The sequence below is a fragment of the Saimiri boliviensis genome, chromosome 17 (assembly GCF_048565385.1).
Source record: "Saimiri boliviensis isolate mSaiBol1 chromosome 17, mSaiBol1.pri, whole genome shotgun sequence".
Taxonomy (NCBI): Eukaryota; Metazoa; Chordata; class Mammalia; order Primates; family Cebidae; genus Saimiri; species Saimiri boliviensis.
Window position 1 is genome coordinate 51,444,584 of NC_133465.1, and position 144,179 is coordinate 51,588,762.

The 144,179-nt window shown below is 45.6% G+C and overlaps 1 protein-coding gene, 1 long non-coding RNA gene and 1 pseudogene across 2 annotated transcripts; 2 read left to right on the top strand and 1 right to left on the bottom strand.

Annotated features, from left to right (window-relative positions):
• Window positions 1-4,048: 4,048 nt before the first annotated feature.
• LOC101028810 (leucine-rich repeat-containing protein 37A3) lies at window positions 4,049-55,263 on the bottom strand. Its single transcript, XM_074388788.1, has 14 exons — window positions 53,512-55,263; window positions 50,891-51,891; window positions 48,929-49,000; window positions 43,684-43,755; window positions 40,706-40,777; window positions 39,676-39,756; window positions 21,455-21,526; window positions 20,786-20,860; window positions 11,332-13,123; window positions 10,706-10,807; window positions 7,581-7,630; window positions 5,671-5,725; window positions 5,450-5,589; window positions 4,049-5,344 (listed from the first exon to the last, which is right to left on the bottom strand). Exons 1-14 carry the CDS (start codon window positions 55,261-55,263, stop codon window positions 5,236-5,238), a joined length of 5,445 nt encoding a protein of 1,814 aa, XP_074244889.1. The 3' UTR covers window positions 4,049-5,235.
• LOC104650179 (non-histone chromosomal protein HMG-17 pseudogene) lies at window positions 25,150-25,476 on the top strand (annotated as a pseudogene).
• LOC104650449 (uncharacterized) lies at window positions 49,127-49,644 on the top strand. The gene is made up of 2 exons (XR_744079.3): window positions 49,127-49,256; window positions 49,336-49,644. It is a non-coding gene; the product is annotated as an uncharacterized LOC104650449 (long non-coding RNA).
• Window positions 55,264-144,179: the final 88,916 nt, after the last annotated feature.

Below are 144,179 nucleotides of genomic sequence, written 5' to 3' on the forward strand. Positions count from 1 at the left end.
CTTCTGAGTCGAAACAGCATGTCTTTCCTCCAGGACCTCAGAGCCAGAGCTAGGCGAGAGGTCCTGACCTCCAGGGTCGCAGTGGCATCCCTGTGAAGATGCGGTCCTTCCTGTCATCCCCAGGCGCCCGGCCTCTCCCACCCTCGGCGCCCTGCTCACCTCCAGCTGAAGACGCCTGCGCACCTCTGCTCCCTTCCCGCCCTCTCTGCAGTACCGTAGAGTGAGCATACAAGGGCTTCATAGAGGCCTTGCTGGGCGCGGAGCTCCTGTCTGTAATCCCAGTACTTTGGGAGACCAAGGCAGGAGGATCACTTGAGGCCGGGAGTTCAAAACCAGCCTGGGCAACAAAGTGAGGCCCATCTTAAAAAATAATTAAATAAAGGAATAAAACAGGTCCCTTTTTCTGGGAGGTTGATATAGGAGAGCGGACATGTGAGTTAGAAGGGAGGCATTGAGGATCAGCCATTTAAAGCAGCCTCCAAGGATATTCAAGGCTAGAGATCCACAGGTGTATTTTCAGAAACTGAATTTCCTGGTGGCGTACAGTGGCTCATGCTTGTAATCCCAGCACTTTGAGAGGCCAAGGTAGGTGGATCACTTGAGGTCAGGAGTTCAAAACCAGCCTGGCCAACATGGTGAAACTCTGTTTTTACAAAAAAAATACAAAATTATTTGGGTGTGGTGGTGGGTGCCTGTAATCCCAGCTATTCGAGAGGCTGAGGCAGGAGAATCACTTGAACTTGGGAGGCACAGGTTGCAGTGAGCCAAGATCACACTACTGCACTCCAGCCTGGGCGACAGAGTGAGACTGTCTCCAAACAAACATACACACATACACACACACACACACACACACACACACACACACACCCCAAAACAGGCTGGGGCAGGTGGATCACCTGAGGTCAGGAGTTCCAGACCAGCCTGGGCAACATGGTGAAACCCCATCTCTACTAAAAATACAAAAATTAACTGGGGTGGTGGCGCATGTCTATAATCCCAGACTAGGGAGGCTGAGGCAGGAGAATTGCTTGAACCCAGGAGGCAGAGGATGCAGTGGGCCAAGATTGTGCCATTACACTCCAGACCGAGCAATAAGAATGAAACTCCATCTCAAGGAAAAAAACAAAACAAAACAAAAAAAACCGAAACAAACAAACCCCTAAATTTCTCTGTAGACACCTTTACTCTGGCAGCCTTTTTCAATGATGGCTATGTTTTCTTCAATACTATACGGCCTGCAGACCACTCAGCTTTCATTCCAGTGAGAACATTCCAGAACGAATTCTCCAGTCAACTCAGAAGATGGTTGTGTGTCAACTGCTGACCAGCTAGAATGACACCTCTCCAGGCCTCTGACTTAACTAGGTCTTTACCATGTGACTCCACTGTGGACCCCCACCTTCTTCTTTTGCAAACGTCCAAACGCCTACCAAACGCCTACCAAAATGCCCAAACGCCTACTAAAAAGTGGGTGAAGTGCCAGGAGAGGGGTGCACCCCAACTCCACAAGGACCCTTCCAGACCTCACCCTGTGTTATTCTTCATCTGGCTGTTCATTTGTATCCTTTAATGTAGCCTTGGTAATAAATCAGTAATAGCAGATAAACTGTTTTCCTGGGTTCTGTGAGCTGCTCTAGCAAATGGTCGAACTTGAGGAGGGAGTTGTGGGAACCTCCAGTTTATAGCCAGTTGGTCAGATGCATAGGTGATGCCTGGCCTTGCAGCTGGGATCTGACGTGTGGGTGGTCCTGTGTGACTGAGCCCTCAACCTGTGGAGGTTGCTGCTCACTCTGCTTAGGGGTTCTCTGCCTTTGTAGTGTCCTGTCTAGAAGGCCTCTCCTTCCTCTTGTCAGCTCAGAAAACTTGTCTTCCACTTCCCTTCTTCTAAGCTAACCCTTACATCTACTCCTTTCCAGCTGACCCAGAGCAGAACCACGCCTGGCTCCACTGCCACTATGCCGTCCCATGCTGTCTCCTCAGGATGTATTCAGATGTCCGTTCCTCCCCCTAGTCTGGGAGCCCTTTGAGGAGAGGGATGCTGTCCTAGTCAACTCTTTCCCAGCACCAGGCGCAGCATCTGGCACATTCTATCTTTTTCAAGGACCCTTCCCAGGCGGCCTGACCTTCCCTCCTCTGAACCGCTGCATTTCTTGTCTGCATCGTGTTTGCCCTAATCAGACATCACCTTATTTCGCTATCTTTTTACATATGCTTTATTTATCTGGCAGGTTTCACTGGAATCGGAATTTTCATTCATTTGGTAGCTGTTGGCCTTGTGTCCACCTCTCTCTGGCACTCAGGTCTCACTTAAGAGCTGGCCCTCTGAGCCGTGGTTTGCCGTCAGTGAGATGGAGACAGGGGCAGTCCTAGGCAGTCATGTTTTGTTCCACCTGACCCTGGGCGCCCCTCCCCCTCCCAGGCAACAGGCAGAGATAGGTACCAGCCTGGGAGAGACAGCTCACCCACAGGCTGGCCAAGCAGAAACCCTGGGTTCAGCCAAAACTGCTCAATTGAGGACAAACTGGGCAACGTAGAATATTACTCTTGGGAGTTTTTAGAAATATGGTAGGGTAGCATTTGGGAATCATAACATTTGTAGCTGGGCATGGTGGTGCATGCCTGTAGCCCCCCAGCTACTCTGGAGGCTGAAGCAGGAGGATCTTTTGAGCCCAAGAGCTTGAGGCTACAGTGAGCTGTGAATGCACCACTGCACTCCAGCCTGGGTGACAAATCAAGATCCTGTCTCCAAAAAAAATGTACACATTTGAGATACATAAAATATATTTTAAAATTAAGCATAAAAATTATATAAATATGCCAAAATAGGAACCTGGAGATGCTTGGAATCGACTTTGGGAGCCTAGCAGTGCAAGGATCTCTAGTCTTGGCTTCTTTTTTGAGATGGAGTCTTGCTCTATCACCCATGCTGGTGTGCAGTGGCGCGATCTCGGCTCACTGCAACGTCTGCCTCCTGGGTTCAAGCAATTCTCCCTGCCTGAGCCTCCCGAGTAGCTGGGATTACAGGCACACATCACCACCCCAGCTAATTTTTGTATTTTTTAGTAGAGATGGGGTTTCGCCATGTTGGCCAGGCTGGTCTTGAATTCCGGACCTCAGGTGGTCCACCTACCTCAGCCTCCCAAAGTGCTGGGGTTACAGGTGTGAGCCACCATGCCCAGCCTAGTCTTGGCTTCTTGTCAGCTCCCTGCTTATGTCTAACACTCACCCCATTACAGAGCTGGTGTGGGAGTTTCTGTCCTGGTGACTTAACAGTGTAACTAAAGTGCTTAGCACTGTACCTGGAGCACAGCTGGTGCCCAATAAACAGCAGCTGTCATCAGCCTCACCATCGGTATGTTATTGTTACTGACTCTTTGATGGCAACCACAGCTCATCCCCCTCTATCTCCTATGCCCTACAGCAGGGCAGTGGAATGGTTAAGAGGCTTTGAAGTCTAACAGTCTTGGTGTAAAACGCTAACTTGTCGTTTTGGATGTGTGGCCTTGGACACTTGGGCAGGTCACCTATGTTCTTCGAGCCCTGTTTCCTTATCTGTCAGATGATGATTTAAAAAACTATGCTTCCATGGATTGCTGGGCTAAATGATATAAGACTGTAAAATGCCTAACCCAGGGTTTGGCATCAAGTAAGCAAATTGTAAATTTTAGTCCTGTGCTTTAAACTCAAATATTTGTTTGCTCACTGAAGTCATTACACAGAAAAACACTTTTCAGTCTCAGTAAGGAACCTGGGGAGGTGACTGGGGCAGGCAGCAAGAGAACAGGTGTCTTTTCCTTTTTTTTGAGACAGAGTCTCACTCTATCACCCAGGCTGGAGTGCCATGGTGCAATCTCAGCTCACTGCAACCTCCACCTCCTGGGTTCAAGTGATTCTCCTGCCTCAGCCTCCGAGTAGCTGGGACTATAGGTGCATGCCACCACGCCCAATTAATTTTTTGTATTTTTATTAGAGATGGAGTTTCACCATCTTAGCCAGGTTGGTCTCAACCTCCTGACCTCATGATCCACCCACCTCAGCCTCCCAAAGTGCTGGGATTACAGGCATGAGCCACCGCACCTGGCCCGAGAACAGGTGTCTTTTGTCCGGCTTCCGCAAACTCATTGGGACTGACGGGCGACTCGCTTTGCTTAGAACCCCCACCAGCACGCACGTGGGGCTGCTTCCCAGTCGTACTGCTCCTGGGACGGGCACTGCTGTTCTGCAGCTGGCGCCATTCTTTACCTCCTATTACCGAACTGCCAGCGTTCACTTGTGCTCTGTTAGGTAGATTACCAATTCTTGTTCATTCAGATTTTCTTTTGCTCACTGATGTGCTTAACGTTCACTAACTTACCAAATGTGGCTTATTAGTGACTTTTTCTTTGAAGACGGAGTGGAGGAATCCTTGCGCCTTCTGCAGTATTCTACTGCTGTTATGGAACAGTGCGGCTATGGATGTGCATCAGTGAGGGATGGGAGAGGCTGGGGGAGTACATGTGAATGGAGAGCTAGCCCCACCAGTGTGTCTTCTCAAATGCAGTCTTGGCGAGGGCAGTTTTGGGAAATTACTGCTCTCACACACTCTTCTTGACCCTACCCCTCCAGCATCTCTCTGCTATCCAAGGGTTGGGATTTTTAAAAAGAAAAACAATAACAACAACAAAACCAAAAAACAATGTGAATTTTCCACCATCTTATAAGGGTGAAAAGCCCCCTCCCACATCCAGATGAACATTCGTGCATGGGTTTGAGGGCCTGGGAAAAAGACAGGGCTTGGCCCCCACAGTGCAGGTAGGCCCAGGAATCCTATGAGAGGGGCCAGGAGGTGGAGGAGGTCCCCTGTGGGCAGGAGGTCAAGTGTGTTGTGTTGTATGACTGGTGCTTGATGAACCAGGGGCGAGGGCACCAAGAACAACGGTATGTAATTGTCAAACCTCCACCCCTGAGGGTGTGTTTTCAGGTCTGGGTGACTAATTAGACTGGGAAACAAGGGAGGGCAAGATGGCCCTGTGCTTCCCCTGCCCGCTGCCTCTGGTGGCTGTGCTTCCCCTGCCCGCTGCCTCTGGTGGATGCATGGGCTGCCGGCTTCAGAACTGTTTTTCTTTCTGATGGCCCCTGTTATTTCTGCATAAATATTTAACTACATATTCAAATGTCTTACCGCATTGCTAGAATTAACTATATATTGTAAGAAACACAAGTATTTTTCAGAAGGCCTGAGGTGGGCTGCGGTCACTCTGTGTTCTCTTCCAGCAGCAGGGCCTCACTCTCCTCCCCTTCAGCAGTGGACTCTCCGGTTGTGGTCTTCTCTGTTGTAGCTTCTGCTGGGGCTTCGCTGTCCCTGGGATATGAATAACGATGGCAAGGTTTTAATTCTTGAAAGGAGCAATTAAGCTCCTCACTCCCTCCTCACTTTAGATGGGAACTGTGAGGGCCCATCATTTACCCAGTGTCCCTGTTGAAGATCTCGTCCTCATTGGAAGACTCCTTGTCATGCAGCTTCCGTGTCATGTTTTTCATGCGTGTGGCACTGAGAGGTCTGTACATATCCCTAAGCCAGAGTGGCCATCTTAAGAAAAAGCCACCCTAGAAGATAGAAAGGGAAATATTAATTTTGCATGTCTTCTGCTTTCTCTGGCCACAGCAATGAATCCTGCTTCAACGTACTTGAGTCGCACTTTTTGATGAGTGTGTCCTGTGTGGCAGATATCTGGAAATGCCCCTGGGGAGACACAGGCACAAGACAGTGAGTGGTGCTGCCGTTTCCCACGTCTCTCACACTGTACTTCTCTGGTCTTAATTAGGACTAAATGAGTACCTCAGTCCAAAATCACAGTGAGAAGAACCACTGCAAACCACATACCTGGGGTCTTGAAAATAATTCCATGCAGGTGGGGCTTTCAGAAGCTCTCCCTGTCTGTCTAGAAGGGCCCCACAATACAGCTGGAGGGACTTTGCGTGTGGCTCAGCATGGAGCACGGGGAGGATGTTCAGTCGCACTCACCCCCTTGGCCAAGTGCCCTTGTGCAGTGAACAAATGGCACAACCATGCTAGGTAGACACATTTTACATCAGTCCCCTTCAGACTTAGTCTCACGGGCATCATTTGTTGGGGGGTGGAGGATGATGTGGGTTTTTTTTTTCCTAGATGCTTTATTTGCTTTATTCTATGCCTGAGTGCAACTAGCCAAGTTGTCTATCTCACAGATTTTCATGCAGCAGGCTGTTGCTGGTGAGTGAGTGAGCTGTGACATCAGCTTAAAGGAAAACATATTCTTTTGAATGTGAATAAAACAGAAAAAGCCAGAGTGCATTGTGTGACCATGGGGCAAGACACTGTCCCTTTCTCTTTCTCAGGTTTCTTATCATAAAGGACAAACTACTGTCTAAAGTCTCTCCTATTTCTTTCTTTCTTTTCTTTTCTTTCTTTTTTTTTTTTTTGAGATCAGTTTTGCTCTTTTTGCCTAGGCTGGAGTACAAATGGGGTGACCTTGGCTCACTGCAACCTCCACCTTCTGGGTTCAAGTGACTCTCCTGCCTCAGCCTCCCAGGTAGCTGGGATTATAGGTGTCTGACACCATGCCTGGCTAATTTTGTATTTTTATTAGAGACAGGGTTTCATCATATGGTGAGGTTAGTCTCTAACTCCCGACCTTAATTGATCCACCTGCCTCAGTCTCCCAAAGTGCTGGGATTACAGGTGTGAGCCACCTGGCTTGGCCTTCCTAGTTAAAATTCTGTGAGGTTTGTATAAAAGGAATAGAGTGGGAGCCCAAAAACCAGTAAGATGAAAAAGTAGTGTTTCCTCAGTTCTCGGATCCAGGGAAAAAAGAAAGGGAAAAAAAAGAGAGAAAGTAGTGTTTCCTGCCACTTTAGAGGAAGGACTCACATATTCTTCCTTCCATCAGCCTTGAAGGAGACTAGCGCCCTCACTCCAACACCAGGTGGCCTTCCCTACCCCTTCCCCAGAGCCTCCAAGAAGGCCCCTAGCCTGCCACCACCAGCAGGAACAGACACCAAAACCTTTCCCCTTCCTGTCCCTTCCCACCTCCCCAAAGGGCTGGGGACATCAGATGTGTCCTTGTTAGTTCCACCCAGCTCAGCTTTGGCTGGGGAGCTAATTTCAGGGGAGCCAGGCTAAGCATTAGGGCAAGTAAGTATTCTTCCTGTCTTGGGTAGTTTCCTCCCTCAAAAATGAGGACAGAGTTCTAAGCTTTCCTCTGTTTCTTAAATTATAATTTAAAAATTGCTGGACTGGCTGGGTGCAGTGGCTCACACCTGTAATCCGAGCACTTTGAGAGGCTGAGGCGGGTAGATCACAAGGTCAGGAGTCCGAGACCAGCCTGGCCAACATGGTGAAACCTTGTCTCTACTAAAGATACAAAAAATTAGCTGGGCATGGTGGTACGTGCCTGTAATCCCAGCTACTTGGGAGGCTGAGGCAGGAGAATCACTTGAACCTGGAAGGTGGAGGTTGCAGTGAGCTGAGATTGTGCCCTTGCACTCCAGACTGGGTGACAAGGCGAGACTCTGAATTTAAAAACAAAAAAAACAAAAAACACTAGACTAATATTTACCTTGGGAATGCTTCTTCACCTTCCTTGGGTGCCCTTCTATGACAATACATCTGTTTTGGAAGAAAACACAATTAAGATTACCCATCACAACAACCACTATCTCCAAATCTGTATTTATTCCTGTTATTCATTAGAAGTCTCATCCACCCGAGGACAGAACTTTTTGGAGACGGGAATTGTATGCTGTTTTACAGTGCTTTGATTCTTCCACAGTACACTCATCCTTGATATCTTGCAGGGGATTGGTTCTAGAATACTGCCCCCACACCATACCAGAATCTGTGGATGCTCAATCCCTCATATATAATGGTGCAGCATTTGCATATAACCAACACACATCCCCCATATACTGTATTTATTTAGAGACAGGATCACCCTCTGTTGCTCAGGCTGGAGTGCAGTGGCACAATCACAGCTCACTGCAGCCTCAGGCTCCTGGGCTCCAGTGATCTGCCTAAGTCAGTCTCTTCAGTAGCTGGGACTACAGGCGCACACCACCATACCTGCCTATTTTTTATTTTTAGTAAAGACCTCATCTCACTATGCTGCCCAGGCTGGTCAAGCAATCCTCCCACCTTGGCTTCCCAAAGTGTTGGGATTACAAGTGTGAACCATCATGCCTGGCCCCATGTACTTTAAGTCCTCACTAATAAAATGTGTAGATATTGTACAAGGGTGACAGTTGTTATGCTGTACTTTCTATTTGTATTTTTATGGTGTTTTTTTCAAACATTTAGCCTTATCTAGTTGAATATGAAGATGTGGACCTGCTGATGCAGAGGGCTGACTGTATCTAATTTAGGGTCTTGCATACAGCTGGCACTTAATATATTTTATTGACTATGTTAGATAAAATTCAACAGATAATTCCTAATAAAAACTCTTAAAAGTAGGGAAAAAAGGAAACCTGAGTCCTTCCTCTAAAATGGCAGGAAAACCAGCCTGGGCAATATAGCAAGACCTTGTCTCTACAAAAAAATTTAAAAAATTAGCTGCTGGCCTGTAGTCCCAGCCACTCAGGAAGCTGAGGCAGGAGGATCCCTTAAGCCCCAACTGTGAGGTTACAGTGACTGCTCTCCAGCCTGGGTAAAAACAGGCTCTGAAAAGGAAGGAAGGAAGGGAGGGAGGGAGGGAGGGAGAGAGGGAGAGGGAAGGAAGGAAGGAAGGAAGGAAGAGAGGGAGGGAGGGAGGGAGAGAGGGAAGGGAGGGAGGGAGGAGGGAGAGAAGGGAGGGAGGGAGGGAGGGAGAGAAGGGAGGGAAGGAAGGAAGGAAGGAAGGGAGGGAGGGAGGGGGAGAGAAGGAAGGAAGAAGGGAAGGAAGGAAGGGAGAGAGGGAGGAAGGAAGGGAAGGGAGGGGGGTAAGAAAGTAGAGTATAACTATTGGAAAGGAAGAGAAAAAACTATCTTTATTTGCATATGAAATGGTAAATATTAGACAGCCAAAGAGCCTAAGAGAATCAACCAACGTTTTACTGGAAGTAACGTAAGAATTCAGTACGGTGGCTATATACAAAATCAAGAGATCAGCATACAAAAAAAAATTTTTTTAAAGATGGCTACCTCAAATACTTTTCCCATGTACTACCAATAACTAATTAGAAAATGGAAAAAAGATCCCATTTACAATGGCAATAAAAATGTATGAAATATTTAGAAAAAAAATACAAAGATCTTTTATCTAACAAAAGATGTGAAAGATCTATACAATGGAAACAGACTCTTCTGAAAGACATGCAAAAAAATGAACACATGACAAAAGGTATCACATTCCTAGAATGCTGTACAGATGTTAATTCTCAAATTAATCTGCAAATTTAATGTGATCCTATTCAAATCCCAAGACAGTTTTTGATGGTGGCTATTTTTGAGGCACGGTCTTGCTCTATTGCCCAGGCAAGAATGCAGTGGTATGAGCACAGCTCACTGCATCCTCGACCTCCCAGGCTCAAGCAACCCTCATACTTCAGCCTCCAAAGTCTCCCATATAGTGTCCAAGAAATGGTGACAAATCTCACAAAGGGAGTAGGCTCAGAAGGGCTGGAGTATTCAGGGAAGGTGTCAAGAAGAAAGACGAACTTGAGATGGCTTTGAGAGATTCATAGGACTCCCTCAGGCAGAGTGAAATAAGGGCATTTTAGATGGACAAAGGCACAGACAAAAGCAGAAACGGGCATCGTGTGACCAGGGTATGGTGAGGGCTGCTCTGGCTGGAATGGAGGGCTGCCACAATAATGGAAATGGTGAGTGAGGGGAATAAGGTTGGATTGGCAGCATACCGTCAAGGTTGCCAGCTTATTAACTCACTCTTCCAATATGCTAGCACTGGCCTGTTGGGAAAAGTAATACATCATGTAATGGAACAAAAGGCAAACAGAGGCAAGCTCTGGGAATGGGTGCTATAAACAGGACTCGCCCCAGAGTAGCCAGATGTAGGCTTTAGATATGTAATGCAGATTGAGCATCCCTAATCCAAGGAGGAATGTCTCATACGGTGTCTGAGAAATGGTGACACATCTCACAGAGGGCCTGGGCTCAGGAGGGCTGGAGTATGCGACATTCCCCCTCCCCTGTGAACTTAAATAAGTGGCCAACTACTTTTTTTTAAAAGATGGCTACCCTGTAGTGCTCTAACTGGACCATTTAGACAACACCCTACACGCTGGAGAAGGAAGACGCTATGTGAGTCTAGCAAGTCTACAAGACGAGACTTCTCTCTTCTGCCTCGTCCTTCCTCTCCATGGTGATGACAGCTCTGTGAGGGTGGAGATTATACTTTTCTCTTCATTTCAACAACAAGGAAATAAATTAGTGGCAGAGTACATTCAATTGTTGACATAGTTTTGGGTGGGAGAAATTTTGCTATTATATCAACTTAATTTCTTAAAATAGTCTAGTGGGATTAACTTAATTTCAATTGACAGAAATCTCCTGGAAGTGACGATCCTTTAAAAATCCTGGAATATACATTATAGTAAAAGAACAAAGCATACCTCGGCCTTAAACAACTGAAGAAGAATGTCAAGTAGTAGTAGGTGGGAAAGTGGCTTTGATTTTCAGTTTGTGGGCTCTGAATTTACACAAAGACAGGATTGCATTCTGAAAACCTGAATTAATTATTGTCCTTACCGTGATGACACAGAAAATTAGGATGAACATTGTCACAGTTACAGACACAGATATTGCCAAGATGAGTTTGCTGTAGCCATATCCTGGAACAACTTTAGTGAGCTTAAAAAAAAAAAAAAAGGAAAGAACAATTTTTTTAAAAAAAACAAAGAGATAGAATGAAAGCTAACTATTAAAAACCCCAGTACTCCAAGTGAGTAGCTTATAGGTTCTTTTTTATTTTTTTGAGACGGGATCCCATTCTGTTGCTCAGGCTGGAGTACAGTGGTACAATCATGGTTCCCTGTATACTTGACCTCCCTGGGCTCAGGTGATCCTCCCACCTTAGCTAGCCTCCTGAGTAGCTGGGACTACAGGCATGTGTCACACACCTAGCTAATTTTTGTGTTTTTTGTGGAGACAGGGTTTCACTATGTTGCCAAGCTGGTCTCAAACTCCTGACCTCAAGTGATCCACCCACCTTAACCTCCCAAAGTGCTGGGATTACAGGCATGAGCCACCTGGCCAAAGTTACACGGTCAAGACAAGCTATGGCCACGAGTCCCAGGTTCTCTTGTGTTGGCACTTTCCTGACACATGCTAAATGATGGGAAAGTCTGGGTCTCACCTTTCTGTGTGGTCCTCACCTCACTTGACTTCTGCTCTTTCTGTTCACTCTGGGCTTCCATGCTCTCGTTGATATAGTTCTCAGTTTTCCACTGGTCCGTATCCCATTCTGCCTTGGACACCTTTTCTTCTTGCTGTTCACTGAGAAGTTTCATCAGCAGGCCTGTCCCGGAGATGAGCTTAGCACAGGCTAATTGCACTTGGGTCTCAGAGCAGTCCATCTTCAAGGTCCGGATAACATGAGATATGAGCCTTCTCACATTGTTGTCAGGGATGAGGGACTGTAGCTGCCGGTTTAGCTGAATTTCAAACTGATCACCTGGGGACGAAAGCAATGGGTAATTGAAGTTTTTGGGTTTGGGGAACAGGTCAGTGCCCAGGTCATTGTATTCCCATTGTACTCCATTGGTTTGTTTAACAGTTGGCTCTAAATTGAACGCAGTCCCATCGGAATCTGCCTCAGGAGGATTATTGTAGGTTGTGCTTTCAGAGATGGTGCCTTCTGGCATAGCAGTGTTTCCCATAAAAATGTTTTCTTCAAAGGCATTTCCTGCAGTCGTGGTTTCCATAAAATCTTCTGAAGGAGCAAATACCTCCAGAAAAGAATTTTTTTGAATACTGTCTCCTGAAGATAAAAAAGCCCCTTCTGAAGGGGAATTTATGAGGCTCTTTGCTGCAGAGAACGGAGGCTTCTTCGCCAGCATCAGTCTGTTGAGAGAACTTTTCTTTCTGAACTTTCGACTCTTTTTGGCCTTGGGTGTTCTGTGGACCACACGGGAGCGAGTTTTATGAAAGTGGTATTTTTTTCTGGAATTTATGGTTGGTTTAGCAGCCTTCATATTTTTAACTCTAGCCTTTGCATTTTCTAAAATGAAAATGGCATAGGTTAAGTCTTTTTGTATATTTCTTATTTCACGTTGGGCTTTTGCAGAGGTGGAGGCGGAAGGCCCACCCATGGAGAAGGGTTTCAGCAAAGAGGAGACCGCTGTCTTATGCTCTTGGGTGAACAAAGGCTTGGTGTAGATGGTGTTTCCTACTAACTTCTCGGGCCTCTGCACCACGTGAGGCTGTTCCAGCTCCCTTGGGCCCATGAGGACTCTGTTTGCTCTCTGCAGGCTTTTTCCTATACTTTGAATCTTTGCCAGGCCATTTTCCGGTGGTTGGGCAGTTTCTAATTTTGTCCGAAAAATTTGCCGTTTAAATTTGGGACCTAAAACACTGGACTGTACAAGCATGGCAGTTTTTTCTTCCCTTTTAACCTCGTCGATTTTTTCTTGAATTTCTGCATCTAACATATTTTCCAGAGAATACAGCTTTCTCAATTTATTTTTGTAAGTTGAGTTGTTGGATGCAGGTTGAAGAGAGGGGCTCTTTGCATTATTTTTCAGAATACCCAGGGGCCTGTCACCATCTTGTGAATCTGAAAAAAGCAGTTTAATGAATGGTAACAATGTTGCCTCCACATCTTCTAGATTTCCCGCCGAGAAATAAGGCAAGATATAATTAAGTGCACTGATAACATCACTTTCATCATTGATGTCTAGTTGCTCACTCACAAAGCCTGACAAGTTGATGCCATTGCTGTCTGAGGGCATCTCCGGCTCAATAGTAAGCTCAGTGCTCGTGTGCTTCTTCCGGGCTTGTAACACCTTCATGAACTCTCCTTTGGGATTCCCTATAGATGCTTCTTCAAGACAATGTGTGGTGTTTGTCAGACATGCACTGTTGCAATGCAGCTTGACTGTCTTGCAGACAACCTCAATGCTATTTTTAAATTGGCAGAGGCAGCAGGCCATATGGCTAGGTAAGATCCTATAGATAAAAACACAGAACAATAAATTAATGATGAAGGGGTTTCTCGAGTAGGTAAAGGAGGCAGACCAACACTACCACAGGGCTGGGCAAAAAGGTGTTATTGAGGCCTATGGACTAGACAGTTGGGTAGGAACCAGAAGGCCACACAGGAAGGAGGACAGAGGTGCCCAACAGAAGGGTAAGCATGGCAGGGAGTATGGTATGCCTAGAATAAACGTGATTGGGATTAGAATTGGGTGACACTGATCAGTAGTTTAATTCAGAAGTATCTCTTCCCAACTCAAAAGTCTCACTTTGGGCTGAAAGTAGGCAGGAAGAAGGTAGACTTCTAAGAAGAGTCTGAATAAGCCCCCAAATTCTGTAGTCCCTTTCTCAATTCCTATTGGGAGTGGGAAATATTAGACATTCTCTGGGCCTTAAAAACAGCTTAGTTTAACATGTATTGTGGGGTAAAAAATAACAGAGATTTCATTGGCCAAATCTGGATGGACATTTGAGCATTCAAAAGAATAACAATAATAATAAGTTATAACATAATTAATATAAAGAAGAATCCATGAAGAATGATATTCAAAAAGAAAGAGTGGGTGTTCTTCTTTAATGAAATGATGCCAGCTAGTAAATGCAGAAGGAATGACAAAATTTTTAAAAGTATCACTTTGCACCACCAATGTAATAAAAATTGATTCAGACAAGGATTATTATTGATACACAGTTGGGTAAAAAGACACTTGAGAAAAGGTTCTTCACTGATTTCAAAGTACCACCCCACAGATTATTTATTAATTACCAAGGGCAAAATTCTTTTTTATTTTTATTTTTTATGAGACAAGGTTTCACTCTGTCACTCAGGCTGAAATACAGTGGCAAAATCATAGCTTATTGCAGCCTCGACTGGGTTCAAGTGATCCTCCAAATTCAGTACCCCAAATAGCTGGGACTATAGGCTTGCACCACCATACCCAGGAATTTTCTTTTGTTTTTTGTATTTTTAGTAGAGACAGGGTTTTACCTTGTTGCTCAGGCTGGTCTAGAACTCCTGGACTCAAGTGATCTGCCCACATCAGCCTTCCAAAGTTCTGGGATTACAAGCGTTAGCCACTGCACCCAGCAAAATAACAACAATGGAGAGATCTGGAAGATCACCTTAATCAAGTGATCAAACTTAGCATTATGGGCCACCTGTGGTCACGAGGCAGGAAGGATGTATCACCTATGCCAGGCGTCCCCAAACTTTTTACACAGGGGGCCAGTTCACTGTCCCTCAGACTGTTGGAGGGCCGCCACATACTGTGCTCCTCTCACTGACCACCACTGAAAGAGGTGCCCCTTCCTGAAGAGCAGCGGGGGACCGGATAAATGGCCTCAGGGGGCCGCATGCGGCCCGCGGGGCCGTAGTTTGGGGACACCTGACCTATGCAGTATTCTTCCTTAAAATGCTTAACTTGAAGCCGGGCGCGGTGGCTCAAGCCTGTAATCCCAGCACTTTGGGAGGCCGAGGCGGGTGGATCACGAGGTCGAGAGGTCGAGACCATCCTGGTCAACATGGTGAAACCCCGTCTCTACTAAAAGTGCAAAAAATTAGCTGGGCATGGTGGCACGTGCCTGTAATCCCAGCTACTCAGGAGGCTGAGGCAGGAGAATTGCCTGAGCCCAGGAGGCGGAGGTTGCGGTGAGCCGAGATCGCGCCATTGCACTCCAGCCTGGGTAACAAGGGCGAAACTCCGTCTCAAAAAAAAAAAAAAAAAAAAAAAATGCTTAACTTGAATCTCATCATGAGGAAACAGATAAATCCAGATTGTGGGACAATTTACAAGACAGCTATCTTTGACTCTTAAAAAATGCCAATATCATGAAAGATAACAAAAAGTAGCAGAATGTTTTAGATGAAAGGAAATGAAGACATGACATGCAGTGCCTGACCTTTGATTGGATTCTGTACTAGTCTTTCATCTTTATGGTATGTTTGAGTTTTTTTCAAAATATAAATTTGGGCAAAAGAGATGCCAAGATAATTGATTATTGTTATGGCTTATTGGCGGCAGTTTTAGAGAGAGAAAAACAACCTCTGTTATCTAGAGTAAATCTCAAGGTTAATCTTAAGCAGTATAGCATGGTCATTAAGAATACAGATTCCACCGCCAGACTAGGCTTAAATCCCAGCTCCACTCATGTGAATTTGGGCAAACTGCTTAATCTCTGTTCCTTGGCCTTGTCATTACAATAGTACCTACCTCTAATGAGTTTTGAGGATTCAATGAATCAATACCTGAAAAATGCCTGGCACACAGTGGGTGCTCAATAAATGTTAACTACTATAATTATTATGTTGCAGAGGCTGTGGTGGCCTTTTCTGGGTCCTTCAAAAGGATGACTTTATCAGGACCTCATTAAAACTGTGAAAACAGAAGAGTGTTTCATGGATATATGAAGTCTATGAGTTGGGAGTACAATGAATAGAGGTGTTTTTTTGTTTTTGTTTTTGTTTTTACTATCTCCAGTAATGGGCATAAGCAAACGTATAGAGTTTTATATTAAAACTGCATCCAGTAAGTTGGCCTGACACAGCTTTCAAACCTATAGAGAAATAACCACTAGTGACTAGTAGTGTTCCTTTGGGTCCAGTGGAAGCCTTTGATCTTCATACAGAAAGAATGGACCCAGAACCACAACCTAGCATTTTACTTATATAGCAACCTTAACTCTAACACAAGGGTGTTTCTTTGTTTGTTTTGAGGCAGGGTTTTGCTGTTACACAGGCTGAGTGCAGTGGTGCAATCTCAGCTCACTGCAGCCTCTGCCTCCTGGGCTCAAGTGATCGTCCCACCTGAGCCTCCTGACTAGCTAGAAGAATTACAGGTGTGTGCCATCATGACCGGCTAATTTTTGTATTTCTTGTAGAGATGGGGTTTCACCATGTTGCCCAGACTGGTCTTGAACTCCTAAGCTCAAGCAACCCTCTCTCCTTGGCCTCCCAAAGTGCTGGGATTACAGGCATGAACCCAAAGTTTTTGTTATTATTTTTGTGCTTTCAACTTCTTATTTTAAACATTTTCCTTTTTTCCTTTAAGCCTTAGGATGGCTGGGAAACATTTTCAAATGGTATAATGAACACCTGTATAACTTCCATCTGGAATCAACAGTTGCTTTTTTTATAATTCCCCACCTAACCCCAACAGTTGCTAATACTTTGCCACATTTGCTTTCCATGTATGTCTGTCTACACATTTTTCTGGACAAATCATCTGAGAGTTAGTTGCAGATATAATGAGCCTTCACCACTAAATAATTCAGTGTGCAGCCCCTAAGAACCAAGGCATTCTCCTCCATAACCAGAATACTACTATCACCCAGTGAAACTTAATATTTCTTAATATACCTGCTATGTAGTCCATATACAAATTTTCACAACTGTCTCAATCATATCATGGCTTTAAAAAATTCAGAATCCAATTAAACATCAGACATTGCATTTAGTTTTCATGATTCTTTAGTCTCCTTAACTGTTCCCAGAACTGTTTTAAAGTATACTGACAAATCTTTGAGACTGTAAATGACCTGAGGTATAGATTATCCTTACTTGAGCATAGCAATTTTCCAATATGCATTAAAGATCATTACACATGAGCCAAGACTCAAATGAGCTGGCCTACTTTCTTTGTATATAAATGTGTAAACTCCTGACGACTTCAAATAATGAACTCCAATAGGGCAGTTAGTTCAATGTCTTTTGGGTCTTGATGACAAATGGTTACAGAGAATAGGAGCATTTTTTCTATCCACTAATGGTAAAGAAAAAAGCAGACAGAGCCTCACTATGTTAGAGAACTAAGTGAGAAAGCTGGTTGATGAAGAGGACTTCATCCAGAGAGGAAGAGATCTAGCTGACATGGAATATGCTGCAGGAGGCTGAGGAAAACGAGGCTAGATCAACAAAACAGAATTGACAACGTGGTGAAGATAAGAAAGTGACCTGACAAAAATGAATGCGGCAGAGTGCTAAATGAAGGGCCCATTCTGTGCTAATCTTGTATAATGCCCTCAACTAGCCTTAGCATATCTGAGTTTCTATTTAGCTTGCCATATTGTGTGTTAGGGGGCGGTTGGCACAATGTAAGTTGCAGTAAGTTGTGTAACAAACTCACAATAGGGCCCTGCAGATATATATAGGGTCTTGCTCTGTCATCCAGGCTGGAGTGGTGCCATCTTGGCTCACTGCAACCTCCACCTTCTGGGTTCAAATGATCCTTCTGCCTCAGCCTTCCTAGTAGCTGGGACTTACAGGTGTATGCCACCACACCTAGCTGATATGTGTGTGTGTGTGTGTGTGTGTGTGTGTGTGTGTATATGTATATGTATATGTATATATGTATATATAATTTTAACTGCAAAGAAGGCCAGGCACAGTGCCTCATGCCTGCAATCCCAGCATTCTAGGAGGGAGAGGCAGGAGAATCACTTGAGGCCAGGAGTTTGAGACCAGCTTGGGTAACATAGTGAGACCTCATTTCTACTAAAATAAAAAAATGAAATTGAAAAAAAAATAGATACCTCACACCATATATGCAAATTAACTCAAAATGGATCATAGACCTAAATGTAACTATACAATTTCTGGGAGAAGACATAAAAGAAAGTCTTTTTGATTTTGAATTAGACAACAGGTTCTTAAAGATTTCTTAAGAAAGAAAAAAGCACAAGCCATATAAGAAAAAATTGCTAACTTAAAGCTTATAAAAATTAAAAACTTCTGCTCTTCAGAAAACACTTTTATTTTTTATTTTGAGACAGAGTCTCACTCTGTTGCCCAGGCTGGAATGCAGTGGTGCAATCTCGGCTCACTGCAACCTCCACCTCCCAGGTTCAAGCATTTCTCGTGCCTCAGTCTCCTGAGTAGCTGGGATTACAGGTGCCAGCCACCACTAATTTGCGTATTTTTAGTAGAGATGGGACTTTGCCACGTTGGCCAGGCTGGTCTCGAACTCCTGACCTCAGGTAATCCCCCCGCCTTGGCCTCCCAAAGTGCTGGGATTACAGGCGTGAGTCACTGTGCCCAGCCAGAAAACGCTTTTAATGGAATGAAAAGATAAACCACAATCTGAGAGAAGATATTTACTAAACACATATCTAAAAGGCCTTTAAAAAATTTATTTACTTATTTAATTGTTGATACAGCATCTCACTCTGTGATCCAGGCTGGTGTGCAGTGGTGATCATGGCTCACTGCAGCCTCGACCTCCCAGGTTCAAGCAATCCCAAAGTGCTGGGACCACAGGTATGCACCACCATACCTGGATTGTTTTTAAATTTTTGGTAGAGATGAGATTTCACCATATTGCTCAGGTGGTCTCAAACACCTGGTCTCAAGCAATCCTCCTGCCTCAGCCTCCCAGTGTGCTGGGATTATAGGTGTGAGCCACTGCACCTGGTCCCTGAAAGGACTTGTATCTAGAGTCTATAAAGCACTGTTAAAACTCAATAATAATAATTTCTCATGGGATTACAGGGAAAAAACCTCATTAATAAAAAGATTAACATTTAATTAAAATATGGAAATAGATTTGAACAATTTAGTAAAGAAGATATTTGCACATAAACAGACATTCAACATCACTAGCTATTAAAGAAATGCAAATTAAAACCACAATGAGATTCCACTACACATCTAGCAGTAGAAAGGCAAACATTTCTTTAAAAACTGAAATATAAGAATCTGCTGGGCCAGGCGAGGCGTGGTGGCTCATGCATGTAATCCCAGCACTTTGGGAGGACAAGGTGGTGGATCATGTGAGGCCAGGAGTTTGAGACCAGCCTGGCCAACAAACTGAAACCTTGTCTCCACTAAAAGTACAAGTATTAGCTGGGCGTGGTGGTGGGCGCCTGTAATCCCAGTTACTCAGGAGGCTGAGGGAGGAGAATTCTTTGAACCTGGGAGGCGGATGTTGCAGTGAGCTGAGATCATGCAGCTGCACTCTTGTGTTGGCAATTAAAAAATTAGGAAAAAAAAAAAAAAGAATCTGCTGGGCTGGGCATGGTGGCTCACACCTCCCAGCACTTTGGGAGGCCAAGGCAGGTGTATCACTTGAAGTCAGAAGTTCAAGACCAGCCTGGCCAATATGGTGAAACCACATCTCTACTAAAAAAATACAAAAATTAGCTGGGTGTGGTGGCGGGTGCCTACAGCCACTTGGGGGGTTGAGGCAGGAGAATTGTTTGAACTCAGGGGATGGAGGTTGCAGTCAACTGAGATAGTGCCACTGCACTCTAGCCTGGGGATAGGGCAAGACTGTGTTGAAGAAAAAAAAAAAAGAATCTGCTAAAGTTATGGAACAATTGCAACACTCACACAACGCTGGTGGAAATGTAAAATGGCACAGACACTTTAGGAAACAGTTTAGCAGTTTCTTACAAAGTTAAATATGCACTTAGCATGTGAACAGTCCAACTCCTAGGTATTTACCCAAAAGAAATGAAAACATAGGTTCACACACAAAGAGCTGTATATGAGTGTTTTTAGCAGTTTTATTCATAATTGCCAAAAAATTGAAAACAACCCAAATGTCCATACATTGATGAATGGATAAACAAATGGATACATTCACACAACTGGAATACTACTGAGCAATGAAAAGGAGTGAACAGTTGTCCCTCGGTGTCTGCAGGGGATTGGCTCCAGGACCTCCTGCAGATAGATACCAAAGTCCACAGAGGCTGAAGTTTTTTACCAGAAATAACATAGTATTTGTATATAGCCTTGGGTGTACTTTAAATATCTAATACAGTATAAATGGTATGTAAATAATTATAGCGTGTTTTAAATTTTCTACTGCTTTTATTATTTCATATATTTTACTTTTTCCAAATACTCTCCATCCATGGTTAGTTGAATCCATAGATGAGGAACCTGCAGATATGGAGGGCCAGCTGTACTGATAGGTGCAACAACATGGACGGTAGCATAATCTCAAAAAAAATTATGCTAAGTGAGGCCAGGCATGGTGCCTCATGCCTGTAATCCCAGCAGTTTGGAAGGCCAAGGTGGGTGGATCACTTGAGGTCAGGAGTTCGAAACCAGCCTGGCCAACATGGTGAAACCTTGTCTCTACTAAAAATACGAAAAATTAGCCAGGCATGGTGGCAGGTGCCTGTAATCTCAGCCAGCTGCTTGAGAGGCTGAGGCAGGAGAATTGCTTGAACCTGGGAGGTGGAGGTTGCAGTGAGCTGAGGTCATGTAACTGTACTGCAGCCTGGGTGACAGAGTGAAACTCTGTCTCAAAAAAAAATTATGCTAAGTAAAAGAAGCCAGATACAAGAGGCTATATGCTATATGATTTCATTTATAAGACATTCTGGAAAAGGCAAAACTATAGGAACAGAAATCAGATTAGTAGCTAACAGGGGCTGATGGCGGGAGGAGGGTACTGACTGACTGCAAAGGGACATGAAGGACCTTTTTGAGGTGACAGAAATGCTTTATATTGGGAATGTGGTAGTGGTTATGTCAACATACATTTGTCAAAACTCATCAAACTGTACACTTAAAAAGGGTGAATTCTGTTATATGAAAATTATATCTCAATAAACCTGACTTAAGAAAATACTAAAACAAACCTAAAGAACCAATTAAGTGAAAATAAATCTAAGAAAAAAATAACTTACAGTTTTTCCAATTCAAGAGTCATCATGAGGATGTTCTTAACTGTTGTAAGTGGGACTTGTGTTGTTCCCATGTCTCTGAAGAGGAAAACCGAAACATTTGTGATATAAACGCCAACACAAAAATTCTGTACTTAAAAAAGATATTTCAAGGACATGTGATTACTTCAATTTTGGCTTTTCTATAAAATAAGTCAGCTCAAGAGTTTATCTGCTGCAGAATTCCAGAGAGCTCTTATTAAAGAAATTTAAGTTGATTTGCATCATCAAACTAATGATATTCAAGATAGAACTTGTCCTTTTTTTTTTTAACCATTATCTTACTTCTCATTTTCATACTGGATTCACTCATGTTGATTATTTACTCTTTTCTTCCTTTTTAGAATAATGAACACTATTCCTCCTTCCTTTCTTAGTTAAGTAATATTCCTCCATGTGTCTGCATGTTCCAAATCTATATGGGTTCTTCAACACTGTCCTCTTCCCCTGCTGGCTGTCTTGACCATTATACATCCTTTCTTAATCCTTTTCTTTGCCAATAACTTTTTTCAACAGCCCGGTTAAATTTAAATTATGACTTTTTAGCCTAAATGCAAAATACTTAATCATTGATGAAAAACTTAAAAGGAGCATAAATCATCTCACAACTCATGAGAGTACTGTAATACTTACAGGTATTTTAATGCTGGCAATTTAAACAAATACGGATCTTCAACAGTTGTCAGAGGATTGCGATTCAGAATTCTGAAAAGAGCAAGGAATTAAAAATACCTGCATTTTCAATGTGTGAAACTGCATGAAAAGCTTATATTCATTTTTTGGTATGGAACTTGTAGGTAAAAAAAATCATTTTCTGTTTTCACCCAATAAATCACCATTAGACTCCATAAAGCACTATTCCTCTGGGAACTACCTAGGTCTCTGGAAGACAAAGCAGAGGAGAGAAAGAGGGGAAAAAATAGAAAAAACAAAAAGTGGAAAAACAAAGAAAAAATATGCCACAGAACTTTCAGGTCAAAAACCCCAGAAGTGATTATGCTGGTAGGAAGCCGACTCTGTAGGAAATGCTGCTTCTAGTGTCCTCCATAATTCAAGTTGCTTGTCTTTTTTTTTTCTTTTTCTTTTTTTTTTTTTTTGAGATAGAGTCTTGCTCTGTCACCCCAGCTGGAGAGCAATGGCTGGATCTCAGCCCACTGCAGCCTCTGCCTCCCATGTTCGAGTGATCCTCCTGCCTCCTGCCTCAGCCTCCTGAGTAGCTGGGATTACAGGCATCTGTCACCATGCCCAGCTAATTTTTGTATTTTTAATAGAGTCAGGGTTTCACCATGTGGACCAGGCTGGTTTCGAACTCCTGACCTCAGGTAATCCACACACCTCGGCCTTCCAAAGTGTTAGGATTACAGGTGTGTGCCACTGCACCTGGTCACTTGTCTTATCTTTATAAAGTTAAAATTTATAGTTTAATTTGCTCAGTTAAGAAAAAAAAAAGGACCAATTCTTTTGCTTTATAGCCAAAGAAAAAGGGATAAATCCAAGAGGAGGAACTGGTCAAAACCATACTGCTATCACATACTCCCACTTGTATTCTTGTATCACATCACAGCCTTTGCTACACTGCATGTAATCACCTGTTTACCTGTCAGTCTCCTGGACTATCAGCTCCTTTAGGGAAGATATCACATCTTGTTGTCATTGTGATTCCTGTGCTGGGCATGATGTCTGAAATTTACTAGGCATTTAATAAATGTTTATTGAATAAACAAATGACATTTTGTTTATATGTCAATAAAAAGAATAAATTCATTTTGACACAAATTTGTATTCCAAAATGCTGGAATCTATTTTCTTTTTAATTATTTAAAGTGAATGAAAAAAAGAAAAGAAACAGGAAAAAATAAAAGAAAATCTGCCTTTAGGTTAACCCAAGAATCATCACCATACTTTTGCAGAAATTATAAAAATAATAATTATTACAGCGAGTATCTATTGGGCTGTCAGATATTTGTGATCGGCACTTCACATTTAATCCTCACAATAACCTTATGTGCCCTATTTTATAAATGAGGAAACTGAGGAACAGAGAGCTTACATAATTTGTCCTAGGTCACCAAGCTATTAAGAAGCAAAGCTGTAATTTGAACTCATGTGTGTAATCTGTATGAAGAATAAGAGTTTACTTTAACCTTATGGGTTTTTTAATTCTTTCTTTCTTCATTTCCCATCCGCCCTCCTTCTTTCCCTTTCTTTCTTCCTTCTCTCCCTCCTTTTCTTTCTCTTTCATTCTTTCTTTCTTCCATCTCTCCCTCCCTTTTTCTTTCATTCTTTCTTTTCATTCCCCTCCCTCCTTCTTTCACTTTCTTCCTTCCCTCCTTCCCACCCCTTCTTTTTTTATTTCTTCTTTCTTTTCTTGTTCCTTCTTTCCTTCTTTCCTTCATTTCCCTTCCTCCTTTCCCTTTCTTCCTTTCCTCTTTTCCTCCCTCCCTTCTTTCTTCCCTCTCTCCCCTCTTTTTTCTCTTTCTTTTCCTCATTTCCCTCCCTCCTTCTTTCCCTTTCTTCCTTCCCTCCTTCCTTCCCTTTTTCTTTCTTTCCTTCCTTTCTTTTTTCATTTCCCTCCCTCCTTCCTTCTTTCCATTCTTCTTTCCCTCCTTCTCTCCCCTCCCTTCCTCTCTCCCTCCCTCCTCCCCTTTCCTTCCTTCCTCCCCCTTCCTCCTTTTCTTTCCTTTCTTTCTTCCTTTCTTCTTTCTTTCTTTCCTTCCTTCCTTCTCTCCCTCCCTCTTTCTTTTTCCTTTCCATTCCCTCCTTCCCTTCCTTCTTTCCTTCCCTCCCCCTTTCTTCTCTTTCTCTTTTCTCTCTTTCCTTTCTTTCTTTTCTCTCCCCATCCTTCCTCCCTTCCCTTCCCTCCCCACCCTCCTTTCCCTTCCTCCCTCCCTCCCCTCAATGTCCCTCTCCCATTCCCCTCTCCCTCTCCTCTTTCCAACAGGGTCTTGCTCTGCTGCCCAGGCTGGAGTGGTGTGGTCTTGGCTCACTATAACCTCTACCTCCCAAGCTCAGGTAATCCTCCTTCCTCTGTCTCCCAAGTAGCTGGGACTGTGGGTACATATCACCACACCTCGCTAATTTTTGTATTTTTAGTAGAGATGGGAGTTTCATCATGTTGGCCAGGCTGGTCTTGAACTCCTGATATCAGGTGATCTGCCTGCCTTGGCCTCCTAAAGCGCTGGTGTGAGCCACTGGGCCCAGCCTTAATTTTGAGAAGACTAAATACAGAAATGCCTTTAAATCTTCATCTACTCTGGGAAGGCCTCTGTGAGAATTAGTTTCTCACTAGCAGGGTGTGGTGGCGTGTGCCTGTAGTCACAGCTATTCAGGAGGCTGAGGCAGGAGAATTGCTTGAATCCCAGAGGTAGAGGTTGCAGTGAGCCGAGACTGATCCACTGTACTCCAGCCTGGGCGACAGAGCAAAAAAAAAAAAAAAAGAGAAAGAATTATAGTTTCTCTTTTTATTTATTTTCCCTAATCATTTCCCATGATTAAATATTTAATTAGTCTACGGTCATTGAGACTTTTTTTTTTTTAAGAAACACGTTCTCACTCACTATGTTGCCCAGGCTGTCGAACAGCGGCTATTCACAAGCCTGATCCCACTACTGATCAGCATGGGAGTTCTGACCTGCTCCATTTCTGAACTGGACTGTAACATCCCTTCTTTTTTTTTTTTTTTTTTTTTGAGACGGAGTTTCACTCTTGTTACCCAGGCTGGAGTGCAATGGCATGATCTCGGCTCACCGCAACCTCCGCCTCCTGGGCTCAGGCAATTCTCCTGCCTCAGCCTCCTGAGTAGCTTGGATTACAGGCACGCGCCACCACGCTCAGCTAGTTTTTTTTTTTTTTTTTTGTATTTTTAGTAGAGACGGGGTTTCACCATGTTGACCAGGATGGTCTCGATCTTTCGACCTCGTGATCCACCCGCCTCGGCCTCCCAAAGTGCTGGGATTACAGGCTTGAGCCACCGCGCCCGGTCGCGACATCCCTTCTTAGGCAACTTGGCGGTCTCCTGTTTCCAGGAGGTCACCATACTGATGCTGAACTTAGTGCGGACACCCAATCAGCATAGCACACTACAGCCCAGAATTCCTGGACTCAAGGGATCCTTCTTCCTTTGCCTCTCAAGTATCTGGGACTACAGACATGTGGCCGATGAGACTTTAGAAATTAAAAACTGTGTTGTAGGTGACATCAGTGAAAATGGTGGAATAAAGACACTCGAAAATTCATCCCTTCATGAAAGCAACAAAAACCAAAAAAATGGCCATAAAGGAGCAATGCCAAGAAGAAGAGGCGAGAACGACCCCCGGATAGGCCAAAGCCCATGCGCCGCTGCATCCCGCGCCCAGCGCCTACGTCCCGCCGCTGTCGCCACCATGCCCAAGAGACAGTCTGAAGGGGATGCTAAAGGAGATAAAGCCAAGGTGAAGGACGAACCACAGAGAAGATCCGCGAGGTTGTCTGCTAAACCTGCTCTTCCAAAGCCAGAGCCCAAGCCTAAAAAGGCCCCTGCAAACAAGGGAAAGAAGGTACCCAAAGGGAAAAAGGGAAAAGCTGATGCTGGCAAGGAAGAGAATAACCTTGCAGAAAATGGAGATGCCAAAACAGACCAGGCACAGAAAGCCAAAGGTGCTGGAGATGCCAAGTGAAGTGTGGGCATTTTTGATAACTGTGTACTTCTGGTGACTGTACAATTTGAAACTCTATTTTTTATCAAGTTTTATAAAAATTCAGAATTTTGTTTAACTTTTTTTTTTTTTTTAAAGCTCTGTTGTTAGCACACAGAACACTTCATTGTTGTTTTGGGGGAAGGGGCATATGTCATTAATAGAATGTCTCCAAAGCTGGATTGATGTGGGGAAAACACCTTTCCCTCCTAGTTTTGAGAGACTTCCTCTTGGCTCCCAGGAGGAGGGATTCCCTGACTTTGACACGCATGGACCCCTTGGCACACAAAAGCCTTGTGGCATAGAAAGATAAATTCATTTTTATGTCCTCTTCTCCCTTTCCGTCTTTCAGCACAGACTTAACTCCCTTAAGCCCAGACATCTGTTGGGACCTGACCCCCAGCCATTGGTTACCAGTGTGTCAGGCAATCTGGACTTGCCAGTGATGCCACTGAGGTGGCACCTGTCAAAAGAGCAGTGGTTCCATTTCTAGATTGTGGATCTTCAGATAAATTCTGCCACTTTCATTTCACTTCCTGAAAGGCAGGGTCTGCTTGTGAAAAGTTGTTAAACAACATGCTAAATGTGAAATGTCAATCCTCACTCTAAACTTTCCCTGTTCGCAGCATCAGATGAAGACTTCATTGGGTTTTATAGCGGCTTTCTGATTTTTGGTGGTCCATCAAAGAAGGGAGTTTGAAAATTATTGTATACTGTTAATGATTGTCTTCCCATGTCCTGCCTGAAATAACATGATTGTTTATGGAAAATATCTTTAATAAAGCTGGATACAGTTTGGCTTGGAGAAAAAAATGGCCAAAAAAATGGACCAGAATGAACTTTCTCAGAACTCTAGAAATGTAATCAAAGTCTTACAGCAACTCAAGGAGCATTTATTCAAGAATAATTTCTGTAAGAACAGCAAGATTTGTGTTAACTTGCCTTAGACAATTCCTCACTCTCTAGATCAGTAGTTGCCTTGAAAAGTAGCCCACATCCCCAACCAGGGCAAGCAGAATGGAGCTGGAGCTCCTTCAAAGCCTTACTCTCAGTGAACTGTCATTATGTCATCTGTCTGGTGGTTCCCTAGAAGACCTCATTAGAAAGGTTTGTCTTTATTTGACCAGAATGAAAACTGTCTAATGCAAAGCCTCTCCACAGAGAGTGTTTTTGGAAAACAATTACAGACAAGTGTTTTAACATGGCAACTGTATGAGGCAATGGATAATAGTTGGGGGAAAAATCCTAATCAAAAAGCTTAATAGGGAATGCTGAGGAATAAGATATCCACAGGAATTCTGAAACACTCTGATATATCCTTGGGAAACTAGAAGACCATAAGACATATTCCTGGGAATCTGGAATGTCAAGCACATGCACAGGGCAGGCTGTGAGCATGGTCAAGAAAGACCTGCTAAGTCCAGAAACTCTCACACCTGGCTGATCTTGAGGTTCTGCACTAGCAAGAAGTGAAAGCTAAGGTATAGCTGTAAACTGTCTGGCTAAGTGCTGAAGGTATGCCCCAACATGTACACAGAGCCCCTTGGCAAAAACTAGGAGACACTTATCAGTTCCAAGAATTTAAGTATATCTCCATTTAATCATTAGCTGATCAGTAAGCTAACCAAGGAGAGTCTTCAGTGGGCATGCATGACAAATAATGTAAGACTTTACAGAATAAGTTAAAAAAAGGCACTAAATAATAAATAGCAACTACTCTAACTAGCAGCAATAACACCAAATCCTGGGAGCATGGATCTGATTTTCAGAATTGCTACATTATATTATTTAAAATATTCAATTTTCAACAAAAATTTATGAAAGATACAAGGAAACAAAGTATGGCCTATATACAGGGAGAAAAAAAAGAAACAGAAATTGTCCCTGAGAAAGCCCAGACGTTAGACTTACTAGATAAAGATTTTTTTTTTTTTTTGGTAGAGGTGGGTTCTTGCTAAGTTGCCCAAGCTGGTCTTGAACTCCTGGCCTCAGCCTCAGCCTCTCAAAGTGCTGGGATTATATGTATGAACCACCATGCCTGGCCTACTAAACAAAGATGTAATTCAGCTATTTAAAATATGTTCAAAGAGATAAGAGAAATCATTCAGTTCTATGAAATAGAGGGTATCAGTAATGAGATAGAAACCACAAAAATGAGCCAAATAGAAAATCTAGAGTTGAAAAGTATGGTAACTTAAACAGGAAAATCACTAGAGGTTCTCGATGGCAGATTAGAGTAGGCAGAAGAAATAATTGGGAACTTGAAGGTCAATTGAGATTATCAAGTTTGAGGAAAAGAAATAAAAAATAATGAATGAAAGTGAATAGAATCTCAGAGACCTGTTTGTGGAACACAGCATCAAGCTTACTAACGTACATATAATGAGAGTCCCAGAAGAAGAAAAATAGAAAAAAATAGAATATTTGAAGAAATAATGGCCCCAAACTTCCCAAACATGATGAAAAACAATCTGCATACTCAAGAAGCTCAAGGAACTACACATAGGAAAACCTCAGGGATCCACATTTAAACATATTAAATCAAACTGACAGAAGTCAAAGACAGAAATATCTTGAAAGCAGCAAGAGAAAAGCAACTTATCACATACAAGAGATCCTCAATAAGATAATAACAATCCTCATTGTTTTTCTCACCAAAAATAATGGAGGTGCTGGGCACCGTTGCTCACACCTGTAACCCAAGCACTTTGGGAGGCTTGAGGCTCAAGAATTGCTTGAAGCCAGGAATTAGAAACCAGCACTGGCAATGTAGTAAAACCCCATCTCTACAAAAAAAATTTAAAATAGCTGGGCATGGTGGTGCATGCCTGTAGTCCCAGCTACCCAGGTAGCTGAGATGAGAGGATTGCTTGAGCCTGGGAGGTGGAGGCTTCAGTGAGGTAAGTGGCTGCACCACTGCACTCCAGCCTGCACAACAGAGCAAGACCCTGTCTAAAAACAAAACAAAACAACCACACACAACAGTGGAGGACAAAAGGCAATGAAATGGCACGTTCAAAGTGCTGAAGAAACTATCAACCAAGAATTCTATTCCTGGCAAAACTACCTTTGAAAAAGAAGAGAAATTAAGATGTTCTAGATAAATAAAAACTGAGAGACTTTGTTGCTAGAAGACCTGCCCTATGAGAAATACTGATGTGAATCTGCACAAAGAAATAAAAAGCACTTTTGCTCAGGCCTGTAATCCCAGCACTTTGGGAAGCTGAGGCTGGAGGATCACTTGAAGTTAGGAGTTTAAGACCAGCCTGGCCAGCATGGTGAAACGCTGCCTCTACTAAGAACACAAACACTAGCTGGGCATGGTTGTGTGCCTGCAGTCCCAACTACTCAGGAGGCTAAGGCACTAGAATCACTTGAACCTGGGAGGTGGAGGTTGCAGTGACTGTGCCACTGCACTCCAGCCTGGGCAAGACAGGGAGACTCTGTCTCAAAAAAAAGGAAAGAAAAAGATAATTGCATAATGCAATAATTATAAATCCAGGTGATGAACATAAAATGTATAAAGATGTAATGTGTGACAATAACAGTATAAAGGAGGGGTTGAGAGTGGAGCTTTAGAGAAGCGAAGTTTTTGTGTACTATCAAAACAAAGTTGGTATTAGTCTGAACTACAATGTTATGTAATTAAGATGTAGCTGAGACCACAGGTGTACACCACTATACTTGAATAATTGTAAAAAGCTTTTTAGAGCTGGGATCTCACTACGTTGCCCAGGCTAGTCTCCAACTCCTGGCCTCAAGCAATCCTCCTTCCTTGGCCTCCCAAAGTACTGGGATTATAGGTACACACCACTGCAACTGGCCACAGATATTTTGTTTTTTTTAGTTTTCATTTTTTGAGACAGGTTTCACTTTTTTCCAGGCTGGAGTGCAGTGGCACAATCATGGCTCACTGCAGCCTTAACCGCCCAGGCTCAAGTGATCGTCCTGCCTTGGCCACCTGAGTAACTGTGACACCACATTCAGCTAATTTTAAAATTCTTTTGTAGGGATGAGGTCTCAGTATGTTGCCCAGGCTGGCCTTGAACTCTTGGGCTCAACCAATCCTCCCACCACCGCCTCCCAAAGTGCTAGGATTACAGGCATGAGCCACTGCACTCAGCCCACAGATATTTCAAAAATCTCAAGTCAAGCACCTAAACTTCCACTGGAGGTAACTGGGTGGAGGGCGGGGGAAGCTCTCAGCAAACTGAACCCAAAGCAAGGAAATAATAAATATTAGAGGAGAAATAAATGAAATTGGGAATAGAAAAACAACAGAGAAAATCAACATAGTTAAAGGTTGATTCTTTGAAAATATCAACAAAACTGACAAACCTTTAGCTAGACTGACCAAGAAAAAAATAGAGAAGACCAAATTATTAAAATTAGGAATGAAAGAGGAGACACTACTACTGTTCTTACAGACATAAAAAGGATTATAACATGAATAAAAGGATTATATAAAATATTTGCTAATAATTAGATAACCTGGATGAAACAGACACATTACAGAAAGACACAAACTACTGAAACTTATTTGAGAAAAAAACAGAAAATCTGAATAGACCTATGTCAAGTAAAGAGATTGAGGCAGTAATCAAAAAACTTCCCTCAAAGCAAAGCTGAAGACCAGACAGCTTCACTGGTGAATCTACCAAATATTTAAAGAAGAATTAACACCAATTCTTTTACCACAATTTTTTTTTTAGTTAAAGTTCCCATTTATTGGATGGGTGTGGTGGCTCACACCTGTAATCCTGGCACTTTGGGAGGTCGAGGTGGGCAGGTCATCTGAGGTCAGGAGTTCAAAACCAGCCTGACCAACGTGGTGAAACCCCATCTTCATTGGAGTCTCGTTCTGTCACCCAGGATTGAGTGCAATGGTGTGACCTAGGCTCACTGCAATCTCCACCTCCCAGGTTCAAGCGATTCTCCTGCCTCAGCCCCCCGAGTAGCTGGGATTACAGGCGCCTGCCACCATGCCTGGCTAATTTTTCTATTTTTAATAGAGATGGGGTTTCACCTTGTTGGTCAGGCTGGTCTCGAACACCTGACCTCATGTGATCCACCCACCTTGGCTTCCCAAAGTGCTGGGATTACAGGTGTGAACCACCACACCCAGCCTCCATCTATTTTTTAACTTTTATTTTAGGTTTAGGGATACATGTGCAGGTTTGTCATATAGGTAAATTGTATGCCAGGGGGTTTGGTGTACAGATTATTTTGTCACCCAGGTAATAAGCACAGTACACAATAGGTAGTTTTTGATCCTCACCCTCCTCCCACCCTTGGCCCTCTAGTAGGCCCCGGTGTCTGTTGTTCTTTTCTTTGTCCACATGTACTGAATGTTTAGCTTCCACTTATAAGTGAGAACATGCGGTATTTGGTTTTCTGTTCCTGTGATAGTTTGCTTAGGATAATGGCCTCTAGCTGCATCTGCGTTGCTGCAAAGGACATGATCTTTTTTTTTTTTTTTTTTTTGTTTTTTTTTTTGTGGCTCCATGGTATTCCATGCTATATATGTACCACATTGTCTTTATCCAGTCTACCACTGATGGGCATTTTCCATGTCTTTGCTATTGTCAGCACAATTCTTTTCAAAATCCCAGCTAGCTTCTTTCCAGAAAGTGACAAGCTAATTCTAAAATTATATGGCAATTTGAGGCACCCAAAATAGCAAAAATAATCTTAAAAGAATAACTCAAATGTCCCAATTTCAAAACGCAAATCAAATCTACAGCAGTCACAATGTGATACCAGAATGTGGACAGGCAGATAAATCAATAGAATAGAACTGACAACCCAGAAATAAACCCTCATATTTATGGCAAATTGGTTTTTGACAGGGGTGCTAAAACAATTCAATGTGGAAATAATGTTGGGTTTTTTTTAATGGTGCTGGAACAACTGGACATCTATATGCAAAATAAAGACGGTAGACCCCCCATATCTCATACCATTATAAGAATTAATGCAAAATATGTCAAATACTTAAATATAAGAGCCAAAATGATAAGACTCTTAGAAGAAAACATGGGAGTAAATCACATGACCTTAACTCAGGCAACAGTTTTTTCTTCTCCAAACTGGATTTTTTTTTCTTTTAAAACAATTTTTTCTTTTGAATTTAATGAAGTATTGCTAGCTGAAGCCAGGCTGACATGGTGAAAGGAATGTCAGACTGATGAAATGTATGCAGCCTGATTTAAAACCAAACCCTGAACCCTTTTAAAGAAGAATAAAACATTTTATACACAAAAATGACACCAAAAGTACAAACAACCAAAGGAAAAATAAATTAGATTTTAATCAAAATTAAAAACTTTTGTACATCAAAGAATACTCTCATGAAAATCACAGAAGTCACTGGATGAGAGAAAATATTGGCGAATTATCTGATTAGGTCTAATATGCAGAGTATCCGGAAAATACACAGAATTCTTAAAATTCAATAAAAAGACAACTCAATGTTTTAAATGGGGAGAGGATTTGAAAAAACATTTCTTCAAGTAAGATATATAAATGGCCTATATGCACATAAAAAATGCTCAATGTCTTAACTCATTAGGGAAATGTCCATCAAAAACCACAGTGGGATACTACTTCACACTCACTGGGATGGCTGTAATGAGAAGAGAGACAATGACAGTGTTGACAAAGGCATGGAGAAATTGGAACCCTCATACATTGCTGGTGGAAGAGTAAAATGGTGCAGCCACTGTGGAAAACAGTTTTACAGGTCCTCAGAAAGTTAAATATAAGAGATGCTATATGATCTAGCAATTCTACTGCTAGGGATGCACCCTAGAATTAAAAACATGTCCACACCAGAACTAGTACATGCATGTCCATAGAAGCATTAGTCATAAAAGCCAAAATAAAGTGGAAACAACCCAAATGTCCACTAAGTGATGAACAGATGAACTGACATAGTGAAGTCTCCATCCAGTGGAATATCACTCAGCCTTGCAAAGGAATGATACGTGCTACAGCATGTGTGGACCTTAAAAACAACATGCTTTGTGAAAAGAAACCAGAAACAAAAGGCCACATACTGTATGATTCGTTTATATGAAAGATCTGGAATAGGCAAATCCATAGGGACTCAAAGTAGATTAGTAGTTATCTGGGCCTGAGGGAAGAGAGCAATGGAGAGTGATGGCTAATGGGTGCCGTGTTTCTCTTTGGGGTGATGAAAATGTTCTGAGGCTAGATAATGGTGATTGTCAATCACTACTGAACTGTACCCATTATAATACTGCATTGTATAGTATGTGGATTGTATCTCAATTTAACACAAAGAAGCATGGTGTACTAAACGGAACACCAGGTGTGAAGACCAAACATGCTGGCAGATGGAAAAAAGAGGAGTGAAGATTCACTCTCCCTTGACCAAGGTCAGGGTGAGTCAGTGGCGAGAGGCTGGGAGCCACAGCTTGTCCTGCCTTGTGATCAACCTCTTCTTCCTATTCCAGATGGCTTTTCAGTGCCATTAACCTGTTTTGTAACACTTATATTCAATAAGATTATGCTACACAGAGAAAGAAAGAATGTGAGTGCCACGTGACTGGTTAAGCATGGTTTCTCAAACTAGGGCTTTAAATATCCTTCGTGCTTTTTCTGTCATTAAACCCTGTAAGATCACTGGTGGGCTCTGTGCAAGTAGGCTACCCCCTGCTTCTATATCTTCCCCTGCCCACTTTCCTCCCAGCTATTAAACATGACTGTAGGCTGGGCACAGCAGCTTATGCCTGTAATCTCAGCACTTTGGGAGGCCTAAGCAGAAGGATAGCTTGAGCCTAGGAGTTTGAGACCAGCCTGGGTAACATAGCGATACCTTGTTTCTATTTAAAATAGTAATAATAATAATAATAAAATAATAAAAATATGACTGTAAAGCAATAGGTAGCCAAATCAACTTAGCAGTTCGTTACCTTTCCTCTAAAATTATCTCACTCTCCAACCTGCCTTCCCTCTTGACAGCTCATCCGTAGCCTTGAGCTCAGCATTATCTCTGAACTAGGAAGTTCTTTTCCAACTGACATAAGGATCTTTGCATTTGTCCCCAATAAAATCAAAATATAGGGTCACACAATATTATCCTATATTCCTCCTGTTATAGGGCATTCTTTTCTTGACTAAGGTTGTGCCTGGACCATGGAGAGACTGAATGGGAACTGACTCAACAGCTTAACTTTGAGGACTCCATAGCAACTCTTTTCCACAAACCAAATGATATGAAAGTTTTTATTTATTTATGTTTCTACTTTTTAAAAGTTTTTCTGTAGAGATTGGGTTCTCACTTTGTTACCCAGTGAGATCTTGAACTCCTGGAACTCAATCGATCCACCCGTCTCGGCCTCCTAAAGTGGTGGGATTATAGGTGTTAGCCACCGAGCCCGGCCTCAAGGGTTTTTACATGCACAGTAGATGACCATTTCCATTTCTGGTTCAAGTCCTTCATTTTATACATTAAACTAAGGTGCACTGACTCCCAGTCCACTGCCTTTTTGATATCTTCATGGGAATAAAATATGGCAAGCCGTTAGCCTCAAAGACTGTCTCAGAGTCAAAGTTTAAGAAGTATTGCTCCAGATAATTTTTTTAAATATGCCTTATTAGAAGAGAAAAATTCAAATATTTTTGTACCAGCCTTTTGCTACAGAACAATGGGACAGAAAAAAGGTAGCTCACAAAATAAGGGAATATTTCTTGGCTGTTTTTTTTTCTCTCCAAATTCTTCTATATAGGTCCAGACAGATGGGTTATGTTTCCTTTCTATTAACTGAGGAGACAGAGATGAAAGGACTGGAACATGTCATCACTGTCCTAGATGTACTGAAATCCTAGCAGCTTTAGCTGAAAAAATGTCCAAAGCAGGCCGTGAAAATAAATAAACTCCAAAATGATCTATGCTAGAATCCCAAGGCAGTCAGGGAAAACTGGTTCCATGGAGGAAGTTAGTCAAAGAAATAAGATGACCTAGACCCTCATCCAATATGTGTGATGTACTTGGGGAGAAAGTAACCCCTTTCCTTTATTCATCTACATAGGTTTGTGAGCCATGAAAACACAGCTCTCCATACCAAGCTCCTCACTACAAGACCTCTGACTGTATCATGTAAACCCTTTTTCAGGGGCAAAGTCTAGAGAATCCGAAATGGTGAGCCAATTTTTTTTTTGTGGGGGTGGGATGGAGTCTCAGTCTGTTGCCCAGGCTGGAGTGCAGTGGCATGATCTTGGCTCACAGCAACCTCCACCTCCCGGGTTCAAGTGATTCTCCTGCCTCAGCCTTCAGAGTAGCTGGGATTATGGGTGTCTGTCACCGCACCTCGCTAATTTTTGTATTTTTAGTAGAGATGGGGTTTCACCATGTTGGCCAGGCTGGTCTTGAACTCCTGAGCTTGAGTGATCTGCCCACCTCAGCCTCCCAAAGTATTGGGATTACAGGGATGAGCCACCATGCCTGGCCATGAGCCTGTATCTTTTTTTTTTTTTTTTTTTTTTTTTGAGACGGAGTTTCGCTCTTGTTACCCAGGCTGGAGTGCAATGGCGCGATCTCGGCTCACCGCAACCTCCGCCTCCTGGGTTCAGGCAATTCTCCTGCCTCAGCCTCCTGAGCAGCTGGGATTACAGGCACGCGCCACCATGCCCAGCTAACTTTTTGTAGTTTTAGTAGAGACGGGGTTTCACCATGTTGACCAGGATGGTCTCGATCTCTTGACCTCATGATCCACCCGCCTCAGCCTCCCAAAGTGCTGGGATTACAGGCGTGAGCCACCGTGCCTGGCCTGAGCCTGTATCTTAAACTCTTGAGAATAATCTTGAAGAAGACTCCCTGGCAATGACGAATAACCAAGAATCAGGCAGACCTGGGTTTGAATTCTGGCTCTGTCACTTTCTGGTGAAGTGACTTGAGTAACGAACATGAACTTTTCTGGGTAGCATTTACAGCCCAAGGCAGTCTGAGGGATAAATGAGTATAGCACCTAGCAGTGGGCTGGACACAGCACATGATGGTGCTCAGCCATCATGATGTCACACCAGCACTGGCCAGTGAGCATAAACCCTGGGGATGCCCAGAAGTGGTACAGTCAGGAGCTCCAGAAGCATGGGATTCTCAGAGGGAAGTGGAGGTCACTGCTCTAAAGGTTCTATTCAAGTTAGAAAGTAGGATACGATGCACACAAAGCCAAATTGTCATCATTCAGCTCCTATTACAGAGGAACTAAGAGCTGCATAGAAAATTACTTGCAAAGCTTGTAAGCGGTTCTGCCACTTAATAGCCATGTGAACCTAAGTAAATTACCCAGCATCTCTGAGTTTCAACTTCCTCATCTGCAAAATAGAAATGATGACAATATCCAAATCACAGAGTTGTTGGAAAAATGAAAATGAGCTCTCATAGGAGGTAACATGTAGTGAGCATTTATCATATGCCAAGCACTATTCTAAGAATGTCGGACATGTTATCTCACTTGTATAAGCACTTAGGTGTCTAGAACATGAACAGCACCTAATAAATGTAAGTGTTGAAAAAATGCTATGGGGCAGAGGAAGAAATGCTAAGCTTCTGGGAAGAGACAGCGTGTTACACAGGGGAGAAGAATAAGCTGCAGTGAGAGAAGAAAAGTTTAAGAGTCGCTAGGTGTGACAATCTCAAGACTTTTCAACCATTACTAATTTAAACAGCCACCCTAAATCACCCCAAAGGACAGACCTGAGTTGTTCTTTTGGTCTTTAATGTTTACGCCTCTCTGTTCCAGTACATACCAAAACGTGATGACAATACCCTCAACTGTGCAAACTTTTGTGCATCCACCGCTATGTAAAGGAAGCCGATGTCAGCAGACTGGGGGGAACAGCAAGGCATGTTTGTGCCATCACAGTGTGGCCACACCTACATCACTGATATTCTAATAGTGGGATAAAGCCTGGATTTTCCTCTTATTCTCTCTTTGTGCTTACATTCTTGGCACGATATTGATGTGCCACAGACAAGCCAGCATGTGAGTGTGCTCTATCTGAATAAAGTATAGCCTTTCTACATTGCAAAGTCATCCAGTTTCTAAAATTATGGAGTTTGTATGGTTAGAACCAATGAAATGATGAAGAATTTTTAAAGATAAGCCATTAGACTAGATCTGTGTATGGAAATGAAGGAGAAGCACTTTAAAGTCAGGGAAAAAATATAAACACGCTAACATTTAGGATGATCAATCATTGCTGGCTTTCCATAAACCATTTCATTCATGATTTCATCTGTAAGCGATATGATTATTGCTACCATTCAGAGGGGGACTCTGATAGCTGCCTGGTCCTTCTTGCTTAGATGACTTGCAAATAAATGCCCTCCTTTCCCCAATACAAACCTTTGATATAGCTATTTGGCTTTACTGCGCTTGGGCCAGCAGAACCCAGTTAAGTCCACTAATAAGATTTTGGTATGCCTTTGAGATGGATTTCAGATTCAAAATAGACTGACTCTACCACACTAACTTGGCCAGTCAGTATTTGTCAATAACATAGATGCTTCATTCAAGAAATTTACTGGGTTGTAACTTTTGGAACCCAGGGGCAATTTCAGAATTTTGTGGGGTCTGAACCTTATCTAGTGAAAACGTAAAAAATCATGAATACAAAATTTGCCAGGGTCCCTCCCAGAACCTTGGAAGGGGCCTGTGCAAGTGAGAAGTCCTGAAGCTTAGGCTCTTTTCAATTCACCATCAATCCCCCACAGCTGGGGCCTCTTTTTTCTCTTCAAACTTACATAATACAGGAACATATTCTTCCAACTTATAAACACCACAGAATGGTGCCATATTGGTCATAAAATTACTTGGCAATTTGCCTTTGGAACAAAATGCAATGGGGCTATATGTCACATATGCTAAATATGAATCTTCAATGTAGCATTGTTTACTAGAAAAATTTGACTCCAAACAAAGGAGCCCAGCCCCCAACATCCACTTGCTGTGTTGAGACCGTTGTGTCAATCTTTGAAAGTAACTGTGACTTAGTTTGAAGGGTACAGCTCTACTCTTGTTTACATGAAATCAGTACTAATTTCCAATATCAGCTAGCTCTGATTTTTCTCATCACCATGAAGCAAATGCCTTTTTCTGTTGTTTAAGATGAACACAGAAACTCAAGAGAAGCAAGGTGGTGTCTCCTCGAGTCTTCCTTAACCCACCATCCATTCCTACTTTGTCCTCCCCTTGTCACCCTGCTGTACAGATCCCAACATGGCTCTCCTATGTTTTCCCCTCAGCATCTGCTTCCTCCTTGAGGTATGAAAGTCCCCATCTTGGTGTGTCTTTGAGATGGATTTTGTACCCCCAGCATTCATACAGTACCTGGCACAAATGGACATGGCACTGAGTGAATGTTTTTGAGTGAATTCATTCCTTTTTATCAGCTGTGATTCCAGTGTTTTCTCAGTGTTGCCTACATAATTGTAGTGAAGTTGGCCAGATTATTTTTTTTTTTTGAGACTGAGTCGAACTCTGTTGCCCAGGCTGGAGTGCGATGGCATGATCTCGGCTCAATACAACCTCTGCCTCCTGGGTTCAAGTGATTCTCCTGCCTCAGCCTCCTGAGTACCTGGGATTACAGGCACCTGCAACCACACCCAGCTAATTTTTGAACTTTTAGTAGAGATGGGTTTTCACCATGTTGGTCAGGCTGGTCTTGAACTTCTGACCTCAGGTGCTCCACCCAGCTCAGCCTACCAAAGTGCTGGGATTGCAGGTGTGAGCCACTGCTCCCAGCCACCAGATTCTTATGAGGGACTCCCAGTGTTATAAAGTGCTTAGTAACGGTGGTGAGTTTAAGACATTTGATTAACCTAATGAGCCTATTCTCTGATGTGAGGGCAAAAGAAAAACAGACCCTCAGTGTCTTTTTCCTAAGTTAGGCATCAGCAAATCAAGGAGGACAGAGAGGTGCATCTGCAGAAACTGCTGCTCTAGGCCAGACACTTCCTGAACGCCTCCCTCTACCTCAAAATGAACTGTGTGAAACTAGACTTCTGAAATACAAGAGAGGTGGAAAGTCCTCTCTAAAGTCAGATGTAAAGGAGAATCTTCACCTTGAGTCTAAAGCCCCCTTCAGGCCATTGAACATACCCACTCTGATTTGTCAGTTATATTATACAGAGAAATCACAGAATTTTTAAGCTGCAAGAGAATAAAATTTGTATTTATGGTCAAAGAGTTGTCGGGAGAGTATATGGAAAATAAGCTATGGTGATGTATTTTCTTTACATATTGTTTTTTGCAAATTAACATAAACACCATCTTGGCCGGGTGTGGTGGCTCACACCTGTAATCCCAACACTTTGGGAGGCTGAGGTGGGCGGATCACCTGAGGTCACAGGAGTTCAAGACTAGCCTGGCGGAGGTTGAAGGACAGTGGCACAATCTCGGCTCACTGCAACTTATGACTCCTGGGTTCAAGCCATTCTTGTTTTCAGCTTCCCGAGTAGCTGGGATCACAGGAACATGCCACTATACCCTGCTAATTTTTTGTATTTTTAGTAGAGACAGGTTTTGCCATGTTGGTCAGGCTGGTCTCGAAATCCTGTGACCTCAGGTGATCCAGCCACCTCGGCTTCCCCAAGTGCTGGGAATGCAGGTGTCAGCCACCATACCTGGCCCTACACTTTGGATTTAACTTTGATTCCTGCTCATATGCACCGTTTCTAACTGCTTAAATGTCTGCAACATTTAGCTACAAGGAAGGAAGCTTAACACAAAGTCCTCCAGGGAGCAAAAAACTGCACCACCATGCCCAGCTGATTTTTTTGTATTTTTAGTAGGGATGGGGTTTCACTATGTTGGCCAGGCTGGTCTTGAACTCCTGACCTCAGGTGATCTGCCTGCCTCTGCCTCCCAAAATGCAGGGATTACAGGCCTGAACCACCATGCCTGTTAACAAGGCTAATTGGAGGGTCATTTGTTTGATGTCTTTTCTTGCCCATGTCAAAGTTCAGAAGTAGGAAAAGCAGAGCAAGTCATATATAAGCTATGTAAGTCTCTTGGCCTTTGTACCTTAGTTTCCCCATTTGAGAAAAAGGAATGGATCTTAAGACATATTTTCAGAGTTCGTAATGGGCTTATACCCAGCTAACCAATAAATGCATGAGGTTTTCACATGTAAATAGTTGTTTACACTTACAAATTGTGTAAAAACTGCATTCCATGCCAGGCCTGAAATGTTCCAAAGCTCAGTTCTGTGAGTAAATTGCAACCAAGATTTCTACAGAAAAAGACACAAGCCAAAGGAAAAAAAAATTATTTCAGAACATTTATCATTTGCCATGATTCTAATTTATATGGGATGGAACATAACCTCAATCCTTTCTCTGTGCACTAAAGAAGTCTCACTGTAGACGATACTAGCTTATGATTTATACTTTAACATTGCACATGTGGTGCATTAGATACAAAACAGTGAATGCTCAGTAAATACTTGTGTTTAGTGATCTTTATTTCTCTACAACAGGATTTCACAACTTCACTGCCATCGACATTTTGGTCTATATAACTCTTTGCCACCAGGCTCAGTGGCTCAAGCCTTAATCCCAGCACTTTGGGAGGCCAAGGCGGGCGGATCATGAGGTCAGGAGTTTGAGATCAGCTTGACCAACATGGTGAAACTCCATTTCTACTAAACATACAAAAATTAGCTGGGCATGGTGGTGGGTACCTGTAATCCCAGCTACTTGGTAGGCTGAGGCGGGAGAATCGTTTGAACCCGGGAGGTAGAGGCTGCGGTGAGCTGAGAGCGAGCCACTGCACTCCAGCCTGGGCGACAAAGCGAGACTCTGTCTCAAAAAAAAAAACCTCTTTGCTGTGGGGATTTGTCTTATACCCTGGAGGATGTTTAGTAGCATCTCTGGCCTCTGCCCACCGGATGCCAGGAGCACAACCACAGTATTGTCAACCAAAACTGTCTCCAGACATTGCCAAATGTCACCTGAGTACAAAATCACACTAGTTGAGAACCACTGCTCTCTGATGATTCACTATATCTGTGTAATAATGTTCACACTAATCTTTGCTAGAGACAAAAAGGATTTGCTATATAATTTTAGTTAACTTTCTACTGGTAAAATTTTAATCATGTTTCAGAATGAATAGCAAAGAGGTTTATAATTAAGTTTTATATAAATTCCAAATGTAATCAAGTTTTATTTGTAACTTACATAGACTGTAAAAATGGTAGTGATTCAAATGTATATCTTTCAATAGACTGTATTTTATTGCAGGATAAATCTCTAGGAAAAGTAAAAGGAAAATATTGCCTTGATTAGTTATTAGATGTCAAATTAGTATGAATAAACAGTAAGAGTTTAGAAGAGTATTGAATACACAGTTTTCATCTAAGCTCTAAACGTTTTGACGTGTATTTAAACTGTCCAGAGCTCCTAACCCTGCCTGTACCTCTCCTGGAGTCTTACCTTCATGGTCTTAATAAATAAAATATACAACTATAGATCTTGATAGACTTTGGGATTAATTATTCCTGAGAGCAGTAGACTTGATTAGATGCCTTTTGTAGTCTCATCAAATCCCAGATTATGAGCTCAAAGTTTCTATTTCTACATATAGTTTCCAATATTAAAAGGAATAGTCTCACATTTATATACCTTCCTAGTTTAGGTTTGTTTTCCTAAGCCAGTTCAATATCAGAAGAAATAAAAGACATCCTTTCACATCATTTGGAAGGAAGTTAACCCTTTAACACATAACTCTGAACTAATTCAAATCATATTAACAGAATTTCTATCATAGTAATAGAAATTCATTTTTGGCTTTATATTGCTTTAATATTTCATGAAAGCAATTTCTTCAGTTATATAGTGATGGGGCAACAAGAACGACATAGAACTGGATTTTCACTTTTCGAATAAAAACCGGTACAGTCAACACCCATTCTTGACTACAGTTGGCTCTTTTATTTTTATTGATTCCACTTGTCAGCTTGTCCTTCCCTCTTTACCTGGATGGTGTAATGTTGCCTGGCTGATATCTCCATCTCTGGTCTCTCCCTTCCTAAACTACCCAAACACAGTCATCATATAAACTCTCCAGGAGTGGCTTGCAAAGACCAGCATCTCCTGGGAAATCATTGAGATGCAAATTCTTGGTCCCACTCTAGACGAACTGAATCAGTAACTATGAGAGTGGAGTCCAGAACTGAGTTCTAACGTGCCCTCCCAGTGATTGTGAGGCAGTTCTATCTTACAGCACTGCTGTGATAACACGGTTCCCCACTATGGCTCCTGAGCTTGGCATTCAAAGCCCTAGAAGATCTGACTCCAATTTCCTACTCTCCCTCCTTATATTCTACAGGTACTCATGGTATTCCTCAAAACACTCCTGTGTTTTGGCCTTCTCCCATTTTCCTTTTGCAAGTTTAGAATATTTTCCCCAAGATATCTGTCCACAAAGTCCTATTCAAATGGCATTGTTCTAGTGACACCTTCCTGGGGCCAAATTGAAGTCATTTTCTCCCTTGTCTATGCTCCAGAAACAATTTATCCCTCCTAGTGCCCACATTTATTTCTTCTTTTTTAATGTAGTTATTTTTCATCCCGTTTCTTCCGAGCATAAACTCCTTGAAAGCAAGGACTAGGTCTTGCTCATCTGCATTGCCCACCATGTTTAAAACTGACAATGGAAATAAAGCAAACTCAAATATCTGCAAAATAAATGGATAGCTGGGGGAGTGAGTAGTGCATAGAAGGAAAATGACTATTTTAAAGGAAATGTTGTTTTATTACTTCGTGGCCTCTGTAGCACTTTGGCATCCACTTGAGGGTCTTTAAACCCACTTTCCTTAAGCCTTCTGCATTTGAAAGAATCAGTTTGCAAAGGAGTATCACTAATGAGCTTAATAAGGATTAATGACATACACACCTCTGGACCATGGACAGAGGATAAGAATCAAGCTTTCATAGCAATGAACATAGTATCTTCTTATCTCTAAACAGACAGAAATACTGTGCAGTTATCCCTTCCTTGGAAACAGGGTTGAGGAGATAGTTTTTTGTAATTATTGAAGACTTAGGGGCATTTCTGACACATTCACTTAGTGTAAACATTTGTAGCTATACCACTTGACCATCATTTTAAACAACTATTTTAATATAACCATTCCTAAAATGAAATCCTTAATATCAGTCTATTCTCTTGGTAGCTTAATATTCTGGATAATATTATTTATGTAATTCAGCTGATTTTTGAGTATTTAAATGTTAATTTAATTCAAATTAAATTACCAAAAAATTCTGAATTGATGATGTTCAAATGAATGTAGGTGGTCTACATTTTCTTCTCTTTCAGACAACAATGTGAAGTTAACTTTAATTCCTTTCATTCTACTAAACCAACTTTCTCAAATCTTTTTTTGGAAAGGTCAGGTAGTAAATATTTTAGGCTTTGTGGGCCACATATGATCTCTGTTGCATATTTCTCTTTGTTTCTTTTCTGTTTCTTTCACAGGCCTTTGAAAATGCAAAAACCGGCCAGGTTCAGTGGCTTACGCCTGTAATCCCAGCACTTTGGGAGGCTGAGGTCAGGAGATCAAGACCATCTGGGCCAACACGGTGAAACCTGGACTCTACTAAAAATGCAAAAAAATTAGCTGGGCGTGGCAGTGCATACCTGTAGTCCCAGCTACTCAGGAGGCTGAGGCGGGAGAATTGCTCAAACCCAGGAGGCGGAGATTGCAGTGAGCCGAGATCAAGCCACTGCACTACAGCCTGGGCAACAATGTGTGACTCCGTCTCAAAAAAAAAAAAAAAAAAAAAAAGGCAAAAGCCATTAACTTAATGGACTATTTAAAAACAGACCCTAGATGAGGTTTGATTTCTTGGTTGTAGACTGAATATAAGAAGATGGTATGTGAACAGTTATAAAACAAGGTTCATATGAGTGTCAATCACTTCTCGGATTCACCATGTGAATTTTTTTCTGTCTGTATTTTGTCTATATAATTTAAAGATTGAAAATGCATAGGAAGTTCCTAATGCTAGAGATGGGCTAAGAGCATATATAAACTTACAGAATTAAAGAATTTTATTCCTGGAAGAAAAGAGATTATCTAATTTGAACTCCTTATTCATTTTACAGATAATATGACTAAAAACTCATACATAGGATTAACTAACTAACTTACAAATACTGGAGGGATAGCAGGCCTTCAAATGAATCCTTATGTAATTCAGTCAAATAATTTTCACTGAGAATTCTGGAAAATGAAAAAGTTATTTCTAGATTAAAATGCAAACTACAACTATTTGCTACACAGGACTATCTCCTATATGTGGAGGAAAGCTGGGTAATGGTAATTTCAAGACGGTATTTGCTCTATTTTCATTAAACCCTTTTCTTACATTTTCATCTTTGTGTCCATCTCTCTCCACCACCACCGCCACACACACACACATGCACGCACACACACACAAGCACACCCTACCCACTCTTCCCACCAAATTGAATATTCAATGTCTCCTCTCTAAATCACCAAGTCCCTGTTAGAATCCAACTCTGGGTGACACCAAGATCAGCAGAACCTCCATTTCCTCCTCTCTTTTCCCAAACCTTATTATGAAAGCCCAACACGGAACTATGTCAGGGCTGCAAGTGAAGCCATTCAACATTTTTCCGCATTAAAAAAATTTGAGAACTGCAATACGCATAAAGTGCACATAATATAAATGTTGTTTATATTTAATTTAATTTCTGAGACAGGGTCTCACTCTGTTGCCCAGGCTATTCTCAAACTCCTGGCTCAAGCAATCCTCCTGTCTCAGCCTCCCAAAGTGTTGCAATTGCAGATGTGAGCCACCTCACCTGGCCAAATATTCAGTTTAATAATTATAAAGCAGATATCCATGTAACATCGTTAGATCACCACTAGCATCCCAGAAGCCCCCAGTGTGCCCCTTTCCAATCATAAACCTCTCTCTAATCCTTATAGGTAACCATTATCCTGACTTTTGTAATAATTTTCTTGCTTTTAAGATATAGTTCTGGCCTAGCATGGTGGCTCACGCCTATCATTCCAGCACTTTGGGAAGTCAAAGTGGGTGAATCACCTGAGGTCAGGAGTTCAAGACCAGCCTGGTCAACATGGTGAAACCCTGTCTCTACTAAAAATACAAAAATTAGCCGGGTGTGGTGGCGGGCACCTGTAATTCCAGCCACCCAGGAGGCTGAGGCAGGAGAATTGCTTAAACCTGGGAGGTGGAGGTTGGAGTGAGCTGAGATTGCACCATAGCACTCCAGCCTGGGTGACAAGAATGAAATTCCATCTCAATAAATAAATAAATAAGACATAAAATGTAGTTCTGGCTGGGCATGGTGGCTCACACTTGTAATTCTAGTACTTTGGGAGGCCAAGAAGGGAGGATTGCTTGAGCTCAAGAGTTCGAGACAAGTCTGAGTAATACAGCAGGACCTCCTCTCTAGAAAAATTTAAAAATTAGTTGGGCACGTTGGCATCACCTGCAGTCCCAGCTACTAGAGAGGTTCAGATGGGAGGATCACTTGAGCATGGGAGGTCCAGGCTGCAGTGAGCCGTGTTTGCACCACTGCAGACCCTGTCTCAAAAATCAATAAAATAAAATGAAATGAAATGTAGTTTTACTTATTATGTGTCAGTTATAAACAACATAGTTTAGTTTTGCCTCTTGAATATTATATAAATGAAATCATATTATACATATTATTTTCTGTATCACTTCTTTTACTCAATAATCTGTACTTTTAAGATGTATGTTGCTGAGGCTGGTTCAAGACCTGTGTTGTGCTTCCAATAAGGTAGTCACTAGCTACGTTTGGCTAGTGATAGTGGCTAATGTGACTGAGGAACTGAATCTTTAATTTCAATCATTTTAATTATTTTTAAATTTCAAAGCTGACACTCAATGCAGTTGTTATAAAATGCATGTTTGCAACAATTTGGGTATATGATGCTACTCTTTCAACTGCAAACTTTATGAAATCTAAATATGGATTAAGGTTTTTTTTGTTTGTTTGTTTTAAAGATGGGGTTTCACCATATTGGTCAGGCTGGTCTCGAACTCCTGACCTCAGGTGATCCGCCCACCTCAGCCTCCCAAAGTGCTGGGATTACAGGTGTGAGTGTTTTTTGTTTTTGAGATGGAGTTTCCTTCGTCAGCCAGGCTGGAGTCCAATGGTGCGATCTTGGCTCATTGCAACCTCTATCTCCCGGGTTCAAGCAATTCTTCTACCTCAACCTCCCGAGTAGCTGGGATTACAGGTGCCTGCCATCACACCCAGTTAATTTTTGTATTTTTAGAGGAGATGAGGTTTTGCCATATTGGCCAGGCTGGCCTCAAACTCCTGACCTCACGGGATCCACCTGCCTCAGCCTCCCAAAGTGCTGGGACTACAGGCATGAGCTACCTAACATCCAGCCAGATTAAGTATTATTATTATTATTATTATTAACTTTCTCCCTAGATTTCTCAGCAGAACAGATTAAGTTTTTTTGATAAAAATTTAGCAATCAAATTTGGACTTTGGTTAAAAAAAGTTAGTATGGAAAAAAGAATGTAAACTCCACAATTAATTTTTATGCTAATTACATGTAGAAATGATACCACTTTGGATATTTTGAAGACTTAGTATGAAAATAGACTATATCATTAATAGCATAATGATAACATGTTGAAAGGATAATATTTTGGATACATGGGTGAAATAAAACATATTAACGTTTCACCTGTTTCCTTTTTAGTTTTATTTTTTAAGTGACTACCAGAAAAGTTAAAATTATGTATGTGGCTTGCATTAGGTTTCTAATGAATAATGCTGCTGTAGAGTATTCCATTGAATGATTATACTGCAATGTACTGATTCATCTACTGTGGATGGATGCTGAGATGTTTCTAATTTTTACTTATTACAAACAACGCTGCTTTCAACATTCTTATACTTGTATCCTGTTAACATTTTTGCCTGAGTTTCTCTAGAATGTAATAATAAGCATACAAAATTGCTTTCCTAAAAAGTTGTGCTATTTCAAGTGGCAGATTGAGAAAATGCCAGGTCTTTACCCATTCAACCGCTACCAAATCCCTAAAAATTATAGAACAGAAATAATTTTAAAATCCACAACCTTAGCTCAAAATGTGGAAGCAGTTCTACAAATGCTCCTTTATCAGAAATACTCGGTTATTGGTTGGGACAGGGCAGTAGGAGAAGCCAGAGGCACGTCAACCCCATATCCTTCTTCCTTGGGCCAAGCAGCAAAGAGTGTCTTCCTCCAGGCAGGAACAATTGTCTGAAAGTGGGCAGCATCCTGGAACTCTGGAGGAAGGGCGTACACTCCCTTACTAGCCATCTCCCACACCTTCCTTATTCTCAGAAGACTCCATCTGGAACACAACCCCCAGAGAATTGAACCTCTCCTCTAGAGCTAGAAAACAGAATTGTCTGGTTCTAGTATTTTTTTTTTCTTCCTGTCAAGAAGATATCAGACAAGCGTGGGGGCAACTATTTTAAAGTGACCATAATGCCTCTTCTTAGATTACTATGATTGTCCTTTTTTGTTTTGTTTTGTTTTTGAGACAGAGTCTTACTCTGTTGCCCAGACTGGAGTGCAGTGGCGCGATCTTGGCTCACTGCAACCTCCACCTTCCAGGTTCAGGCGATTCTCCTGCCTCAGCTTCCCAAGTATCTGGGATTACAGGCACCCACCACCATGCCTGGCTACTTCTTGTATCTTTAGTAGAGATGAGGTTTCACCATATTGGCCAGGCTGGTCACAAACTCCTGACCTCAGGTGATCCATCCACCTCGGCCACCCAAGGTGCTGGGATTACAGCTGTGAGCCACTGTGCCCAGCATGTGTTTTATTTTAAATTTAGAACTCATGTATGACTTGTCTATATAATTACATTAGTTCAATGTAAGTTGAACTAATGATGTGACACACAAGCTCTTGTGAAAAATGCCAGTTACTTCTAATGTAAGCATTTTTTCTAAAATCATTTCTGTGATTCATTTATCTAATTCCTTCTATAAATCAGTAAGAAAATGATAAAACAATTCAACAGGAAAATGAACAAAGGACAGGAAGCTCAGAGAAGAAACACGAATGTTCAATAAACATATGAAGGTATTTAATTAAATTCATGAGTAATCAGAAAAATTCAAATTTAGATGGAATCCCTTTTATTCACCTGTAACATCAACAAAAAGTTGGAGAATACCCAGTGGTGAAAAAGTGTGGGGAAATGAATGCTGTCATATTCTACTGACAACAGAGTAAGTTGGCCAACATTTTTGAGGGCAATTACAATTTTATGTCTACATAGTCATAAATACCCCATAGCCCAACAATTCCATTTCTAGATATTTATTCTACAGGAATAGTTGCCCATGTTCACAAAGAAGCATGTGCAGGGATTTCATTGCAGCAATGCACATAACAAGAAAACTAAACGTAATCTAAACATTCATCAACGGGGGAATTACTAAATAAACTATGACGCATCCATACTATGGATTATGCAGGAGTTTAAATGAATGGGGTAACCCTCTAAGTACTGGGAAGGAAAGAAATCTAAGGCATATCATGAAGCGCAAGAATCAAGTTACAAGATGTTACCACCTATGTAAAGAAAAAGATTTTAAAAACCACACAACAAATCTATTTTGCTTTATGTAAATATGTATGTAGGCAATGGGAAAAAGTCTGGAAGGATATATACTAAATGCAGGGTAGCGTTACCTCAGGGATGAGGGAGTAAGGCACAAGGAGAGTTTTTGTTATATCTGTTATTTCTTATACATTAAAAATAAAATCATGGGCTGGGGGTGGTGGCTCATGCCTGTAATACCAGCACTTTGGGAGGCCAAGGTGGGAGGATCACTCGAGCCCAGGAGTTCGAGACCAGCCTAAGCAGAATAAGGAGACCCTGTCTCTACAAAAAATACAAAATTAGGTGGGCGTGCTAGGATGCACCTGTGGTCCCAGATACTTTGGAGGCTGAGGTGGGGGATCTCTTGAGCCTGGGAGGTGAAGGCTGCAGTGAGCCGTGATTGTGCCACTGCATTCCAGCCTGGGGAACAAAGTAAGACCCTGTCTCTGGGGAAAAAAAAAAAAAAAAAAAAAAAGAGAGAGAGAGAGGAAAAAAAGGGAATATAACCATGTATTATTTGTATGATAAAAAATAAATGTAAATTGCCTCTTACTTTAAAGAGAGCTCACCAAATTTAATTCTAAAATAACCATAGGATTGCAATCAACAGAGGTTGATTTGGGGTATGGAGGGGAAATACCTTTTCTCAGAAGTACAGACCTCAAAATTCTGGACCAAGAAGGGTCTTACAATGCAGTTAGTTTTTTGTTGTTTTTTTTTTGTCATTTTTGGAGAGAATATACTCACAGTTTCTCAGTCCAATGGTATGCCTTCCATACCTTTCCATTAGTGGAAGAAATATAGTTTCCTTGGAAATTTCTGTAAAGAAACACAGTTTATATCCTTGAATAGGTAGGAAAAGAATGAACAGGATAAGAAAAAGAATCATGGCAACCTTGTCAGGGATATTCAGTTACTGAAAATAACACCTGCCTTCTAATTTCCAGAGCTATCAGCTTCCCAGTTTGCACAATTAATCAAAAAACACTGGCACAAATGATGAGGCGTCTCCCGAAGCTTAACTTCCTATCCGTCCAATCTCTTAGACAGATGATGCCAGTTAATTACTTGGAATGTAAGTATTTTATCCAAAAGCACTTAAGTGTCTAAACAACTCCTACAAATCAATACAAAAATGGTAAATAATTCAACAGAAAATGGGCAAAAGCTTATCATTATCAACAAAGAAGAAGAAAGAAACCCTATGCCAGGTAACACCAAAGCTTTGGCCCAGTGTCCTCTGCCGAAACATCCTAGGATTTTTCTTTCCACTTCTATTACAACCGATCTGATTTAGCCCCTTCACACTTTACTCCTAGGTTTTTCTAGATCTTTCTATTTGTCTTCCTGAATTAAGGTTTCTCCTCTAGGGCATTCTACATATGGATTCTAAAATAATCCTTTGCATGTCTATACTTGAACATAAAGCAAAAAACAATAAAATAATCTTCCTGTTTTAATCATTTCATCTTTCTTGCTTGGAAACTTTCAATGGCTTTCCATATCTCACTGTGTAACTTTCAAACTCCTATAGCTGATAATCAAGGTTTTACATAATCATATCTTCATTGTTCCCTCATGTGATTCTGTGCAGCGAGATTGGTCTAAATTCCAATGATACCTGTAGCCACGCCTTTGCCTAGACTATACTCCCATTTTATTTTCCTATTTAACAAATTATAGCTACTCTTTAAGACCCAAGTGAAGTTTTAGCTTATCCATGTAGCTTTCCCTGACCTCCACACCTCAAGGATCACAGATTCTGGTAAATTCTAGCACCAATGTTCTGCATTATCTTTTAGTATTTAATTATATATACCTCCCTTTTTATGCCTATTCTCTCTCTTCCTTCCTATTACTTTCATGTTCTGGAGACGGTAGCATACTTGGCCCTGGGCTGGACACAAAACGAGTGCTACATATAGAAAACCAGGGACAAAGATGAGTTCCGGACAAAACTAAAGGACTGAGTAATCATGTTAACAACCAACACTCCTACATATGCTAGGCACCGATGCAAGTATTTCATGTTTTCCTCACCTAAATTTCACAACAATCCTGTGAAATGGTAACTAGCATAATCTCCAGTTTAAAGACGAGGAAGGGCTGGGTATGGTGGCTCACACCTGTAATCCAAGCACTTTGGAGGCCAAGGCAGGTGGATCACATGAGGTCGGGAGTTCAAGACCAGCCTGACCAACATGGTGAAACCTCGTCTTTAAAATAAAAAATAAATTTAAAAAAATAAATAAAGATGAGGAAACTGAATCACAGAGCAGAATAACTTGCTCTGGGTCACCAAGCTAATAAATGACAGACCTGGGTTCAAACCCAGGCAGCCTGGCTTCAGAATCAACTCTCAATCACTTAGAGCATCATCACCAAGATGGGGAGAGGGGCAGGCTCCTGTAAAGAGGGTGAAGTGAAAATGGGAGGAGAGCAGCGGTTAAGCAATGATGTGATGAGGCTAAATAAAAATGGATAAGAAAACGAGTAAGGGTAAAAGACTAGAGTAAAAGTAAAAGACTGGAGAAGGGGCCTAACAGTAAAGGAGAATGAGGAGAAGGAAGAGTGGACAAGCAAAGGTGAAAGCAGAAAGTCAGCTGTCAGTATGGCTTGGGGAGATAAAGAAGGCCCAGGAAGGCCTCCAGGAAAAGGCTGCCACATCAGGCAGGACACAGAGGACAATGGAGGAAAGGTGATTCTTACAAGACAGTGAAGGTGCCGTTGTAGGTATTCGGCTCTGGCACAGGCACGTGGCGGAGCTTCTGCTTTGGGCTGAGATCAATACACGACAGCGTCTCATCTCTGCAGGTACAGAGGTCACACATGTTGGTGCTTGCGGAGGCCTGTTCTTCTGGTGCAGTTAAAGCCTTATTTTGGGCGTAAGTTTCAGACTGCACCAGTGAATCCTGAGTAGGTTCTAGATCAGTAGGTGGACCTGTGACTTCAGTCAGGTTTTGACGCTGAGTCTGAACCTGGTCTGGACGAGGAGCTGTAGTCTTCTCCAGGGCTGCAGAATGTCCAGTCTCTGTAGTGGATTCTAGAGTTATGGCAAGCCTCAGATCTGGAGGCTGAGTTGAGGTCTCCTCCATGGTTGGAGACAGTTTTACCTCTGTAGTAGGTTCTGTCGTGATGGTAAACTCCAGGTCCAGAGACTGAACTATGACTTGAGTCAGGTTTGCATGCTGAGTCTGACCCTTGTCTGAAGGTGGAAGTGTTACCTCAGGGTGTTTTGGAGGAGAAGCCGTAGTAGTCAGGGCTGTGGATGGTTCAACCTTTGTAGTGGATTCAGGAGTGATGGTAAGCCCCGGATCCAAAGGTTGAACTGTGGTTTGAGTCAGGTCTGAATGCTGAGTCTGAACATGGTCTGGATGTGGAAGTGTCACCTTAGGGTGCTTTGAAGGAACTACAGTCTTCTTCAGGGGTGTAGAATGTTCAACCTCTGTACTGGGTTCTGGAGTTAGGGTAAGTCCCAGGTCCAGTGGTTGAACTGTAACACTGGATGACATTGAATGCTGAGCTTGATCCTGATCTGGTGATGGAACCGTTACCTCTTGATACACCGGAAGCTGGGGTACAACTTTCTTAGGAGGCTGAGTTGCAGTCTCCTGCATGGTTGGAAAAAGTTCAACCTCTGTCGTGGATTCTGGAGTGATGGTAAGCCCCAGGTCTAAAGGTTGAACTGTGACACTAGGCGATGTTGAATGCTGACTTTGATCCTGACCTGGTGTAAATGTCACCTCATAATGAGCTGGAGGTCGAGCTGCAACCTCCTTAGATGGCTCTGGAACCTGAGCTGGGACCATCTGCTGGCTTGAAGGTTCTACTTCCTTAGGGGGCTCTAGAGCCTGAACTGTGGCTTCCTGCTGGGTTGGAGAAGGTTCTGTCTCCAGAGGGGGCTCTGGAATCTGAGCTAGAACATCCTGCTGAGTTAGAGATGGTTTCACCTCCTGAGGGAACTCTGGAGGCAAAGAGAGGGCCATCTGCTGGATCAAAGAAGGTTCTATCACCATAGGGGGCTCTGAAGATTGAGCAGGGACTGCTTGCTGGACTGGAGAGGATCCTACCTCTTTAGGTGGCTCTAAAAGCTGAGTTGGGGCCTGCTGTAGGACAGAATATGGTTCAACCTTCCCAGGTGGTTCTGATGGCTGAGCTGGTATCTCCTGTCGTGGAGGAGGAGTGATCTCTTCCGTGGACTTCGGAGGATAACCTGAGGCTTCCTGCTGGGTTGCAGATAGTTCAACCTCCTTAAGGGGCAATGGTGGCTCAGCTGGGAACTCTTGCCAGACTGGAGAAGGTTCTACCTCCTTAGGGGAATCTGGAGTCTGAGTTGTGGCCTCCTGCTGGACTGGAGTTTCAATCTTTTCAGGAGAATGCAGAGGTGAGGAACGGAGATCAGGCTGGACTAGAGAAAAGTCTGCCCGCTCAGTGGGAATAGGAGGGTTGTCTTGATGGACTGGAGAGTCAGTCTTTTCAGGAGAATGCAGAGTTGAGGAACGGAGATCAGGCTGGACTAGAGAAAAGCCTGCCTGCTCAGTGGGAATAGGAGGGTTGTCCTGCTGGACTGGAGATTCAATCTTTTCAGGAGAATGCAGAGGTGGGGAACGGAGATCAGGCTGGACTAGAGAAAAGTCTGCCCGCTCAGTGGGAATAGGAGGGTTGTCCTGCTGGACTGGAGATTCAATCTTTTCAGGAGAATGTAGAGGTGGGGAACGGAGATCAGGCTGGACTACAGAAAAGTCTGCCCGCTCAGTGGGAATAGGAGGGTTGTCCTGCTGGACTGGAGATCCAATCTTTTCAGGAGAATGCAGAGGTGAGGAACGGAGATCAGGCTGGACTACAGAAAAGTCTGCCCGCTCAGTGGGAATAGGAAGGCTGTCCTGCTGGACTGGAATTGGTTTGACCTCTGTATCTACAGTGACTGCTGTAGGTATGGGAAGCTCCAGATCCACATTTTTAACTGTGGTATTAGGCAAAGGTGAATTACTTCTGAATACTGGAGACAGATCTAGAGGTGAAAATACCATCTCATTACTCAATGGACTGAGCTGAGTTGGAGGCTGAGTTGTGGGCTCTTGATGGACTGGAGGAAGTTCATCATTTTCAGGGGAATTTAGCTGCTGAATTATAAACTCTTGCTGATCTTTCAAATGTTGAAACTGCTCAGAGGACATTAAGGACTGAGCTGGGGTCCCCTGTTGGGTTAAAATTTCAACCTCATCAGTGAGATCTGGATTCACTGTAACCATGTGATGCACAGGTTTAACAATGACATCGTGCAATGTTGGAGGCTGAACTTGGTCATGACTTAGAGGAGAAACTGGTACCTCATGATGCTCTGGAGGTTGAGCTACAACTTCATTAGGGAGCTGTGGAGTCTGAGCTGGCGCCTTGTGCTGGATGAGAGGAGACTCAACCTCCTCAGGGGTCTGTGGATGCTCAGCTGCAGCCTCCTCCTGGGTTGGAGAGGGGTTCTCATCCTTAATAGGTTCTGGAGACTCAACTGAAGTCTCCTGTAGAATTGGTAAAGGTCCTACCTCTTCCAATGACTCTGGAAGCAGAGGTGGGCCCCCGTGCTGGGTGGTGGAAGGTTCTACATCCTTAACTGGCCCTGAGAGCTGAGCTATAGCCTCCTGGTGGATTGGAGAAGTTCCCATCTCTGCAGTAAGCTCTGTTGCTAAGGTGAGCTGCATGTCTGGAGGCTTAAGAGTGACACTGGGAAAATCTGAATGCTGAGCTTGATGGTGACCTGCAGGTAAAACTGTTACTTCGTGATGTTCTGGAGGCTGAGCTGGGGTCTCCTGCTGGGCTGGAGAAGACTCAGAAGGTTGAGCTGGCTGCTCCTGCTCACTGGGGGAAAGTTCAGGCTCCATAGGAGGACCTGGAGGCCCAGTTGGGGTCTCCTCTTGTATTACAGAAGGTTCCATTGCTTCTGGAGGCTGAGCTGGGGTCTCCTCCTGGGTCTGAGAAGGTTCAAGCTCCCCAGAAGATTCAGAAGGCTGAGCTGGCTGCTCCTGCTCACTGAGGGAAAGTTCAGGCTCCATAGGAAGACCTGGAGGCTCAGTTGGGGCCTCCTGTTGGGTTGCAGAAGGTTCTACCTCCTCTAGATGCTGGGTTGGGGGCTCCTGCTGGGTTGAAGAAGGTTCTACCTCCTCAGGGAGCTGTGGAAGCCGCGCTGAGGCTTCTTGCTGGCGTGAAGAGGACTGGAGCTCTTCAAGGGTCTCTGGATTTTGAGATTCAGGCTCTAGATGGAATTGAGACAGTCCAACTTGCTCAGGGGGCCCTGGAGGCTCATCTGAGTTCACCTGGAGTTCTGGCGGCAGGCTGCCGGGATACAGCATATCCATACTTGAATCTAAATACTCATCCTGCAATGTTTGTTTCTGATGCTGAGGTTTTGATACAAATCGATGTGGAATTCCCACAATCTTAGCAAGGCTCCAATGCTGAGCTGGATCTTTTTTCAGGTACTTGGGAGAAACTATAAACTTCGTTGCTTTTGAATACTGACTGTCTAGAGGTGGAACAAGTATTTCATCTGCCTGATGATCTGCAGCCTGATCTAGCTCTGCAGTTTGAACATTACTTTTGTGGTGACGAGGCTGAACTAGGGTCTGCTTCTGATCCCAGCCGAGCATTGGACCCACCTGTGGGAGGCTTTCTTGCCGAGTCAGCTTGTCATTCAGATCCGGGTGTGCAGACGGGAAGTGCTCGGGCCCCGCAGGCAGCTCTCCAGCTGAATCTGTGTCCAGAAATGGAACCAAATTCTCAACCGATTCCTGGGGCGGGGCTGACCTCTTGGAGGAAGCAGAGGACCCCAGGTAATCAAAGCCCCCCGGGTCTGCCGAGGGAGTACGCGCATGGAGAGATTTCCATGGGAGATCGGAGGAGCGGGAATACTGGGGCTCAGTCGGCCCCAGGGGGTTAGAGGTCAGCTGGAGCGGGTCCTTGACCCTCTCCAGAGGCTGAGCCTCCTGGATTAGTAGCCACAATAGTTGCCACGTGAGAAGGGGCCATAGGGCCCAGAGACGTAAGCGGAACATGATAAGCACTGGCGCCACGCATTGAGCGGGAACCATTCTGGCAGCCCCTAGAGGCTGGCGTCCCTGACAAGCACGCGCCCCGCCCCGTCCTTTATGACACCTTTATTTACACTACCTTTATTAGGCTCAGGTCCAGATCTGCTCCATGTCACCAGGGCGATCTTATGTCACAATCCCGCCCAAGCCCACCTTCCCCCCCGTGTCCCCTCCCCTTAGCTAGGAAGGATTTGGGCCGCAGACCCGGGTGGGTCCCAGGACTCCAGCAGCCTGGTGGGGTGGGGTGGGGTGGAGTGGGGTGGGGGCACGGCAGAGCTTCCCAGGGAAGTCACAGGACCTTGCCTCAGGATATTCAGAAGTGCTAGCCCAGTTCTGGCAGCCTGAACTCTTCCTCTGCCAAGGTGAAATCTGAGAATACTCCTCCTTTCAGGGAGAGCAAGTGACCTGCAAAATGTGTGTCAGTTACAGTGGCAGGCAGAACGCACATTACAGTCATTTATTGCAAAATGTTGCCATTTTCGCTAAACTTTCTATATCTTTTGTTGCATGTTTGATCATTGATTCACGACCCTATTGGGTAGGGGCCGCCAGGGAATAAGCGAGGACTCCAGATTTTCTGTAGGAGGGCTGTTGGGGTGGGGAATTCAGTCCGGGAGAGAAGACTTCAATCCGAGTGAAGAGCCCTTTGCACTAGCCTGGGAGGAGGCTGAATGTCATCCTGCCTTGACTTACCACATTACCCTAGAAGTTACAGTGCCACCCTTCAGAGGTCTACCCTGTGTGCACACATGGAGAAGAGGCTTAGGTTGTTAAGTCAGCATGCTAAATAAGTTCCTGAAATGTGACTATAAACTTGAACCCAACTGACTTCCCCCACAGCCATTCTTAACCTATCTTATTACTGACTGATTGGCATAATTACCAGTGGTGTAAACTCCAAGAAGGTGCTTCATCTTACTCCAGTGCCTAGCATAGGCATATGGTGCATAGTGATGGTTTAAAAAATTGAAGTGGGGCCAGGCACCGTGGCTCACGTCTGTAATCCTGGAACTTTGGGAGGCCGAGATGGGTGGATCACTGAGGTCAGAAGTTCAAGACCAGCCTGACCAACATGGTGAAACTCCATCTTTACTAAAAATACAAAATTAGCCAGGCATGGTGGCACATGCTTGTAATCCCAGCTACTCAGGAGACTAAGGCAGAAGACTGACTTGAACCCAGGAGGCGGAGGATGCAGTGGGGTGAGATCATTCCATTGCACTCTAGCCTGGGTGACAGAGTGAGACTCATCTCAACAAAATAAAATAAAATAAAATAGAAGGGATTCCAAGATTTGCCTCATTTAGGGATGGATCTATTGTTATAATCAGATTTCTGAAATCAGTGCTAACTTCCTCTCACATTTCACAGGAAGCTAGATTTTTTTAAAGCTTGAAGTCTCCTTGGTGGGTTTTACTTAAATTAATATAATTATTTTGGCCGGGCATGGTGGCTCACACCTGTAATCTCAGCACTTTGGAAGGCCGAGGTGGGCAGATCACCTGAGGTCAGGAGTTTGAGACAAGCCTGGCCAAGATAGTGAAACCCTGTTTCTATTAAAAGTACAAAAATTAGCTGGGCATGGTGGCAGGTTCCTGTAATCTAACTATTCGGGAGGCTGAGGAACATGAATTGCTTGAACCCAGAAGTCGGAGTTGCAGTGAGCCGACATCAAGCCACTGCACTCCAGCCTGGCTGACAGAATGAAGGTTTGTCTCAAATTCAACAGCCCTTTATGCTAAAAACCCTCAATAAACTAGGTATTGACGGAATGTATCTCAAAATAATAAAAGCTATTTATGACAAACCAACAGCCAATATCATACTGAATGGGCAAAAACTGGAAGCATTCCCTCTGAAATCTGGAACTAGACAAGGATGCCCTCTCTCACCACTCCTATTCAATATAGTACTGGAAGTTCTAGCTAGAGCAATCAGGCAAGAAAAAGAAAGGGTATTCAAATAGGAAAGGAGGAAGTCAAATTGTCTCTATTTGCAGATGACATAATTGTATATCTAGAAGACCCCATCGTCTCAGCCCAAAATCTCCTGAAACTGATAAGCAACTTCAGCAAAGTCTCAGGATACAAAATCAACGTGCAAAAATCACAAGCATTCCTATACACCAGTAACAGACTTAAAGAGAGACAAATCAAGAACAAACTGCCATTCACAAGTGCTACAAAGAGAATAAAATACCTAGGAATACAACTAACAAGGAACGTAAAGGACCTCTTCAAGGAGAACTACAAGCCACTGCTCAACGAAATAAGAGAGGACACAAACAGATGGAGAAACATTCCATGTTCATGGCTAGGAAGAATCAATATCGTGAAAATGGCCATACTGCCCAAAGTAATTTACAGATTCAACACTATTCCCATCAAGCTACCAATGTCCTTCTTCACAGAACTGGAAAAAAACACCTTAAACTTCATATGGAACCAAAAGAGAGCCCGCATAGCCAAGTCAATTCTAAGCAAAAAGAACAAAGCAGGAGGCATCACATTACCAGACTTCAAACTATACTACAAGGCTACAGTAATCCAAACAGCATGGTACTGGTACCAAAACAGAGATACAGACCAATGGAACAGAACAGAGGCCTTGGAGGAAACACAACATATCTACAACCATCTGATTTTTGACAAACCTGACAAAAACAAGCAATGGGGAAAGGATTCCCTGTTTAATAAATGGTGTTGGGAAAACTGGCTAGCCACGTGCAGAAAGCAGAAACTGGACCCCTTCCTGACACTTTACACTAAAATTAACTCCAGATGGATTAAAGACTTAAACATAAGACCTAACACCATAAAAATCCTAGAAGAAAATCTAGGCAAAACCATTCAGGACATAGGCGTAGGCAAGGACTTCATGACCAAAACACCAAAAGCATTGGCAACAAAAGCCAAAATAGACAAATGGGACCTAATCAAACTCCACAGCTTCTGCACAGCAAAAGAAACAGTCATTAGAGTGAATCGGCAACCAACAGAATGGGAAAAAATTTTTGCAGTCTACCCATCTGACAAGGGGCTGATTTCCAGAATATACAAAGAACTAAAACAGATCTACAAGAAAAAAAACAAGCCCATTCAAAAGTCGGTGAAGGATATGAACAAGACACTTTACAAAAGAAGACATATAGGAGGCCAACAAACATATGAAAAAATGCTCATCATCACTGGTCATTAGAGAAATGCAAATCAAAACTACATTGAGATACCATCTCACACCAGTTCGAATGGCAATCATTAAAAAATCTGGAGACAACAGATGCTGGAGAGGATGTGGAGAAATAGGAACACTTTTACACTGTTGGTGGGAGTGTAAATTAGTTTAACCATTGTGGAAGACAGTGTGGCGATTCCTTAAGGACCTAAAATAGAAATTCCATTTGACCCAGCAATCCCATTACTGGGTATATATCCAAAGGATTATAAATCATTCTACTATAAGGACACATGCACACGAATGTTCATAGTGGCACTGTTTACAATAGCAAAGACCTGGAACCAATCCAAATGCCTATCGATGATAGACTGGACAGGGAAAATGTGGTACATATACACCATGGAATATTATGCAGCCATCAAAAATGATGAGTTCGTGTCCTTTGTAGGGACATGGATGAACCTGGAAACCATCATTCTCAGCAAACTGACACAAGAGCAGAAAATCAAATACCGCATATTCTCACTCATAGGCAGGTGTTGAACAATGAGAACACATGGACACAGGGAGGGGAGCACTACACACTGGGGTCTGTTGGGGAGAAATGGGGGAGGGACAGGAGGTGGGGAGGTGGGGAGAGATAGCATGGGAGAAACGTCAGATATAGGTGAAGGGGAGGAAGGCAGCAAATCACACTGCCATGTGTGTACCTATGCAACAATCTTGCATGCTCTTCACATGTACCCCAAAACCTAAAATGCAATAATAAAAAAAAAAGAATGAAGGTTTGTCTCAAATATATATATATATTATTATTTTACAGGAAAACACTTCAAAACACTTTGTAACTTTGGGGTGAAAATAAAATAAAATACTCTAGCCCCAAATTTAGTTCCCACTGAAACGAAACTTTTGCTCCTTTAAAAAAAGCCTTCCATATATAGTATATCATGACTTAGGTGATTTCACCATTGTGCTAACATCATAGCATTTACTTACACAAACCGAGGTGGTATAGCCTACAGCACACCTAGGCTATATGGTATGGCCTATGACTCCTAGGCTACAAACCTGTACTGTATGTTACTGTACTGAATCCTGAAGGTAACTGTAACAGGCATAGTAACAATACTGTATAAAAGATAAAAATGGGGGCTGGGCACAGTGGCTCACACCTGTAATCCTACCACTTTGGTGGCTCACACATGTAATCCCACCTGAGGTGGGTGGATCACCTGAGGTCAGGAGTTTGAGACTAACCTGGCCAACATGGCGAAAACCTGTCTCTACTAAAAATACAAAAATTAGCTGAGTGTGGTAGCACATGTCTGTAATCTCAGCTACTCAGAAGGCTGAGGTAGGAGAATTGCTTGAACCCGGGAGGTGGAGGTTGCAGTGAGCTGAGATCGTGACACTGCACTCCAGCCTGGGAGAAAGCGAGACTCCATCTAAAAAAAAAAAAAAAAAAAAAAAGATTAAAAAAAAAGATAAAAATGGTATACCTGTATAGGGATTGCTCCATTATACTCTTATGGAACCACCATCATATATATGGTCTATTGTTAACTGAATTTTGCAGCACATGATTGAGAATGATTTACAGAAAGATCTTCAGCAAAATATCCCCCACCCAAGATATATGGGAGATGTTGAGATCCAAGTAATAAGCCATACATGAAAGGCATTACAGTTTTTAAAAGCTGTAGCACAATCATTCTTAATGCCAGTTACCTTGTCCCCATTATCTCTGGGATCCTGTTTGAAGGGAGTTCTAAAAAGGTCTGTGTTCAAGCAGCCCAGCATCCCTAATTCCTGGGGTGGAGGGGAGACTAACCCCTCTCCTGTGTCAACTAGAGTAATACAGTCCTCAGTTTTCTCTCTAAACTTCAAATAAGGGGTCAGAGCCAAGGGTCAAGAGTTCAGGAAAAGCCTCAGAAATACCCTGCACTCAAAAGCAGTTTCAGAGTTTCACATTTTCCCAAGAATGAAACAAATTATCCTCCAAATTCTGCTGCTTGCTTTCAATTATGGTGACACTGGCTATGTTACCCTACTCTTGATTTTTTTTTTTTTTTTTTTTTTTTTTGAGATGGAATTTTGCTCTTGCTGCCCAGGCTGGAGTGCAATGGCGCAATCTCGGATGTCCACAACCTTGGCCTCCTGGGTTCAAGCAATTCTCCAGCCTCAGCCTCCCTGAGTAGCTGGGATTAAAGGCATGCGCCACTATTTCTACATGTTGGTCAGGCTGGTCTCGAACTCCAGACCTCAGGTGATCCGCCCTCCTCAGCCTCCCAAAGTGTTAGGATTACAAGCATGAGCCACCACTCCTGGCCCTGTTATCCTTGAGTTATTTTATTTTATCTTTTTTTTTTTTCTTAAATTAGAGATGGGGTTTCTCCATGTTGGTCAGGCTGATCTCAAACTCCCGACCTCAGGTGATCTACCCACCTCGGCCTCCCAAAGTGCTGGGATTACAGGTGTGAGCCACCATGCCCGGCCTATCCTTGAGTTTTTATCTCCACATACTTGAACTACCATCGTAGTTCTTCTTCCCATCTGACGTCTACAATCTCTTCACTGGACCTGTACTCCACAGCTGTTTTACCACTTTCTGCAATAAAGTTAGCAAGGATCAATTCAGAATCTTTTTCGTTCTAAAACTTCCTACATATAATGGTAGCACCCCACAATGAGGCATTCTTTTGGTTTCTAAAAGCAGAAAATGAGAGCATTTTCCTGGAAGTTTCCTCACCTCACCTCCTCATCTTACACTTCAATTTTTCTTTTCTTTTTTTTTTTGGAGACAAGGTCTCACTGTGTCACCCAGGCTGGAGTGCAGTGGCGCTATCATAGCTCATTGCTGCTGGAATTCCTGGGTTCAAGTAATCCTCCTGCTTCAGCCTCCAGAGTAGCAGGGATTACACCTCTGTGCCTGGCAAATTCTCTTTTTTAGAGACATGGTCTTGCTTTGTTTTCCAGGCTGGTTTTGAACTCCTGGCTTCAAGCGATCCTTCTGTCTTGACCTACCAAAGTGCTGACATTTCAGGCATGAGTCACCATGTCTGGCCTCACACCTGTTTTTAACATATATATGAAATATCAACTGTGTTTGGTTCAAAGGACTTTATGATCTTACAGATAGGAACTAAGGAATAGTAACATAAGAAAAAAATATGGAAACAAAAATGTTCATTGATAATATGATTAAATGGTAAGGCTTCAGGTAGGGGGGTCAAAGTAAGTTCAAATCTGGAATAGAGAACACTGAGGTAGTAGACACTTCACATTAGAAGCAAGGCTAGGTGTCTACTCCCTGAGAATCAAAATTACACCAGATACAATGAACAAAGCCTCAGAGACAGAGCACATTTAAACATTTTATTGGCAGAAAATGGCCCACATACTCAACAATACAACTTCCTTCAAGGCAAACTACAGCTATAAGGCTTTTGGTCTAAGAAGTTTTGAGTGTGTGCAAGGAGTACTTTTGCATACTAGGGAGAGGAAAACAACCCACACATTTGGCTTGTTCTTAAAGGTTGTTACTCAGACTTGACAGTTGATGACCAAGGAAGTAAAACTTTCACTAGAAGGGCTGCCCAGGTTGGAAAGCTGAGAGCAATCAGGGCCACCTCCTACAAGCAAATAAAGGTCTGTGGTAACTTAATTAGGATCTCTCAGTCTCTCATCCTTCAGGGCTGTGAAGCAGAAGAGCGGTTCTGTTCACGGACTCTTTGCTAATCATTAGGTTTCCTTTGGGCACAGCCTATAGCATTTGCGTCATCGTGGAACTCAATAGGGAATACAAGCAATGCCATTCAATAGCATGACCACTTCCAAGGCTCACAGCAAAACAACTGATTATTGCATAAGAATCATATTTGCCCAATATGCCAGTGCCAGAGATGAAAGCTAGAACTGAACCCCTCCCCACTTTCTTTTTTTTTTTTATTTTTTTTACTAGAACTGAATTCTTGATTCAGGAAACATACTCTAATAAACTCTTCAGCAGAGAGTTTATTCAGAAAGAAAACAATAATCACAATAATAGTTGACACATTTTGTCTGCTTACCTTGTAAGTATAGTTCTGCATTTTTACATTTGTCATCTCACTTACTCTTCCAATAGCCCCCATAAGGTTGATTGGATTACTAACCCGAGTTTGCAGATAAAGAGATTGCAGCTTAGAGATATTAAATATCTTCAAATATCTCTGGCTATAAGACCTAAAACTGCATAAAAAAATCTAAGAGGCAGAGTTAGGTCTCATCCATGTGTCTAAAGCTTATAATCACTATTCTGTATGATAGGCATCCAATTAAAGAAGGCTTGGCTCAAACTTTTTCTGTGTGAACTGAGGCAAGTCCCTTTACATCTATAAACTAGGGACAATACGTGCTGTCATTTTTTCCACAAATGTCACAAAGAACAAATTTGAGCCTGTTGCTGTGAAAGAATTTAGCATACTATGGAGTGTTTTAGATACTGATATTTTTATCGAATTAACTTTTCAAAGTCAGTTAATTTGCTCATTGAAACTGAAATATTTCAATAATGATTAAGAAAGTTTTACAGGCTGGGTGAGGTGGCTCATGTCTGTAATCCCAGCACTTTGGGAGGCCGAGGCAGGCAGATCACAATGTCTGGAGTTTGAGACCAGCCTGGCCAATATGGTAAAACCCTGTCTCTACTAAAAATATAAAAATTAGCTGGGTGTGATGGCAGATGCCTGTAGTCCCAGCACTTGGGAGGCTGAGGCAGGAGAATTGTTTGAACCTGGAAGGCAGAGGTTGCAGTGAGCCAAGATTGCAGCACTGCACTCCAGCTTGGGAGACGGAGCAAGACTCCGTCTCAAAAAAAAAAAAAAAAGGCTGGAAGTAGTGGCTCGTGCCTTTGATCCCAGCACTTTCAGAGGCCGAGGTGGGAGGTCATGAGGTCAAGAGATCAAGACCATCCTGGCCAACATGATGAAAGCCTGTCTCTACTGAAAATACAAAAATTAGCTGGGTATGGTGGTGCATGCCTATAAACCCAGCTACTCAGGAGGCTGAGGCAGGAGAATGGCTTGAACCCAGGAGGCAGAGGTTACAGTGAGCTGAGATCATGCCACTGCACTCCAGCCTGGTGACAGAATGAGATTCCATCTCAAAAAAAAAAAAAGTTTTACCTGGAACCACAATCAACAGTTTCTAGAATGCATCTGACAAAGCCTTCTGAATAGTAAGCTTCTGGGCTGTCTTCCCTTTCATAAGGAACTACAATGGTCTTAAATCCAACCAAAACAAATGGATTTAAGATGCCTATCTGAGTGATAATTGCTACTTATTGTCACTCAAACTCCTAGGCTTAAAGGATCCTCCCTCCTCAGCCTCCTGAGTAGCCAGGACTACAGTTATGCACCATCTACAGGCATGCACAATTATCACTCAATTAGTGATAATTGAGTGACAATTGCTAATTGCTAGTGATGTTTAAAAAATAAAAATGCATCCATTATTCTTAGCTCATAATCTTTGTGATTAACGGCAGACAGCACAAGGGTATGGCTGAAGCTCTATTATAGGTACATCCTGGCAGGGCCCATTTTTACTGCCTCCATCTAGTTATGAAGTTCCTGACGTACTTAGAAGGGAGATACAAGCCAAGAACCTGGCACATGTCTCACATCACCCAAAGATTTCAAATTGATCAGTTAAGGCTACACTCCTACAGACCCTACCCTCCTATGCATCAAGGGTTAGAATCATTCACCGAAAAAGGGTTCATTGGCTGGACATGGTGGCCCAAGCCTGTAATCCCAGCACTTTGAGAGGCTGAGGTGTGTGGAGGCTGGGAGTTCAAGAACAGCCTGGCCAATGTGGTGAAACTTGAGGCCAGGAGTTCAAAAACTGCCTGGCCAACATAGTGAAACCCCATCTCTACTAAAAATACAAAAATCAAGTGTGGCGGCACACACCTGTAATCTCAGCTACTTGGGAGTCTGAGGCACAAGAATAGCTTGAACTGGGAGGCAGAGGTTGCAGGGAGTCAAGATCATACCACGGTACTCCAGCCTGAGTGACAGAGTGAGACTATTCTCAAAAAAAAAAAAAAAAAAGAGGCTGGATGTAGTGGTTCACATCTGTAATCCCAGTACTTTGTGAGGCCAAGATGGGCAGATCATTTAAGGTCAGGAGTTTGAGATCAGCCTGGGCAACATCGTAAAACCGTGTATCTACGAAAAATACAAAAAGAAAAAAAATGGGTGTAGTGGTGGGCAAGAGGCAGGAGAACTGCTTGAACCCAGGAGGTGGAGGTTGCAGTGAGCCGAGATCACACCAGTGCACTCCAGCCTGGGTGACAGAGTGAGACTGTCTCAAAAAAACAAAAAAATTTCGTACAGATAGTCTGGCTCTCTGGGCATCACCCATGGGAGCCTACTCCACTCCATTAGCCTACAGCCCTGCCTCTGACTTCAAACCCTAAGCCTGAGGGCCATGAATACTAGAAAAAAATCTACCCTTTCTAGTTATCTGTATCAGACTCTTTTTCTGCTCAAGCCCTTCTATGAGTAAAAAAAGGACTGAATCTTTACACAAGTTTATGTAAATCTTTAGATGATGACCTGGCATGGTGGGTGACTCATGCCTATAAACCCAGCACCTTGGGATCCTGAGGCAAGAGGATCATTTGTGGCCAGGAGTTTGAGACAAGGCAGGACAACACAGCAAGACCCCATCTCTAGAAAAAGTAATTAGCCATGTGTGGTGGTGCATGCCTGTAGTCCTGGCTACTCAGGAGGCTGAGGTGGGAGGATCCATTGAGCCTAGGAGTTTGAGGTTACAGTGAGCTATGATCATGCTATTGCACTCTAGCCTGGGCAACAGAGTAGGACACTGTCTCTAAAAAATAATAATAATAAATAGATAAATAAATCTTTAGTAAAAGGCAAAAGATTTATACTATTTGAAGAGAAACCAGAGTATAGATAAATAAATCTTTAGATGATTTTGCTGGGATAACTGAAGGCTACAAGAGATATATATTTGGAGTACTATTTTAGTACAAAGCAAGTTCTTAACCAAAAACTGGAAAAACATTACTTCCTTCTTCCTCCTAAGCTTCTTGGCAGGAAGTCCACTGTACGATTTTAAATGTAAAGACTCTGTCTGATAAAAACCTATCTATGTTGCAAGTCAGAAAAACTGCCCAGGACTTCAGTAGCTCACAGAGGGAAGGGCCTGATAGGTGTTTGAAAAGATGAGTTTTAGAAAGAAAAGAGAGATCCTTTCCACTTCAACTACTTACCCTCCTCCACCCTCAATGAAAACAGACCTTCCTCCACCTTATCCACAGGCTCCTCCACCAAGCCAACGCTAGACTCCTGCAATCATAGAATGGCACTACCACCTCTAAAGCAGAGAATTTCAGGCTTTGCTTCGGAAGTGGCACGATGGTATGCTCATTTTCCCTTTCTTAAAGGTGAGAAAACTCCTGAAGTTGTTAGTATTTTTAATGTAAGTTTCTTCCAAGGATATTAATATAGGCTTCAAACTGTTTTGTTATGAGAAATAAAAATTAAACTCTAGTCGCTTAACCTAACAGTTGAGGTATCCTATGGCTTCAAAATAAAGTAAGATTTGCAAATAAATTGCTAGATACAGACAACCATTTTTTATTATATGCCACACAAACAGTGGAGAAAATTATGAATACCATCATCCAAGTGATTGAGATTATTAATTTTATGTAGCAGGCCAATTCAGACATGTCTACCTATCCTCGATGAAAGGAGGCCTCTCATATCTCCTCCCTATAACCCAGTTCAATACTTCTGTTTAAAGTCTAGAATTTCAATGTTGAAAGAAGAGTGTGGTTAGTGAAAGAAAATCTACAAGGTTTACCCTGATGATCCTTTCTGACCGTCCATTGAAACCAAAGTAACAAATCACCAGTTCTTGGCTCCAGGAGCCGTTTAGGGCAAGGAGGGCCTAATGTTGAACTGCCTTATGTCTGGTGCCAAGACAAACCTAAAGTCACAAGAGATAGACCCATAAATATCACAACCTGCCAGATATTTCATTCTGGATACATCTGAGATTTATCAATACCAACTGTGCAGAAAAATAAATTATTTGTTTTCCCATTCAGCTGTACCTGCTTGAAAATATGACTTGAAGAACAGATGAACCCACCACCCGTCCCTCTCCCCAAGTTTAAACCCCTGTTTAAAGAGGAAATACACATACCTCTGTAAATTTTACAAGCAACTAAAACAACTAGAGGTTCACCTGCATTTATAAGCTTCTTTGAGAATACGAATATCTACTGAGTGTTAATTCTTGAAATATTTTACACATTTCTGTGGATTTCTTACATCACCAGTTCTTTCTTATATGTCTATTTTATTTTTTAAAGTGTAATATATGATTATATTCATGAAATTCAAATGATACAAATAAAGTCAACTTTACTATATTAGAAATTAATAAGAATTAACAGTAAAGTTAATTCTTTATTGATTTGTTCATGCACCTTCCTCTATCACTGGCTTATAAGCTCCCTAAGTGCGAGAGGAAACCATATCGTAATCTTTTTTCATTCCCAGAACCAAGCATAGTTCTTGGCATATAATAGATGATAGATGATCTGTTGATCGAGTGAATTAATAAAACAATGAATAAGTAAAAATTGAAATTACTTTCTCCAACTGAAGAGAAGGAAAAATGCTTGTTGGGAAGGAGAAATGAAGACTAATTTTTAAATGTTGAGTGCTACAGGGGAGACCAGCCTGTATCATGAGTCACAGTGGAGATTTTCTGGACAACCAGGAAACTTCAGAAGGACTCTGAAGCCCTGGGTGGTACAGACAGTTGTCACCTTGGATAACCTTGCCACAGTTCTTGCTAGCAACCATTTCCCTTCATTTCACTGAAAAAACAAATGAACAAAAAACAAAAACCCACAAAACTGTCTTAGGTGCCTTAAGTCTTTCCTAGATTTTATTTTAAAACATTGCTCTTTTTTCTATATTTATGAAAAGCAAAAGACAGGAACTAGGCATATGTGCTTAAGTAGAAAAGAACACTTAGGCTGGGCGCTGTGGCTCTCACCTGTAATCCCAGCATTTTGGGAGGCTGAGGTGGGCAAATTGCCTTAGGTCAGGAGTTTGAGACCAGCCTGACCAACGTGGTGAAACCCTGTCTCTACTAAAAATACAAAAATTAGCTGGTTGTGGTGATGGGCACCTGTAATCCCAGCTACTTGAAAGGCTAGACGGGAGAATTGCTTGAACACAGGAGGCAGAAGTTGCAGTGAGCTGAGACCTGGCCATTGCACTCCAGCATGGGCAACAGAAGCGAAACTCTCGCGCGAGAGAGGGAGGGAGAGAGAGAGAGAGAGAGAGAGAGAAAGAGAGAGAGACAAAGAGAGAGAGAGGGAGGGAGGGAGGAAATAACACTTAAACTAGATAACAGGGGAGATCAAATAGTAACCCAAGGCTCTATGTTCAGTAAATAAATAAATCTAATATGAATGCCTTCTCCTCTCACCTATCTATTGATTTGTGGAACATTTCCTTCATTACTCTATCAGTGATGAAACTGTGCTGTGAAATTCTCAAAACCTAAAGCTTACGAAATGGTCTCAATGTCCAAGGAGCACTAAAAACTCATTACTTACAAAATGATGCCAAGTAACTGTTTCATAATCTTTACCGTACCTTTACAATATTTGAGTGGTTAAGTGAAATGGTCACAGGTTAGAAACAGATCATTGTCCAAGAGTTAAATAATATCTCACAGGTGATCATTTCAGTCACAGGAAGTGGAACCAGGATTGAAGAAGGTGTTGAACAGGTTATAGAAATGGAGTTAGTATACCTGGGTCATTACTAAGCAGAGTTCTTAGGTTTGATCAAGGGTAAATCAATGAGGGATGGAATACAGACAAGAACAGGCAGCAAGATTAGCAGGAAGCAGTCAGACCAAGTAACCAATCAGGAACTGAAATGGTCCTTGAAAAGGGAAAGGTGATTGGATTGAGGCATACAATGAGATATCACTCTGTAGTTCTGGGAAAGTAAAATTGGTTGGCACGTTAATATGGAATAGGATTTCTACAAGGCCGCTTAAAGAATGTTCCCAACCTCTGAGAACTGAAGGGAGTTCCAAACAGGCAGTTTGTGAGTGATGATGAGCATGATGATGATGATAATGATACATTCTCCTTTATGTAGCAGCTGGCAGAACATTTGGTCACACTCACACATGTTAAATTCACATAAAAGTAAATATATGGCTGGGTATGGTGGCTCACACTTGTAGTCTCAGCACTTTCTGGGGCTGAGGTGGGTGGATCACTTGAGGTCAGGAGATCGAGACCAGTCTGGCCAACATGGTGAAACTCCATCTATACCAAAATACAAAAATTAGCCAGGCATGGTGGTGTGTGCCTGTAGTCCCAGTTACTCAGGAGGCTGAGGCAGGAGAATCTCTTGAACCGGGGAGGCAGAGTTGCAGTGAGCCAAGATCACACCACTGCACTCCAGCCTGGACAACAGAGACAGAGACTCTGTCTCAAAAAAAAAAAAAAAAAAAAAAAAAAAGGGAAATCTAGCTGGCTGGGCATGGTGGCTTGTACCTAGCTACTTAAGAGGCTGAGGCAGGAAGATTGCTTGAGGTCAGGATTTAGAGAACAGCCTGGGCAACACAGGGATACTCTGTCTCTAAAAAAATTTAAAAAGTAAACACAAGCAGAACTCTTCTGGTGAAGATTTCATTCATTCATTCTTTTTTTTTTTTTTTTAATTTTTGACAGAATAGGGCTGATGACATTCATTCATTTTTTAGAGATAGGGTTTCACTCTGTTGCTGCAGTGCAGTGATGCAATCATAGCTCACTCCAGCCTCTAACTCCTGGGCTCAAGCAATCCTCCCACCTCAACCTCCCAAATAGCTGAGATGCTGATTTTTTCCCCTTCCTTCCTTTCTTTCCTTCCCCTTCTGCCCCTTCCTTCCTTCCCCTTCTGTCCCTTCTTTTCTTTCCTTCCTTCCCTTTATTCACCTTCCTCCCTCCCTCCCTCCTTCCTTCTTTCTCTCTCTCTCTCTCTTCTTTCTCTTTCTGATGAAATCTCACTCTGTTGCCCAGGCTGGAGTGCAGTGGTACAATCTCGCCTCCTCCTAGGCTCAAGCAATTCTCCTACACAATCAATCTCGCCTCACTGCAACCTCCACCTCTTGGGCTCAAGCAATTCTCCTGCCTCAGCTTCCCAAGTAGCTGGAATTACAGGCATGCACCACCACACCTGGCTAATTTTTGTATTTTTAGTAGAGATGGGGTTTCACCGTGTCGGCCAGGCTGGTCTCGAACTCCTGATCTCAAGTGATCCTCCCGCCTTGGCTTCCGAAAGTGCTGGGATTACAGGCATGAGCCTCCGTGCCCAGCCTTAACTTTATTTTGTTGTTGTTGTTGTAAAGACAGGGTCTCACTATGTTGCCCAAACTGAGATTTCTTAAAAAGGGCTAGCATAAAATAACATGGGGTTTAGCATCAGTAGGTTCAGTTCAACCTTAAGCTTCCATTTCTTGTCAGGAACCTGAAGCAAGTCACATCCTGAGTTTGAGTTTCTTCATCTGAAGAAAATAAAGAACTGGAAGATGAGCGTGGCAATGCATCTGAAAATATTCTGGAAACGAGTGCTGGACAAATGCTGACCTATTATTGAATTCAGCACTTCATTCCAGCAGAGTTAGGAAGTCCGTATTTGAAGCCGCCTTGACTGGAGATTTCTGAAAAAGCTGCTTCTGATCGCACGCCTTTTGGGCTCTGTGGGCAGCCCTTGCTGAATAAAACTTAATGACGGCCTAGAAACCAGGATGGGCCACTGCAGCATTTAGGAAGGCCGGACTGAACACAGAAGGCCAAATTTTGAAAACGCTGTGAATGCTTGTGGGGGGGAGGGTCCCACGCCAAGTAAGTGCATGAAATCTCACACCCAGAAAACAAAACCGCACATGCTCTCATGTTCCCCAAACCTTCTTCGCGAAGGCTGCGATTCAAAACACTTCCCACCTGATGAACAAGTGTTCTTTTTTCTTTCTTTCTTTTTGAGAGGGAGTCTCGCTCCGGCGCCCAGGCCGCAGTGCAGTGGCGCGATCTCGGCTCGCTGCAACCACCGCTTCCCGGGTTCAAGCGGTTCTCCTGCCTCAGCCTCCCGAGTGGCTGTGACCACAGGCTCGCCCCACGCCGCCCGGCTGATTTCCGTATTTTTTGAGTAGAGCTGGGGTGTCGCCATGTTGGCCAGGCTGGTCTCGAACGCCTGACCTCCCAAAGTGCTGGGATTACAGGTGTGAGCCACGCGCCCGGCCACAAGTTTTCCTCTGAAAACCCTACACTTGAAGAAGCACTAGAAGCTAAGATGTGCTCACGGCGGGGCGGCGCCTCTCTGGCCTCTAAAGGCCGTTGCGGGCCGCGGTCAGCTGGGGTCGCTCTAGAGCTCAGTCCCTCAGCGGAGGCTGAGGCAGGGCAGGTGCTGAGGCGGGACCCCGGCGCTCCCGGTCGGCGGGAGGGCGGCTGCCTCCATCCCTCCCTCCACCCTGGCCCCGGCTCACGCGCAAAGCCTCGACCGTGGGTCCTGAGCTCAGCTCCGACACTAGCGAGGTTCTGTCACCCTCTGTGGGGACCGCGCGACCTACCAGCTCCGCCATCCTGCTTCACCGCGCACACCGCGCGCTCCTAACGGCCGCGCAGCCCTGTGCTGCTATGCGCCTGCGCAAGGCACGCCGCGGGAGGCGGAGGGAGGGGGCGGGGTTGAGACGGAGTTACGCTCTTGTTACCCAGGCTGGAGTGCGATGGCGCGATCTCGGCTCACCACAACCTCCGCCTCCTGGGTTCAGGCAATTCTCCTGCCTCAGCCTCCCGAGTAGCTGGGATTATAGGCGCGCGCCACCATGCCCAGCTAATTTTTTGTATTTTCAGTAGAGACGGGGTTTCACCATGCTGACCAGGATGGTCTCAGTCTCTTGACCTCGTGATCCACCCGCCTCGGCCTCCCTAAGTGCTGGGATTACAGGCTTGAGCCACCATGCCCGGCCACGCCCGCGGTTGTTTTGTTTTGTTTTGTTTTGTTTTGTTTTGTTTTGTTGTTTTGTTTTGTTTTGTTTTGTTTTGTTTTGGTTTGGTTTGGTTTGGTTTGGTTTGGTTTGTTTTGTTTTGTTTGTTTTGTTTTGTTTTAGACAGAGTTTCGCTCTTGTTGCCCAGGCTGGAGTGCAATGGCGCGATCTCGGCTCACCGCAACCTCTGCCTCCTGGGTTCAAACGATTCTCCTGCCTCAGCCTCCCGAGTAGCTGGGTTACAGGCACCCGCCACCACACTCAGCTAGTTTTTTCTATTTTTAGTAGAGAGGGGTTTCACCAACGTTGGCCAGGCTGATCTCGAACTCCTGACCTCAGGTGATCCACCCACCTCGGCCTCCCAAAGTGTTGGAATCATAGGCATGAGTCACCATGCCTGGCCACTAATTTTTGTATTTTTAGTAGAGACAGGATTTTGCCACGTTGGCCAGGGAGGTCTTGAACTCCTGATCTCATGTGATCCACTCACCTTGGCCTCCCAAAGTGCTGGGATTATAGGCGTAAGCCGCTGCACCCAGGCTGAAAATATAGTACTTTTGATAAATCTGAAAATCTGGGGCGATTTCTGTCACCGAGGGAAGGTGTGTCTTTCCCCTTCAACTAGGTGTGTGTCGCTGAGGAGGCAGAGGCCTCAGTTCTTCCATCCACCGCCTTCAAGTGTCAGGCGGCTTCTGCTCGGACAAGATGGCTACCCTGGTGGGCTGGCTTCCTCTCTGGTCTCTTTTTCTGTCTAAGACTCACTCCTTACTGGCCTGAGCTTGGGACCATTCTTTTGCTTCTCCCATCCTCCTACCCCCAGAGCTGACAGATTTAGCAAATAAAATTTACAAGATACCATTAAATTAGAATTTCAGACAAACAACCACCGACCACACTGACTCAGGGAGGTCCCTTAGAGGCAGGTGTCGCTGAGCCTCAGGAAGCAGGAAGCTCCATCCCTGCCTGTGAGCCCCCTCTCGGGGTCCCCTAAAGGAAGGCAGTGGTTCCAGAAGGTGTGCTCCCGCCCCCTTTCACGGCCTACCTCTCTCCCATCCTTCTCTGACCCCGGGTTCCAGCTGGCCCAGGGATTTCTGGGTGGATCCGTAAAACGAGGCCATCTGCAGTAGAAGCCTCCTTTTCCTCCCACCTAGGCTTCACCCCTGCCCAACTAACAGCTCTCCATGTTCTAAAGAAGGAGGGAGTGCTGGGCCACACTCCTTCTGGAACCCCAGTTCTGTGACATTATCCATCTCCTGGAAATATGGAGGTTTTTTGTTTTTTTTTTTGAAATGGAGTCTCTCTCTCTCACCCACACTGGAGTGCAGTGGTGCGATCTCGGCTCACTACAACCTCTGCTTCCTTGTCAATTATTCCTAAGCAATTATCCTGTTCCAGCCTCCCAAGTAGCTGGGACTACAGGGACACGCCACCATGCTTGGCTAATTTTTTTTATTTTTAGTAGAGACGGGGATTCACCATATTGGTCAGGTTGGTATATTGAACTCCTGACCTCAGGTGATCCACACACCTCGGCCTCCCAAAGTGCTGGGATTACAGGTGTGTGCCACCGTGCCTGGCCAATATGTGGGTTTTAATCATGCAAACCGGCCAAGCATCAGGCAGAAATAGCAGCTGGGCCTGGAAGGACAGGTGACGTCTGTGAGGAAATGGCCAGGCGGGACAGGATGGAGTCCTTTCTGGGAACAGTACCACCTTTGGGGAAACTCCTTCCCTCATGGGGTTTTGGGGGGCTGCCAGTCCCAGGGCCCTGCCCCCCATTGCCCCCATAGGCATAGGAATTCTTGTGCGCCAGTCACTACATTTGTAAGTGGAAACTGGTGAGCTGCTCAGTTTCCAACAGGAAGCCCGTGTGCAGGGTCAGAGGGCACAGCCTGTTGGAGACGCTAAGCTTCGGTGAAGAGGGAGTGGAGTGTCTCACGGTCCACCCTTTCTGGGACCGAACACACCCTTCCCCTTCCTTCAATTCTGAGATGCAATAAATGTCCCTACTTGCAGAACAAGTTTGAGTTGGGTTTCTGTCACTTGCAGCCAAAAGAGATCTGCCAGTTACAGTCAGCATCCGGTCAACCATCTATGACACGGTGACCTGACAACCTGTTCCCTCCCTGTGAAGGCCACAACACCCCAACACCATTAGTCACCAAAGAATTAATCAAATTTGTACATCAAAATGATTGAAATAAATCCATTTTATTTTGATTTTTGAAAACTTAATTAACTTTATTAAAATTCGTAATTACAGCATTCAATGACCACCTTGTCAATGTAAAGAATAAGCATCACAATTTGTCTGAGGGCTAGACATGGATACAAATTTGAGAGTATTTAAGAGAAATTTCTACCAACCGTAGTGAAAAAGGGGCAAGGGAGAAAACATTTGTCACTGACGGCCCACTCTTCCCTCTGAAACAGGGCGGCAGGATCTGACAGATAGGACAAGAAGCTGCTAAGAGGGCAGCGCTGGCCCATGCCCCTCCATACTTCTCTTCCCAGCAGAGCAGCAGCACATGGCACCCTGGGATAGGAGGCCTGCAGGGGTTGGGGGAGGCTGAGCATCCTAGGGGCACCACTTTATGAAGAACCATTTATGGCCAAAAATCTACAGGGGACTCAGGTGACCTGAATGAACTCGCCTCTGTAGCGTGAGACTCCTGGGCAGGAGGAAAGGTTTCCATAGCTCAGAACCACGTGCTGGAAATTTCGTCTCTGCATCTTAAAATCTGAGAGAAGATGGTCTCTGCAGCATTCAAAGGAGGACTAGACGGAACCTCCACCCCTGCCCACCTCCTCCAGCTGTGACAAACATGAGCCCTGGGTAGATTCCTACCCATTCAAAGAACTGAAAAACCCAAGCTGGGCCCATGGGTCAAGAGCCTGGATGTGCAGCTCGGGGCAAGAGGACAGATGGATGCCACAGGCCGTCTGTCTGAATATTTATTTGCAAGTTATAAATTAACAGGCTGTTAAATAAATTATGTTCTGGCCTCATCCCCTGACAAATAATCCTTTAAAAGGATAAAATTTTAAAATGTGTATGAAGCTATGATTTGTAGATGATAGAAAGTCAGCAAAATGTCAAAGATCATAACATTTCTTTTCTTTTTCTTTTTTTGAGATGGAGTCTTGCTCTGTTGCCAGGCTGGAGTGCAGTGATGCCATCTCAGTTCACTGCAGCCTCTGCCTCCCAGCTTCAAACAGTTCTCAATATTGAGATGAGTAATAAAATAAAGATATGTGTAATTTATAAATCACTGAAACCATTCTGTGAATTTTTTTTCTTCTCTTCCTTTCAGCAAAATCAGTAATTATGCTATTATTATCAAGATTTTAAAATACATGTAAGGATTAAAACAGTCATATTCAAAGTACACATATCTTAATGTTTTCATAAAAAATGTGTTTCTGTAAAAAATTTAATTTTGTCAGAAATGTTTTCCCTAACAATATTCTTTTCAAATATTGAAAAGTATCGGTTAAACCAAAAGGCAACATACAAATTAGAATTAATCAGATTTGTACATCGAAATGATTGAAAGAAATCATTTTTTTATTTTTGAAAACTTAAATTTTATTAAATTAAAATTCATAATTCTAGCATTCAACCACCACTTCATTGCCAGTGTAGAGAATAAGCATCACGGTTTGTCTGAGGGCAGGACATAGATAGAAATTGAAGCATAATGTGTAATGTGATTTCTTTAGTCCTCTTCCCGTCTGCCCAGAGAAAGCTCACTGGTGGCTCCTGCAGCTGCAGCGTTCTCCCCAAGATAACTTTGTCACAAAATACCTCGATTTCTTATTATTTCTGCATCACTCTAGTGTATCCACTTTGGAAACAAAAGCCGTCATTCTATTTACAGCTTTGTGGTTTTGGTATCAGGATTTCCATTTACAAAACAGTAACTGTCCACAGCTGAACATATCAAATCCTAGAAAATTTTATAGCATTCCTACGTGTAATACTAACATCATTCTCAAACAGTTGTTAGGCAAAGATTAATTTGATCAATCTGATTTTTCCAAAATAGATGATTCTGATGATTCAGATGATTCTCATATTAGTTCTGTTGAGAAATAACTCCAAGAGCAGTTTTTATATTTTATTTTGACACTGAAAATCAGATTTGTGGCTGGGTGCGGTGGTTCATGTCTGTAGTCCCAGCACTTTAGGAGGCCGAGATGGGTGGATCACCTGAGGTCAGGAGTTTGAGACCAGCCTGGCTAACATGGTGAAACCCTGTCTCTACTAAAAAATACAAAAATTAGCCAGGCGTGGTGGCAGGCATCTGTAATCCCAGCTACTCAAGAGGCTGAGGCAGGAGAATTGCTTGAAGCCAGGAGGTGGAGGTTGCAGTGAGCGGAGATCACACCACTGCACTTCAGCCTGGGCGACAGACTGAGACTCTGCTTCCAAAAAGAAAAGAAAAAGAAAATCAGTCAGATTTGCTTCAGCCTCAAAGAGCATGTTTCTGTAAAATTTAATGAGCACTGGCAGAGAGCTGCTCTTTTTTCCTAAACGGGAAAAAGATTAATATTGCAAACTTTTTCTCAGCTTCTACGCAACTGCGATGAACTGTGCTAACTCATGAGAACCTCTGGAACTATGAATAGGACACAAAAACAAGCAGAAATTGTACCCTCAGCACTATTAGGAAATAGTACTTGATCATGCTTGAGTTGATTATATTCACACCATCTGAGAGGAAAGGTCTGGCAGAGATGTTAATTTGTCTTTTCTCTTATCTAAGTCCTTTTCTGCCCACAGCTTCTCTGTACGACAAAATAGTGCCTAGCAGAGGCCCCATTCAGCCATTAGATGTAGTTATAATGTTTCCCACGGACAGTGGATAAGATACGGAGAAGCATCTTTCTGGGGCCTGAGCATTGTCAGTCAGGAGAGGATGCATAGGATTAGGTGGTGTTGCACCAGCGCCAGGCACCAGATCCAGACTAGCAGAGGCATCCTGTGGTCTTGTATGTATGTATGTATGTATGTATGTATTTATTTATTTATTTATTGAGACAGAGTCTTGCTCTGTCACCCAGGCTGGAGTGCAGTGGTGCAATCTTGGCTCACTGCAACCTCTGCCTTCCAGATTCAAATGATTCTCATGCCTCAGCCTCCCAAGTAGCTGGGATTACAGGTGCGTGCCACAGTTCCTGGCTAATTTTTGTATTTTTAGTAGAGACGGGGTTTCATCATGTTGGCCAGGCTGGTCTTGAACTCCTGGCCTTGGGTGATCTGCACACCTTGGCCTCCCAAAGTGCTGGGATTACAGACATGAGCCACCACACCTGGCTCCATAGTCCTTACTTAATTTAATTTTTTTGTATGTGAAGTTCGCTAAATTGCAGGGCTGGGTCAGGGGCTCCTCTTGTCAGCTCTTAAGGACAGGACTGGGAAAATATGCTTCTGGAAATAAATTGCTGTAGAAAACAGAGGATTTTTTTCCCCCGAGACTGAGTCTTGCTCTGTTGCCCAGGCTGGAGTGGAATGGCATGATCTCAGCTCACTGCAACCTCCACCTCCCAGGTTCAAGCAATTCTCCTGCCTCAGTCTCCTGAGTAGCTGAGATTGCAGGTGCGCCACCTGAATTGATGGGTATTCTGGACAAAGACCCCAGAGATGACAAAAGGTAGGTCTGCCAAGATGACAGGTGTACTCTATTCAAAAAAACAAAAAACAAAACAAAGAAACCACACACACAGAAAGACTGTCACCACTTAGACATACTTCAAATCATATGATTAATAAGACTGAGTTTTTTGCTTTATTATCAGGCTTGTCTTTACCCCACAGAATGTATGCCTTCTCAAATATTTCAGGAATAATTATACAAATTGATGTAAACTGGGTTACAAATAATACCTCAAGCTTTCAAGGGAGAAATTACAGAGGTTCCATATTAAAATTCCACAATTTCTTCTAGCTTAAAAAAAAACCCGCACATGTCCCCAAAAGTCCTAGTGTCAAAGTCAAATTCAGATCTAGAATAGCAGGTTTCAGCTGGACACAGTGGCTCATGCCTGTAATCCCAGCATTTTTCGAGGTTGAGGCAGGATTGCTTGAGCCAAAGAGGTTGAGGTGGCAGGAAGTCATGTTTGGGCCACTGCATTCCAGCCTGGGCCACAGACCGAGATCTTGTCTCAAAAAATAAATTAAATGTTAAAAACTTTTAAATGGCAGGTTTCTAAAACAATTAAAAAGAATGTGTTACATACCAAAGTGTCCACAATTTAACCAAAACTATATTTAGAAATAAATTCATTGTCTTAATTGCTTTTGTTCCAAAAAAACAAAATAGGAAGCAGGATCCTGAGGCTTTGATGCTATTTGCTTAATCCAGCTAGTTTGTAGAGAAGCCTGGGACAGAAAGAAGCAGCGGACCCCAGAACCCCCTGTTTTCATATGTATTCTATGCTATGTCTGCATCTTATTGCTGACAACTCACCTCTCGGCTCATGCATTGTGACATTACAGCAAGAAGTACTAATATAAACGGCACAAAGGAAAAAGGAATCCGTGGGATTTTCTTTTATTAACTAGGTGGGCATTGTGAATGTGGAGGGTGGGAAATGATCGGGAGATGTCCGTATCCGATGAGCATCTGCTGTGTATCAGGCGCTGTGCAATGTTCCTTACATACCAGACCCCATGGAATCCTCAAAAAAACACTGCAGAGGACTATCACTGCCTTCCTTTTACATACGAAGAAACTGAGACTGGACTGAGCGTGGTGGCTCACACCTGTAATCCCAGCACTTTAGGAGGCTGAGGCGGGTGAATCACAAGGTCAGGAAATCGAGACCATCCTGCCCAACATGGTGAAACCCCACCTCTACTAAAATACAAAATCTTAGCAGGACATGGTGTCATGCATCTGTGGTCCCAGCTACTCCAGAGGCTGAGGCAGGGGACTCGCTTGAACCCAGGAGGTGGAGATTGCAGTGAGCAGAGATCACGCCACTGCACTCCAGCCTGGGTGACAGAGCAAGACTCTGTCTCAAAAACAAAAAAAGTGAGACTTAACAGTTGCTCATGGGAAGCTGAATCAAGAGTCAAAACAAAAGACTTTCGAGCCCCAAAGACTGCACTGTTTCCACTGCACAAAGTTGTCCGCACTGTGAGCGACACAGGAGAGGAAAGGGGACTAAAAACAAAGCCCAAAAAACAACAAATAACACAAAATAAGTGAACTGAGCATTCAACTCAAAAGTTACAAGGACTAGAAGGAAAACATTTCCAAGGAAAACAGGAAGAAGCAAAGCTTAAGAGTAAAAGAGTAACATACACATTTAATTGGATTCAGGGGAAACTGTGGGGTGAGAAGTTAGAAACGGAGTTAGGAAGTGACTGGAGACCTTGTGTATTACATTCCACTCACTATGGACCTTGGGTCCTTCTCTGTAACACTAATGTTGGGCTAAATTCTTCAAAGTTTCCTTGCAAGGACAGGCCACTCTGAAGCCAATGGGTTACCACCAACCAACAGACTATTACTGTTTAGTAATGACACGGTAGGTAAATTACCCCAGAAGGTAAACATAACTGATTATCTCATAGTAGCGGGTTTTAACACCTTGTTGTCTCAGAAGCATTGCTATGGGCCAGGCACAGGGGCTCACACCTATAATCGCAACCCTTTGGGAGGCTGAGGTGAGAGGATTACTTGAGCACAGGAGTTCAAGACCAGCCTGGGCAACATAGTGAGATGCTGTCTCTACAAAAAATAAAATAAAATAAATTAGTGGGTCATAGTGGTGTGTGTATATAGTTCCAGCTACCCGGAAGGCTGAGGTGGGAGGATCACTTGAGCACAGCAGGTTGAGGCTGCAGTGAGTTATGACTGCACACTGCACTCCCCAGCCTGGGTGACAGAACGAGACCCTGTCTCAAGAAAGCATTGCTAAACGCTTCCTTTCATAAATTCTATTCGGCCCTGAGGGAGGCCCCCAGAGGGACTGTGAAGTGCCAATCCCTGCTGCTGGCCCCTGAGGGCAGCGGACAAGGAAGGAGTATATATCTCTGCTCAGGGAAGTGCCAGGGAAAAGCCCCTAGATTGGGTCGCCGTGAAATGTAAAATTAGTGAAATACAAACATACCTTTGAAAAGGCAAATATGGACCTTAGTGAATGAGTCTGGGTAATAGCTGGACTGGAGAAATCCCAGGCTGAGCCAGCCCAAACACACCATCCACATAATTAAAAAAGGAACATGGCACCCCCATGTCAGCCCTGTGAGAAACGCATCCTTCCATCCAGCTAAAATTTGCCTGCGTCCATCCTCTCTGCTTAACCCCAGTCCCCATGCCCCATGCGTTGGGCCACAGAGCACTGTACCCTCCTGCATGGAATGGCCAGCTACTGGGCTTCAGAGCCAAACAAACCTGGGCTCAGTGCCCAGCCCTGCCCCACTGTTGTGTGATGTCTGTGACAGTGGTGCTAGTATTTGATGTGTTCGTCTGCCCCACCTCTACCTGTGTACTTGTAGCTGGTACATGTATAGTATATACGTGCCTGACGACGTCACTGTATGTTCCAGGGTGATCATGACTGAGCTTTTTTTTTTTTTTTTTTGAGTCTCACTCTATTGCACAGGCTGGCATGCATGCCATGGCACTATGACGGTTCACTAAAGCCTCAAATCCCCAGCTTTAAGTGATCTACCTGCTTCAGCCTCCTGAGTAGCTGGACTACAGACTTGCACCACCAAGCCTACCTAAGTTTTTAAACTTTTTGTAGAGGTTGTTGGGTGGAGGGGGGCTCTGTTGCCCAAGTTGGTCTCAAACTCTTGGCCTCAAGTAATCCACCTGCCCCAGCGCTGGGATTACAGGTGTAAGCCATTACACCCAGCTTCCCTGAGCCTTTATACAGGACTCACCTTTGAGTTAGTTTCTGTTTTATATTCTAGTTAGAGCATTATATTGATTTTTAAGATTACTATCATTCTGAATGAATAACAAATTTCGGTACATTCACACAATGGAATAGAACACAGCAATAAAAAGTAATGAGGGGAGGTGGGGATGGTTAATGGGTACAAAAAAAAGAATGAATAAGATCTAGTATTTGAGAGCACACTAGACTGGCTATAATCCATAATAATTTATTTGTATATTTAAAAATAACTAATGGCCAGGCACAGTGGCTCATGCCTGTAATCCCAGCACTTCCGGAGGCTGAGGCAGGTGGATCACCTAAAGTCGGGAGTTCGAGACCAGTCTGACCAACATGGAGAAACTACAGGCATTTTGTATTTTTACAAAATTAGCCGGACATGCTGGCACATGCCTGTAATCTCAACTACTCGGGAGGCTGAGGCAGAAGAAATACTTGAACCCAGGAGGTGTAGGTTGCAGTGAGCCAAGATCACACCACTGCACTCCATCCTGGGCAAGAAGAGCAAAACTCCATCTCAAAAAAATAAATAAAATAAAAATAACTAAAAATGTATATAATTGGACTGTCTGTAACGCAAAGAAAAAATGCTTGAGGGACTGGATACCCCATTTTCCATGATGTGATTGTTATGCTTTGCATTCCTGTATCCAACCATCTCAGGTATCCCAGAAATACATATACTTACCATGTACTCACAAAAACTGCAATTAAGAATTTAAAAAGTAATGAACAATTGGCACATAAAACAACTTGGATAATTCTCAAAATAATTATGGTGAGTGAAAGAAGCCTGACAAAAAGTACGCATTGTGTGATCCGACTTCTAGAAAGCACTGTGATGACAGAAAACAGATCAGGGCGGGGTGTGGTGGCTCACGCCCGTCATCACAGAACTTTGGGTGGCCAAGGTGAGCAGGTTACTTGAGGTCAGGAGTTAGAGACCAGCCTGGCCAACATAGCGAAACCCAGTCTCTACAAAAAATACATAAATTAGCCAGGCATGGTGGCGGGTGCCTGTAATCCCACCTGCTCGGGGTTGAGGCACAAGAATCACTTTAATCCGGGAGGTGGAGGTTGTCATGAGCCGAGATTGACCCCTGCACTACAGCCTGGGTGACAGAGCAAGACTCCATCAAGAAAGAGAAAGAGAGAAAGAGAGAGGGAGGGAGGGAGGGAAGGAAGGAAGGAGGGAAGGAAGGGAGGGAGAGAAGGAGGGAGGGAGGGAGAAAGCAAGCAGATCAGTAGCTGCTGTGGGTGAGGGGGAAGTAGAAAGGGCAGGAAGCAGGATCACCAAGGGGCAACAAAGAAACTTTTTTGGAGGATGGATACCTTCACTATTTTGATTGTGATAATGATTTCAGGTGCATACCATGGGTCAGATATTATTAAATTGTAATCTCTATGCATAGTTTATTATATGTCAATACCTCAATAAATCTGCCTAAAATGTTTAAAAATTACTGTAATTATACAAAATATATTTTATGAAAAGGAAGTTATGGGTGGAGCATGGCTGAGGATCCCAGCATCAGGTAGTTTTCAGAAGTGGGGAAAAGCATCTCCCACTTCTTCAGGCCAGCATGCTGTGCAATTTATCCAGTGGCCGCTAGAGGACAGCAGCGACTCAGGTACAGGAAGTGGGCGTTGCAGGGCTTCAATACTCAGAATTCCCGGCTCTGTGCTGGCTACCCTGGGAGGTGGGCGTTAATACCCCCACAATACACAGTTAGAGCTGAGACCTGGGCCTTGGTCTCTGGCTCCTGGTTCCACCTTGTTGGTCCCCCAACACTGGGAGCACAGGGAGGTCGCCCAGGTTGTAGTGCAGTGGCAAGATCTCGGCTCCCTGCAACCCCCACCTCCGGGTTCAAGCAGTTCTCCTGTCTCAGCCTCCAGAGTAGCTGGGATTACAGGCGCCCGCCACCACGCCAGGCTGATTTGCGTATTTTTCGTAGAGATTGGGTTTCACCATGTTGGTCAGGCTGGTGTCAAACTCCTGACCTCAGGTGATCCACTAGCCTCAACCTCCCAAAGTGCTGCTCCCAGATCTTTTAAAAAGGATGTCCTACTCCAGTGAAGCAGCACCCATAGTTCCCTGTCTGTTGCCTGCAGGGCTGATATGGAGTATTGCAGACGGCACCAAAGAGTTGTGGTTCTCAAGGTGACTTTGGAAGGCCTCCCACCTTGCCTGAAACCCACGATTATAAACAAGTCAAAGTTGCATTATCAGACGCTGCAAGTCATAGGTTAGCATGTCACTGAGAAAATGACGTGCAGAAGGGTCATTTTTATAGGAGAGAGGGAAAGGAGAGAAGGTTCAATTGAGGGGTCAGGGACATGATGGGGAGCGCCCGGTGGAGTGCCCCTGGGGTGCTGGGATGGGCGCTTCCCAAAAAAAGCAATCGTGGGCTGGACATGGTGGCTAAGGACTGTAATCCAGCACTTTGGGAGTCTGAGGTGGGTGAATCACTTGAACTCAGAGGTTCAAGACCAGCCTGACCAACATGGCACAACCCCATCTCTACTGAAAATACAAAAATTAGCCAGGCATGGTGGTGCGCGCCTGTAACCCCACCTACTCGGGAGGCTGAGGCAGGAGAATGGCTGAAACCCGGGAGGTGGTGGCTGCAGTGAGCCAAGATTGTACCACTGCACTCCAACCTGGGCAACAGAGCAAGACTCTGCCTCAAAAAGAAAAAGCAAAAAACAAGCAATTGTGAACATACATCGAGCCATCCCAGTGTGTGAGGTATGATGCTGAACACTCTGTGCAGGGAGTCATCTCAGCTTCATAGCACTCTTGTTTTATTTTATTTTATTTTATTTTATTTGAGATGGAGTCTTGCTCTGTCGCCCAAGCTGGAGTGCAGTGGCACATTCTCAGCTCACTGCAACCTCCACATTCCAGGTTCAACCGATTCTCCTGCCTCAGCCTCCTGAGTAACTAGGATTACAGGTGTATGCCACCACGCCCAGCTAATTTTTGTATTTTTACTAGAGACGGGGTTTTGCTATGTTGGTCAGGCTGGTTTCAAACTCCTGACCTCAAATGACCTGCCTGCCTCAGCCTCCAAAAGTGCGGGGATTGCAAGCATGAGCCACTGTGCCTGGCCGACAGCACTGTTACTAAATAAACTGCAGAGAGGTTAAGAAATGCATAAAGGGCCTGGTGTGGTGACTCACGCCTGTAATCCCAAGACTTCGGGAGGCCAAGGTGGGCAGATTATTTGAACCCAGGAGTTCAAGACCAGCCTGATCAACAAGATGTAGACCCCATCTCTAAAAAAAAAATTACAAAAATTAGCCAGGCATGGTGGTGTGTGCCTATAGTCCCAGTTACTCAGGAGGTTAAGGCAGGGGGCTCCCTTGAGCCTGGGAGTTCGAGGCTGCAGTGAGCTATGATTGCACCACAGCCTGGGTGTGAGAGTGACACCCAGTCTCAAAGAAAAAAAAGCAACTGTGGACACACACTGAGCCCTCCCTGTGGGTGAGGCAGGATGCCAAACACTGTGTGAGGGGGTCTTCTCATCTTCACAGCGTCCTTACTAAATAAGCTGCAGAGAGGTTAAGAAGTGCCCAAAGTCACAGAGCTGGTAGGAGGCAGTGCTCGGATGTGATGCAGATTTGACACTAACGTGTGGCCTAGCTACTGCTCTGTAGTACCCGCTTAAAGGGAAAGGTCTTTCTTTCTTTATTACTTAGTTCATGCGTTAAACTGGTTAGTGTTGGCAGCAGATGGTGAGTATTGTAGTTCAGCCTTCTGGAGAAAGCTTGTCCGGCTTCAAGAGAATGTGAAGCATCTGTGATGGTCCAGGAGGGAGGTTCCTCTCCACCCCTTTACCACTTCACATTGAGCATTTACAATGTGTGAGTTTCCGTGCTAAAGGTGATACTTTCACGATGACAGTATCTGAAGGGCAGGTGGGCGGAGGCTATAGTTCAGGCTTGGCCCAAAGTAAGCACTCGGTAAGGGATTTTGCGATTACCATGATATTTTGAGGTGGGTGGGACAGGGAGGATGCTCTAGGCAGAAGCAATGAGTCATCTAGAGGGGAAGGGACCCAGGCCACTGTCAGGACCTTCTTTCTGGGCCCAGTCCCCCTAGATGCCCTGGACCTAGTCTTCTACTTCCTCTCCTGCATCCTTCCCCATCCTCCTCTTCCTCTCCCTTTCTTTGTTCCATCCATGTTTTCTTTATTCCCTGATGCTCCCTGCTCAGTTCTGACACTTCCCCACCACCTCCATGTGACTATGGGCCAAGAACAAGCCTTCCAAATTGCTTTGACATCCACCGAGGAGCACGTTCCAGGATTATCAGTATCAGCTGTTCACCAGCTCTGCTGAAGGGCATGGTCAGAGCACCTGGCTTTTCCTTCGGGGAGAGGCTTCTGCAGACAACGCCTCTCCCTCCTCACTGCCCCTTATCCTGATCCCCAGTCCACATGGCCGCCTTTTTATTAAAGAAGAGGGGGAGAGAAGCTGAGAGAGAGGGAGGGAAATATTAGAAATATTGTCGCAACCTGCTCCCTGGTTTCACAGAAGGTATCAGGAAAGAGACAAGAAGAGAACTGGGCTCTGTGGTTATCACGGCTGTGAGTGGGAGACTATTTGCTCATCAGCCTGTAAAAAGTTCCCAGCTTTGGCAAAGGTAATTACCAGCCTAGGTGGCTGGCCAGGTCGGGACATGGTCGGGAGAGGTAAAGCTGTCATTTTCCAATTCACCAGCCTCCATTTGCTGTTTGGTCAAAAGGTTCAAATGAAAAGGTTAATTAAGAAGCAGAGGATTTGCTCATCAGGTTAAGTCATGTATACACAGTGCAAAGGCCGTGTCTATACATGATAACTGCTTTAAAAAAAAACCCGATTCAATTCAGCTTGCATTTGTTGACACACACACCTCCTCCCTTCAACACACTTACAACCTCTTGAGGTTAGGTGTGTGCCAGCCTCTTTGTTTGTTACAGGGGATATGATAGCAGGAGAGGTATGGGTGCTCGCTTGGGATATATGGCTCCCTCTACAATGGAGAGCAGCCCACAAATGTGGGGGCGCCAGTCAAACTAGCTACTTGCCTGCTGTGTGTCCCTTGGGCAAATAACTATCTTGGAGGAGGTTAGATTCGATCTGCAGCTACTAATCATAATAGTCTGCGGATTGGGGAAAAGGGGATGCAATAGAACCATTTTGGACAACTTTTAAAATATACTCCCTACAGGTCAGGTGCAGTGGCTCACGCCTGTAATCCCATCACCTTGGGAGGCCAAGGTGGGTGGATCATGAGGTCAGGAGTTCGAGACCAGCCTGGCCAACATGGCAAAACCCCCATCTCTACTAAAAATACAAAAATTAGCCAGGTGTGGTGGCAGGTGCCTGTAATCCCAGCTACTCAGGAGGCTCAGGCAGGAGAATTGCTTGAACCTGGGAAGTGGAGGTTGCAGTGAGCCAAGATCATGCCATTGCACTCCAGCCTGGGCAGCAGAGTGAGACTCTGTCTTACAACATATATGTATATATACACACACTCCCTACAGGAATTCTGAATTTGCCCTTCTCCCTCCATCCAGCTCTCTTGGTACATGCAGTGGATGCTGTAGAATGTCAACCTGGTGCCTCCTTGGATTGAGGTCCTCACCTCTTCAGTTGCAGCTGAGAGTTTTGGTAATGATGACTCTCAGCTGGGTTCCTCTCTAGGAATTGCCTCAGGCAAGGAGAGCCAAGGTCACACCACCCTCCTGGAGGCAGCCTGCATCAAACTATGGGTGTGGTGATGTAAATGCCCATTCCTTTTGCTCCAGGACAGGACAACCTGGAAGGCCATCTTAGCTCCAGAACTCCCTGTAGGCCTGACTGGGACTCTTCATCCCAGTTCAACTCCTCTCTCTGCCTAATCCCATTTCCTTCCCCCTCCTCCACATTCATTCCCTCTCCTCCCCACACCCCACCCCAAGTTGTTGATGCCAAAAGCACCCTCAATACATTTCCCGCATGAAAATATCCATTTCAGAGTCTGTTTCCCAGGAAACCCAACCCAAGGCAGCACACACAAAAAATTGAGACTCACCAGATCCAATGATCCGCAGGAGCTGTTCATCCATTCAGCAAACTAGTGTTTGGCACCTATGTTAACGCTAGCCCTAGGAGATGCCCTGGGTGAGGAAGGATTCCAAGTGGGCCTCAAAGTGAGGGCAGAATCCGGAAGGAGGAGAAGAGGCAATGAATTTAATGGAATCATTGTGTTTTGGAGTGCACACATGGAGTGACCAACTGGACCTCTGAAATTATTATGGAGTGCCAAATTACTAATTCCAGCTCTGGATAGACCCTATCTGACCTCTAGTGGTGCAGGATTACTGCCTGTGGAACATTCTATCTTGCTCCTGCTGTGTGTTATGTCCCAGTGGCAACCTCTCCTCACAAACTATCTTTAAAGAGGTGATTCATCTCCATCTCACAGCCAACATCAGCAAGGGAAGCTCCTACCTCCATGGTATTATTTGCAGCCTTTGTCCTGAACCTACCAATCACTTCACCTTCTATGAATCTTCTCTCAATTGTCCCAAGGCCTCAGCTGCCAGCCTCTTGCCCTGACCCCTGACCAGGGCCTTGCAGATGCCCCTTGACCCTGATGACTGATGTTTCCGTCCCAAGCCTCAGCCTTTGACTCCCCCCTCATTTATAATGCAGACATATTCTTCATCACATCTGACTCCTGCCATGCCAGGGGTCTCCCCAGCTCAGCCCTGTCCCAGGCTTTACCTCAGCATTGCCCCAGATGGTCAGGTGTTCTGCTGGCCTATAAGCCCTGTGACCTCAGGCTAACTGTGTCGTGTTTAGAGGGATATCTGGAGCTCTAAGAGGAGTTGGGGATTGTGACTATGACTGAAGCACATGACTGAGATGGTCCTCTTATTCTAATAACGGCAGGAAATGCTGTGAGGACACCTCCTTGCCAGGGTTCTGTGTCTTTACTTTCACCTGGCATAGTTTAGCTTCTGGCTCCCAGTCCAATCTCCCCAGGAAAGAGGCAGACTTGAGCAGCGCCGAATCCTCAGTGAGATACTGAAGACTTTGTCTCAAAGGAAGTCAGGAAGGAGAGATGCAAGATAGGAAACAGCCTGGAAAGAGAGGCTCTGTCCATGGTACTGAACAACAATCCCAGCAATACTGTGATTACTTGCTGAACTTCCACCTGTGGCCAGCGCTCAGCCGTGCACTGTGAGGAGCCCGAAGGACATGGGATCCCAGTTCCTGCCATAAAAGGTCCTTCAGGCAAGTTGGACACAATAAAGTCCCTATGTGAGAACACTGAGGAATAATCCTGAGCAGTCCAAATAATGACGGGTCTCAGAAAACTGCATGCAGGAGAGTTCTGCCTGCCTTGATGAAGGGAACCTTGAGGCAAACCCCATTTTAGGCTCTAGGCCCTTTGAAGAAGAAACCACTTTGTAATGAAATGCTCTTTCTTTAGTCACCATACCATTCCCTGCAGTATTTAAAACCTAAAGGTCTTGGATATAAAACTAGTTTATCTAAACGCAGCAGTGCAGCAGTTTAAATTTAGGTGCTAATGCTATGTTTGAAATGTAAGCATACCATTGGCTTTTAGTTATGTCTTTAAAAAAGGATTGGTGAGTCATTTTTGTCTGGGTGCCCCAGCTCCAGGCCATATGGCTATGGTCTCTCAACCCTTGCTTGTCACAGTCACACAGAGCTGACCCTATAAGCAAGAGGCTCCAGAGGCTCCCTCTCCAGAGCAGGCTGAGGCCCCGGGACATGGACACAGTAGTGTGTCTGCCACAGCCACTGCTGATGGAAGTGTGCTCCTTCCCCAGGCGCTGCTCTGCTCTCAGCCTTGTGAGAATCTTAGCATGCAGGGGCAACATGGCCTCCCTGCTCTGCACCCAGCAGGTGCCCTCCCTTGCCTTTCACAAGGAGAGGCTGCAGCTTTGAGCTCCCCCTTTAGCTAAGGAGCCTCCCCTGCCTCCTCCACTGGGCCTCAGGAGGGAGCAGCTTGCGTGCATCTTCATCCAGCCTCCGTATCTTTGTGGAGGTCCTCTCACTCACAGACAAAAGAAACTGCTTTAGGTCTATCTTCAGAATTGGAAAAATTAATATTCATAAGACATATATCCTGATTCTTGACCAACTTGACTTATGAGGGGCTGGTTACACATCTGTTTACCTCAGTTTCTCCTTTAAAACAAGAAGAGCTGACTGGATGATAAAACAGCGTTCCTGCTGATTCATTCTAACAGTCTCTGAATCAAAAGGAGTGGGATGAGTCCTTCTTTACCTTAGATAAATATGTACCCTAACCATCCACCCCACTCCCTGAAGTCTTACCTCCCTGAGAGCCAATACTCAGGGAATTCTACATCCATGGGAACACTTCTTTTTTTTCCCCGCATCTGGGACTGTTGCTTTCAATTCCGCTTGATTTCCTGTCAGTGGAACTGGGACAGAAAACAAGGATCCTAAAGGAAACCTTCACTTATCTCTGCTGAGATCTTAACTAGAACCAGCCTCTCTTTTGAGCTCTCTTTAATTTCTTCTAACCCCCAAGAGGAAAGCCAGAGGGCGTGGCCTGCCCCACAGCCTCACCGCCTTAGGAAGCTAAAAGAAAAGGGAGAAGGAATCGATTTTCACTTTTCCAGACAAAGCCCTTACTCCCAAAGCTTCAGGAAAGAACCAGGTGATCCCAGGAGGAGGCTGGTACACAGGCAAGGGTGTAGGGAAAATACATAAACCTCAGTTCAGTGTGTTGTAACGATTACCCAAGAAGGTTTCTCAGAGAAGCTTTCAGAAGAGGCACTGAATGAAGTTTTATAGAGATACAGGGAGAAGATAGAGGCATATGTTGTAAAGACAGAAGCAGTAATTGGCAAGTCACTTGTGTTTGTGGAGCAGGAGTGTTCCAGTGGGCTCCAGTGGGCTGGACAAAAGGAGTGAGATGTGTTTGGTGAGATGCAGGATTGTGGAGGGTGTGCAGATGATGAAGGCCTTGCACGTTGGAGTTACTTTTCTGTAATAGGAACAAGAGGGACGTTGATCCTCATGCCAGGTCTCTGTGGGTTGGGTGTTTGTCCTGGGACTCCCAAACTTGGAGGGAATGTAGGGTTCAGACAGAAGTTTGTGTATGTGTATGAGCATGCATGGGAAATGCAATGGAGATGGAGTTTCGTTTGAACTATTCTGGCTTGGTCCAAATTCATTTTGATTTGATCGAGTATTAAGTCCACATTACCAGTCATCAGTAACCCAAGCCGAGGCTCCAGGGACTGGCTGTCAGGCTGCGTGACTGCTCTCCTGCCAGGACAACGAAGAATGAGGCTTACATGCTTGGTAAATTCTGGGTTGGGGAAGAGAAATGGAGTTTTTTTTCCTTTCAGTTAATCAGTTTTGTTATTCTCAGTTGCTGTTCCAGTGGACCCCACATGCTCCACACATCCCTGAAAATTCTCTCACATCTGGCACGACTTGGGACAGGAGGGAAAATGCCGGGAGAGGTATCTGGAGAAGAGTCTGGAATGCTTCCTGGAGTTCAGCCATGTTTGAATGTGCAGCAGGACGGCACCAGCCACTCAGGTCCAGTCATCTCTCACTCTTGCCTCTAGTCCCAGTTTCTGCCCTACTTTCTAAATGTGATAGTTGCGTTGAGCAGAAATCCACAAGCATTTGTCTTCAGGGTCTCCAAGAGCTCCTCTTCCAACCTCCTACTGGCTCCCTCTCCAGCTGCAGTGACATGGAGCCAAAGCCGGGGTTCACCACTGCTGCCCCATCGGCACAGCGGCCAGTCCTGGGACCTGCAGGAAGCGTGAGGAAAGTATGTTGGGCCTGTTGACATGAGTGAGTCACTCTGAGTGGGAGCAGGTGACAGGGAGAGTATGACTCAGTGAAGGAAATACAATGTGGGTGAGGACAAGGGGTTTGCAAATTTTTACCTGCCCAAGGGAATGTGGAAACTCTGGGGACTTGGAGCAGGCCCAGCTGATGCTCAGTGATGCCATGTTGGCCCAACGGCGCTTCGGTCTTCGGGTTCTCTTTGGGTTACCGATACATATGGAATGATCTTCCTGAGCTGGTCTCATCTGCATTCTTTGGTGCTTCCTTGTATCTTGATCCCTTTAGTCCTTCTTTGCCAATGAGGTTGGTAAACAGAAGCCTCAAGGAATCCTCAGCCAATGTCCCAGCTAGTGGGTCCACATCCATCAGAGGAGCATGGAGCTGGGACCAGTGTCCTGATCTGAGTTTCAGAGCAGCGTCTGCCATGGGGAAAGGCTCTTAAGCAGCCTGTCTTAGTCACTGAACATGGTGATGCTCTGCATGGATCTCTCTTTTTGAAATACGGGAAGAGGGATATTATCCTGGATGCTAAGGGCTGCTGCTTTCCATCTGTGGCCAGCAGCTTGTTAGGAGCAGGTGAGTAAAGTGGTCCAAGCTCTACAAGGAAGAAGAGCAGGGAACGCGGCCACAAGCCTCATGGTACTGGGAGCCACCTGCCCCAGGGCCTTTGCACATGCTTTCCTCCTTCACATGGAAGGCTCCTCCCCATACACCTGGATGGCCAGTGCCCTCGCTTCCTTTAGGCCTTTGTTCAAATGTCACATTTTCAGTGAGGCTTCCCTGACCACAGTATTTAAAATGCCACCCTGCCCACAGCATTTTCTATCTCCCTTTCCTGTTTTATTTTTTTCCCCATATGCCTTCTCACCAACCAACATACTGTTACTCATTTACTATGTTTAGTTTATAGCTCCTCTCATTAGAATGCAGGCTTCATGAGGGCAGGCATTCAGTCTGTTTTGTTCATTGCAGTATCTCCAATCCCTAGAACAGTGCCTGGCACAAAGAAGGTTCCCGTTAATCTTAGTGGAAGATTTAGTGAATTAACCAAGAATATTCTGAGTGCTATTAGGAAAGGTTATATGCCCAGGCATGGATTATCCACTGCAGAGGATGAAGTGGACAAAGAAAGGCTTAGAGTGGGATTCAGGAGAGCTGGGCGAAAGCCCCCCCGGGCCCTTGCCAGCAGCAGAGTGGTGACCCTGCTTTGTCCTCCAGGTAACAAAGTGTCAACCCTTTGTAAATTATAATGAGCCGCCTTCATGGCCCTTATTCTGACTCCACTGTGGTGTCTGGGCTGACCCTGAGTCACGGTGTGATCATTCCGGGTTACTAGAGGTGGTTTTGTGGAGAAAGTGTGTCTTGGGCTGGGCTCTAGATGTGCAGGGAACTGCACTGGCAAAGGCCTAGGAGAACAAGGATTTTTGGGATGGGAGGGAGGCAGGGCCCCTGCGGGGATTGTTCTGATGCTAATTCAGAGGCACCAGGGACTCAGGAGGCTTCTGACTTTTGTGGCCACAATTCTCAGGCTAGTTGCCCTGGCAGGAGCTGTAGTCTGCTCAAGCTGTGCTTGTTACAGGGAACTGCGACCCACTGTGCCGCCCTGAGTGAAGGGGAGTTGCTGATGGGCGAAGGTGACAAACAGGCAGCCTCCAGGCCGTGGAATGGGCCTCCGGAGGCTGGCGCTGGTTGAGCAGGGAGCCCTCCTCCTGGGGCGCCTCAGACTACTCACTTTTCATAAGGTCCCACTTGGTGGCCCCTGCCTTTTCCCCTTGTTTGATTTCTGTCTCCGTTCCTGGTTCAGTTTCTATGTGTCTTAATGTTCTCAAAAGAGAAAGCATTTCTAATGCTCTTGGATCTGCCTGTGGAGGGCAGAGTCACTTGCCCACCTCTCTTCCATCTCCTGCATCCTGGAGGGGACAATGTCACATCTGCATGAGGGGAGGGCCTCCCTCTTCAGTGCCAGGGGAAAGGAGTATTGATCTAGGAAGGCAGCTGGGCAGGGAAGGCCAAGTGGCTGAGGCTTGGGCACAAGTCCTAAGACCGCCCTTGCAGACCAGGGCTCCCAGTGTGGATTCAGGGAGAAAAAGGAGAGGGCTGTTTTCACAGGGACCCTGCCTGAACTTTCAATTTTATCTTATTATTATTTTTTAAATTTCTTTTTCTCTTTTCTTCCCGTCACTCTTGCTGTCATCTTAGAAGCTTTATCTTTGTGGTCTCTTCACTCCAGCCCGACTCACCCACTCGCCAGTGCCTACTTCTGCCCAGGTCCTCGCCCTGGCCAGCTCCTTCCCACTGATTCAAATCCCACCCATCCTTCCTGTAAGGTTTATTCTCTGTAAGGTTTGTTGCCGAGTTTAAAATGAGGAAACTGAGGCCTGCATGAGAACAATGAGATCCCAATTTATTCAGCTCCCAGTCCCGGGGAAAGAGGCCAGGGAAGTCACACTGACTCCTCTCAGGCGTGGGATATATAGGACGGAAGGTGCTCTGATTGGCTGCGGAGAAAGCTGCCATAGGTAGGTAGGCGGGGTCTCCAGTTAGCGGGCTGGACGGGGCCATTCCCTATTGGGCAGGTTTTGGCGGGGCGTCTTTTAAATTTTGGCGGGGGTTTTCCAACGGCTGGCTAGGTGCCGAGTGCAGAGTTTAGTGACGAGTGCAGAGCCTGGTGCTGAGTGCAGAGGGGATTTCCAAGGGCGAGCTAGGTGCCGAGTGCAGAGTTTAGTGACGAGTGCAGAGCCTGGTGCTGAGTGCAGAGGGGATTTCCAAGGGCGGGCTAGGTGCCGAGTGCAGAGTTTAGTGACGAGTGCAGAGCCTGGTGCTGAGTGCAGAGGGGATTTCCAACGGCTGGCTAGGTGCCGAGTGCAGAGTTTAGTGACGAGTGCAGAGCCTGGTGCTGAGTGCAGAGGGGATTTCCAAGGGCGGGCTAGGTGCCGAGTGCAGAGTTTAGTGACGAGTGCAGAGCCTGGTGCTGAGTGCAGAGGGGATTTCCAAGGGCGGGCTAGGTGCCGAGTGCAGAGTTTAGTGACGAGTGCAGAGGGAGGGGCGTGGTGAAGCTAGATGCTGAGTACAGATTCTGGTGATGTAATTTCAGGCATGGAGAGGGATGGGCATGTCCGAGCTCCGCGAGGCAACTGGCCTTACACTTCCAAGCTCAGCTCTGCCCCATCTCCTGCTGCGATACTGCCTTGACCATTCCAGCTCCTCCATCTTCCTTCCTCCTCTCTTCCTCTCATTCTTATGCCTCTTCCAGGTTATTTACAGCTTCCCTGACCCTTCATGTAAACTGTCTGGTGATAGATGGCCTTTGTAGAGTCATCTTGGATTGCTGCTTAATTCTGGTAACTTTTCGTGTCTTGTCTTCTATTTGGTCAACAGGACAAACGTCATACAGCCCCTCAGGTCTTTGCTGTGCACATAGAGATCCTTGTAGACGTGCACAGCCATTTGCCTTCAGGACAAGAAGGCTTTTACCAGCATCAGGTTGAATCTGAGAGATGAGGAAACCAAAGTCGAGAGAAGAGGAGTGTTTCGCCCCAAATCACGTAGTCAAGGTCAGCGTGGAATTCAGGTCTCTTGAGTCTTTATCCAGTCTAGAACTGTGGGAAGAGGCTTTGGCTGTGAAGTTGGTGCCATAGTGTTGCAGAGCAAACCAGAGCTGAGGTGGCCAGTGGCAGTCAGGGAGGTCTCATGCATCAGAGAGTGAGTGGCTGCTCCCCTGGGTGGATGCATTCCCTGGCTCTTTGCAGGGGTCCAGAGACTCATGTCCTGCCAGGAGCCATCTGTTCCTTCCGAATCTAGCCAGTTCCCCCACTCAGCTTCCTCTTTTAAAATGCAAACTCCTAAGAGATGGTCTCAAGGGCAAGGCTGGCAGGGAGTTTTGGCTGGATCCCCGTGGAAGGAGGGGGGATGGTGGCAGAGGAGCCTTACAACTTTGCCATGGCCAAGGTGTATATTTCCTGATTGGCAGGTGGAACAAATAAAAGCCAGCCCAGGGATCTAGGGAGAATAAATTTCCATGAAATGTTTATTATCAGGCTTCTGCTGCTCTATGAGGAAGATGCAGGTTAAGCTGGACAAATAGCAGGCTGAATGCAGTTGGGCTTTCCCCAGCCTCTGGAGAGGACTCAGGATTGAGCTGCAGGGCCTGGTGATTATCCCAGCCTCCAGGCAAGGGCACAACTGTGATCCTGCTTGATCTCACCCTGCTTTATCTGCTTCCTGTGGAGAGCTCCCTGTGAGGGTGGGAAGGAACCTGTGATTATCCCCATTGTGCAGGAGGGAAGAGTGAGACCCACAGTGAGTACAGAGAGAATGCAGAAGCAGAAAAGAAATTAAATTGAGGTCTGGGCCCCTGGTCCAGGCTCTGACCTGATACGCTGTTCGATTTATCTTTTCTGGGTTTCTTCACTCAAGTGTGGACTTCGGACCAGATCAGTGACTTCCAGACCATTTTTTCCTAACCACAGTGGGCACATGTTTGCCCCTTCCATGGGCCTTGGCCACTTCCAGGACCCCTACAGGGGCTGTCATACAAACCCTTATTCCTTCTCCAAAAAGATAATCAGAATGGTAACCCCTGAGAATGGCATTGCAGGGATGCCCTTGCATCTGTCCTAATTTATATAACAAAATCCAAAGCTTCCACACTCAATATTTGGGAATGAATGATCTACAGAGCACCTGGGTCACTGTTTTGAGACTCTTTAGCTTTCCTGGGTTCCTCACTCAGGTGCTAAGATGCCAGGATCCTGGGTGTCTGATGTGCCCCGAGGCATGATATTATCCACTGAGTCAAGAGGCAGAGCTGGGCGGGCCTAGATGTCCAACCTCCATGCCCCTTACTGATCAGGGGTCACTGTGGCCCGTCACACTACCTGCTGCACCTGCCTGAACAGCAGATAGTAGCTAGGAAAGCAGGTCAAATGCCCAGTCTCCTCCAGTGGGCTTGGGCAGAGCATGCTCCGAGTGCCCCCCCGCCAGCCCTGTTCACTGGGGCACTGAGCTGGCTTTCTCCAGGTCTCTGCCTCCATTTCTCTGCATCTCCCATGAATACTGCCACACCGGGAGCCTGATTTACCAAGCCTTACTTGAATCTTGAGATGCTAATAGATCCCCTGGGAATGGCAGGCTGAGGTGAAACCTGGCACTGGGGAGACAGGCTGCACCAGGCAGCTCCCACCAGAGCACTGAGCACTGCAGCCTGCGGCGGCTCTGGCACCACTAAGACCCCTGATCAAGGTCATTTCTACCTCTGGGTGGACAAGCCAGGCTCAAGGGCACTGCCGGATTGCCCTGTGTGGGGCTCTAGGTACCACAGAGGGTCTCCCTGCTGAGCCAAAGCTGGGAATTATTCTTGCCCTAGGCCCAAACCACCACTGATTTTGGTCTGAATGTGGCAGCTACAGTGCAGGACCCACCATTATGATGGAACCTGAAGCCAGAGGAAGAAGGAAGAGAATGACCACTGATTATTATCATTTTATCAGGGATGAGGAAATCGAAGTCCAGAGAAAAGGAGTATTTTGTCCCAAATCACATAGTCAAGGTCAGCGTGGAATTCAGGTCTCTTGAGTCTTTATCCAGGCAAGAACTATGAGAAGAGGCTTTGGCTGTGAAGTTGGTATCCGGTGGAGGACAGTGACTTCTTCAGGAGTCTCATTCATTCCTTTCATCCCAATAGCCCAGTGCTGCAGGCAGCGCTACTCTATTTGCAGGCACAGAGACTGCAACTCAGGGAGGCCCAGCAGTTGGCCCAGGGTCACAGAGCCGGCCAGAGGCCAAGCAGGGATTCTGCCAGGCCTAATGCTCTTTCCACTTCACCACCTCAGGGGCCTAAACCACAGTAAAGAAAACCAGGAATTGGAAACCCATTGGCTGGTGGACCAAAAAGAGCCCTGTTTCTTCCTTCCTTTGCCCAGGGTGGGTGACGATGCTCTTTCTGCACCACCCCTGCAACTTGCATCCCTTCTAAGATCCCAGCCAGGGCAACGTCTACTATTCAAGAACGAAAGCCCTCATCTCCTGCCAGCAGAAATCAATAATTCATGAACTACTGCTTTAGCCAGGGCAGAGAGTCATATTTTATACTGCTTCTTCAATCCAATATTAACAAGTTTTCTAAAGGGTGAAAATATTTGAACTAGGGGAAATGAATGTTTTGCAGGCCAGCAACGGAGCCATCCTGTGAGATGAGCAGGGGGATGGCCAGGGAGGCAGGAGAGTATTGAACTGGGGCTGGGTCCACTGTCCTGAGGCTCTAAGCCGGAGGCCACTATCACTCAAAAGGGATGTGCCCTGGGCAGAGTGGGTGCAGAATCACATTCCTCAAAGGGTCCCAAAGGGCTTCTATCCTAGATGCCTGTTAGGCAATGGCCAGGGGTGTCAAGGTATAAGGCTACTGTGGACTTTAAATTCTGCCTCTTGGGACCTGCCCCTTTAAAGCAGCTGGTCCTCCAGGCCTTCCTGCCCAGGGCGCTGTAGGCAGGATCACCCTCTGTGCTTAACTCTGTTACTGTTTAGCAAGTAGTGACTGTTCCCTCCTCACTGGACAGCTTGAGAGTACTGCCCGACCCTACAGATCTTAGCTTGGGCTGATGCAACATGGAGGGGAGGCATATGACCACGGGCTTCTCCAAGCGGAGGCCCTGAGTGAATTTGAGTGGAAAGCTGGGGCGCTCGGTCTCCAGCACTGCACGCCAAGAAGGCTGTGCGCCAGGTAAGTCACTGTTTCTTCCACCTGGATCTGGGATGAGACACCTGTGGGGCAGAGTTAGGAGCAGTCACCACAGCCAACCTGCAGGCTGATGAGCTCATTGGTGTAAGACATAATGTAGAGTTGTTTGTCATAAGGCATCGTCACAGGAAAGTCAGCAAAGCCTCCCCTCCCACCACTTCCACGCCCTGTTGGAAAAGCATCTCCTGGCCCCATCTCCTGACACTCTGTTGTCAAATTCATGCCCTTTGAAGATACCTGCTTTCCTGCCAGACATGCTCCCTGCAAGGAGAGCAGGACAAGCTCTCCGACTTTTTCCATTGCGAAAGCCCATTTGTAGCATCAAATAGTGTCTCTGCCCCACAAGGTTCAGTGGTTATATTTGTGTAGCCATTGATTGGGACTAGGTGTGGGGAGGTGCACAGTGAGAAAAAGCAACTAGGAATCAGTTACCCTTTCAAATGGATTCTGCTTTAACGTATATTTTATCCACCAGAATGACAGTTTACAAATATTCGAAAAGCAGTATACAAACATAAAAGGTGTAGCGTTTATTTCATCACTGCTGCATACCCTGCAGAGTCATGGACTCCTTGCAATGTGAGACTCAGAGGGACAGCAGAAAGAGAGTGAATTTGGTTGTGAGAGGAACTACTTTCCAGCAACCCACTGCCTGGATCTCAGTTTTCTCTTCTGTAAAATAAACACATCTCTGCTGCAGGGTTTTCTTAAGGATTAAGGCAGACCCAGGAATGGTAAAGCACATGGCAGACATGGGAAATACTCAGCAATTCACATCTTTTTTTTTTTTTAATTCTTTTTAGAGATGGAGCCTTGCTCTGTCACCCAGGCTGGAGTGCAATGGTGAGATCTCAGCTCACTGCAACCTCCGCCTCCCGGGTTTGAGCGATTCTCCTGCCTCAGCCTGGCCGGCTGTGTGACCCTGGGCCAACTACATGACCTCCACGAGTTGTAGTCTCTGTGCCTGTAAACAGAGTACTGCTGCCTGCAGCGCAGGGCTGTAGGGAGGTGAGAAATGAATGAGATGAGCCTGAAGAAGTCGCAGTCCCAAGTAGCTGGGATTACAGGCTCCCGCCACCATGCCCAGCTAATTTTTGTATTTTTGTTTTTTTTAGTAGAGTCGGAGTTTCACTGTGTTGGCCAGGTTAGCCTTGAACTCCTGACCTCGTGATCTTCCCACTTCAGCATCCCAAAGTTCTGGGATTACAAGCATAAGCCACCACACCGGCCACATCTTTTTAAACTTGTCTCGGCTGTTTATTCCACCCTGTGACCTTGGGCCACATTTGGAGCTGACTCTCAGCCTTAGTTCCTTCCTCTGCAACATGAGGAGCATCACACCTATCTCCAGGGAGACCCAGAGTCCTGAATGAGAATGCAGCTGGAACACAGTCGGTGCTGAAATAATTTTCTCCTTCTTTCCTTCTCCGCCAGACCCTCCTGTCTTCCCACGGCCATATGCAAGGCACACCTTCTCCAAACAGCTTTCCCAAGACCACCACTCCACTCAGGAGCCTCCTTTAGGACAAAGCTCCTCTCCAGAAGTGCATTCCTCACAAGCTAAACACCTGACAGCTGATATCGGTAACAGAGGGCTGAATTGCAAATTAATTAAAGATCCTGTTTACTTATCTGCCTCCACCGTGGTCATGTGCTCCGTAGACCCACAGCCCTGCACCTTAATTGAAGCAATTAGTGCACAGCAGTGAGGGACAGCCTAGATTTCTCAGACTTCCACGAGTTTCACACTTGCTTGCATTACCCGAGACAGGCTGTGCCAGCCTGTCCACACTTGGTGGTTAAAATGTGGCTGGGCTCTCACCTAAGCCACTTGATTACTCTTCAAAATGGAATTGGAAATAGAATCCCACCAAACAGGGGCAAAATAAGGCAGGAAGAGTATTTGGTGAAAGCAGGAATCACACCCTTTTTTTTTTTTTTTTTTTTGCACCAATCTTCTATTTTTCATGCCAATAACTAGGCCACAGTGACCTCCTACTTCAGTCTCCTGGGGCCAGGTCAGGCACCCCTCACTCATGAGCCCTTGACTGTATCCTCTTGCCTCAGATCTTGCTCTCTGCTCTGCAGACGGTGGCCAGATAGTAATATGAGTAATAGCTAGAACCAGCTGAGCACTCAGCCGGGCACTTACAGCCAGTTCTAAGTGTGCTAGTGAAGAGCACCAGTTCTCAGAAGACAGGCAGGGCGTGGCAGCTCGTGCCTGTAATCCCAGCATTTTGGGAGGCCAAGGCTGGAGGATTATTTGAGCTCAGGAGTTTGAGACCAGTCAGGGCAACATGGTGAGACCCCCATCTCTGAAAAAAATAATAGCCAGGCATGGTGGTATTGGCTTGTGGTCCCAGCTACTTGGAAGGCTGAGGTGGGAAGATTGCTTGAGCCTGGGAGATCAAGGCTGCAGTGAGCTCTGTTAGTGCCACTGCACTCTAGCCTGGGTGACAGAGGGAGACCCAGTCAGAAAAAAAAAAAAAAAAGATGTACAAATGGCCAAAATGTACATGAAAAAATGCGCTCAACATCACTAATCATCAGGGAAACACAAATGAAAACCGCGGTGAGATAGCACCTCACACCTGTTGAAATGGCTACCATCAAAGAGATGAAAGAGAACGAGGTCTGGAAAGGTGGAGAAAAGGGAACGCTGGTGCACTGTTGCTGGGAATGTCAATTAGTGCAACCATTATGTAAGACAGTATGGAGGTTCCTCAAAACAAAAATAAAGCTCTCATATGCCCACTACTGGGCATATCCAAAGGAAATAAAATTAGTATGTCAGAGATATTTATGCTCCCATATTCATTGCAGCATTGTTCACAATAGCCAAGATATGGACTCAACCTAAGCATCTATCCGTGAATGAATAAAGAAAATATGTCTTACATACACATTGGAACATTATACGGCCTTTTAAAAGAAGGAAATCCTGTCATTGGCAACAACATGGATAAACATTATGTTAAGTGAAACAAACCAGGCACAGAAAGAAAATACTGCATGATCACACTCATATGTGGAATCATAAAAAGCCAAACTCACAGAAGTAGAGAGTTGAATAGTGGTTACCAGGGACTGGGCAGGTGCGGGGGTGTGCATAAGAGGTTGGGGAGATATTAGTCAAAGAATACAAAATTTCTGTAGATAAGAGGAATAAATTCAAGAGATGTGCAACATGGTGATTACAGTTAATAACCATGTATTGTATCCTTGAAAATTATAGAGAGTAGATTTTAAGTATTCTTACCACAAAAAAGGATATGTATGTTAAGTATTGCAGATGTTGATTAAGTCCATTTAGTCATTCCACATTGTATACATTTCAAACAACATGTTGTAAAAAGTAAGTACCTACACTCTTTGTCTACTAAAAATATAAATTAAAAAAAAAAAAAGAAAAAGCAGGCCAGTTCTGGGTTTGGGTCTGAGCTCTGGCTGTGTGACCTGAAACAGATGACCTAACCCCTTCAAGCCTCAGTTAGAAAACTCATTAGTAAACCAGGGCTGTCCTGGGGACTAAAGGAGGAAATGCTTGTAGAGTGATCAATGCAGTGACTGGCACATACGAAGAACCCAATAAATATTAGACATCATTATATTTTGGTAAGATGACTTCTCCCAATGACCCTGTGGAGTAGCTGATCTTAACCCTTGTTACAATTGAGGAAACACAGACTGGGGGAGTTAAGTAATTTGCCCAAGGTCACACAGTGAATAAGAGGAGTTGAGCCCAGCTCTGTGGGCACGAGACCACGGGAAGACACTCTTCAAATGAAGAGATAAATGCTTGCCTGGATGTCCACCATGGAACCTTATCCGTGTTAGGACATTCTTGCATTTCTTTCTTTCTTTCTTTCTTTCTTTTTTTTTTTTTTTTTTTTTTTTTTGAGACGGAGTTTCGCTCTTGTTACCCAGGCTGGAGTGCAACGGCGCGATCTCGGCTCACCGCAACCTCCGCCTCCTGGGCTCAGGCAATTCTCCTGCCTCAGTCTCCTGAGTAGCTGGGATTACAGGCACGTGCCACCATGCCCAGCTAATTTTTTGTATTTTTAGTAGAGACGGGCTTTCACCATGTTGACCAGGATGGTCTCGATTTCTTGACCTCGTGATCCACCCGCCTCAGCCTCCCAAAGTGCTGGGATTACAGGCGTGAGCCACCGCGCCCGGCCCCATTCTTGCATTTCTATAAAGAAATATCTGAAAAGAAATAGAAAAAATGAACAACAACAACAAAAACCCAAAACAACAAAAAGTTAAAAATAAAATAAAATAAATAGAAAAAGGAAAAAACGAAATACCTGGGGCTGAGTAATCTATAGAGAAAAGAGGCTTAATTGGCTCAGGGTTCCACGGGCTGTATGGAAAGCATGGCTCCGGCATCTGCTCAGCTTCTGGGAGGCCTCAGGAAGCTTCCAATCATGACAGAAGGCAAAGGGGGAGCTGGCATATTACATAGCCAGAGCAAGGGCAAAGGGTGGGGGAGATGCCACACACTTTTAAACAATCAGATCTCGAGAGAACTTCGTCACCATCACAAGGACAGCACCAAGACATTCGTGAAGGATCCACTCTCATGACCCAAACACCTCTCAGCAGGCCTCACGTCCAACACTGGGTATTGCATTTCAATATGAGATCTGGAGGGAACAAACGTTCAACCTATATCACCATCTCATGCCTATTGCCTTAAATGAGTCACAGAGTGTGGAGTGAGGCCTTGGGGAAAGCAGTGAAGCTGTGAAAAGACTGGGGTCAGAGCCACACCCCTCAGGGTTCACGACCAGCTCTGTGCTTCACTGACTTTAGGCCTTTGCAACTTGCTTGGCATTACTCTGCCTCAGTTTCCTTGTCTGCACAATGGGTATAAATGATGGCTACCTGTAGTAAGGATTACATGAATACAGCACCACTGCAGCATTGTGTGTGTGGCACATAATAGATGCTCAAGAAATGTGACCTTTTCTTTCCTCTCCTCCTAAGGTTTTGGAGTTGGGGGTCCCCCAGTCACCCCAGCACCACCCAGGCTGCCTCCCATTCTGCTGAAATGCCAGCCCATCAATCCTGGGCACTTCTGTGGGGTCTTTGGTCTGTATTAGGCCTTCCTGAATCACAGGTTTGACTGTGGGTGACACTCTGCCAGCTGTTTTCTGGTTTTCTGGCTGACCTTGGTGAATCACTTCTTCTCTATGGGACTCAGTTTCCCCACCTGCCCATAAGTGGCTCAGCCTGGTTCAAGATCCCAGACAGCGCCTCTTGGATAGGCTACATCAGCATCATCGGGAAGAATATTTAAAATGCCGAGTCCTTGGCCCCACTCTCTGGAGGCTCTGCTTCAGTAGATGGGATGGGGCCTAGGAATCTGTATTTTTAATGTTTGGGAACCATCAGCCTGGTCTCTCAGCCCCCCGCAGTTCTGATAGGCTACTCTTCCAAGTGGGGAGCATGCAGCCTGCCTCTGTATCCCCACCTCCTTTGAGTGGTACCCTGCACCCCAGCCTGGGCTAGGTGGTCCCAGCAAGGGATTAGGGAATGCTGATGGGAAGGAAGAATGACTTTCCAAGCCAAACAGGAATCTTGCCAGATGCCTTGGGACAATCATAAGCTCCATGGGACCTGTTTCCATTTTCTACACCTGTTCCCATTTTCTACTAGTGATGCGGCACTTCTCAGCTGGGAAAATGCACACTGATGTGGATGGATTTCCTTCTGCTTTTGCCCCCAGACCTGCCTGCACACACACATCGAGGAATCTAATCTGAGGGATTGTCCTGGCTGTGGCCTTGTCCACTCTTTGAAACAGTTGGGTGTATGGAAGTTGCTGGGGGGCGGGGTGGGAGGAGGGGGCAGCTTGACTGTCTCGTTCGTTTCAGTGGCCGTGGCTTCATCTACCTGCCAGGGAGTGTTGGAGGGGGGTCTCCTCCAGAGGGGAGTGGTGAAGCCCAGGAGGGCTCCAGGAGATCCCGCCACAGGAAATGCATGCTTTTTTTTTTTAGAGTGGTGAGGATAGGTCTTCAGAGTGGGCTTTGAAATGAGGCCAGGAGCAAAGAATCAGCAAGAAATGAGTGTCCACCATGGTAGGAAATCTCAGGGAGACTGTAGGAAGAACTGGGTTTTGTTGCTTTTAAATAATTTCATTTGCTAGAATCAGAACAAAATCTGAAACCTACCAAAGGGTATCCTGTGGAAAGTGTCCTTTTCTCTGCAGATGCCCAGCCCCACCCCGCAGTAGCCACCGTTCCATTTTCTCACAGATCCTTTCAGAGACAGCCTGTGTTGATAAATGCATATGTGTGAAAATTACTTTCGTTCTCCCGGAACAGGTAACACAGTTGCACACCATGCTTTATGTGTGTGTGTGGTTCTTTTTTTTTTTTTTGGCTCCGTTATTTTTTCTCTTTACTTATCCTGAAGATCTTTCCATTATCAGCATATAGAGAGAATTGTCACAGTTTCTATTTATTTATTTATTTATTTAGAGACAGGGTTTCACCCTGTTGCCCAGGCTGGAGTGCAATGGCATGATCTCAGCTCACTGCAACCTCTGCGTCCCGGGCTCACGCGATCCTCCTACTTCAGCTCTCCGAGTAGCTGAGACTGCTGGTGTGCACCACCACACCAAGCGAATTTTTTTTTTTTTTTTTTTAGAGATGAGGTTTTGCCAAATTGCTCAGGCTGGTCTCAAACTTCTGAGCTCAAGCGATCTTTCCACCTCGGCCTCCCAAAGTGTTGGGATTACAGGCGTGAGCCATTGCACCCAGCCGAGTAGCCACAGTTTTTAAACAGTTGCTGTTATTCCATTTTACAGATAATTCATTTAGTCAATTCCTCCCTCAGTCATTAAGCTTGTTTTTCAAGAGATGCTTCAATACAGCAGCCCTGCATGTACACCCTTTTACATTTAATCTGTGGGATAAATAATTAGGAGGAGAATTTCTGGGTCAGAGGGCATATACATTTTTAATTTTGATAGAGCTGAATTACCGCTTTCAGAGATTGTACTAATTAACACTCTCACCAGCAATGTATGGGAATATGTTACTTTGCTGATTTGATAGGTGAAAAAACACACTCTCCTTGTAGCATAATTTGCATTTTTTGCATTTCTTTTATGAGTGAGGTTGAATGTTTTTTATCCATTTAAAAACCACTTTTTCTTCTTTATGAAGGGCTCTTGCAAAGTTTTTTTTGTTTTTGTTTTTGTTTTAGACAGGATCTCACTCTGTTGCCCAAGCTGGAATGCACTCAGCTCACTGCAACCTCTGCTTCCCAGGCTCAAGCAATCCTTCCACCTCAGCCGCCTAAGTAGCTGGAACTACAAGTAGTGCCACCACGACTGGCTAATTCTTGTGTTTTTTGTAGAGATGGGGTTTTGCCATGTTGCCCAGGCTGGTCTCAAACTCCTGGGCTCAGACAATCCACCCATCTCGGCCTCCCAAAGTGCTGGGATTACAGGCTGAGCCACCACACCCCACTGTGAACTGTTCTTCTGGCTCTGGAGGAAGCTTTATATATATAAAAAACAAACCTTTCCTTGTTCTAAGAGATGCGGGTTTGTTGTTTGTTTACGACATTTTTTCCCTGGAGGAAATCTTGACTTACGTAGTCAAGTTTGTCAACTTTTTCTTTATGCCTTCTAGGCTTTGTACAATATTTTTAAAGGTCTTTTCATCTCCATTTAATTTCTAAAATCTCTTAATAGTATTTTTATAACTCATTTATATATTTAAAACTTTAAAACATCTGAGATTTAGATAAGGTACAATGTTTGGGCAAATGCTTTGTATGTTTTCAAGTATTTTTTTCTTTAATGCCAATTAGTTATCAAATTCAGCCCCATAAAAACTCTTTGGGGCATGCAAATGAGATTGCATTTGCTCTACTTTTTGGGTAAAGAGAGACTTTTTTTTAGAGCAACCTTGTTTTTCAGATAACTACTCAGTTCAATTTATTTAAGACATAATCCATGGTATCCCCAGTGAATTGAAACACAATCTTTACTGCATCCCAGACGGGTGTTTCTTTCTGTTTTCATTCTATACATACCTTTTTTTTCTGTTCCATTGATCTGTCTACTCACGTTGTTTTAATTGCCAGTGCTTTATACTATTTTAAATATCTGGTAGGTTTGGGCCCCCTCACTATTCTTTTTTAGAATACGCCTATTCTTGCTTGGTTATTTTTCTCTATAAACTTTAGAATGAGCTCAACTAATTCCAAAAAGGAAGAGTCTGTAGAGCGGGTGGTGTGGGTGAGCAGGGGATGCCACCTGCCTCCTCTGGTCCTGGCATGCAAAGTCCAACAGAAATGATGACGTGGTGCTGGACAGTTACAGGTGGCTCAGGAACATTCTCCTTTCTCTCCTGCTTATCAAGGAGGGCTTCCTGAAGCAAGAAGAGGTGGGAAGGGCAGAGAGGGGAAGAAGAAACAAGAGAAAAAGGAGAGGTGGAAGAGAATTTTGAAGCAAGGAAGAAAAGAGGCTTCCTGGCAGAAGGGACTGAAAACACTCTCTGGAGGAGAAGAGACAGGGTGAGATGAAGCTTCAGAAATCAAGGCTGCAGGGAGGGTTCCTTGCGGAGACTGGAAAATGGTGGGTGAGAGAGGAGGCGGAGGCCAGCTGGAAGGCTTGAGCCTCGGCAGGTCGGGGGTGCCTGGAATTGATGAAAGATGTCCTTAGAGAGAGGCAGTCTGCCTCTGAGTCATGCACACAGGACTTCAGTCAGCAAGCTACCCTGGCTGAGTGGAAGACAGAAATGGAATCAAAGCCAGAAACAACTGTCCTCTCAGGCTGGCCATTAGAAGTGCAATCTCATGTTCCTTGTGGTTGCAAAGGGCCCCTACCTCCCAGGCAACCGCAGTGTGGGGTTCTGAATTGACTGCTGTGCATTTACTCATGGAGAGGAGTCGGAAGCCTAATTTTGAGGGTGTATGAAGCAATTTTACATCCTGGCCTACAACAGAAGCATATCCTGGCACCGGGGTGTTGTAGCTCTGTTTCATTGGGAGTCGTAATTCTCCAGACCAAAGAAAGCGGCAGGGAGCTCAGCCCTGCACACTGCTAGCACAGGGTCTGGTATTGCCCCAGGATCGGGGAGGCGCTGCGGTGGGAAGCAAGGGCCGCAGGAGCCTGAGCTTGGACCACGTTCAGCCTTATCAGGGTTGCAGGAAAGGGTGGATGAAGAAAATGGGTGCATGGGCAAAAATGAGCCTGGGGGTTCTCTCTCTATCAAGAGCTTCACTCACTTCCAACTAGAGCCCCTGGCAAGTGAGTTCTCCCACCCGGAAGACACCCCTATGGGAAGACACTCCCAGCCCCAGCAGGCCCACGTGCACTGCTAACCGACCCTGTGCCACGGTTTTTCCCTGCTGCAGTGCCCACCTTCAGAGCCCCTGTACACGGTGGCTGGGATGACCTCTTCCCTGTGCCTACCCTCAAGCTGACTCTTCTCTCTGCTCACATCTGGGCTGGGCCGGCCGGGAAACAGGGTCCTGCTTGCCTGCCTACTGACCTAAAAAGGTTTCCTTCCTCTGCAATTAGAATCATGGAATATCGCCAGATCTAACGCCCTCTGAAATTTCTACCTGAAATATCAAAGCTCAGAAAGAGTACACGAGGTTCCCACAGCCACATGAAGTTATAGACGTGACCAGTGTCAAAGAACAAACTTTCAACACGTTGAGTTTAATAAGTTTAATAATAAAGTCCTCAACACCGTAATCTAATTGGCTTTGATTAGGGATTCATGAATCAGGCAGCATTCCATCTGGAAAAATGTGCCCCACCGCATTGGCAGAACGGTTGGTTGAGTTTGTGTGTGTGTGTGTGTTGTTGTTGTTGTTGTTTTCAGACAGGGTTTTACTCTGTCACCCAGTATGAAGTGCAGTGGCACTATTATGGCTCACTATAGCAGCCTCAAACTCCTGGGCTCAAGTGATCCTCCCACCTCAGCCTCTTGAGTAGCTGGGACTATTGGTGCACACCACCACTCCAAGCCAATTTTAATTTTTTTCTTTTGTAGAGACAGGGTCTCACTATATTACCCAGGCTAGTCTCAAACTTCTGGCTTCAAGCAATATTCCCACCTTGGCTTCCCAAAATGCTGGGATTACAGGCATACGCTATTGCACCTGGCCAAGGACAGCTGGTTTTGTATGATAACTTAAGCAGGAACAAGAAAACAGCAAAGTACAAAAAAGAAGTTGGCTAACATTAAGTACTTCAGGTTACTTTCCTTGTAAGGACTAATGCAGAGGAGACTTTCTTCTCCAGCTAACTAAAACTGGCCCATTTGGGGATTTGGCTACCATCTTTCTCCTGATTTCTGGGAAGGTCAGATCTTAAAAGTAAACAACTTAAGTTTGATTTGGTCATGTAACCTTAGCACGAGTGACTCCATTTTGGGTTGGTTAGGGCCTAATGCAGGAGCTTAGTCCAAATCAATGTCCTCCCATTCATTTTATTTAACACCAGAATCCAGGTCACTGGCTACTAGCCATAGGTCTGTCACCAAGTCAGGGCCTCCTCCTGTGTACCACAGGGCACATTCAGCATCCCACCAGGGGGTGGAGGTCATTCTCCTTCCAGAGAGTCAAAAAACCTTGCTTTTAATTAGCTCAGGGGCCAGCATCTTGAGGCCTGTGTTTATTTTCAATTAGAGTGGATGAAATGTTTTGCTTTTTTGATGCAAAGTGGGCTGTGGAAATGAAGCTGCCTATACAGCTCTGTGGCGAGCTGACCAGCTTTAGCAGAAAATGTTCTTGCTGGGGACCTGAGACTTAAGCTCCATCTGGAAGTTCCTTCCCCCCAACCCGCCCTTGGCCTCAGTTTCCCATTCTATGATGAAGAAGGTTGCATTGAGGAGTGTCTGATAGGCCCTTCCAGCTCTGACTTGCTCTGATTTTGTGAAAGGGCTATAAGGCCTTTGACACTGTCCCCAGCACCACAGTGGGAACGGGTGAGGACCACAACGTCCTTTCCCACTGATGGAGTTGGCATTATTTGTATGAAGGACTCTCAGGCTGCCCCAGGGGGCCGCTTTTGTGCCTTCTGCTCAGCAGGTCATTGTGGGATGGGACTGTCTACTCTCCTGGCACTTCACACACAGCTCATCTTTAGAAGGATGGTAGCTTCGGAGAGTCTCCCAGGGACTCAGCCTGAGGCCATCGTCCAGCAGGGGGAGACTGTGCAGAGATAGAAGCTGATGGGAGAGCAAAACACTCCTCACCGCCAGGCTGGCCCAGCAGGGCTCTTCTTGCCTTGGCGCTGCCCTCCATCTGCTGGTGTAGCAGGGGAGCTCCCAGTAAAAACATATGCCTTCAAAGTGCCTCAGAGGGAAATACACAACACTTCACAACAGTTAGAAACATGAGAATGGTCAAAAGTACATGAAATCCGTGATGTAAATCATAAAACATAAGTCTTAAGTTCTATATGTGTTAAAATCGTGTTTAAAAAAAAAAAATCAAGAAAAACCAGCCAGGCGTGGTGGCTCACACCTGTAATCCTAGCCTTTTGGGAGGCCAAGGCAGAAGGATCACTTGAGCCCAGGAGTTTGAGACCAGCCTGGGTGACAGAGCAAGATTCTGTCTCAAAAAAAAAAAAAAAGTCAGCTTCCAAGAGGATTAACATTAGCACTCCCGGGCGCTAACAACCTGATCCCACTTTAAGTAAATTTTTAGGTTTGGAGTTTTCCAAATCACATATGCAGTGTACTTTTAAATCCCAACCCTCAGAGGAGAAGAGCCTGTGATTCCAAATTCTCAGGGAAGGCTGGCTTTTTTCAACTCAGAGTCCAGATCAAGACAGACAAATTTCCTTCAGTCCCTCTTTGCTTATGAGTCTACTTTTCACTCCAAATGTAGCCCTTCAAGATCTAGATTTTATGATATGGTCTCATTTCCAACTTCTCACATTGCTTGAGTCCCCACATGGACTTTAAAACTCAAAATTCTGTGAAGGAGCTGAGCTAATGCCTCGAGGGAAACTTTCACACTCTGTGTCATCTTAGCATTCTTATTTCCTATTCTCTCCTCATTTGCGACCCCTGAAGATTGCTTCCATTTTCCTGTGAGTTTAGCGCTTCATTGGAAGGGTGTTTATTGTATTTTGTCCAGCATTTCTATGTGTTGTGCAGTGGGAGGGCTTCTCAGGGTGGCCAGTGGACTCTGAAATCTCACTGCCTTTCACGTCTTCTTTAATTCCTTCTTTTATCTTTCCCTTTTCCTCTCTTGTCCTTCCCTGTCTCTTGCTCCTTCTCTCCACACTTACCTGCCAGATATCAGCTGTTGGCACTGCATGTTCTCAGGGGATATTCTGGCAGGTGTTTTTCAGGGCTCCTGGCTGACTCTCCCCAGCTTCTCTAGCTCCAGCCCCCTAAAATGGCCACTAAACACCCCCAGCAGACACCTCACTGCCCCAGATCTGTGCCCTTGGGCTTTATCTTCCGTGCAAACTTGTCAGCTTCCCTTTTTATTCATCCAGAGCTCTTCATTCCATCACTATGCAACTTGTCAAAATGTGCTCAGCCAGGAACAGGTTTAGGACAGAGCTTTTAATAATCTCTTTGAAGCTTTCCTCCTTTGAATCATTGTGAATATTATGCATCAGAAAAACTCCAGGTTTTGAGCCTCAGAAATTCAAATGTCAGTGCCAAGTCTCCCTCTAAGCTCTGCACATTGGCCAGGCCCTAGGCTTAGAGGCACAATTAGGTGCTCAGAGAGGCCAGAATTTGGTCAACATCTCATTCCCCAAATGGACTCAAGGAATATGAGAGAATTCTGGATGAGAGAGCAGGCAAAATTACCAAGCGGAATGAGGATCTCTGGCTCTAATTTGAGGGTCATTTTTCTTCTTGCTGGCATCTCTCTTTCCACCTCGATTCATTCAAGCAGGCTTCTACAAAGGGTTCACTGAAGTGATTTCCCTAGAGGATTGACAGGGACTTTGAAATGTGCTGCCTCTTTTAGGGACTTTGCCTGGTAACAGGAGGCAAAACATTAAGCCAAAGGGACAAGGAAAATGAAAGTCAAACATTGGAGATTGGGGGCCTCCTTCCCAAGGCTACTAGATTGTTGCCTCTGGATACTCCAGTGCAGAGGCACTATGACCCCAGCCTATTTCATCTGCAGTGTCTCATCTAATGCTCATGACCCTGATGACATCATTTAGCTCGTGTTTTATGGGAAACAGGCTGAGCAAGGCAACAGAGGTCCTGTATTTGCTAAGTGCTGAGCCTCAATTAGACTCCAAGCCCAACTTTAAGAAAACCTGTTGATGTAGTGAGACTTTGTGTCCTCACACAAATTTCATCTTGAATTGTAATCCCCATATGTTGAGGGAGGGGCTTGTAATCCCTCAAGAGAGGGAGGTAATTGGATCATGGGGGGGTTCCCTCATGCTGTTCTCACAACAGTGAGTTCTCAGGAGATCAGATGGTTTTATAAGCATATGACAGTCCATCCTACCTGTGCTTTCTTCCCTCTCCTACAGCCATATGAAGGTCTGTGCTTCCCCTTCACCTTTCAACGTGATTGTAAGTTTCCTGAGGCCTCCCCAGCCATGTAGAACTGTGAGTCAATTAAACCTCTTTCCTTTATAAATTACCCAGTCTTGGATATTTCTCTATAGCAATGTGAAAATGAACTCATACACCTGTCCTCTACCTACCATGCCCAATCCTCTCCAGGATGCCAAAAGATGGGTTTGGAAGGCTGATTACTGCAATTGTCCAGGTAACAGCTGACATCTGTATATTATACTCTTGGAGGCAGCAGACACAGAGGTGAAGCCCAAGGGCTCTAGAGCCAGATGGGCCAAGTTCAAATTCCAACTGTACCACTGAACTAGCTGAGCAACACTGGGCAATGCTTTACTCCAGCTACCATTCCTAGTCTCTCCTCTCCAGCAGCCAGTGGAAACTGTAAAACACCAACCAATTAATTTCACTCCTCTGATCTCAACAGCTTCTCATCACTTTCCAACCACTTCTCATCACTTCTAGAATAACATCCAAGTGCCTCCTCAAAGCCTCCCAGGCCTGCAGCAGATGCTGCCAGTGCTCACCAAACTCTACATTCTCCTCTCTGTCCAAGGCTCCCTGCTGTGCTGCATTTCTCAGCCTCTTTGCATGGGTGGGTTGATGGTGGCTGTGGAGACCTGTGCCTTGTTCTTGCCAATGGAGTGTGAGGGGAGGTGACATGTGCTACCCGAGGCAGAAGTGGTTGAGAGCAGCATGCCTTCTCCACACTTTTCCCACATGCCAGCTGGATGGGCATCCAGTGAGGACCCCAAGGAAATGGCAGAGCCACACAATGGAAGATGCCTGGATCCCCGAGTGTGTGAAACAGAACCCCCGTACCCATCTTGTGACAACACTAACTGAACTACTCCACAAGCAAAAATTGATTCTTTATTGTGTCATGTCACTGAAACTTGTTTTTATTGTTACAGCAGCTGGCTTATCCTGACACACACAAGGCCCTACATCAGTTGACATCAGTTCAAACCCATACCTGCTCTCCCTCTCCCTCACCATGCACCACCACATCACCTTCTCGTGGCTCCTCAGACTGCAAACTCATTCCCATCTAGGACCTTGGCCAGGCCATGTTCCCTCCTCCTGGAATGCTCTTCCCCAAAGCTTTATGTGATGTTCTTTATCAGTTTTGCCAAATTTCTGGTCAAATTTTATCTCCTCAGAGAGAGAAGCCCTGATTCCCCTTTTAGGCAGGCCCACCTGCCTAAAGGCATCACCTTTCCTCTGTTACTTTTCTCCAGAGCAGTTATCCATGACTTGCCAGTCTACCAGAAGTATTTCTTCATTAATATATTTATTATCTAGCTCCTCCCTGTGTCTGTCTATTCTGGTGTCTAGAACAGTGACTGACACATAGTAAGTGCATAATAAATATTCTTTGAGTGTATCAATGATCACTCTTCTCTCTGCTTCTTTATTTCTCCCTCCTTCTCCTCTGTAAGATGGAGGTTGTTTGCTGAAGACAAAAGGGGATAATGCAGGGTGGTGTGGAAGATTCTGGCACAACAGATGCCTGGGAACTGCAGATTCTGTCCAACGTAGGGATAACTCCTCAAGAAAGCCCAGGCTAGTGTCCATGGGCTGCCTGCAGCAGAGCCCAGGAGGGTGCTTTAAGCAGGAAGTTTCTTGTTGCTGCCCTCCCAAGAAAGGGGGTGAGGCTGAGCCAACTGTGGAGCCTGGGGCTGGCTGCCAGCTGCTGAGGCTGAGAGTCACATGGAACTTCACCAGGGCAGGTAATTGAACTGATGGAGTCAGCCAACCAGGAGGAGGGAAGTGTTCCCAGCAGTGAGGTGATGAGCCATGGAATTGGCATTGGAGTGGCTGTAGTCACAAGTGGAAGGGATTCATCTGCTGGCATATCCAGCCTGCAGGGAGGGGACCAAGGGGCTCTTGCACTTGTGGCCTGAACAGAGATAGACAACTTCTGGAGTGCCCCCTGGTTATTGGGGACAGAGGGGATTGAAGGAGGGGATGGCACATGCTAAGGCATGGAGTTGTGAAATGACAGTGCTTGCTAGTTGGAATGGTGAAGGGAGGTAGTGCTGGTGGCCCAAGGATGTAGGTGGAATTGGGAATTGACCCCAGAGAAGCCACATGTGGAGAAAGGGTGAGCACTGGGCTAAGAGAGCCAGGAGACCTGACTTCCACTCCCTGGTCTACCATGATCCACATATCCTTGAGCTCAAGTGTATCCATGATCCTGCTCAACTGTGTCACTGCACAACACACAGATGAGGAAACTGAGGCACAGAGAAAGTCATCATGCAACTGTGTATCACTTCCTCTGTGCCTCAGTGTCCTCAGCTGTCAAACTAATAGTTCCCCTCACATGGGGGTGAGAAGAGGAAGTGCAAAGAGTGGATGCCTATGCAATTTTCTTATCTCAATATGTTCAGTTATTTGAACTGACGGGTGGCCAGGAGGAGCTGAGAAATTCCCCTAGGACATGGGTGTTGGGAAGGCCAAGGGCCAACTGGAAATGACTGTTGCTGAGAAGAGAGGGGAGAAAACAGCAGGAGGAAAACCAATGTGGAGAGAAGTAGGAGAGGAGGAGTTGGAAGCAGTTCCAGCAGGAGACCAGATGTGGGTGGTGGCAGGAGTGTTGATGCCTCCTGGCAGGTGCAGTCCAGTTGCTTTCTATGCCTGCAGTTTGCAAGTGGATTGGGCCCCTGTGCTTGTCCATGGGCAGAGCACAACAATTCTGATTGCTTCTCCACGTAGGTACATGGAGGACTGCACCCTCCATGCCTTTGAAGTTCTGCCTGTCCATGTTACTTGTTTTAACAAATGATGTGAGTGGAAGTGGTACATGTCACTTGAAGCTTGAAGAGCCAGTGCCTGACTCACCTTTGAGACTGACTCTGTCAGTGTCCCTTGGACCCTTCTTGCTGAATTCTACCTGCCAGTGTCTGCATCTCTGTGCCTGAAGTATTTCTCTAGGACCAAAAAAGAGCTCAGCCTGCATGCATTACCAGCCAGAAGTGCAAGAGAATTACACATCATCACCCTCACCACTCTCAGTCAGTGACTCTAGAGAGTTGAGACATAAATATCTGAGTTCCCTCGCCCCAGGCTGCAGGTGGGATCACCCTGCAGTATGTGCTCCTCACTTTCTCCCTGGGATCTCCCATGGGATTAAGTTCATTCATCCACAGAGGTAGCTGGCTTCATATGCATCTTTTATTAACTGCTTTCCCTTTTATTAGTTGCACTTTCCTACTTGATACCAGTGTCCTCTGCACCTCCCAAATAAACAATTGCACTCACACCCTTGCTTCTGCACCAGCTGTGTTCCTCTTTCCTGCTGTCATGACAGTCCATTGGCCAATCAACTGGCAAGTTCCCAGGGGGTGGGTACTCTGTCATTCCAGGCCTTGGGGTGAGGATGAGTTGAAGCTGGTGGTGGGCTCATCATGGGCAGGTGGCATGAGTCAGAAACCCATTGAAATTTGGGGGCTGCTTGTTACTATAGCCTAGCCTCACCCACCCTGACTGATACAGCCCCTGACTTCTCACCAAACACCACAATAATGCATCTAATTCAAGGCATCTTATGAAAAGGAAGGAAGGAAGGAAGGCGGGCAGGCAGGCAGGAAGGAATAAAAGAAGGAAAGAAGGAAGGGAGGGGGGAAGAGGAAGACAGAAGAGACAGAGAGAGAAAACACATTCATGAATGTGCATTGTGCATGTGTGTGTGCCTGTGTGTGTACATGCTGGGGCAGAATGGAAGGGAAGGAAGGGACATGTTTGAAGGGAAGACTGGGACAGGAAAAGAGGTTCTTGAGAACCCACTGGAGAGACAGAACAGATAATTATTTATGACTTAGCATTAGTACTTTATCAGCTGTTTTACATTTTGGTAGGGGAAAGGTGGAGAGACTACAGAGGGCTTACTCATGTTGGAGGGAGGAAGAGAGGCTGCAGAATGTGGAGGCCAATTCTCCTGATTCAATGAGTCTGTTTCAGGTAAGTGCAGATGATTGTCTGGAAGCCATAGCCATTCTTATTTTATCTTGGAGAAGCAGCAGCTGTTGTCTCTTTTTTCTCACTTCAGAGTTTAAATTTTCTTACCTAAAATTTTAAATTTTGAGATAATTAAGGAATCCCATGTGTCCTTTACTCAGTTTCCCACGGTAGCATCTTGCAAAACTATAGTACCACAACCAGGATATTGATGTTAACACAGTCAAGATACAGAACATTTCTATCACCATGAGGATCTTCATGTTCTTTTATAGCCATATCTACTTCCCCCGCCATCCCTATCTTCTCCTTAACTAATGGCAACCACTAATCTGTTATACATTTCCATAATGTTGTCATTTCCAGAATGTTATATAAATGGAATCATATTTATTTGGGGGATTGGCTTTTCTCACTCAGCATAATTCTCTGGAGGTTCATCCAAGGTGTTGTGTGTATCAGTAGTTTTTTCTGAGTATATCAGTTCATTCTCACACTGTTATAAAGCTACTACCCAAGACTGGGTAATTTGTAAACAAATGAAGTTTAATTGACTCACAGTTCCACATGGCTGGGGAGGCCTCAGGAAACTTACAATCTTGGCAGAAGGGGAAGCAGGCACATCTTACATGGTGGCAGGTGAGAGACGGTGAGCAAGAGCAGGGAAAACTGTCTTATAAAACCATCAGACCTTGTGAGAAATCACTCACTATTGTAGAGAAGCATAGGGGAAATTGTCCCCAAGATCCAGTCACCTCCTACTAGTTCTCTCCCTCAACACCTGGGGATTACAATTTAAGATGAGATTTGGATAGGGACACAAAGCCTAACCATATCACTGAGTAATAGATCATGGTAGGAGATACACCAGTTTATTCACTCATTTCCCTGTTGAAGAACAACTGGATCATTTTCAGTCTGGAGTTAATACAAATAAATAAATAATCTATAAACATTTATATACAAGTCTTCATTTCTCTGGGATAAATGCCCAGAAGAACAATTGCTGGGTTGTACAGTAGTTGTATGTTAAGTTTTTGAAAGAAACTGCCAAACTGTTTTCCACAGTGCCTGTACCATTTTACATTCCCACCAACAATGTATGAGTGACTCAGTTTCTCTGAATCCTTGTCAGCATTTAGTGTATCATTGTTTTAGTTTAGCCATTCTGATAGATATGTAGTGATTCTCATTGTGATTGTCATTTGCATTCCCTTAACGATGAACAATGAGCATCTTTTCATATGCTATTTGCCATCTGATGTCTTCTTTGGTGAAATTATCTCTTGATGTCTCTTACCTATTTTCTAATTTGATTGTTTGTTTTCTGAGTGCTGAGTTTTGAGAGTTTTCTTTATATATTCTACATACTAATTATTTGTTGAATATATGGTTTGCAAATATTTTTTCCCAGTCTGTAACTTTTTTTCATCTTGCTTTTTAATGGGCCTTTCACAAAATAAAAACTTTACATTGTGACCAAGTTCAGTTTATTCGTTTTTCCTTTTATGGGTCATGCTTTGGGTATCGAACCTAAGAACTCTTTGCATAGACCTACATCCTGAAGATTTCCTCCTGTTTTTTCCTAGAAGTTTTATAGTTTTATGTTCTACATTTAAGTTAATGATCCATTTTGAGTTAATTTTAGGATAAGGCATAAAACTTAGAGGCTTTTTCTTTTTTAGCACCATTTGTTGAAAAGACTGTTTTTCCTCCATTGAATTGGTTTTGTACCTTTGTCAAAAATTAGTTGGGCATATTTGTACAGGTCTATTTCTGGGTTCTCCATTCTGTTACATTGATATATGTCTCTCTGCCAATACATACAGTCTTGATTACTGTAGCTGTACAGTGATTATTGTAGCTTGACATGAGATAGACTGATTTCTCCCAATTCTTTTTTTTTTTTTTTTTTTTTTTTTTCAAAATTGCTGTTGCTATGGTTTGGATGTTTGCCTTGTCTAAACCTCATGTTGAAATTTGATTCTCAATGTTGGAGAGGGCACCTAATGGGTGTTTGGTTCATAAGTGTGGATCTCTCACGAATAGACTAATGGCCTTCTCTGGAGTGAGTGAGTTCTCACTCTATTAATTAATTCCTGTGAGAGCTAGTTGTTAAAAGGGCTTAGCACAACCTCCTTTCCCTCCTCTCTCTCACAATGTTGTCTCTGCATACTTTGGCTCCCTTTTGCCTTCTGCTATGAGCAGAAGAAGGATGGGGCCCTCTTCAGATGCAGATGCCCAATTTTGACCTTCTAGCCATGAGAATCATGGGCCAAATAAACCATTTTTCTTTATAAATTAATCAGCCTCTAGTATTTACAGCAACACAAAACAGACTAAGATAGCTATTCTAGTTCCTTTGCCTTTCCATATAAATTTTAGAATAATATATACAATATTGACACAAATTTTTGCAAGAATTTAAAAGGAATTGCATTAAACTCATATATCCTTTTGGGGAGAATTGACATCTTTACTATGTTGAATCTTCCAATCCATGAACATAGTACATTTCTCCATTTATTTAGCTCTTCTTTGACTTTTTTCATCTTCTCTTTGTAGTTTTCCGCATATAAATACTGTCGATTGACATCTAAGTATCTCTTCTTTGACTTTTTGCAGTTGCACATGGTATTGTATTTTAAAATTTGGTATCCAGGTGTTCATTTCTAGCACATAGGAATACAATAGATTTTTGTATGTCTATCTCATATTCTGTGACCTTGCTGAATTCACTTATTGGTGCTAATATTTTATATATCCCTTGGGAACTGCTACATAAACAATCATGTGATTTTCAAATAGAAACAGTTTTTATTCCTTTCTAATCCGTATGCCTTTTAATTTCTTCTCTTGCCTCATCGCACTGGCTAAAACATTCACAGCACTATGTTGTATAAAAGTGGTAACAGCGTACATTCTTGCCTTGCTTTCGTCTAAGGGGAAAGCATTCAGCCTTTCACCATTAAGTAGAATGTTAGCTGTAGGGTCCTTGTTGATGCTTTTTATCAAGTTGAGAAAGTTCTATTCCTATTTTTCTCTTAATTTTATAATGGATGAGTGTTGAATTGTTGTTTAATGGGTGTTGACTTTTCAACATCAATAGATATAATAGTGTTAATGTGGTGAACAAGTGGTAAATGGATAAACAAACTGAACAGCCATTTATACATTGCATGGATGAACATTTGTTTGTCTATTTACCAGCTGAAAGACATTTGAGGAGTTCCCAGTTTTTGGTGATTATGAATAAAGTCTGGATAAACATTCACTAACAGGTCTTTGTATGTACATGGTTTTCATTTCCCTTGGGTAAATACCTATGAGTAGCACTGATAGTTTGTATGGTGAATGCATGTTTAACTTCATAAGGAACTGCCAAATTGTTTTCAAAACTGTGCATCATTTTGTATTTCTAAGCAATGTGTGCAAGTTCCAGCTGCTTTGCTCAGCCAGCACTTGATATTGTCAAGTTCTTGTTGTTATTTTAGCTGTTCTATTTGGTGTAAGCCTCAAACTTTCAGAGCCCTTCTTTCTATCTCTGCAGTACCCCCTTCCTGGGTGCCAGAGAAGAGAAGGTATAGTCACAATAGCAATTTTTCAGAAGCAGAAGGGCTGGCTCCCAGAATTCCCCTGCACACTACAAACTTCAGGACTGCAATTTTTAGGAAGGCGTGACAAATGTGTTGAGCAGAATCAAGACAAGGGCCAAAGCGGAAGGAGTAGTGGGGGCACAGGGTTGGCAGTGAAGGGTCCAGGTGGCAGCAGTCCAGAGTGGCAGGGCTTGTTGGTAGTGGGAAAGGATCACTTGGGGCCCAGGAAGGGGCCCTGCTGCCTCAGCACCCTCCCTCTTCCCTCCTAAGGTTTCCAGCCATTTCTAATAGAGCAAACCGCAATCTCTTGAGATTCTTGCAGGCCCCAGGGAGGGGAAAAGTGGCCTGAGAACCAGAGGCGAGGCTTGGGGCCCAGTTGTGTGACACCTGAATCTTGGGGAGAGTGGCTGTGGGACCAGGCCCCTGGGGCCTCCTGGGACAGCTGGGGACAGGGAGAGGTGGCTCAGGTTTCATTACTGCTTGGTGTGTGACCTGGGCCCCAGGCAGCAGAATAATGCCAGGCCTTAGCCCTTGTGGTGTAATACCTTTCACCAAGAAATTGCTGTCCTGCTTCTGTTCTACAGGGACTGCTCTGGCCTGGACTTTGTCCTGTGGCCTAGAAGTAAAGTGACCAGATTTTAGTCAGGCTTCAGGACAGAAGCCAAACGAGTCAAATCAGGAGCAGGTGTGTTAGGTATGCGTGTGCATCTGCAGGATGGGGAAAGGTGTCATGTGGGAACTAGGAGCCGCCCAATATTCAGTTTCAGTTGATTAGCTGATTAGCTGTGTGATCTTGGACAAATCACAGGGGAGAGTGGCTGTGGAACAAATCGCCCATCTAGTCTGAACCTTTAGGTTAAAAACAGGCAAACCTAGTCCTAAACAGATCTTTTAGGCCTTGTACTTTTTAGGCCTGGGTTTGCCTGTTTTTAACCTACAGGTTTGGACTAGATGGATGATTTCTCAATTGCACTGAATGTCAGCATATTTATTTTTATAAACTACAGATCCCTTGGCTCCACCACAAACCTGTTGAATTGGCATCTGTGGGCCTGGGGTCCTGGCATCTGGCTGTGTAATGGACTCCAGCCGGTTTTTGTATGGCCAGCATGTCACTGACATCTCCAGACCCACTTACATAAAAGTTCACTCAGTCTAGCAGCCTGGGGCAATCTCTAGCAGAAGACAGAAAGGTAGGTTCAGGAAGGTGGGAGGAGCCAGAGAGGGGGAGCCAATCAGTGGCCAGAAAGGGGGGGGAGCCCCTCAGTGGCCTGAAAGGAGGAAGAGAAGCCAGAGAGGGAGAACCAATTAGGAAACGGGGATGCAGCAGGCTGGGATTCTTCCTGCAAGGGAAACCAAAGCTTTTTTTTTTTTTTTTTTTTTGAGGTGGAGTTTCGCTCTTGTTACCCAGGCTGGAGTGCAATGGCGCGATCTCGGCTCACCGCAACCTCTGCCTCCTGGGTTCCGGCAATTCTCCTGCCTCAGCCTCCTGAGTAGCTGGGATTACAGGCACGCGCCACCATGCCCAACTAATTTTTTGTATTTTTAGTAGAGACGGGGTTTCACCATGTTGACCAGGATGGTCTCGATCTCTTGACCTCGTGATCCACCCGCCTCGGCCTCCCAAAGTGCTTACAGGCTTGAGCCACCGCGCCCGGCCGAAACAAAAGCTTTGATCTGGGCAGGCAGCAAGCTGGACTGGTATCAGAGGAAAAGAAGTCTACTTTGACTGCTGCTGTTTGAGTGTGGCTCCCAGCACCATAAGGCATGTAGAGAGGGCATCACCTTTGTGGTTCAGGAGAAAGGTTAGCACATCCCTTGTCTGTTTGGAGGCTCAAAGTGGGTCTAGGAGAAACTATGTCTGCCAAGAGGGAAAACATATCCTGCAAATCCTAAATAGCCATGGGGAATAAATAGCACTTGGGCCCCGGCCATTCCACCCTCTGTGTCTGACTCAGCTTGGAGCACAAAAGAGTCCCCGTCTCCTGCTTACTGTTTTGCGTGTATGGGCGAGGCACTCAACCTTTCTGACTCTGTTGCCTCCTCTATAAAATGGGAATAATAATTACGCCTGCCCTACCCCTGCAAGGCATTGCTCTGGGCATCACCTAAGTCGAGCGAGGCGATGGTGCTGTATCACTTGCAGCGTGCTGTGCAATCCACTGGGACTAGGCACTACCAAGACCCCAGGAAGGAAGAGATGCATGGATGACCCTCCCTTGTCCCACAGTTGGAGGATCTGTGCTTAAAAGAAAACCGCGCAAGTGATTATCTTTTATAAATTGTTAGACAGTCACAGATAATCTTCCTTCTCAGTTTCAGAGGCAACAGGTACTATATGAATTTGGTATGATCCTTTTACACTTAAAATTCTTGTTTGCATATATGCGTGGGCTCATGGAAAATATATTTTTTGTGAGCGTGTGTGTGTGTGTGTGTGTGTGTGTGTGTGTGTGTTTTACATAAAGGTTGGCGCAGTTATATATCACATGGCAGAATGCTTTTTTTAAACTCAGGGTTGTATGTTTGAGATCTAATTAGGTCATTTCTTTTATCTGCCATGTAGTGTTCTACCTGGAGTCTCTCTCACATGTCATCTGTTTTGCCTGACGTTAAAGTTGTTATGGAGCTAAATCATGCCTTTTCTTACCCCAGGCACAGCCAGCTGGGCTGCCTTTGGCTGAAAGCCCAGCAGAGTCAGAAAGAAATCTGAGGCTGTCAAGGAAGCCTAAGGTTGGGTCTTCAATGCTGGGCCCAGAGGGAGCATCACCTCCACCTGGCCTTGTCTGGTTCATCTACAGCCTGCAGGAAGGAGAGAGAAAAAATGTGAATATGAGAACTCTGCCCTGCTCCATGCTAACCTCGCAGCTCTGTCTTGGGAAAGTGGAATGGGAAGAACCGGGTGGAATCTCCATCATCCCAGGGTGCCCTTCTGCCAAGAAGACCTTGGGTGTCTGTCCTTCCAGTGGAGTAGCACCGCCACCACCTGCCTTCAGTTGAAGATCATGAACTTTCTCTGAAATCAGGATGGGCTACATAATTTGCAGAGCCCAGTGCAAATAAAAATGCAGGGCACTTGTTCAAGAAATATTAAGAATGCATTAAGGCGTAGGCAGACTCCTAAGCATGTGGTTCTGCCTGCCTGCACAGGTGGCATTCCCGTGAAGCTGACCCTGCCTGAGACTGTCCTCCAGGGGAGTCCTGTTAAGATGTAGAAGACAGTGTGCAAAGCTCTGCAAAGGGAAATAGCTGTCATTTTGGAAGCCATCAGGATCTTTTAGTGAAGTCAAGCTGAACAATGGAGGTCATCACAGTTCCTGACGGGTTGAGAAGCTCTGAATTGTCCCCTCTAGAGTAAGAACTAAGGACTTGAGAGGCTGCAGAGCCGGCAGGTAACTCAGAAGGCCAGGCTGCAAATCCTCCCTCTGTCCCTGATGGGCTGAATGACCTCAGCTCATCAGGGACAGAGGGAGGATTTGAGTTTGTTGAATAGCTTCTCTGTGCCTCAGTTTCCTTATTGAGATAAGATGCCTACTTCACAGGATTGCTTGGAGGATTAACCCTGAAACTATGGAGAAGCTGAGGACATTTCGTGGCACATAATGTTGTATAGTTTTGGCTGATGTTAAGTATCTTTTCTTTGAGCTTTGGTTTCTTTCCTAGGAGAGCATAACAGGGAAAGGTAGAAGGCAACGATGGATCTGGAGCTGGGAGTCCTGGATTTTCCACTACTAACCACCTGCCTGCCTAGCCAGGTCACTCTCCCACTCAGTCTCACTTCTAACATTTAAGGGAAGTAGGGTGAAGGATGACTTTCCTTCCAGCTTTATAATTCTGTTTCCAAAGAATTCCACCTGTTCCTCTCATTGGCTTATCCCAGTGTATTAGTCTGTTTTCGTGCTGCTGATAAAGACATACTTGAGATTGGGCGATTTACAAAAGAAAAAGGTTTAATTGGACTTACAGTTCCACGTGGCTGGGTAAGCCTCACAATCATGGTGGAAGGCAAGGAGGAGCAAGTCACATCTTACGTAGACGGTGGCAGGCAAACAGAGCTAGTGCAGGCAAACTCCTGTTTTTTTAAAACCATCAGATCTCGAGAGACTCATTCACTATGTTGAGAACAGCACAGGAAAGACCCGCCCCCGTAATTCAATCACCTCCTGCTGGGTTCCTCCCATGCCATGTGGGAATTGTGGGAGTTACAATTCAACATGAGATTTGGGTGAGGACACAGCCAAACCGTATCAGCTGGCATTTATTTTCTCTGAGGTTTAAGAAATTCCTCCTCTTATCTGACAGCAAATCTTTCTCATTAAAGTCCACTTCTTTTTCTGCCCTTTGTGTGAAAACAGGTTGGTGATCCATTTTATAGATTCAGAAACTGAGGCACATTGGGAACCATCTGCTCTCCAGATGGAACAACCTCAGTCCCTTTAATATTCCCTTGCATTGGCCCTTCACGGCCCTGTGCCCCCAACCCACTGCCCATCCCAGGAATCTCCACTTCTCCCACACTTAGAGACTCACACGGGTTACTCCTGCCAGCCAGGCACAGAGCTCGGCCCCTCAGATCTGTCTGTGTTTAATGCTTTCAGTGCCCCCAGGGAAGCAGATCTTGTTACATACCTTGTTTTCCAGCTGAAGAAGCAGGCTCCTGGAGCCCAGACTGAGGGTGGAGTGAGGCCCCTGTAGGTAACTTGTGAGACCCTACAAGTTATGTAACCAGAGCCCCAGACCCTGCAACCCCGTGAGGGGGAGCGTTTCCTGGAGAAAAGCTTTCCCCCAACACTTACCAAGGCTCTCTCCCTTCAGCTGGCATGAGGGATGTTGCTTTTCTGCCAAACTCACACTCTGGGGTGAACACAGCTCTGGGCATGCCAGCTGCTGCCCTGGCCCCTTTGCTGCCACTCAGGAAGACACACGTGAGCACCGTTCAGTGCCAGTGTCCTTGTCAGGGGCAAGCCTCAAACCTGTCCCCTTCCTACCAGGCCCCTGATCAGCTCTACCACTAGCACAATGCAGAATCAGTATCTTTTTGGGGGGATTATTGAATGTCCATCTCCTCCACTAAAATACAACTCTTTCGGTGGTGATGGGGGAAATATACCCAGAGCTGAAACACACTGCCGGGCATGTGGAGGTGCTCAGTACTCATTCAATGTGTGAGCAAATGGATCCACTGTGATTTATTTATTTTATTTATTTACGTTTTGAGACAGGGTCTCTGTCACTCAGGCTGAAGCGCAGTGGCATAATCACAGCTCACTGCAGCGTCAACCTCCTGGGCTCAAGCGATCCTGCCACCTTAGCCTCCCAGGTAGCTGAGACCACAAGTGTGCACCACTATGCCCAGCTAATTTTTCACTTTTTGTAGAGACGGAGTCTGATTGTGTTGGCCAGGCTGATCTTGAACTCCTGGGCTCAAGTGCTCCTCCCACCTTGGCCTCCCAAGGTGTTGGATTTACAGGCATGAGCTACCATGCCTGGCCCCACTCTGACCAACTTCTGGCCCAGACATGGTGTCTCATGCCTGTAATCCTAGCACTTTGGGAGGCCAAGGTGGGTGGATCACCTGAGATCAGGAGTTTGAGACCAGCCTGCCTAACATGGTGAAACCCCATCACCACAGAAAAATACAAAAATTAGCCAGGTGTGGTGGTGCACATCTACCCAGCTACTCTGGAGGCAGAGGCAGGAGAATCGTTTGAACCTGGGAGGTGGAGGTTGCAATGAGCTGAGATCGCATTATTGCACTCCAGCCTGGGCAACAGAGTGAGACACTGTCTCAAAAAAAAAAAAAAAAAAAAAAAAAGTGAACATCTGGCAGATACTTGCCTTTTACTTTATTCACAAATTCCTAGAGACCCATCTTTCACAGGAATCACCACAAAGGGGTGCTGATGTAGAAAAGTGCTGTTTTATGTATTATGCTATGAGGGTTCATTCATGCTAGCAATGTGTACTGAGCACCCACTATACGTCAGGCCCTGGGGACAGAGCTGTAAAGGGGCTGATGTCCCTGCCTGCATGGAGGTCCCATCCTAGTGTGCACACAGTCAAAAGGCAAACACAGCTGCACAATACTGTCAGGTGATGTTTTGTGCTGAGAAGGATGAAGCAGGGAGGGGCTGGAGTGAGTGAGGTGCCGGGGGGCTGGAGAGAGGAGCTATTTTAGATGGAAGGGTCAGCAAAGTCCTGAAGAAGAGCTGCGATTTAAATGGAAGCCACCACTGAGAATGAATGGGGGGATTTGGGGCATCCAAGGTGAGGAGTGGGATTCAGAAAGAATTCCTTGACAAGCCAGGCTCCTTGGGGAGCCAGACGGGACACACCCTACTTGCCAACAAAGTGAGTTACAAACTCATCCAGCTCAGAGCCTGAGCCATCTGGGCTGCAGTGGCCTCTTTCAAAGAAAAGAGTTCACCAACAAGAGAGCACCACAGCATCCTGATGAGGACAGTGGTGGGGGGACTTCAGAGTTCTAGGCAGAAACGTGTTGAAATCCAGCTCAGGCAGGATGGAGGTTCATGTCTTCAACGCGGGGAGCTTTGGTTTCTTTGGTTTCTTTGTATGTAGTTGGGAATGATAAGAGCACCTCTCCCAGAGGGTTGTTGCAAGGCTTCAAAGAAACAGCCTGTGTAAAGTGCTGAGCACAGATAAACAGTGGCCTTTACTGCCATTGCCATTCACTTGGCTCCCAGTGGGGTTCTTTGCTTCTCATGCATTTGTTCCACAATAACTGAGCAGCTACTCGTTGCCAGGCTCTAGATGCTAGGATACCCAGAGGAGGAGCACCTGAGCTGTCCAAAGGTGAGCCTGAGATGCGCCCATCCAAGAGGCAGGGCCCTGGGCATTCCTGCCATTCCCAGCTGCATGGTCTTGGCCATGTAGCTTCATCACCCTGGGCCTCAGCTTTCCGCACTGCAAATGGAGGGCTCAGCTTGCTAATCACTAGGTGACTCTCCTGCTGAGCTCCTGGGCTGAGGCTGGGGCACAACTGTGGAGGGATCATCTGTAGCTCCAGGTGACCTGAGCCTCAGAGACAAGCTGGCCTGCCTGGCCCGAAGGCTCTGCTGGGAGCCAGGTGGGAAGAAGCCAGTGTGCTCCAAAATGGGCCAGGGGCAGTGCTGGGTCCTGCCACCTCCGAGGATTCTCCCACATCCACCAAAATTCCTTGTGGGGAGGCAGAGGGTGCAGCTGCTGAACGTGCCTTCCCAGGAGAGCGTGCAGTGTACTCAGAATCAGGGCAGGCCTGGGGGTTGTGAGGGGTTGAGGAGGAGCCTGATGAAGGTGGAGGCAGAGGCAGAGGATCTCTAGGAGGTCTCTATTACCTCCCAAGTGCCATTTGCTCTTCTAGCACTGGGAGTATTCATTATACAGCTGATTATGCACTTCTGCTTTCCTAGTCCTTCTCTTCCTTTCCTCCCTCACCCCAGGAGTGCCGTGGACCCTGGGCTAATGCCTTCTAATTTCTCCTCCTTCCTCTCATATTAAAACTTACCTGTGCTGGCTGGGCACAGTGGCTCATGCCTGTAATCCTAGCACTTTAGGAGGCTGAGGTGGGTGGATCACTTGAGGTCAGGAGTTCGAGACCAGCCTGGCCAACATGGCAAAACCCCCATCTCTACTAAAAAAATACAAAAGTTACCAAGCATGGTGGCAGGCACCTGTAATCCCAGCTACTTGGGAGGCTGAGGCAGGAGAATTGCTTGAACCTGGGAGGCAGAGGTTGCACTGAGCCAAGATTGTGCCCCTGAACTCCAGCCTGGACAACAGAGTGAGACTCTGCCTCCAAAAGCAAAACAAAACAGAAAGCTTACCTCTGCTGTGTACCTGCTTCTCTGTGCTATGGGGATCTAAGCCCTAAATAATCTAAATAATTCATTTTATTCAAAAAGCTCTTTTTTTGTTTGTTTGTTTTTGAGACAGGGTCTCAGTCATGATCAGAGACATGATCACTGCAGCCTCCAACTCCTAGGCTCAAACAATCCTCCTGCCGTGGCCTCCCAGATAGCTGGGATTACAGGCAAGTGCCCCGATGCTCAGCTAATGTGAAAAGATTTTCTTTAGGAACTGTTGACCAAGCTGGTCTTAAACTTTGGACCTCAACCACTCTTCCCACCTTGGTTTTCCAAAGTGCTGGGATTACAGGTGTGAGCCACCACAACTGGACTCAAAAAGCATTTGATGAGTTCTGTTTAAGGAACTCTTTGGGTGTGATATAGTGCACAAAACAAAGAAAAATCCATATCCTTATGGAGCTTGCATTTCAGAAAGTGAGTGGACAAGAGTGTCTTAGCGCAGCACCTCTCCAGCTTAGAGGTGCATATGGGATCATGTGGGTGTCTTGTTAAGATGCACATTCACATTCAGCAGATCAGGGATGGGCATGAGATTCCAGCAAGTGATGTTCACTGTTGCTGAGCCACAGTCTGAGCAGGAAGGGGTTTTCTGTCTTACCCTCCCAGGGGAATTAGAGTACAAGAGAACTCCCAGAGATAGCAATGACTTATTTGAAGGAATAGCTCCTTAATATGGAGCCCTAGAGAGGTGTTGGTGGAGGTGGGTGGGTATTGAGGACACTGGGGACTCTGAACTGGGCTCCCGGGTGGCTGCCTGCCTGCCTGTCTGTGGAGAAGGCTGGCTCAGCTTTCCGGCCCTGGCTTCTTAGCTCCCCACTGCTCCTCCTCAGCCAGGCTGTGGGTGGGAACATCTGGAAGGGATCCCTGGAACTGGGGGAATTTCCAGGCAAATGATGCTCTGTCAACCCAGCCGGGAACACCCGCCCCTGCCATCTGCTCCAGACGTCACTGCAGAGTCTGTGTGAGAGGAACCCAGCAGTGTCCAGCTCCTCCAAGGAGCGTCTGTCTGTGTTTCTGGGTCCTGCCCTGGGCATGTGAGGGGCCTGCCCCTGCTACTTCTGGGGGAGCCTGCTGGGGGCCCAGGTTCCCAAGTGCAAGTCCTGTCCTTTCTCTGCTGGGAGGTGAAGCACCTCCGAATTCCAAAGACGCCCTGGGGGTCTTTCCAAAGACAATGGTGGAGGGTGAAGCTGCCCTGGTTGTTGAGAAGCCTCAGCCTAGAATTTTCTCACCCTCATTAGGCAACTGTGTCAGACACACTCTGTGCTTTGCCCTGTGCAGCATCTTAGTAATAAATGCCCAGTTCTGTGCCCTGATGGCCTATGCACTGGGAGCTGTACAGCTTGACCTCACTTGATCTGCATGGAAACTGTGAAACTGCTCTTATTCTCACCTCCGTCCAGATAAGGGTGAAGCAGCTCAGAGAAGTCAAGTTACCTACAGGAAGTAGCAGAGCCAGGGTTTGAACCAAAAGTCACTTGATACCAAAGCCCAGTGTTAACCCCTCCGTCACTCTGGCTCCCTACATATCCTCTAAGAGCAGGTGCTCTCTAAGAGCAGCACTGGATGGGAACTCGTCTGGCTGAAAGTGCTCCTCTTCAAACTCCAAGACTTCTCCTGGAGCTTCTCCTCAACCCCTGTGGGAAGTTCCCCATCCAGGGCTGGGGTAGGTGTGTCCAGCCTTGTTCATCACATGCAGCTGCATAAGACTGGGCAGCCTCCCCCTGCTAATGAGAGTGACGAATGACTCATCAAGTCTGGGAGTTACTCAGCAGAGACGGGTCTCTGGATGTGACATCCTTAAGAGCAAATGCAGAGTGGAATGCCTAATCCCAAAGCAGGAGGCCTGGGTGCTCGCTTGGGAAGGGGACTCCTGGGAGCAGCTGGCCCAGTCATGGGACAGTGGGGTGGGACAGCCAGGTCTTGGGGTCTGCTCTCTAAGGGAGCTGAGGCTGCAGCGGCTCTCCTCTCCATCTCCTAGCTCCACTAGGCTTTGGTGGGGAGAGTATTACCTGATGTTAAAGCCGAGTGTGCATCCCACTGTTATGTTTCATTCTCTCTGCCACCATCTCTCAATCCAGCCTCTTAGCATGGGTGCCCCTGGCCCGGGAGCCCCGTGCTGAGCTGGCAGCAGGTTAACAAGTCTTCACGTGTGGAACTTGTGCCAGCCACAGTGCCGCAGACCCAGCAGGCCTCCAAAGGCCTGCCTGCCTCCCTCCCCCTTCCCTGGGTCAGGTTGGAACTACAGGACTCAGCAGATACCGTGGTGGCTTGGTCTGTGCCCGTCCTGCCCTCTTTGTCTGCTGTACCCTTGGCTTTAAACCTGAGCCGGGCGGGTGTGACAAGAGAAGAGGGCTCCTTGACCACGATATGCCAAGAGATGAAGGGCCCCTCTGGAAAGGCTTTTATTTCTGCATTTCAGTTTCACGGCTTGGGGAGATTGGAGATAGCTCACATTCCCCTGGGGCTGCAAAGGTTCTCTGAGAGCCAGTCATTGAGGCTGTTTCCCATAATGGGAGGACAGACATTGTCACTTAAGGGGCTGTGCCATCTCGCCTCTGTGGGAGGATGAGGCAGCAGCCCAGCTAGGACGACCGGGCAAGGGACGGAATCTCAGGATGTCTGAAGGCAGGTTCAGGCAGTAGACTTGATGTGTGCCCAGGCCAGCGAGGTACCTCTCTGGGCCTCAGATCCCAGAGGGAGGAAGGAGGGAATGATGTCTGAAGTACAGAGTCGGCGAGAGAAAAGAGACTGGGGAAGTGCCTGCAGGATGGAAGGGGGAAGGACGGGTAACTGGGAAGCAGGCAGTGGGCGAGGACTGAACAGCTGAAGTGTGCTGTGCCCGGGCTGAAGGGCCTCTCTCCATCAGCCCCACCCTGCCTCCTGCTCCTCTTCCTAGCACAGATTCCCCTGCTCTGAGAGACCATGCAGAGTCAGCAGGTGCGTAAACAAGTCTTGATGTGCAGCACCTGTGCCAGGCACAGTGCCACAGACCCTGCAGGCCCCCAAAGGCCTGCCCGCCCCTCCCCCACCCTCCAGTGGGGGCTGGTCTGCTTGCATCTGTAGGATCAGCCCACCCCAATCCGGCTCCCAGATCAAGGGCACCTCTGGGGCTTGGTAGATTGTGTATCCAGTCACCTGTATCTCCTCAGTCCCTTGGAACCCAGCTTTCACCTGGGTCCCAGTCCCTGTCTTGGGTTTGGATCCCAGCTCCGCAGCCATCTTCGTCTACACCTACCCGCTGCCGTGAGCCCCAAGTCCCTGTTTTTTTTTTTAATGATCATAGTAGTAGCACCTCTCTCTTAGGGATCTTTGAAGATTAAATGAGATAACTGGAGTTCCCAGTAAAATACCCGGACACAGGGGTTCCATGATTGTTAATCACTTTTCCCTCACCCCTCTCAATTAGCCTCTTCGGGTTATGCAGTTAAATGTGCTTGTTTCCAGAGGCCTAGGCCAGACAGTTCATAGTTAGGGTGTGTGGAGTGACTGCCCACTGCCACCTCAGCAGTAAAGGCGAGGGGAGGAACAAGAGATGTCATTTATTGGGCGCTTTCAGAGGGCCAGACCCTTGGCATGCAAGCATCATCCTCCTTACACCAACCCTATAAGGAGGGTTTTATCAGCCCCTTTTTAGAGGTGAGCAAATGGAAGTCCAGGCTTCTTGAACACCCTGCCTGGGTCCCAGAGCCAGTGTGTGATGGAGCCTGAATTCAGATCCAGCCCCAATTCCCAAGCCGGCTGGACCCTCCCACTGTCCCACTCAGTAAGACACAGTGACAGTCAGGCGTTGGGTGGCCAAATCCACCAGGACCAGGTGAAGAGCACCTATTCTGGAGGCAAAGTCCCAAAACGGTCAAAGCCAGGGCAGCAAAGCATGCTCAGATGAGCGGGACATGGCAAACAACCCCAGGGACCCAAGACGTGCAGGGATGGAAGGGTGGGTGGAGACCCAAGTACAGCAGCACCCACAGGACACAGTGCTCTCTGTAGTGTGGGGAAACGATGGAGAACCCAGGCCAGCGCACCAGGAATGTGGAGGGAGGGGGCTGTGCTCTTCCTTCTGAAAAACACGGTTTCCCCAATCCAATAGTGGCCACAAGGAAAAAATATGTACTCCACAAAAATGCACAGTATGCACACGACCCGCCAGCATTTCGACATCATCCGTCCAAGCGGTTTCTCCCAGAATCCCGCGAAAGGGCCAGGCAACGGCTCATACTTGCCCAAGGTCAAAGACGCTATTCCAGGTATGAATTTTACACATAACCAGGTGACACTTGAAGCGGCTCAAAAGTCGCTGTGAGAAAAGTCCCGGTTGTTATTATTTAGTGTGGCCTGGGAGGAAGAAAGGGCTCTTTGTAGAGCAATGAAAGCGATCCTGATAGAGGCAAGCCCCTGCCCTCCTGAGCAGAAACCGTCTTTTTCATCAGCAGTTTCTGCTCTGCACCGCCCAGCCGCGTCCTTCCGCGCATTCCGCCAGGGCAAGAAAACACGGGGATGCCTCGCCTGCTCAGTGCACGGCCGCCGGGATTTCTGTGCAAGGACTGGAATGTGGATCTATCCTTGGCATCATTATTTAGAAATAGTTTGACAAGTAGTTTATTTAAAAGCACTATGAGTCCCCTCCCTGCTTTTTGCTGTTTATCTTTTCTTTCGAATTTTCTCCCGGGAACAGGGCAGTTCTTTAACACGGTTTGCATTGTAAGGCCAGGACAGCACTGAAGGGCGGCAGTGAGGCCGGGTAGACAGAGAGGGCACATTCTCCCGAGAGGAGCATAAATCCAGATGGCCACCACACCGAGGGCTCCAAGGCCTGCCACGGCCGCAGCCCCAGGAGAGGGCGTGCTCCCCTCCATCCTCCACCTCCCTCTGGGCCAGCCTCCGGGCTCTGCTGGTGAGGTGCTGAGACCTCTTGATACTCAATAAGGGCGTTTCAAGGAGCCAGGGGTATCTGGTGCAGAAGACCGATGACACCGGTGGACGAGCGCTGATTCAGGAAACAAAACACCCAAAACGTCAAAGTCAGGACAGCAAGGCGTCAAAGAGACTGTCTTGACCTTGAGAGGTTGATATTCCAGCTAAGTGTAGGTGGGAGAAGCATTTCCACGAGTTACTGAGGCTGTGGCCTCCGTGCAGAAGGCAGTGGCAGTGACAGGAAGGTTGTCAGGTTGACTAAGTGGGAGAGGGGATAAAACACACAGCTGTGCTCTCGGGTGGGTGGTAGGTGGCAGGTGGCGGGGAGTGGCGTGTCCCTCTGCCTCTTGCTCAGGTTCCTGACCCACAGAATCGTGAGACATGATGAAAGCAGTTCGTTTTAAGGCACTGAGATTTGGGGTTGTGTGTGTCACACATCCACAGATACCAGAACTGGGTGGGGGGATGGGGAGACATGTGAAAGGCCAGGGACTCTGTTGACCCAACTCTCTCTCCTCGAGACCACACCTACCCTTTCTGTGCCCCAGGCTCCTCCACCAGGGCGTCCCTCAGCGACGACACTCTCATCCCTGGGACCAATCCCAGTGCGTGTCCACTTCCTCCTTGAACCCTACTTTAAGAGCAGATTTGCTGCTGGGGAGGAAGCAGGGGAACCCCGGGAGGGGACAAAGATTCTGGGTAACCACCTCTGGGGCAGGTGTGGGGAGGCTGGCCAGGGTAAGGAAGTGGCCGCACGGGGGAAAGGAGTGGGCTGTGCACACATGGACCAGGAAGGAGTGAGCCGTGTGCCCGTGGACTGGGAAGGAGTGAGCTGTGCGCCCGCGGACCGGGAAGGAGTGAGCTGTGCACCCCTGGACTGGGGACGGAGTGGTCCGTGTGCAGATGGACGGGGGAAGGAGTGAGCTGTGTGCACGTGGACCGCGGAAGGAACGAGCCCTGTGTGCACGTGGCTGTGTGTCTTCCTCCATGGAAAAGCTCCCTCCTGCCTTCTTTTCAGAAGTCAGGTCCAGCATTTCCAGCTGCCTGCTGGATTCTCCTCAGAACCTCCCACAGGTCCCCCAAATCCAGGACATTCTAAACCAGAACCTTCTCTAAACCCACCCCCAAGGCAATTCCCCGTCCTGCCTTATTTCTGTCCAGGGTGCCAAAGTCACCAAGGCCCATCCAGGTGTGGGTAGCCAACTCTCCAGTGGAGCTGGAGCAGCAAGAGCTTGCCCTGGTGGCAGGTGGAGGTGGGGGGCCTGTGGTAGGGACTGAGGTGGGAGGACTTGTGTCGAAGGAGGTGGGCAGAGCATGGCCAAGGTCATAGGCAGCCCTAGGGTTCCTCCTGGAGAGCTGAAGAGGAGCTTGAGCTGTGTCCTGGGGGCTGGGAGATGCCCATAGGAGGCAACCAATAGCACATCCAGCCTCATCGTCCTCTCTGCCTCTTTGCACCCCCTTTTGCTCCTGGAGCAGCCATTGGGAAACCCTGCAGCTTCCAGCTCTGCGGGGCGATCATTCCTCTCCTTCCCCTTCCACTCCGGCCATCGCCTGCCCCTGCCTCTCCTGAGCCCAGCCTCCCACCACCCCCACACCATTTGACCCTTTCTCTTCCCCATTTCCCCTCAAGGCTGCCAAGCCGCTGCCCACTGTGGGAGCCAGCTGCTGCCTGTGGCTGGGGGCACTCGGAATGGGGCTGGTACCACTGGGGAACCACACTTTTAATTTGATTTGCATTAACCTAGATTTTAAAACTGATAATTCAGTTACTGAAAAACTTTTAGGCTGGGTGTGGTGGCCTAAAAGGTGGGAGGATTGATTCAGTCCAGGAGTTTGAGACCAGTCTGGGCAATATAGCATGATCTCAATTCTACACATAATTTAAAAATGAGCCAGGCCTGGTGGCATGTCTGTAGTCCCAGCTATTTGGGGGACTGAGGTGGGAGGATCGCTTGAGACCAGGAGTTTGAGGCTGCAGTGAGCCGTGATTGTGCCACTGCACTCTAGCCTGGGTGACAGAGCAAGAACCTGTCTCAACAAAAAAACCCTTTTAAATACATTTGAAACAACTTGGGTAGGTGTAAATTTCAACTGTAAATTTAACAAAATCTAACTGTGTATCTGGCTTACCCAATCAAATCCTGTGTCTAAACTAGCATCCCCAATGAGATGTGTTGTATGCCTTAAAGATGGTAAAATAAAATAACATTCTCATTAATTTTTTATTTATTCCATGTTGAAATGGTCATATTTAGGATCTATTGAGCAACACTAAAGAGCAAAAATATATATTAAAATAATTTCATCTGTTTTCTGTTTACTTTTTAATGGGGCTACTAGAAAATTTAAAATTACATACATGGCTGGAGTTCTGTTTATATGGGACAGCCCTTCTCTAGACCACGGATCTGCACGCAATCTAAAACTCAATTCAGCCCCCACTGTTGCTGGTTAACCCTTTCCCACCCACCACTTCCTCAGGCTCAACCGCCGGCCCCTTGGGCTCATGTATGGCTGATACCTGGTGGGTGCTGACCTTGGTATAACACGTACGTTTGCAAATACATGTGTGTATCTGTGTGCACGCTGTCTCTCTCCACATGCTCGTGTGTGCACCTCTGTATCTGGACGTTATCCTATTTTCTGAGTGTGAGCACTCGGGCCGGCCCCTCCAGGAAGGCATGCACAGGCGGCATCTGTATGGGAGCCCCTCCACATGGAGAGTTGACATGGGAACAGGGCCTCCGGCTGAAAGCCTCTGGGTGGGTCTTTCATCCCCAGGGGAGGCTGGACAATGTTTCCTTGGCAAGTTGATGAGAACGTCATGTAGGACAGAACGCCCTGAACTCAGGATCAGTGATAGCTCCCTTCTCGTCCCTCACTGATGAGGCCCGTCACTGTCTCACAGGAGGGGAAATTAAGTTGGTCTGGCCCCAGTGTGTAGTGCGCCCCTCCCTGAGTCCATGTGTTCTCGAGTTGAAAAGAGATAGCATGGGGAGAAATGCCAGATATAGGTGATGGGGAGGAAGGCAGCAAATCACACTGCCACGTGTGTACCTATGCAACAGTCTTGCATGTTCTTCACATGTACCCCAAAACCTAACGTGCAATTAAAAATTAATTAATTAAAAAAATAAATGGGTCTGGCACAATTTGCTGTTCTTCAAGCCAATCTCGGTGCCACTGTGTAGTGTGTTAAACACTTCTGGGTGGCATCCAATTGATCATTTAGTTTCTTCATAAATTTCCAAGGTACGGTCTGCAGAGCTAAGCACACCACAGGAAATCAGGAGGATGTACTTGTCCCTCTTCTAAAGATAGGAGGCAACCTATCCATCCACCCATCCGCCTGCCCCAAGCCATGTATCCATTTATCCACTGGGTCATTCAGTTATTCAACCCACATATACAGAGCGCCTCCTGTGTGCTGGGCAGTGTGTGGAACAGAAATAACTGGGTATGAGGTTACAGATTCCAGCACCCACCTCTGGGCAGGTCTCTGGTCTCTCCAGGCCTCAGTTTCTCTCTGCTAATGAGGGAGTTTGAGCACAGAGCTCAAGGCCCCTCCCAGCTCTGGTGCTTCAGGGCCTGGGGCTGATTTTTCCAGGCAAAGAGATGCCCTCTCCTGGACTCCAGGGGCTGCTTGGAGAGAAGGAGGAAACCGAGGAGGACCCCAGGGACGTGGGCATCACTAACTCCCACAGCTAAGGTCTTGAAGACAGGAAGGGGGTGGCCCTGGAATACGGAGGAAAAGCTCCCTGGACCCTCCCAGAACTCCAGCTCAAGAGCAGGTTTGAGTTGGCTCAAGTGGGTGTTTGTGGGATTGCTTATGTCCCAGAGGTTTGGGGGATCAGGCCAATCAGCAGACTCTGAAATTCGTATTTTGTTTTTTTGTTTGTTTGTTTTTCGTTTTATTTAGTCTATCTTTATTCTACGAAGAAACATGAAATTTGTATTTTGGAGGCTGTAAATTTGTGTCTGGGAGTCCCCCATCCTCCGGGGCCAGAGGGTCTCCGGAAGCTCTTTCCGTCTCCTCGCCATCTCCACAGCCAGTGTCCGTGTTTGGGCAGTTCCCAGGCTCCCTGCCTTCTTATACCAAGAAGGATTCGCCACTTCGGCCCTGACCGATGCTCCCTTCCGGCCTCCCTGCCCCCTCGGACTTGGCCTCTTTTCTGGGTCTGCTTCTCCGTGTCCCCACGTTGGCTGGGAAGCCCACTCCTGGGCTCTGGTCACCTCATTCAGCTGGCAGTCCCAGGCCCCCAGGACCAGGGAATCCCAGGCCCTCCCAGAAACCTTTTGCTGCAACCTGGTGATTGGTGGAGAGTAATGAAGCTGTTTTGTTCTGGTTACCAAGAGCTCTGAATTCCTCCCATCAAAGTCAGACACAGCAAAAGCTTGCTCAGGTCCCCATCCCATAACATCAGTCTTCACCACGAAGGTGCCTGACTACAGGTCTGGGCTGTCAGTGGGCGGAAGCAGACGGACAGGGATGGGGAGAGAGGAGAGGCTTTGTTTCTGAGCTTCGCCGCTTTGATCTGCCAGCGAAGAGCATTTTCCTCCAACTTCTCCCACATTCAACCCCCTGCCAACAAACCTGCAAACACAAACCGGGAGGACGATGGCATGGAGAGCATCTGAATTCAGGGAAAGGATGGGAGGAAAACAAGGTGTTTTACTCACCTCCCCGAGAATCCCTCTCTCCACCTGACCTCCTCGCCTCTAAAGCAGACCATGAATGGACTCCACTTCAGTCTCATATCTGCTGCATCCTCTGAGCCTAGCTCAGTGCCTGGCATAGAGTAGCTCTATATGTGTTGTTGAACAAATGGATTTCTAGCTGTAAGAAGATTCCTGGGAATAATCCATTGCAGGAGTGGCTGATGGTCTCATTTCTTTATTTAATAAACATTTCTTAGGCAGCTCTTAGGTTCCTGGCACTGTGCCATGTGCCAAGGACTGAAATGACTAGAAAATCAGACTTTTCAATGAGAAGCATTGAGCTCTTGCTCCACACCAGGAGCTGTGCTGGGTTCTGGAGACAGGGAGATGAACAGGACAGATATTCCTACCTCCACAGCGCTTACATGTTCCTCTCCATGAGAGACAGACAATAAGCAAGTAAACAGATAAATAAGCAAGATGGTTCTGCTTCATGCAGGTGCTAGAGAGGAAATATGCAGGGTGCTGCGACGGAGAGCAGTTGGGTGGCCTCCTTTAGACAGGGGCAATGCAGGGAGGGCTCTCTAGGACCTGAAGAGTAAAGAGAAAGAGCCAGGAGAGAGCACAGCAGGTGCAAAGGCCCCAGGGCAGGGGACAGCTCCGTGGGTTTGAGGAAAGGTGGCCAGCGCAGCAGGTGTGCAAGACTGAGCATGAAGCAGTGCCTGCTGAGCTTGGATAAGTCACTGTCCTCCAGTGGGATGACAGGCCAGGGAACTATTGGAGCAGAAAGGCCAGTGCTGCCGTGGAGGTGAAATGTGCAGGGAAGCCCCGAACTCTGCCCGGAGGAGGCAATATTGGCACAGAGACCTAAGCCTACATGGAATATCTCTCGGGCCCAGCAGGGCCTTCCTTTTTTCCATCTCTTTGGACATTGCTCCAGGGACTTCCTGTCCCTCCTGGCTGGGAGCAGGGGCTGTGGGGCGGTGCCAGCTGGACCCTGCTCCAGCCTAGAGGGACTCCGCTGTACGACTTCCCTTGCCCCAAAGTCTCTCTCAGCCTCTGCTGCTGCTGCAGACACTGTTGGGTGGTGGCAGCTGGAGGACTCGGGGTCAGCGCGTTCTGCAAATGTTACTGTGGTGGGGTGATGGCGCTCACACGGCAGGTCCCTGCCTTTCATCTCCCTGGCCTCCCTGGAGCTTTTACTATCACTGAGCCCACCATCTAGCAAATAGCCTCATGGCTGTCTTTTATCTAGCTGGATTTCAGCTCCAGACACTCTCCAAGGGCCTTGCCTGACAGCAGCACCAGAACCATCAGAGCTGCTGTCCTCAGGGTCAGCTGTGCCGCGGGCTTTAGTAATAATGATGATCATCACTATAATAATGTATATTATTATTATATCTATAAATCTAAGTGTAGATATATCAATTATTGTTGTAATATATTATCTCTCTATATGTACATATAATTTTATATCAGTTATTACTGCTATAATGCATATTATATCTATATTATATATATATAGATATAACATATCAATTATTAATGATATAATTATTGATGTTATTGATGCAATAATTATTATCGGTATAATAATTATTGATATTATGATTGATGTTTTTGATGCAATAATTATTGCTGTAATAATTGTTATTGATATTATTGATGTAATAATTATTATTGATGTAATAATAACTGCAATGTCAGCTCCCCATTTATTAGGGTCTGTTCACACCAGACACTGTGCTAAAAAGTTTCTATGCATCGTTATACGTCATTCTCACTGCCACGTTATAAGGAAGGCATTGGTATGAGTCTGGGAGAGGTTAAGTCACTTGACCAAGGAAGTGACGTTAGAGCGAGGGCTGTCCAGCCCACAGACTCCTTCCTCTGTATTCTGGTGCTTCCCAGTGTCCGGCTAACTGCAGTGGAATCAGCAGGGGAGCTGTTTAGAAAGTAAGATTTCTGGTCCCTCACCCTCAGAAATTTTGATTCCAAAGGTTTGGAGTAGGGCCCAGGAATCTTGTTTTCTCTGTTTTTGTTTGTTTCTATTTTAACAGGTTCTCTCATGGGATTCAGATACAGGGCCAGATGTATTTGGGTACAAGACCAGGTATCCAGGTATATTTAGGAACGTCTACCTCCCGGAAGTATACACTCATCTTGAGAGTAGAAACCAGAGAAGGGAGATGGGTGGGGGGAAGAAGATCTCCCAAAAGGGCACATCTGACTCTCTGGCCCCACCTTCCTCTGCCCCAGTGGAGAGCGGACATGAACAAAGTCTAGCCTGTCTCCATTGCGGTAGAGAACAGATGAACGAAAGGTCTTTCAGGGAACATGGGAGGGGACTAGAGACAGGAGGTCTAAAGTTGAAAGCCAGTCAGGGAGAAGGCATGAGAGACAATGAGAGAAAGTAGGCTAGGCGTGGTGGCTCACACCTGTCACCCCAGCACTTTGGGAGGCTGAGGTGGGCGGATCACAAGACCAAGAGATTGAGACCATCCTGACCAACATGGTGAAACCCTGTCTCTACTAAAAAAAAATACAAAAAATTAGCTGGGTGTGGTGGTGCACGGCTGTAGTCCTAGCTACTCAGGAGGCTGAGGCAGGAGAATTGCTTGAACCCGAGAGGCGGAGGTTGCAGTGAGCTGAGGTCACACCACCGCACTCCAGCCTCATGACAGAGTGAGACTCCGTCTCAAAAAAAAAAAGAAGAGAGAGAGAGAGAGAGAAAGTGAGTTAGATGATCTGTGGGGTCCCTGGTTGAGTGTCCCCAATGTAAAACACTGAAGAACCACAGGGATCGTAGATAGCGTGACTTTTCAACCATCGAATACATATTTATGAAGCAGCAACGTGAACCAGTACCATCCCAGAAAGGTGTTATAGGGCAGAGAGGAGCATGACATGTTGCCTTTGCCCCAAGCCTCCATCCCACACCTGGCATTCCAGTTGGTGCATATTAATCCTTCCATGCAATTTTGTCAAATGAGTGAGGATCTTCAATTCTAGTAGGAGGGTAAGTCCAATGTCAAGGAACAGCAGAAATCACCACTGGGACTATGTGAAATCAATTGTTAACACCCAGACAACCTGGGTGAACCTTGAGGGCATTGTGCTAAATGAAATAAGGCAGTCACAAAAGACAAATACTGTATGATTTCACCTAATGAGGTACCCAGAGTAGTCAGATTCATAAAGACAGAAGTAGAATGGTGGGTGCCAGAGGTTAGGGGAGGGGGGAATGGGGAGTTATTTTAATAGGGTGCAGAGTTTCAGTCTTGCAAGATAAAATGCTTTCTGGTAGCTGGGCGAGATGGCTCATGCCTGTAATCTCAGCACTTTGGGAGGCCGAGGTGAGAGGATTGCTTGAGTTCAAAAGTTTGAGACCAGCCTGGGCAACAGAGTGAAACCCTCCCTCTACAAAAAATACCAAAAAAAGCCTGTAATCCCCACACTTTGGGAGGCTGAGGTGAGCTCAGGATTTCGAGACCAACCTGGCCAACATGGTGAAACTCTGTCTCTACTAAAAATACAAAAATTAGCCGGGCATGGTGGTATGTGCTTGTAGTTCCAGCTACTCAGGAGGCTGAGGCAGGAGAATTGCTTGAACCCAAGAGACGGATGTTGCAGTGAGCCGAGATCACACCACCGCACTCCAGTCTAGTGACAGAGTGAGACTCCATCTCAAAAAGAAAAAAAAAAAATGTGGTGAGAGATCTGGCAAGGCAGAACACTCCACCCCTGCAGGAGCAATCTGGGGCTTGTTTACAGGAAGCCGTCACACAGGCCTGAGAGTGCTCCTGATTAAAAGGAGACATCCACCTGGGATGATAGATCTTCCAGATACATGATGATTTAAACTTTTTTACAAAAAGGTCAAATTCTTCCTGGGAGGAAAGAATCAGCAAGGTGCAAGGGGAGGCAGGTGAGGTCCTGCCTAGGTGGTTAGAAGTCAGTGACTCTGTTGGCATGGCAGGGGAGAGGCCTGCAAAAAGGCCTTTAAAAAAGAAAAATTGTAAATAGTTTGCAAACGTTTATGGATAGGTCTCAAACCACGAATTTTGACAACTAAAGGATTTCCAGAGAGGCTGAGGGAGAAGCCAGAACAGGGTGAGGCAGAGACTTATGACAGTTTCTGTTGGATGAAAGGTCCCCGTCTGCACTCAGAGATCTGGGAAACATTAAATCTCGCTTCGAATGAGGTTGTGTCTTAAATTTAATGGGCAAAAGAGAGGAGTTAGATAAGTATCCGTACCATTATTTTAACAAGTCTCTGCTTTATAAGAAAAAAAAATCTGTTTAAGAATAGCAATGGGTAAATTGTCGCAGTTCAGTTACCTGTTCCTGAAGCATCGACTCTCCCCTGGCTCATGCTCTGCGGTGGCAGCTACTTGATTTACAAACAGGCTGCCAAGAGAAACTAGCCAGCCCCTCTAGGGCACTGTCTCACCTTGCCAGTTCCACCCCGTTTCCAGAACAGAAAATGGGTAGGATGAGGACTGCTGGGAAGGAGGGGGACAAGACACGTGTGAGTGAGGGGGCGTCTGACTGGAGAACAGTCCCGCTCTGCAGAGGGGTGGGGACCAGAGGCCTCTCATGCTCCTCCCTTGCCTCTGGGGGAGACTTTTAGATTCTGCAAAATACTTTTTTAAAATTTTTTTATTAAACTGTTATCACAACTTCCTGTGGGGCAGGCAGAGACATCTGCAAAGTGGCATTTACCCTGGTTTGCAGGAAAGGTAAGCATCAGACAGGTGATGTGGCTTCCGAAGGTCTAATAGCTGCCGGGCAGTACAGGAAAGGCCCCAGCACCAGGCAGGGCAAGCGTAACCCAAGGGCAGCCTGGAGACCCTGCAGATGTCCGAGCAGAGGCATGGCCGAGGGAAGCAGCCTCTGCTTCCACTCAGCAGGGGTCGAGGGAGCAAAGGAGTGGCAGAGACTCAAGTCTGAGGGCCTCCCCACCCTGCCTTCCTGGCCCCATGTCTTTCTCATGCCTGCTCACCCACCCACAGTGCCCTCCTGCACCCAGTGGGGAGGGGCCGCCCCTTCCTCCCGGGGGCTGTGCCCAATGCCAACCAATTTCTGCAGAGCTTCCCGTCTCCACAGGCATCCATTGTCATTATTCTTTAAAAGAATCGGAATGGATTTTATAAGAGAAAATCAATGCACACAACATAACCTGCAGCAGATAAAGAGAGAGGCTTTCATTGCACAGTCTCGGTGCCTTTCCCGGGATGTCCCTCCCACCACCTTAGCCACAAGCCTTTGTCTCTCCCACCACCTTAGCCACAAGCCTTTGTCCCTGAGCCTCTGACAGGCCGCTTCTGGGAAGCCAGCCTCCCCGCTCCTCTTGCCAGCAGCTTTGCTCAGCAGCCCCTTCCCACCTCCAGTCTCAGCTCTGCGCTCCATCCTGGTGGCTCCTCCCAGCCCCCCCCAAGAGCAGCCGCCTGCAGACTCACTCTTGTCTTTGGCCTCAGGTCAAGGGCCTCCCCAGCAGGCTGGCCCATTGCCGCCTCCCTCCATCACAGCATCTGTGTCATTCCTCCAAGAAGCAGGCACTTTGGGGTCAATAGCCGCTGGTCTCCTTTCACTTCTGTGTGACCTTGGGCCCATTGCATGACCTCTCTGAGCCTCAGGTTCCTCATAGGTAATAATCTAGAAAATAACACTCTTTTCCCTGTGTTTTGGGACCAAGGAAATTACCTGGTACATGTAACAGCCCTTAACATGTGCTCAGCACATAGTAAGCACGTAGTGCTGTTTGATTCTCTCCTCAGGGTCTGCCTGTGTCCCTGCTCCTTCATTCCCCCTCTCTGAGCATTGAATTGCCGGAAGGTTTGTCCTCAGAACAGAGCAGCTGAGCCCTGTCTGCTCCCCTTAGTGTACCACGTGCAGTGGACATCAGGCTCCCCATGAAAGTCCTTGTGCTCAGACTCCACTTAGGAGGGACAGGGCTGGAATTTGGATGTAATGAGCACTCAGGGCATCCCAGCAAGAGACAGGGACCAGAAGGGCAGAGAAAGTGAGGGGAGAAGGAAGGAGCAAAAGGAGGAGAAAGGAAAAAGTCATGGGTGCAGGAAGGAAAGGAAAAGTCTTTTTTTTTTTTTTTTTTTTTCTGTAAGAGACAGGGTCTCACTATGTTGCTCAGGCTGGTCTCCAACTCCTGGGCTCAAGTGATCCTCCCGCCTTTGCCTTCTAAAGTGTTAGGATTACAGAGGTGAGCCACCACTCCTGGCCAGAAGGAATCTCTCATGAGCAACAGACATCTTGTTAATTATACAGTGACTGGTACCAAGGAGGGACTCAAGGTCCTTTGTAGTAACAGATGATGGATGGATGGATGGGTATATGGCTAAATGGAGGGAAAGAAAACAGGGAGGAAAGGAAGGAAGAGGGAAGGGGGAGGGAGGGAGAAAAGATGGAGATAGTCTGTGTTCTCCCAGTCTGGGCTCCCCTTCCTGTCCAGCTCTGTTCTGCCTTGAGGGGAGATGGGGCTTCCAGTAAGAGCTGCTCTGAGTTCTGCAGCAAGGACCCCTGTTTGGTTTTGACTCACTGCTTCCCAAATCTCTACCATCCATGTAACCTTTTTAAAAATTAAGGGCACAGGCCGGGCGCGGTGGCTCAAGCCTGTAATCCCAGCACTTTGGGAGGCTGAGGCGGGTGGATCATGAGGTCGAGAGATCGAGACCATCCTGGTCAACATGGTGAAACCTCGTCTCTACTAAAAACACAAAAAATTAGCTGGGCATGGTGGCACGTGCCTGTAATCCCAGCTACTCAGGAGGCTGAGGCAGGAGAATTGCCTGAGCCCAGGAGGCGGAGGTTGCGGTGAGCCAAGATCGCGCCATTGCACTCCAGCCTGGGTAACAAGAGCGAAACTTCGTCTCAAAAAAAAAAAAAAAAAAAAAAAAAAAAAAAAAAAAAATTAAGGGCACTTACTTTACATCTTGAAAATACTAAAGTTTTGTGGACTGCAGTTTAGAAATGTTGCGGTGGGCTAGAGAACAGAATTTTCTCATTTATTTATTTATTTATTTGTTTTTCAGACAAAGTCTCGCTCTGTCGCCCAGGCTGGAGTTCAGTGGCATAATCTCAGCTCACTGCAACCTCCACTTCCTGGGTTCAAGCGATTCTCCTGCCTTACAACCTCCCAAGTAGCTGAGACTACAGACATATGCCACCACGCCCAGCTAATTTTTCATTTTTAGTAGAGATCGGGTTTCACCATGTTGGCCAAGATGGTCCGTATCTCCTGATCTCACGATCCGCCCACCTCAGCCTCCCAAAGTGCTGGGATTACAGGCGTGAGCCACTGCTCCCATCCAAGAATAGAATGTTCACACTGGAAGATTGAAGGAGTCATTGAGGTCTCTCTTGAAAACTCCTACTCACCCTTCGAAGCCCACTTCAAATGCCCTTGACACTGAGTGGTGTTCCCCTACTTTTCCCCCAGGGAGAATTAACTAACATCCTTTTCTGTGCCTCCATGACCCTTATATCCCACTTTATTTTCTTTCATGTGGAGTTGGTTGGTTGTGCCTGTTCCTGCCAGACAGAAAACTCTGAGGGCAGGAACTGTATGCTGCTCAACTGTTTCCCTAGGACCTGGCATGTAACAGGTGCTTAATTCACATTTATCAACTGAATTAGTCCAACATCTTTACTTTATAAAGAATAAGCTAATACCTAGGCAGGCACCAGGGCTGCCCCAGGGTTCGCCAGCTAAGCTTGGCAGGGTTGTGTGCTAGTCTAGGTTTCAGCTCCCTGACTCTGAGCTGGCTGTCACAATTGCTGGGTTTTCTCTTGGCATTTCTGTTAAGTCAGGTAAAGAAAGGACTCAGGTGGGGATAGACCATAGCTAAGACCTCATCTTGGTTCAGCAGATGTCAGAGTGGCCATTTCTGTTCCTACATTAACAACACGTTTATGTTACTGGCAGCTGCAGGTTTGCTTTAAGGGCTAATAGGCCCTGACTAGGATCTTGCCCTGAGCCTGGTTGCATAGAGGATTGTGCTTCCTCTTATTCTTCTGTGTGTCTGACTGCTAGTGCCCTGGTGAGGACAGCAGCCCTCAGTTAAATAAGCTAGGGAGGGGGATAGCATCAAGAAGATGAGAGGAGGCCATAGAGAGCTTAGTCAGCAACTCCCTGGGCTAGGGGGCCAGGGCTGACCCCTATAGGACCCACTTCTCCCAAGTCTTCCTCATGGGCCTTGGGAGGGGGAGTCCTGGAACTCTGAACCATCCTGGTGGAGATGGGGTTTGGAAAGCAGAGGTAGGGAGCTGGAAGATAATCCTGGAGCCCTAAGGGCTGGCATCACCCCGGATCTGGCCCTACTCACCTGCGGAGCCTTCACCCCAGCCTGGGTTGGTTCCTAGCATCTATGTCTGTGCTCCCAGTGAGTGTGGCCTTGGCCCTACGTGGAGTTTACATGCAGTGTGGCTTCCGGGGGACAAGAGCGGAATCTTATGTTCGATCGGTTAAACAGTTCTGGAGTGGGCATGTTTTGTGCCATGCCTGGAGGGTGGGTGGTGATGGGCACAAAGGTTGTGCCAAAGGTAGTTTATTTTTAGGGCATTTAGGGTCTTGTGCCTCTGTACCTTCCCC

What these genes read in the sequence shown, in the direction of transcription:
- LOC101028810 (XM_074388788.1), bottom strand. Translation starts at nt 55,263, where the DNA reads ATGGTTCCCGCTCAATGCGTGGCGCCAGTGCTTATCATGTTCCGCTTA. An exon ending in AACGGCACCTTCACTGTCTT is followed by an intron (nt 49,001 to 50,890) that starts GTAAGAATCACC and finishes GTTTCTTTACAG; the next exon opens with AAATTTCCAAGGAAACTATA. An exon ending in CTACCATTTTTACAGTCTAT is followed by an intron (nt 39,757 to 40,705) that starts GTAAGTTACAAA and finishes CTTTTTCTGTAG; the next exon opens with AAATCTTGGTTGCAATTTAC.